Raw genomic sequence first — 136,807 nt, 5'->3', positions numbered from 1 at the left:
GAGGGAGGAGGCGGTGGTTGTAGTCGGAGTGTAACGAAGTGAGAGAGAGTTAATTGTAGTGAGAATACTCATGATGCTGGGAGGAATAGAGGAATATTCACCCTCTGACATGACGTTCAGTCGTCCGCTGAAACCATGGGCGAGACTGACGGTGTGTCTGTGAGCACTGACAGCGCGTCCATGCGCCATGATAGTCCACAAGCAGCACATACCGAGGCCGATGCTTTGCCTCACCGTGGCCGGGGAGGGAGGGGATGTGGTGGGGGTATCGGGGTGGTCAGAACACCCACCGCGAAAAGTGACGGGGGTAGGGAATGAAAAACACTGCGGAGGTAGGGGCAGCTGTGTTAGAAACCGCGGGAGAAAATGCACAGCCAATGGCAGTAGAGGCCGCCTGGTGATGTCAGAATATGCAAATTAGATGAGCGAATTTACTCCCATCACAAACTTTGGGTCATACTGAAGATTTTTCTCATTTCCCAATTTGTTCATTTAGACAGCACCAAGTTGAGCTTTTTTTTTTTTTTTAAATTTGACTCATTACTGGGCACCAAAGCGTAGGCTTTTTTAAAACTGGTCTCTTTACATGGTACCCAACAGAGCAACTTATCACAGTTCACTAACATAAAGGCATTTTTTCAAACATAGAACACCCTCTGCCCGCCTCAGCACCATGGGGACCAGAGCTTTCAGCTGCTCTGCTCCCCAACTCTGGAACTCACTCCCACCAGACATCCTGAACATTGACTCTCTCCCTCTCTTCAGATCTAGACTCCAAACCCACCTGTTCAGGATAGCATATTCATTGTAATTTCTTTGTCCCATTTTATACTGTTTGCTTTTATCTACTGTTTTTATTGTGCCTGGTTTCATCTAAAAAGTGACCTTGAGTGTTCAGAAAGGCGCTTATAAATAAAATGTATTATTATTATTAAAGGGAGGGATTGCTCCTCCTGTTTGGAGTCCAACAGTGAATATGACTTATTCAATGATTTCATTAAATGTCTTCGTAATTGCTGATCAACGACCCAAATAGAAACAGAAAACACGTTTTTGTAGCATTTGCTCTTTTGTTATTCACTTTTATTATCTGAAATAATATTTTAAAGGTCACATATTTTACCCTTTTAGGAAAAGTTTCTCAGAGGTCCCCAAAACATGCCTGTGAAGTTTGTTGCTGAAAAAACCCTCCAGTATTAGATTTTTGCATGTCTATAAACCCCTCTGTTTGAGCCCTGCTCAGAACCAGCTGTTTCTGTGGCTTTAAATGTTAATAAACTATCTGACTCCACCCCTGACCCCGCCCCTCTCAGGAAATGGATTTGGCTTAATGGATGTGGCTCTCCTGATCCTGCTCTCATCAGGAGAGGGAGGTGGAACTTTCTTCCAAGCAGGGAAGGTAAACCAAACCTGGGGGCGGGGCTAACTCCCCAGGTGACATCATAAGGGGAAAATCTGAGAACAGTTTGTTTCAGGACACATTTTCTGAAAGGTTGTGGTGGGGGTGGATTGTGGACAGGGCAGGGGAACATATTTTTGTTGGAAAAACCTTAAAAAGTGATTTTTCCACAATATGTCCCCTTTAACACTTTTCACACCACTGTGGCATCAGATTGAGTTTGCATTAAAATCTGATTTCACAGTTTCCCTCATATTTTGGGGGTAAAATAATAAAAAAGGCACCAGAAGATGCCATATGGTTATAGCAGGGTTGTATAATTATCACATTTTTATTGCGATTAATCTCTGATTTTTTGCAGTTAACACGAATAACTGCATCCCTTTTTATGACATTTTTAAACATCTCTATTTTACATTTGAAACTGTTTTAGTTTGACTGAGGCGATACGGGAAACTGTTCTGTGGTGGTATGAATAAAAAGCTGTTATTGTGAAAGGGTAACTGACTTCCTGTTTGGATACAGACGGCTTTTATGGACGATCAAAGTAGTGACATGAACTTCACCACAGGAAAAGGAGCTTGTTATGGACTGAAAAGGAAATAAATGAACGACAAGAAGGTAAAAGAGCTGTCTGAGTTTTTAAAGGTAAATGAGACACAGAGGAGAGGTGGAGGACTGATTTTACATCTCTGCAGCTGCAGGGAGACGCTGACGGGGATTTATCAAAGAAAGGGAGGCCATTATTCTGGATTTGTTTTAAATTTGAGCACTAACTATGGACTGTATTTAATCTGATTAGTTTTGACAGTTTATAGTGAAACAGTTAGAAATGCTGCTTACATTAACATTTTCATTCCTTTATTATACCGACACCTCTGAAATGAACCAGGAGGAATTTCCAGCTGTTTGTCCGTTTCAGTGAGGATGTCAGTGAAGCTTAGTCAGAGGAGCAGGATTCCTCCCATGTGTTCGAGGGTATAAATGTCCTTATTTGGGTCACCTTGGATGTCCTGTGAGTGGATAGCAGTAAAGCATCAGAGACCGTCTCCCCCACATTCTTCCCTGTGCGGGGTCAAAGGGGCGTGGTCAGGGAAAGGACAGGCGCTTAGACGGGGAACCTAGAGGGTACCTGAATGTGTTTTATCCCAGTCAGTGTACTTTCTGGCAGATCCATGTCCTGGTTGAAACCAGACTGAAAAACGGGAGAAACTCTTGGTAGTCAGATTTTTGGTTTTTAACCAAAAGTGGAAAAAATGAAAAAACAAAAAAACAAACAAACAAACAAAACGAGCTGCTATTCTGTTTCTTTGATCAAAAATGGGAAATATGAAAAAATAAGCCTTTATTCTGTTTTTCCATTTTTTACTGAAAATAGCCACTAGATGGCTCTTGATTTGACATGAGGGCTTTTATTTTGAAATACTTACCTTTCCCAATTGTCACATGACTTCCTGTTCCTCAAGAATATAATTACGCAAGTGAAGAAAACAAAATAATGGAATTTTGAACAACAACAACAACAACCCTGTTTTTTAAAATTTTATTAATTTTTTTGTTTTTGTGACCAAACAAACAAACAAACGTAAAAACAGCTAGTTTTCCATTTTTTCATTTTCAGTCAAGAACGGAACAACGGAATAACAGCTCATTTTATTGTTTTTCCATTTTTGGTCAAAAACCAAAAAACAGGATAACGAGAGTTTCTTTTCAGTCTGGTTTCAACCAGGAAATGGATCTGCCAGTAAGTACACTGACCTGTCCCCCCTCTTAGTCCACCAGTACCTGGAATGGGAGCACACTGGTTGTACTGGACAGCCCCCATGATGCATTGCAGCTCTCAGTGGAGCTTAATGACCAGCCAATGAGTGGCATAGCCTACAAGTAGCCAAACAAGTTAAATTTGAATATCTAACTTTATGCCACTGTGCAGTTTTATTACGCCCGGAGCAGAGAGGAGAGAAAGCATCTCTACTTAGATAAATAAAAGATATGAAAATAACAGTCCTCAAATGGGATCAGGATCCTGAGCCAATCCCGAATACTGAGACCGGGTTATTGATCATCAGAAATGAATGACTTTAGTTGTGATTTTCCTGACTCAGCAGGAACTTCTCTGAGCTCTGAGATCAAACTAGGGATTTAGTTTTCTTCAGTTAGAAATGTGTAGGACTAGTTTATCTGAAAACCCTTAAATGTTTGATGAAAACAGGAGCAGCTGAGTGGCGTCCACACTCAGGTTTCTAAAAGCAGAAGGTCAGGACCCTGAGCGTGTCGGACAGCTGCAGCCGGAGGACTGAGCCAGGATTCCTCAGAGACAAACACCGAGCCGACACGCCCGGCTGTGTTTATCCAACTGTTAGCGAGCTCGGCGAGGTGTCAGAGCGGCGGACTGAGGTTTAAACAGAGTATGATCAGACTGAAAGTATGGCCGCACGCTGCAGTCATCAATCTGAAGAGGGAAGTTGATGCAACAGAAGAATTTGGTGACAAATATCTTCCCTTTTACAGACATGATCACCTCCTCTGCAGGGCTCATTGTTGTGATTTTGGGTTGTCATCGTCTGTCCCAGCTATTCTGGTGATCCTGATAATCTGTGAGGGAGTTTCTACAAACTTTAGATTTATTTTCTTCATGACTGGAGGAAGACCTCAGTCCATTTAGGAGGTCTTAGTTTGAAGCTTAAGGTCATGGGTCTCGTGTTTATCCTCATACATGTTCTCCAAACTCTGCACTAATGTTTACTCTGACTCAAGGAAGGGCTGATTCGATTTTGGAGGTCAAAGGTCAAGGTCAGCCCTTACTGAGAACATCTAACACAGAAATCCCCCCAGCACTTCTTCTTAAACCTTAACTCTCTCTAGGGAGGCGTACACACCAGACCGAAGTTCTACTTTTGGATAGAAGAAACCTTTAAGTATTTTGGTCAAGTAAAAGACCTTTTATTGGTGGGGGGTCTGTTTTATCTTTCCTTCCACTTATCTGGGGACAGGTCTCTGTGAGAATGCGTACTCTCTCTTTGGTTTTACAGGGACCTGAGGGCTCACTGCATTGGCCCTGGGGCAGCCCCAGGTCTCAGTCCACTTCCAACTGCACACTGGTGTGGTTCGTTTGAGGTGGGAAACAAAGCAGACCAACTTGTGAACCAAAGGCAGGAAGAGGCATAGAGTGTAATGATATAAGGATTTATATGTGATTTAATACGCTCAAATACATGTCGGTACGTCGCTTGGCGTCTGTGTAGCCATGGCAACACGTAGTCGGTGCTGATTTATTCATCTCATGTAAAGAACGACATGTTGGACAGCTCACCACCTCGCTGGCTGCTCATAATGCCCCAATGCAAAACTAGAAACCCTAAGACAGTGTTAATTTGGTGTTTTTTCATTGTTTATGTGGAAAAATAGACCAGCGGAAAGAGATGGATTTACGGCTTCGTCTTCTTCTACGCCTTCTTTTCTTCTTTGTTGCTGTTTGCTTGTGACGACCGCGCCCCTAACGGGCAGAGGTTGTAGCTGTTCAGACGGTTTGGTCCGTTTGACCAAGAGAGCAGTGTGAATGCAAATCAAATCAAAGGGGAGTACAACAACACTGCCATTTCTGTTCCAAAACAGACCAAGTCCCCTGGACTATCAGGTGGGAAAATGACCTAAAACTAGACTAAAATATAATGTAATCTTTGTCGGACATTCAAAATCCATGACATTTCTCCACTGTTAGTGGAGAATCTGTCAAAAAACAATACATCTGTATCTATTCTCAGCTGTAGAAAGCAGGGACCCCAGGTTAGACAGAGAACACACTACCATGATTTGGTACCAGATTTAGGCAAGAAAATAAATGCTTGGACTAAAAGTAAAGACTAAAATGTGAGGACTTTTATGGACTAAAACTAGACTAAAACTAAAAAGGATAGAAATGACTATAATGTGACTAAAACTGAAATGCATTTCATTTAAAGACTAAAACTAAAATTAAAAATAGCTGCCAAAATTAACACTGGTTGCCAGAGAACCGTGGGCAATCCAGACCTGAGAAGCCTCCTTTTTCAGCGTGACGGCTTCCTTCAGCGCTGGCGTCCACCAGCAGGTTCTTAGGCTGCAGCCATGACCGACACTGACGGTCTCCAGGCCACAACTTCTACATTTTCCCTAAACTTTACACAAATGTCCACTCTGACTCAAGGATGAAGATTTTGGAGGTCAAAGGTCAAAGACCTCATTCTACACTGTAGCTTCTTAACTTCTTTAAAACATTTTTTTTGAGTCGTCATCCAAAAAGGGGGCCTGGACTTGGATAAGGTTCTTGAAAACGAGACAGAGGAGAGAAATATAAGGCGAGGCCTTTCAGAGGAGAGATGAAACATCTTTAAGAACCTTCCCCAAGTCCAGCTCCCCCTATTAGATCAAACTTTGGACAACCATGACCTGGATGAATGAGGACCTACACAGACATCTTACTTCCTATCAGGAAAAGTCGCTATATATTTGCCTTTATGCCTCAATTCAGCTCTCAAACTCTTCACTAGCTCTGTAATCCAGCATTTATAACAAACACGCTCCTGTGCCATCAAAAACATAAGATTTCTACCAGCCCTGCTTTCTGACCCACAGCTGAACCTCCTGGAGTGTGTAAAGTTCAGTTGTGGTTTTAGTTTCCATATATCTGATGAATCTGAGCTCACTCTTTGGCTCTGTGGGCCGGACTAAACCCAACGCCAGTGAAGAAGCCTGTTGAGGCGGGTTTTTGCTGCACGGTTGACTTGTGTGGGTCGATAACAACGGGCTAGGTCTAGAACTCTCTTCACCGAGTGCTTATTCCTTTATGGTGGCACAGCAGTCTTGTGTTTCTCTCATATTTTGCAGTAAAAAGCAGCAGAGAAGAGTAAGACAGAGCTGGTGTCCCTAATCTAACCTACTTACAGTATTTTTAGGTGAGCTGGATCTCTGTCAGAGCTGCACTCAGCGAGCCAAGCAGCTCAAATCTATTTATAACCAACATCTGTCCCTCGTCACCTCGACACCAGGAAGTCCTGACTAATGCCGCCTGCAGGCTCACCTGTCTGGATCTCTCTACAGCTCATTAGGGCCGGCATGACACCAAAATATTACACTTAGACACATGATACTAAAACTCAGTAATGGGTTCTGTGAGAGCTAAGTTTAATAAGAAAGGTTCATTTATCTAAGAGCCTTTAAACCAGCGATACTCAACACGTGGCTCTGAAGGCACATATGGCTCTTTATTTGAAATTTCATTCCCCCAGAAAACCTTAAGAAAAGGTCAACTTTAACCTCAGAAATTATCCATGGTAAGTAACATGAATCAGTTTGTTTCCACTCTTGTACAGTTGGCTTATATTGTCAACTTTGATTTTTTTGTTTGTATATTTTCATTACCCTTATTTGCAATTTTTTTCCCCTTTTTGGCCAATTTCAATCTTTTATTGCAGCTTTTAAAGCCCATGTTTGCCACTTCTTTTGCCCCTTTCCCCAGTTTTGTCTTTTTGTCCTGCTTTTTGCTATTTGCAATTTTTGCCATTTTTTCTACCCATTTCAGCCAGCTTTCACCCCTTTTTTTGCAAATTTCAGTCTTTTTTACAGCTTTTTAAGCACATTTGCCAGTTTTTTTTTTCCCCATTTAACCAGTTTTTTCTTTTTTGTTCTGCTTTTTGCATTTTTTTCCCACTTTTTGCCATGATTTGCCCATTCTCACCCATTTAAGCTGCCTTTGTCCATTGAGTGTCACTTTTTTCCTCATTTTTGTCCATTTTAGTGTCTTTTCACTCATTTTTACCATTTTGATCAATTTTACCACCTCTTAACTTGTTTTTTGTAATCAATTTTTGCCATTTTTCACCAGATTTTGCCTCGTTTAGCTTTTCATTTTTTTTCTTTTTGCAATTTTTTGCCCCTTCTTGCACATTAAAGCTGCGTTTTGCCATTGTATGCCACATTTGCCCATTTTAGTCATTTTTTTGCCACATTTTACTGTTTTTTGACCATTTTTTCCACCTTTAACTTGTTTCTTAATCAATTTTTGCCACTCCCCCCCCCCCATTTTTCCACTTCTTTGTCCCTTTTTGTCCATTTCACGACTTATACTATTTTATCGCCACTTTAACCCATTTTTGCCACTTTTCACCACTTACATTGTGGCTTTTGCAAAAGTTTTTTTTTATAACAATTTGGCTCTTTGGTTGAGTAACACTGCTTTAAACAAAATCAGAGATTCTGTGTTTAAGTGAAAGAAAAGATGCACCCTCATAACAGAAATACGAACACATTTATTTAGAAAAAAGAGTCAAACACATCTTGAAAATAAAAGAGGGAGAACTGAAGTGCAGGAGGCGTTACCGGGACTGAGAGGTCGTCACATCTGAGCCTGAAGGTAATGTTCATAATTCGCTCGAAGAACAAATTCAAACGACGGTTTAGACTTCAGGGAGCTCAGCTCGTCCAGATCCAGCAGCTCTTTGACGTCAGGCAGGTACGTCTGCAGAGGAACTCCTGAAAACACCCAGAGAACAACGTCAGGGCGGGAAGTCTGAAGTCATTTAGATCCCTTGAGCTGCTGCAGCTTAGAGCAGTGGTTCTCAAAGTCCTGGTCAGGCATCAGGACCTACAGGACCCACCTCCACCTGGTGAGGGCAAAACCTGACCCAAACTTTAGAAAACTGTCAACCACTCAAATTTGTTTAATGAAAAACGGAACATAACATAACTGAACAGAGAGACAGGACAAATCAAATTTATTTAAAAGCATGTCATTGCAGAAGAACATGCATGTGCCCCCCTTGCTCTTTGAAACAGACTAACAGGTGTAGTGGTGAAATCCACCCTTCACTATCCTGATTGGTAGTCATGAACGTGAAAATGTCAGGGTTGGGCTAAGTTAGAAGGATAAGGGTGTATTAGGGCTGAGCCTTGGTGTCTCACCTTCCTGAATGAGTTTGAGGAGGATTTTGACGAAGATGCTGTCCTTGGCAGCCTCCAGAGGGTCATCTGTCCCGTCAGCAGACGACCAGCTGAGAGGAAAAACAAGTTAGACGAGAAAACTAACCAATAAAACGATGACAGGACTGCTACCAGCTTTAATTCAGCCTTATTCTAAAAAAACAAAATCCTGACTGATGGTTCTTACTCGTCTCTCCTGAGCGCTTTTCCAAAGATCTCACATTTCAGCGACTCCAGGTCAACATCATCCTCCTGTTAAAACACAGAAGAAAAAGAAGAGCGTCCTAATTAGTCAACATTAAACATCCAAAACTGGCCAAACCCTCAGAAGGCGCAGCCATAATGAAACGGACCTCGTCGACGTACTCCAGGAGATCCAGCGCCTTTTTGAAGTCGTACTCGTTGGCTCGTCTGTTGTCGTCACAGATGTACAGCTGTGAAGAGGAGGAAACACGGCAGCGAGCCGAGGAGAGGGGCGTCAGGACAAAAAAAACGGAATCACATTATTATCACAACCTTCATAGCAAAAAAACCCTCAAGGGCGCAGCTGTGCAAACACTTTAGTTTACATGATTTGACATGAAACAAGAAGTTGATTTTATCTCGGCTGTAAAAATTGCCATCTGACCCAAATATTTCATGTTTAAGTGTTCTGGACTGAACACATTGCGATTCAAACATTCCTTTATGTCTTACACAAAAAAGTTCTATGACCATGCCCATGGTGGCTTGTCATAGTCTTGCGTTTTGCCATTAAACAGGAAGTAGATTTTGGCTGTAAAAATTACCAACTGACCCAAATAGTTCATGTTTAAGAGTTCTGGCCTGAAAACATTGTGGTTCAAACATTCTTTTATGTCTTACACAAAAAAGTTCAAAGACCACAAGTCTACCAGCATGCAATGATGGCCTGCAATCATCTGATGTGTCACCATGAAACAGGAAGTAGTTTTTATCTTGGCTGTAAAAATTGCCAAATGACTTGAATATTTCATGTGTAAGTGTTCTGGACTGAACACACCGTGGTTCAAACATTCTTTTATGTCTTACACAAAAAGTTCTATGGCCATGCCCATGGTAGCTTGTCATAGTCATGCGTTTCGCCATGAAACAGGAAGTAGAATTTATCTTGGCTGTTAAAACTGACAACTGACCCAAATTTTCCTGTGTAAGTGTTCTGGCCTGAACATATTGTGATTCAAACATTCCTTTATGTCTTACACAAAAAATTCAATGACCATGCCCATGGTGGCTTGTCATAGTCTTGCATTCTGCCATGAAACAGGAAGTATATTTTGGCTGTCAAAATTGCAACAAATATTTAATGTATGAGTCTTCTGGACTGAACATATTGTGATTCAAACATTCCTTTATGTAATACAAAAAAGTTCAAAGACCACAAGTCTACCAGCATGTCATGGTGGCTCGCCATCGTCTGATGTGTCGCCATGAAACAGGAAGTAGATTTTATCTTGGCTTTAAAAATTGCCAACTGACCCAAATATTTAATGTATAAGTCTTCTGGCCTGAACACATCGTGGTTCAAACATTCCTTTATGTCTTACAAAAAAAGAGTTCTATGGCCATGCCCATGGTGGCTCGTCATAGTCATGCATTTCACCATGAAACAGGAAGTGCATTTTATCTTGGCTGTTAAAACTGCCATCAGACCCAGGTTTTTCCTGTGTAAGCATTCTGGTCTGAACACATCGTAATTCAAACATTCAAAGGAATGTTCCTATTTTTTTCATGTTAGTTACACTTAAATGTTCCAGATCATCAAGCAAATTTTAATATTAGACTTCTAAACCTACTGCTGTATGTTTCAAGTTTTCTCCATTTGTGTAAAATGGCACTTACTGTTGACTATGACAACAAGGGGAGATACTTTTTCACAGCACTTTACATCCATGCTAGTAATGCCATCATACTGTGCCAAAGTCTGCTCTCCTGTCTGTGGCAGGGTCAGAGTGTACCGTGCCTGAGCAGGCACACTGGTCAAACAAACTACACTGTAGGGTCTGAGTGAAACTAAACCAATGGCATGGATGGACTTAAATAAGAGAGAAAGGGTCACCCCTAAACTAGCACTCTTTCCTCTTTTTGCTGCTTCACTAAAGTCTGTCTGTGTTTCTCTGTGAGCAGAGGACGGGCGTGTTTGTGTGTCGCCGTCACCTGTATGAGGTTGTGAGCGCTGAGCAGAGGCATGGTGTCGGGGTTCTGTTGTTTCTCCTCCAGCAGCTGACGGGGCAGAGTCTCCTGATGCAACAGGAAATGCTCCTGCTCCACGATCTCTGATTGGATGGATAAACGAAGACATAAATGTGAAATCAAGTCATAATTCTGGTTCAAAAAGAAGTCTGTATACGATGCTTTAGTTCACCTGCCTAGATTGAAAGCATATGCTCCCATGATGCAGCTGGGTTTGTATTTTTGTGTTAAATTCCCATGGTAAAGGATGATAAATGAGTTTCCTGTTTTAGTAGATGTTCTTTCTGAATGTTCTTACCGTCGACCTGTTTGTTGAGCTCGTCCTCAGGAAGGTTGGAGGCCAGGGCGGTCAGCTTACTGAGAGCCAGCAGCGTCTTCTTCTTCACAAAGTAGCGAGTCTCCATGTTGGCCTGACTGTACAGCGTCCTGTGAGCCTGCAGAGGCACGAGAATACATGTCAGCTGCTGCAGCACACAGAGAGCTGCGTGGGTTTTAATGAGCTGAAAATATAAAGGATGTGATTTCAGGGGTTTGTGCCGTACGCTGCCGTAGTCGTGGACGTGGATGTGGTGCAGCCAGCTCAGGTGTTGATGGGACTGCAGGAAGCTGGCCAGCTGCTCGTGCTGAGCGGCCGGCTGAGACAGCAGCTTCCCTCTCTTCCCCTTCTCCATGTACCAACGGAACAGGAAGTCTGCAAAGTTCTGCCAGAGAGACGAGGACGATGAGGACGACGTTAGAGAGGAGGGAGACAGAATGTTAGACCAGGTCAGATTTATACTTTTTATTGATTTCTGATTTCTCAACTCAAGACAATGGCTCATGGAAACTACAGACTATGGGAGCTTCTAAACAAGAAACCATGCAGAAGAATGCATTTAGAATATTACAAAAATAAAGTAAGAAATTAACCAAAAATGAGATCATAAATCTATGAGAATAAAGTCACATTTTTGTCATGGTGGGCTCCAGGAGTGTAGCTTACACAGGTCCCCCTTAAACAGCTAGCCAAGCAACAAATGCTGCATCATTTTCACAAATATCTCTGCATTTTAATGTATTTTTGAACCATACTTTCCCCATTTATGAGCAATATTTTTACTATGGTTAAATTATTTTTACTCGCGTTATTTTGCAATGCTGGACAAAACCATGTGGACATTTTAAAAGGAGGACCAGGGGCCCTCAGTGTTGTATTTTACTCTATTTGAAACATACTTCAGTCTGTTGACTGATTCATCTAGTTGGTTTTGATTCGATAATGACACTAATTACTAAGAAAAAAAACAGACTTTTCAATGCAGGCTTCTCAAAGACTCCTCCCTAATGTGGGCCTGGGTAATCAGTACCCTTTTTCCCCCTGTGCTACGCCCCTGATGGTCATGGTCTCTCTCTCGCTCTCTCAGCAGGCACTTAGATGTATCAATCATTTTTCTCAGATTTTACTGTAGACATGAGTTCAGTCTGCCATCACAACAGTGTTCATTTTGGCAGATTTGAAACCGGGTAAGATAAATCGATCATTCTTTTTACATATAAAACCTGGGGAATTACACTAACATTTCACACATTCACCATGTTTCAGAGCGCTTTTTTGTTGCAGTAGTGGGTTTGTACGTAGCACTTCCTACATTGAAATAAACATCATCATGTTGTGGGCATGACCTGTCACATGATTCTTACGTGTCCCTACCCGATAGCCCCCCCCCAACAACAGGAAGTGGTGTATTTTCCCAGGAGTTGTAGTTTTTTCCGTGGAATACACAGAATATATAAGAACTTAGCCAGCACACATACTCACCCTTGCTCTCGTTTCACCCCTACTTTGTTACAAAAACACATAAAAGACACACAACTCACACACACCAGACATCCATTACACACGCCTTTGACATACTTCCACACAAATGTAGTTACGGATTTGCAAAAACCTGGTCATGCCAAATAGTTTTGCAGCTGGCATGAAGCTTTCAAACTAATTACAGTGTCAGATGAAGAGTCCAACTACTCATCTGGCTTGGGTTTTTTAACAGGTTACAAAATGGACGATATCTCAAAAAGCAAGTTATGGACAGACTCCAAATAAATTTCCTGTGGTTCCAAAGAATATTGTGTAACTTTTTTACATTTACAAATTTGAGGGATACAGCTGTGCAATTTCTCTATTATGAAATATATGTGAAAAAAACAAAACCGATTTTCTTTTTTTTTTTTTAGGTTTACTGCACTTTTAAGCCATTTATGTTGGAGTTAAGACATAAGTCAATACATATTATTAAAACTTTTGATATAAGGGTTATATTGAAACAATCCTAAAAACGGCACTACAGTATGTAAAAATGTAAGTATATGTCCTGGCGGACTTGCAAAATGGTAGGTTTTAAAGGGTTAAATGAAATGCATTTTAATTTTAGTCACATTTTAGTCATTTCTACCCTTTCCAGTTTTAGTCCAGTTTTAGTCAACAAAAACTCAAAACATTTTAGTCTAGTTTTAGTCCATTAAAGTCCTCACATTTTGGTCTTTACTTTTAGTCCAAGCATTTATTCTCTTGTCTAAATCTGGTACCAAATCATGGTAGTGTGTTCTCTGCCAAACCTGGGGTCCCAGCTTTCTACAGCTGAGAGGCAGAATAGATACAGATGCATTGTTTTTGACAGATTTACCCACAGTGGAGAAATGTCATGGATTTTGAATGTCCGATGAAAACTACATTACATTTTAGTTTAGTTTTAGTCATTTTGACTAAAACTAAACTTAGTTTTTGTCAGTTTTAGTCATCACAGATCTATTTTTGTTAGTCTTAGTCTAGTTTTTGTCATGAAAAAAAAAAGGCTGTCGATGAACATCTTTAGTCATAGTTTTAGTCGACAAAATTACCACCACATCACAGGTTTGTGTTAGGGGAAGGAGGGCTGTTATCCCTGAATTTATTCTGGATGCATCACATTTTTCAGATATCTAATACTGTGATATAATTCTGTTACAGCGAAGGCCAAGAAATACCGTGCTATGACATTAAGGCCATACTGCTCAGGCATACTGCAGTCTTTGTGTAGTCTTTAGTGGAGTACCTGGTCTGCGAACTTGGTCATGTAGTGCTGCAGGCGGCTCTGGTTGTCGGTCTGCTCACACATCTGAACCAGGATGTCGAAGTCGCAGTACTTCTCAGCGAGCGCTGCCACCCACTGGTACTGACCGAGCTCCACTGCAACACAAAAAACAAGCTTTTCAGAGAAGTAGTCGGGGAAAGTTTGCTCTTCTTGGTCCACTAGGGCTGTCTGGAAAAGACTGAACAGTTATGGCGTGGAGCAAAGATCCCTTGGTGGAATCAGAGAGGAAATTTCTTTATTAACCAGATTTCAGGAGCGAGTTAATAGCATCTTTAATAGAAGCTTTCTTCTGTTTTTGTTTGAAGAGTCACATGGTTCGTTGTGTCTAATCGTGGACTTACAGAGGGGGGCGAGCAGCTCGGAGCGGCGCTGGCTGTACTCCATCTCCAGGCTGTTGTAGCGCTCCTGTTGGGCTCCTGCGGGCCTCTGCTGCTGCAGAGACGTCAGCTGGGCCACGTAGCCACTCAAATAGATGTCCAACAGCGCCACCAGCTGCTCACAGAGGGCGCTGCGCAGCTCTGAGTCAGCGTGCGGGTACACAGAGCGCAGGATGATCTCATGCTGGCGGGAGATGACGGTGCGAACACCACCGACACCTCCTGATGCTGGAGGAGGAAAGATCAGGAGATGATGGGGGGTTATGGAAATAAGCCTGCTGAAACACAGGAACAACAGTGTGGCGTCACAGGAACATGGCGGTCAGTGAGTGTTTTACCTGTCCAGGGGATGTACTCGGGCTCTGTAGCGGCGTTTTCAGACGCTCTGTACATAGATGACTTTGTCTCTCTGTACTGACCAGCCGCCTGCAGAACGTCCTGCACAAGCAAACACAGGATGTTTATTTTTCTTATTATCCTGCGCTAAAGGACTGAAATTTAACCCTTAATAACATGAGGATTGTTTCGTGCCTTGATGATGTTGTTGACGGTGAGGACAACTTCTGCCCACTGCACCGAGTCGACCGGGTTCTCCTTCAGACTCCGCTCCTCCTCCTCCAGCAGACAATCGAACACTGAGGAGATCTGGGACACCTGAGAGAGAACCCAAACAATCGTTCAATCAAACTTAACTCCACACGGATCACCACAGCAGCCGCGGCTGCTCACAGTCAGACACTCGCCTCTCTGAAGAAGACGTCGGCGGTGGTGAGGCTGGGCGGGACAGTGGTGCCGTTCCTCTGCAGGGCGATGCCGATGGCTCTGTTCACCAGCTCGGCGTGTTTAGTGTGGTGGTTCTTCAGCACCATGGCCGCCTGGAGCTTCTCAGCGTGCTCGCACAGAAGGAGGCGTGTTGCCATGGGAGACGAGCGCACCGTCACCTGGCCGAGTCGGTCCAGCAGACCCACCTGAGAGGGGCAGAAACATTATTCATCGATTTCTCCTTCTCTTGAAAGACAATCTGCTGCTGTTTTTGTGTACCTGGAGCAGGAAGTCCATGAAGCAGCCGTGAGCCTTCATCTTGTCCTCCAGCTGGTGGAGGATGATGAGGGAGGTGAGAGGAAAGCCGGCGCTCTCTGCAACCACAGAAACCACACTTTAAAAAATGCCTGCATCATTTTTAAAGATAACTCACAGTTTTGTCTACTTCTTTGTCTTTCATTTTACTATCAGGAGCTGATTCTAGGATAGACCCTCCCTCTCCTCACCATCGGGGACAGACTCAGCCCAACGTGGGTCTGAAGCCGGGTAATCGTCCACCAGGTCCAGATCGATCTGAGTCACCACCCCGTCCAGCTCGGCTCCTTCCTCCCCGTCACTGTCGGCGGGGAAGAGCTCGTCTGTGACCGTCTGAGCGCCCACCAGGTCGTTCCTGACAGAGGAAGGATCGTTATTTAGTTTATCATTTTATTGGACATTCATGAACCTACACAGAAGTATGCAGAGCTCAAAAAAGTAAAAATATGTGGACACCAACGTATAAACCATGCAATAATCATGCACAAATCTGAACGATGCAGGCCCCCCTCTGGCACGGTCAGCTCTTTCCTTTACAGTAAAATAATCTGATTTCTCACCGACAGAACTGCAGGAAAGCCGCCTTCAGAAGTTTGGTTTTGTCTTCCTGAGCGACGGGTTCAGCTCGGCTTGGCGTCTCCATCACTGAAACCTTCAACACATGAACTCAGTTCAGATCAGGTCATAATAAAATGTTTTATCACATTTAAGTCTCATCTTTTGACTTTTATTTCCTCCTTAAACTTTTAGAAAGGCTGGGTTTACAAACGTCTACATTTCAACAGACCAAGACCGCCCATACGGGGGTAAAGGGGAGGGATTTCTGGGGTCCGGCCAAACTGGGGGCCTGTGGGGTCAGGAACATCACAGTCCAAGCTAATCTAGGAGAACTTTATTTTATTTTCAACCTAAAGAACCAGAATCTTATTAATGCCACAATAAAATGCAGCCTTTTTCAATCCGTAAAGCTCTTTTCTTGAAACAGAATTAAATTTTTAGGAAATGTTAACAATGTGGACGGGACACGCTGAACTAAAACAGGTTGAAAACAGCAAAAGTGGCAGAAAAAGAGTGATAAAGTGACCTTGTATAGCGTCCGACTACTCAAAGCATCTTTACAGTGCAGGCCACACCCTAGCACTCACGCATATTCACTCACTGATGGCAGACGTGTCTATGAAGACTTAGCCATCAGTATTAGCTAATCCCATTTATTCCATACCCATTTACACACCACTGATGTAGCAGTGGGAGCAAACCGGGATTCAGTGTCTTACCCAAGGACACATTGACATGTGACTACAGGAACTGGGGATCAAACCCACAACCTTCATATTGCAAGAAAACCGCCCCAGAAACAAATAGGGATAAAAGCAGCAAAAATGGGTGAAGAGAGACAAAAAAGAGAGTTCAAAAAGGGCAAAAATAGGGTGAAAAGCGGTTAAAACACAGTAAAATGGGCAAAAACAGTAAATATTGCTTAAAAAAAGTTGTAAAAGGGGTTAATAAGTGGCAAAAGTGAGTAAAAGCAGCAAAGATGGATTAAAAAAAGGTCAAAATAGGGTGAAAAATTAGCAACAAGATGGTTAAAAGCAGTTAAAAAGTAGAAAATACCAGTTAAAAAAGGCAAAGCATGGTAAAAACTGGGTGAAAATATGGAAAAAAGTCATTAAACAGTTGTAAAATTCAACAGAAAGCAGCAAATAGTGGCAGAAAAAGTGGTGAAAGTGTTTACAAAGTAGCAAAGCTGAGAGAAATAGGTTAAAAAAGGCAAAAAGTCCAAAATGGTTAAAAATATGGTGAAAAGTGGTTAAAAGGCAGGAAAAATGGGTAAAAAGGCAAAGTATGGTCAAAAATAAGTGGAAATGTGGTAAAAAGCAGTGGCAAAAATGGGTTACAGGTTTATAAAAATTGACAGAAAGTGGTGAAAAGGGGTTACCAAGGGGCAAAAGTGGGTAAAAACTGCCAAAAATGGTTTAAGAGAGGCAAAAAGTCCAAAATGGGTAAAAATATGGTGAAAAGTGGTTAAAAGGCAGGAAAAATGGTGAAAAAGGAAAGGAATGGTCAAGAATGAGTGAAAATATGGTGAAAAACATCGAAATAATGGCAAAAATGGGTTAAAAATTAAAAAATTGGCAAAGAGTAGCAAATATTGGCAGAAAAAGTGGTGAAAAGCGGTAAATAAATGGCAACAATGAATAAAAGCAGCAAAGATGGGTTAAAAAAGACAAAGTATGTTTAAAAAAAGGGTGAAAATATGGAAGTAAGTGGTTAAACAGTGGAAAAAGTGGCAGAAAAAGAGGCGAAAAGTGTTTACAGAGTAGCAAAGGTGAGATAAAGTGGTAAAAATGGGTTCAGAGAAGCAAACATGATCAAAATGGGGTGCAATATTGTGAAAAGCGGTTAAAAAGTGGCAAGATGGGCAAAGAACCCCAAAACACCCCCCCCCCCAAAATGGCAAAAAAAAGTTATCGAAAAAAAAAAAAAGTAATTTGAACATCAGAACCCAGTAATATCTTGAAACACTTTTCAGCTCTAACATCAGGGAACTGTTAGCCAGGATGCTAGCACCAATGCTACTAATCTAACACATGAATGGCATTATTATAAATCACTACCGGGGAGGGCCCATTCTCTGATTTGTGGGCAGCTCTATAACAGACTCATCTTGTTTATGCTTTATTTCACTTATTAGACTATTCTGCATACTTTCCAGTGACATCCACCTGCTCTGGTGTGGTTCTGACTTTTGAGCCTTACCTCTGGAGCTGCAGCCAGCGAGGAGCACAGCGAGTCCTCCATCGTCTCCGGCAGAATGGAGGCGCTCTCCCGGGCGACCACCGCCACCAGGCCGCTGTTCAGGGAGAAAAACACGGGCAGGTTGGCGCAGCAGCCTCCTCCACGGACGCCATCGCCTAAATGAGACACGTTAGGGTGACGTCATTTATCCAAAGGCTTTTACCTTTACTAACAACTGTTCACAGACAATTACACAGAAAACAGGGGAGAATTTAAGACCCTGAAACTCTGGAATAAATGATCAAGAGATGGTTTAAAAACTATAAAGAAACTTTAATTCATAAAGCTTCAAACATTAAAATACCTACACTCTTGATATTCCTATTTCTATGAGCTGAAGCTGTATAAAGCTCGGATTGTTCCGCTGAAGTCTAACTATTTTATACGAGGATGATGTTTGTCAAAGCCGGTGAATCTAAGAGGCAGAGACTTTAACAGCCGCTAGGAGAGCTTTATCCGTTTAATTCCTCACCTGCTGAGTTGAAGCTGATTTTCTCATCAGGTAGTCCTCCTCTGCTGGTCCCCGTCCAGCAGGCGAACACCAGCTCCTCGTTGTAAAGAAAGGCCGTGGTGCCAGGAGAGCGAGGCAGCACCAGCCGGGTCGCCTGCAGAGCCTCTTCACTCTGAGAAAACAAGACAAGGACCGCTGAAGATATAAAGAGCGCATCTTCAACATTTTATCTGATTATTTTACTACGAGGGAGGGCAGACCTAAAAACATCCACTAAGGAAGAGTCAGCTGTTCTTAGTGATTCACTGAAAATACAACTATTTCTCTGTTTTAATGTTTTTAGGAGAGAGAGAGGGTTATCCGTCACTGGAGCACTGCCGTGGAGCCTGCTCAGCTCAGAAAGTTCCAGCTTTCTTCTGCTGGGTAAAAACTCGACTTTTAAACCAGAACGAGCTCTGACAGTCGTTCTTCTGCACATCAGAATCCCACTGACATCCCTGTATGCACCATGAACTGGGCCACCTCTCTGCTCCTCGACCAAACAAGCAGACCTCTACGCCATTAGACATCTATGTCGTCTGTGCCCGGATAGAGATGAAACGTTCAGTTAAAAATACATTTATGCCATGATGAGCAATTCTAAGGGTTTGATGAAAGCTGGAGGTAAATAAAGGATGGGTACCAAAAAAATGGGATGCTGCAGGCTGGTTTTTCAGACCCTTTCCAGCTTTTGATAAATGAAAACGCAAAAAATGCACGCCGCGGACTGGACCGCTCAGTGGAAACGTCTTATTAGAGGTCCATACTTTTAAACATTTAAGCAGAAATGAGCCTGACAACTTTGGTGTGTTGTGGAGCATGTTAAGGTACTGGAGATTGAGGGAGAGGATGTAAAAAGGACGAATCCTTCAACAGAGTCCAGTGCTCAGCCTCTATTAGGGCTGAATGATTTGAGAAATTAATCTAATAGCGATTTTTTTTTTGTCCCCCCAATTGTGATTGTACAGCGCCCCGGAAGGGACACGGGGGAAAAAATCAAAATCAAGATGGATTTTGTTTTGTTTTTTTTAATGTGATGATGGGGAAATTTTGGACCTGGACCTGGTTAAATTCATCAGCAGAGGACTGCAACTGGTTGCTGATTTAAATCTATTTTTGTGAGATCTCGCCAACTGTTTCCAAAAAAATTCCTCATCATCATTTTTATTTTTCCCCCCATGTCCCTTCCGGGGCTCCGTATGATTGCAATATCGTATGAGATTTTTTAACTTGTTTGTCTGATGTATTTTTAACAAACACAAGCAATAAAACATTCCATATAATAACCAACACTGTAGATTAAACTAGGGCTGAACATGTTTGGAAAAATATCTACCTGTGGTTGTTTTGACTATTATTGCAAACTCAGTAGGAATTGTTGGATGGAAGGGAAAGATCATTTTTATGTCTGTCTCGTTTTGATTCAGAAAAACCTGCAAAAATGAGGAAAGTAGGTATTTTGTATTTTTTTGATATGAAACTTTAACCCCTTAAAGCCTTCAAACACAAATAACAGCCAGAAGATTCTCATTTTTGGAACTGAAATGTTTATTTCATTTTCTCCTGAAATAAAAAAAAAACATCAAAATTTCCATAAAAATGTAACAAAAATATTTTTTGGTGTCTCATTTCATTCATTAGGTGTTTTTGGTGAGTGATAATCCACTTGAGGGCGTTTTTATCATTTATCAGATTGTATTCAGTAGTTTTTTTGAGTAATTTATGATCATATTGATAAGATAGAGGTATCATAAAAGTATGTATCAAATATGATACAACAGGCTTTAAGGGGTTAATGATCTGTATCTCTGCTACAACCAAAACATTTTAACTGATATTTCAACAAATTTCAGGTCAAATAAATATCTGAAATCCTGCTATTTGAAAATTGCAGTGTGCCATATTGCAATCTAATCTAACTTGTAATAAATCGCCCAGCCCTACCACTAAGGAAAATCAAAATGCTAATAATGGATCTGGGTTCTCACACCCCGCTGAGTTCTGAGGATCAGGACTGACCTGGAAAGGAGCGCTGTGCTTGGTGACCTCCACGGTGAACTGGTCAGAGATGGCGGCTCCGCTGTCCTGCAGGGTGATCAGGCAGAAATAAGCCAGACAGGGAGTGTCTGAAGGATGCCAGGCTGCAGCCAAAACCACCAGACCGGCTCTGGAAACGCACAAAACACACAAGACTTAAGAGTTTGGCTTTGACATACTCTGATATTTCATTTAGGGATGCACAATGTTGGATTTTTGCCGATATCCGATATTTATAGATTCATTTTAGCCGATACAGTTATCGATACCAATATCTAAAAATGCTCTTCTGACAAGAAATTTCAGTCCTTTTGGACACATTTTAAGTTTTGAAGATGACTGATGATTTAGAGAATGAGGATAAATAAAGAAATATACCTATACTGACATAGGCCTGTTAATTCAGCCTAAAATTCCACTAATTTATTAATATTTATGGACAGAATTTACAGCCGATACACTGTATGCTTAAATACGCAGACAAAATATCAGGTAAATATCAGCAGAAATTTTGATATCTGCCGATACCGATAAAGAACCGATAATATCGTACATCCCTAATTTCATTACTCTTAAAAACAAGGAGAGAGGTCTACAGAGGAAAAAGAATGTTAGGATGATGAGTCTCCCTCCTAAAAACTGTCCTTATATGTGAATCAATAAAAAACTCACAATATCATGCAGAGATTTTTTTTCACAAAGTGAAACTATCATGTAATCTAGATTTGTTACACATTCAGTAAAATATTTTAGCCCTGTTTTTATCGTGATGGTTACGACCTACAGCTCATGAAAATGAAAAATCTCCAAATATTAATAAGAACAAATAAAAACAGAGTCATGGAGAGGCAGGGCAGTCAGGTTATACTCCATGTATGTAGGAGGCAATGTTTAGAAAATTAACAGAGCAAGAGACCCAGAGATGATGATGATGATGAAGAGGTGATGTGTCATTCATGAACAGCTGCTTCTTTAACATGAATGACTGAAGCTCTTTAACTGAGCTAAGCCAAATGATCCAGATCTCTTTAAGGAGCCGTGACTCTGCCCCTGCAGACTTCAGATGGAGGCTTTTAGTCCGCCACTGTTTCTCTGGGAATCCGTCTCTACTTTCATGACTCAAAAGGAGTTTGGGATTGTTGAGTTTTTTGTGTTTTTTCCCAGTTTGACCAGCTAGCACAGCTGTAAACATCACTAAACTGTGTTTCCGATAGAGCTTCTCTATGCAGAAATCACTTCTGCCCCCCGTGCAACTTCTCCGCTGTCATGTGACATCATCTGCAGACTTTATTCTAATATTGGGTAAGTAAATCCTCAAGACACCAGACTCACTGGCTCAGCTTCATATCCAGGTACGTCACGTTGACCCCCTCCTTCATCTCCTCGTAGTTGCTCTCTGAGCCCTGGAGAGGAAACAGAGACGTTGAATGTCACCGTCACACTGATACTCAGTAAACAGAACGCTTCATATCCGTATACCGACCCAGATGGCGTCCGCGATGCTCTCTGTCAGAGCTTTCTGTGCGTCCCAGCTGAGGATCTGGTGTTCATAGCTGTCGTCCAGCTCCCATTTACTCAGACTGGAGCTGGTCAGCGTGTACAGACTGCTGGCTCCGCCCACCCACAGCACGCTGTGGAGCTGCAGAGAACAGACAGGAAACAAAGTCAGAAGTGCAAAAGAATCTCATATTATTAGCTATATATTATAAAATGTACACTCATCGATCACTTTATTAGGTACGCCTGTTTAGCTGCTCATTAACACAGATATCTAATCAGCCAATCACATGTGAGCAACCTACACATGAAGGCACGCAGACATGGTGAAGACGATGTGCTGAAGTTTAAGCTGAGCATGAGAACAAAGAGGAAAGGGGATTTCAGTGAGTCTGAACATGCCACAGCGCTGTTAGAGATACTTTATCGCAGGGGTGTCAAACTTAATCACAGCAGGGGCCGAAATCTGAATTTAGGTCTAACCTGAGGGCCGAACAAGGTTTAACCAAACAGTCAACCTCATTTTCAGCAGTAATGAATTATGGGGGAAAAATTTAGCACTGAGGGTGAATGATTTTGAGATTTAAAAAGTCAGAATGATTAGTTAAAAGGCTCAACATCTGAGATAAAAAGTCAAACTTACTAGCTCAAAAGGTCAAAACACAAAATTAGATGGTAAAATAATGCTTTTAAAGGGCAAACATTTCCATGACTTAAGGATATCTGATATCAAGAGTAAGTTTACATTTTTAAACGGGAGGAAATCTGCAGACTTCATGTTTTAGGGCCAGTTATAATAAGAGTATGATATGATCTTGCAGGCTGGATTTGGCCCCCGGGCCTTGAGTTTGACACCCCTGCTATATCGTCTCTACACCTACAGACTCTCTGATTCTACAACAGCGTGATAGCTGGCCTCTCCATCGACCATCACTGAACAGCAGTGGGAGCTGCACATGAACACACCGCTGCCTCAGCTGATCCTGATGCTACTGTCCGCCTGTGCTGTTTTCAGCAGTTTGCTCTAAAAGACGGCATATGCCATCACCTGCTGGAAGCATTTCTGCAGCTTTTAAAAGCAGCTGGAGCTGAGAGATCAGAAGATCAAGAAGGACTATGAGTTCACACAGGAACAGTACGGGAACATCAGATTATTTTGTCTTTCTGGGGCTGATTTGTGTTTCATTTCAGTTCGGTTTTATTCGGTTCTTCCAGGGGTGAGTGCGTTAGGGAGTTTAAAGGATGTTTTCTACAGAGGATGCGTGGTTTCATGGAAAGTTCTGTTTTCTATCGCTTTTTTTATTATGTTTTTGCACAAACAAGACTCAGTACAGGACAAACATTAAGAGACGAACTTGGCAGAGAAATATGCAGCAAACCTTCAACCTTTCAGTAAACCTATGCTTGTGGCTATGGAGCCTTTCCAAATGTATACCTGACTCTAATTCTTTAACCCATCTAGCCAAACAAGGAGCCTTGATTCTCTAAGCTACTAACATACCAAACATAAAAGCCTGTTGCACAGTGAATGGGAGTTTTAGAAAAGCTTAGTCAGACAATGCAATCAGTGCATCTGGTTTAATTGTTAAATGATACATTTTGCAATACCATCTAAAGATGTCCTGCCAAAAGGGGGCAGTCTTAGGGCATGACCAGAAAGTATGGCCCAGTGAACCCTTCCCAACATTACATCTATCACAGGTGTCAGAAGTATTAGGATACATTTTGCTCAGCTTTTCTTTTGAATAGTGTTTTCTGTGTTTAACTTTAAAAACTGAATCAGTTGCAGCCTTGCACTGATTGAGCCTTGATGGATTCTTTCCACCCCCCCCCCCCCAAACATCCTCGGAAAATTCAGCAACGAGATCAGCCTCCCAGGTGGCCTTGCTTTAGAAAACAATAAAACAAATTTTGACATGTGTCTGTGGTTTTCTATCTCTAACTTTTGGTGCCATTAAAGCTCTGTGACCCTCTGACCAGCAAGTGACCTGTAGTCTGTTCCACAGGATGAGCTGTGATGTTGACGCAGTGAGGAGAGTTACCATCATGCATTGTGTTGGATAGTTTGCACATTTTTCCTTCAGTTTGGATCGATCTGCTCTGTGTGGATCAGCATGTGTCAGCTTGGATGGTGACAGGACAGACCGGGGCAATGGAACTGCAAAGACTGACTAGAGAAGGAGGGATTTGCTCTGCAGTGTGCTCCCCAAGCAGATTGCTGTGCAGGCGGAGTATGAGAGATTTGGGAGTAACACAGCATGGACGTGCATCCTCCTATAACGTCTCAGCTAAATTCAAAGTGAAGGTCAACCATCACAGGGGAGTAATTATCACTGAACAGCACTGTAAATAAACTTTAGTCTAATTACTACTGCAATATTGATGCCAGGCTGTTCAACCAAATAAAAGGTAGTAATTATTGTCGTATTCAGTGGTGCTCAGAATTAGATGTGCTCAGCTCAGCTGCTGCAGGTCTGTAATTATCCTGATCAACACTAAACGAGGAAATCTAGAGCCTCACTCACCGTGTCGTTGGTTGGCGGGGAGAGGATCCCAAACAGGCTGGAGACGCGGCGTCCGATACCCGAGAGCATCCCCTGACCCTGCTGTAGGGCTCGGTACTGCAGCTTTCCAGAAGAATCTACACTTGCTCTCATCAGCCGATTCTTCACCGAGGACAGGACGAAGCTCCCCCCCTGAGAGGAGACAACGAAGGAAATGAAGACGGAGAAAATATTAAAGCAGGATCAAATGTCCGTTTACAAGTAACAATGTAATAGTGAAATGTTCACTATTAACAGTAGACTTTTAACTGTAAAATAAATCCCTGGTACGTACTCTAACAGCAACAACAAAGTTGCACAGATCCCCCAGGTCCACGTCCGTCTCTGTGTAGTTTCCTTCCTGAGACATACTCGGCCACAAACGTGCTGTTCCCTCCGCAGCCACCGCAAGGACCGAGATGGACTGGACGGCCGCCGTCTCCAGAGGAGCTGCCGACGCCACGGCTACCTGTTCGGCCGTGTAGTTGTACTCACTGCTGGGCAGCTGCAGCTCCTTACACACCGACAGCTGAAGGAAAAACACACAACACAGAGAGACTTAAATTTAAACTTCAGTCAAATCTGACAGATCCTTCAAACAGCTAGTGGAGAGACGTTTGATCGGAAACTCAGTTTTAAAGAGCAGCTTTTCCCTAAACTCCTTATATTTATTTATTTGGACTACATTTATGGTGTTACCAGAGGTGTAGTGCAATGTATACTCTCTTCTAAACACTGTCCTAGGACGGCTAAGGCAGCTAAAAGTAATCTGAGTACACGTGTTGTGTGCACTGCTTTGTAAATCATTAACCCTAACATTGCAGAGGAATATGAAATAGCTCATCCAAAATGCATCATGATACAGGCGTCTCATCCTATATTCTTTGTGTCAGAGGATAGAGTAAAATCTGCTCTTCTTCTGCAGTAAATTTCATAATGATCATCACCTCCTGAAGAAGCAGAAGTTCAAAACAAGGTCCATTTTTAAGTTAACTCAATAAACATGTCCTACATATCTTTATTAACCCTTAGAGCTCACGTGGCACTGGGGGCGCGGCTGTAGGCGCCCCCCTTTTTAAATTGCTTGGTAACTTTTGAACAGTAAGTGGTAAGCACTAACTTGTTTTTTCCTGTGAAAGCTCTGTGTTGTGCCTTTATTAATATGTTCTCCGTGCATTCGTAGCTCTTACAGAACATTTTCTAGTGAGCGCAGGACTTGGCTGACTTCTGGGGGTCCCTGAGGACAGCGTTGTCATACAACAAGTGACACAATTTAGAAAAACGTTAATAACTTTTGAACCCTAAGTCATAGACACTCATTTTTCTCTCTGAAAGCTGACAATTTTGCTGTTTGTTTGCTACCCTCGATGTCTCCGTAGCCCTTAAGGACGCCGTTCTAGCGAGCCTGGAACTTCACCGACTTTTCAGGGTCTTTCAAGATTCGATCCGATAACAAGCGTCTTCTTGTCCATTTTTAATCCATTTTCAATCATTTACTTTGGCTTTCTTGGGTGGGTAGCGCCATATTGAAGGCAATGTTTACATGCAGTGCATTGTGGGAGGGGCTGTCCTCCAATAGCAAGATGTATAGCAAGATCTCTACTGCACAAATGAATCTAACTGCTAAAAAGTGCATGGACTTTTCTTTGTATATACGTAGATATTTTGAAAACCATCAGTCACAGAATATTTATTTTTTCTGTTCTGTCCCCAAGAGATGGGAGAAAAAGTCCGTGCAAAGAAAATGCTTAGTCACAATTGTTTACTGTGTTATCAATAAAAATCTTTGAGTTTCAAACTCCAATTAGTTTTTTTTGTCTTTAGAGTCCTATTACTTTTTTAAAATTAAAGTGACATAACTGTAGTCGATATATTCTTAAAGCCCAGGTTATCCTGAAAAAAAAAAAATGGTTAGAGCTTGACTGTGCACCACAGGGTTGATGTTTTATAAGCTTTTAAAGAAAAAAAGACGTGATGGTGAAAAAATAGCTGTGAACTCTAAGGGTTAATATTACTTATTTGCAGGATGGAGCTTTTAAAAATGTGGAGGATAAATCAAGAGTAACCCCAAGTCTGCAGGCACCACTAGACTACTGCTGAGTAACAACAATAGTACTCCATTCAAGTTTCTACTTGGTCTGCTTCTTTGTGTAACTTGAGCGCCCCCTGCTGGGGCCCCTACAGACTTTCACATTGAGCCCAGGTCTTGTCTGCAGCACACCCATCACTGTGGTAGCCTGATTTACAGTAATCTCCACCGTAATACCTTTAACATGTTTTTTTTTCTCAGTCATTTTTTTCATCTGATTTTTCTGTGAGAATCTCCAAAATCAGAGAGCGTGAAAATCCTCTGGACCGGAGGCCTTGTTCCCTCCATCTCTAGTGAATTCATCTTGAGCCGTACCTTGGCCACAGCAGTCTGGCAGATCTTCCAGATGATCAGTCTCTCTCCACAGACCATCCAGGCCCAGCCACTCTCATCCACCTTCACAGAGATCTGGTCATCAGCTGGAGACACCGAAACACAGAAAAACATTAAACAAGTAGAACAGGATGTTGGATTTTCATCAAGCCTCGACTGAACTAGAAATCCAGGAATATAACCCCTCACCGTCAGCCATGGTCAGCGCCTCCATCACTTTAACAGGCAGCGATGAGCCGAAAGTTTGAACGTCGTAGTTGATGGATTCTGTCGCTGCATGGCTCTGGGCTCTGGTGGGTGTTGACCTGATGCATGAAAATTTCACAATAAGACACGGGGTCAGCCGCGTGTGGCCCCTCACTTAGAGCGGCCCTCAAGTTAATTTTTAGATTTTAAACAAAAAGTAATTGTGAGGAAAATCTGACAAAACCAAGGAAATCAGAAGTATTCCAATATAATACATCCGATTATTAGTTTTTAATCCTTTGTTTTAATGTAAAACTAAATGTATGAAAATAAAAATACAAGTAAAATAAAAACTTTTCTGCTCATTACATGAAGAAGCAGCTTAGATCAGCTGTTTAGTTGACTGAATTAAGCGTTTGAGTTTAAGGATGTAAATAGTAAATAATGCTAAAAGTAGTGCTGATTCAATAATAACTTGTAATTAAGGATTTTATTCATTTGTTAATGAGATTTTATCATAAATCCCTGAGTTCATGCCTTTGCTTTGTCGGGTAAAGCAGTAGTTCTCAACCTTGGGGTCGGGACACCCTTGGGGGTCGCAAGATACTAAGAGGGGGGTCTCCATATTCCCTAAAAAAAACTACGAAGATTTTTTTATTCCACTGTTGCCACTTTACACTAATTTTGCCTAATTTTAACCAGTTTTCATCAACTTTCCCCACAAATTTTAACACATTTTTGCCATTTTAAACCCTTTACACCACTTCTGAACCAATTCTTGCCACATAAGCCAAATGTTGCCTGTGTTGACCCATAATTGACATTATCAACCCCCTTTAACCACTTTTTCAGCCCAATTTAACCACATTCCACCATCTGATATGCCCATTTTGCCAATTTGACCGATTTCTGCCATTATCTGCCTATTTTTTTTTTCTCGGATAGGACTATTTTGCCAGTTTATATCAATTTCCACCCATTTTTGCCAATTTAAAGCCTTTTCAGCCACATTTTAATTCCCTTTTACCACTATTTATGCCCATTTTTGCCACTGTAACCCATTTTTGCCATTCTTAGATAATCTTTGCCATATTTTACCCATTTCTGCTACTTTTAAGATCCAATCTCACCACATTTTCTACCATTTTTTGCCATTATTAACCCATTTTTTCCCCAATGTTCAACCCATTTCAATTATTTTCTTTAACAAAATAGATTTACATTTTTAAGAAGGCTATATACTACACTTTTTTAAAACAAAAGAGATTTGTTTCATTGATACGAATGGTTATTTTTCCAGGTTAAATATTAAATATGGATTTCACAGCTTAACTTTACAACAGACCATGGTTTTGCTGACCTCCATGGGCCCCGGTTTGGCTGGGTCCCAGGAAGCTCCCCCTTTATCCCCCATAGGGACGGCCTTGTCTGAACATGACTATTCTGGAAGGTTCCTGGCTGTGTTCAGCCACCTTCAGGTCCAGTGGGGGTCCTCGGTCTCTGGGACCTTTATTTTGGGGGTCACGGCTGAAAAGGTTTAGAAGCCCTGTGTTACAGCACTATGATCACATTTGTTTTTAAAGGTGCTATGTAAATTAAGTGATTAGTCTTGTAAAACTGCTACACAATACAAACATAATTGCACAGCCTAAAATTATAGTATGGTTAGAGTAAATGTGTCGCACCACTGCACTTTGTTTTCTTAGAAAAGTCAGCAACAAAATCAGAATTCAACTCACTGGTATAACAGAATGAACTCATATCAGTGGGCTCAGGCTATAAATGTTCGGATATCTGTTTAAAATCAATGATTTCCTGACAGTTAGACTAAATTCTGTTCATCTGGAGACTCTTCTCTCACCTCGCCGACAGAGGCGTCCTCCGCGGGGAGAACAGCAGGCTGCTGGCCGCTCCAGACACGCTCTTCCTCCCGGTAGTCCTGACCGGCTGCCTGCGGCCGGAGCTCGGGGCGGCTCGGGGGCTGAACATGCCTGCTGTGAAACTCCGCACTGCCTTACAGTCGAGAGATTTCACTACAAACCCGTTAAATCTACCGACGACACCGACAACTCACAGCCGACAGTCTTCTCCAAACAGCGCGCGGTGCCGTCGCTCATCATCTACGTCACCACTGTGCGTCAACAGTTGGATAGTCCCGCACATATCAGTTTACTGAAGGATGTCTTTATAATCCATTTAGATAAGTAAAAGATAACGATAAATATTTTCTTAAAGTTAATTCAGAATACATTCCGGTTAAAGTTAGACTTAAAATAAATTGGCTTTTTGATTCTTAATTAATTCGAAATGATTCAGACACAAATTAGTGATAAAACTAGCGTTAACTAAAATAAAGGGCCACTGAAACACTTACTCTGATTTTAAAAACAGAACTCTGAGATCAAAATCAATAGTCTGAGATCGATGTCAGATTTCTGGGATTAAAGAAATCAGCATCCTGATTTTTCTTCTCAAATTAAAAAATAAATCTCAAAATTTGATTTTCTTCAGTTACAAAAAAAAAGCACACATTTTGAACTTGAAATACTGTCCTCACCCTTTATCCATGTCTACAGGAGCAGTCACTGATGTGATTTTTGTATTCTGTGTTACTGGTATATGTTGAAAATAGTAAGGGATTAATCAATCAATAAAACTTTATTTAAATAACACTTTTCATACAAGACAATGTAGAAAAAGGAGCTTTACAAACAGACAGATAAATCAAAAGAAGATAACAGGATGTATGACCCAAACCCACTCCGCCCAACCCTCTAACCCACCCCCCCAACCCATACACAGTCCTGGCACAATGCATCATAAAAGAAAGACACTATAAGCACAGGAAAATGTCTGTACCCAGTACCAACGAGGAAACGCCATCTTAAAGGTTTAAAATAAGTAAACAATGGGGGTTAGGTTAAGTGTAAAAAATAATAATAAGAAGAAAAATATCATCAAATAGAATAAAAAGTAAACTAAAATGAAGTAAAAAAATAAATAAACAAATAATAAAAGGGTGCTGTAATGAGAATAAAAACACTAAAAGTTAACACAGGGCAATATGCTCAAACAGAGAAATAAAACATTTAAGAAGAACCTGGTTAAACATGATAAAACAAGAGGATAAACTACTAAAAGATATTTCTTAAGTTAAAACAGAATAAAATAAAACCTAGATTACTAAAACAGATTAAGATGAGGATATTACATTCAGGTAAAAGCCAGACTAAAAATTTAGGTCTTGAGTTTGCTTTTAAAAACATTAACAGTTAACATAGTTTTAGTCTTTAAATGAAATGCATTTTAGTTTTAGTCCATAAAAGTCCTCACATTTTAGTCTTTGCTTTTAGTCCAAGCATTTATTTTCTTGTCTAAATCTGGTACCAAATCATGGTAGTGTGTTCTCTGCCAAACCTGGGGTCCCTGCTTTCTACAGCTGAGAGGAAGAACAGATAACAATGTGTTGTTTCTGACAGATTTACCCACAGTGGAGAAATATCACAGATTTTGAATGTCTGACGAAAACTATATTACATTTTAGTCTAGTTTTAGTCATCACAGATCTATTTTTGTTAGTTTTAGTCTAGTTTTAGTCATCACAGATCTATTTTTGTTAGTTTTAGTCTAGTTTTAGTCATCACAGATCTATTTTTGTTAGTTTTAGTCTAGTTTTAGTCATCACAGATCTATTTTTGTTAGTCTTAGTCTAGTTTGTCATCACAGATCTATTTTTGTTAGTTTCAGTCTAGTTTTAGTCATCATAGATCTATTTTTGTTAGTTTTAGTCTAGTTTTAGTCATCACAGATCTATTTTTGTTAGTCTCAGTCTAGTTTTAGTCATCACAGATCTATTTTTGATTGTCTCAGTCTAGTTTTAGTCATCACAGATCTATTATTGTTAGTCTCAGTCTAGTTTTAGTCATCACAGATCTATTTTTGTTAGTCTCAGTCTAGTTTTAGTCATCACAGATCTATTTTTGTTAGTCTCAGTCTAGTTTTAGTCATCACAGATCTATTATTGTTAGTCTCAGTCTAGTTTTAGTCATCACAGATCTATTATTGTTAGTCTTAGTCTAGTTTTAGTCATCACAGATCTATTTTTGTTAGTCTCAGTCTAGTTTTAGTCATCACAGATCTATTTTTGTTAGTGTTAGTCTAGTTTTAGTCATCACAGATCTATTTTTGTTGGTGTTAGTCTAGTTTTAGTCATCACAGATCTATTTTTGTTAGTTTTAGTCTAGTTTTAGTCATCACAGATCTATTTTTGTTAGTCTTAGTCTAGTTTTAGTCATCACAGATCTATTTTTGTTAGTCTTAGTCTAGTTTTAGTCATCACAGATCTATTTTTGTTAGTCTTAGTCTAGTTTTAGTCATCACAGATCTATTTTTGTTAGTCTCAGTCTAGTTTTAGTCATCACAGATCTATTTTTGTTAGTTTTAGTCTAGTTTTAGTCATCACAGATCTATTTTTGTTAGTTTTAGTCTAGTTTTAGTCATCACAGATCTATTTTTGTTAGTCTTAGTCTAGTTTTAGTCATCACAGATCTATTTTTGTTAGTCTCAGTCTAGTTTTAGTCATCACAGATCTATTTTTGTTAGTTTTAGTCTAGTTTTAGTCATCACAGATCTATTTTTGTTAGTCTTAGTCTAGTTTTAGTCATCACAGATCTATTTTTGTTAGTCTCAGTCTAGTTTTAGTCATCACAGATCTATTTTTGTTAGTCTTAGTCTAGTTTTAGTCATCACAGATCTATTTTTGTTAGTTTTAGTCTAGTTTTAGTCATCACAGATCTATTTTTGTTAGTCTCAGTCTAGTTTTAGTCATCACAGATCTTTTTTTGTTAGTTTTAGTCTAGTTTTAGTCATCACAGATCTATTTTTGTTAGTCTCAGTCTAGTTTTAGTCATCACAGATCTATTTTTGTTAGTCTCAGTCTAGTTTTAGTCATCACAGATCTATTTTTGTTAGTTTTAGTCTAGTTTTAGTCATCACAGATCTATTTTTGTTAGTCTCAGTCTAGTTTTAGTCATCACATATCTATTTTTGTTAGTCTCAGTCTAGTTTTAGTCATCACAGATCTATTTTTGTTAGTCTCAGTCTAGTTTTAGTCATCACAGATCTATTTTTGTTAGTCTCAGTCTAGTTTTAGTCATCACAGATCTATTTTTGTTAGTGTTAGTATAGTTTTAGTCATCACAGATCTATTTTTGTTAGTCTCAGTCTAGTTTTAGTCATCACAGATCTTTTTTTGTTAGTTTTAGTCTAGTTTTAGTCATCACAGATCTATTTTTGTTTGTCTCAGTCTAGTTTTAGTCATCACAGATCTATTATTGTTAGTCTCAGTCTAGTTTTAGTCATCACAGATCTATTTTTGTTAGTGTTAGTCTAGTTTTAGTCATCACAGATCTATTTTTGTTAGTCTTAGTCTAGTTTTAGTCATCACAGATCTATTTTTGTTAGTCTCAGTCTAGTTTTAGTCATCACAGATCTATTTTTGTTAGTGTTAGTCTAGTTTTAGTCATCACAGATCTATTTTTGTTAGTCTTAGTCTAGTTTTAGTCATCACAGATCTATTTTTGTTGGTGTTAGTCTAGTTTTAGTCATCACAGATCTATTTTTGTTAGTCTCAGTCTAGTTTTAGTCATCACAGATCTATTTTTGTTAGTTTTAGTCTAGTTTTAGTCATCACAGATCTATTTTTGTTAGTTTTAGTCTAGTTTTAGTCATCACAGATCTATTTTTGTTAGTCTTAGTCTAGTTTTAGTCATCACAGATCTATTTTTGTTAGTTTTAGTCTAGTTTTAGTCATCACAGATCTATTTTTGTTAGTCTTAGTCTAGTTTTAGTCATCACAGATCTATTTTTGTTAGTCTCAGTCTAGTTTTAGTCATCACAGATCTTTTTTGTTAGTTTTAGTCTAGTTTTAGTCATCACAGATCTATTTTTGTTAGTCTCAGTCTAGTTTTAGTCATCACAGATCTATTTTTGTTAGTCTCAGTCTAGTTTTAGTCATCACAGATCTATTTTTGTTAGTGTTAGTATAGTTTTAGTCATCACAGATCTATTTTTGTTAGTTTTAGTCTAGTTTTAGTCATCACAGATCTATTTTTGTTTGTCTCAGTCTAGTTTTAGTCATCACAGATCTATTATTGTTAGTCTCAGTCTAGTTTTAGTCATCACAGATCTATTTTTGTTAGTGTTAGTCTAGTTTTAGTCATCACAGATCTATTTTTGTTAGTCTTAGTCTAGTTTTAGTCATCACAGATCTATTTTTGTTAGTCTCAGTCTAGTTTTAGTCATCACAGATCTATTTTTGTTAGTCTAGTCTAGTTTTAGTCATCACAGATCTATTTTTGTTAGTCTCAGTCTAGTTTTAGTCATCACAGATCTATTTTTGTTAGTCTCAGTCTAGTTTTAGTCATCACAGATCTATTTTTGTTAGTGTTAGTATAGTTTTAGTCATCACAGATCTATTTTTGTTAGTTTTAGTCTAGTTTTAGTCATCACAGATCTATTTTTGTTAGTCTTAGTCTAGTTTTAGTCATCACAGATCTATTTTTGTTAGTCTTAGTCTAGTTTTAGTCATCACAGATCTATTTTTGTTAGTTTTAGTCTAGTTTTAGTCATCACAGATCTATTTTTGTTAGTCTTAGTCTAGTTTTAGTCATCACAGATCTATTTTTGTTAGTCTCAGTCTAGTTTTAGTCATCACAGATCTATTTTTGTTAGTCTTAGTCTAGTTTTAGTCATCACAGATCTATTTTTGTTAGTTTTAGTCTAGTTTTAGTCATCACAGATCTATTTTTGTTAGTCTCAGTCTAGTTTTAGTCATCACAGATCTTTTTTTGTTAGTTTTAGTCTAGTTTTAGTCATCACAGATCTATTTTTGTTAGTCTCAGTCTAGTTTTAGTCATCACAGATCTATTTTTGTTAGTCTCAGTCTAGTTTTAGTCATCACAGATCTATTTTTGTTAGTGTTAGTATAGTTTTAGTCATCACAGATCTATTTTTGTTAGTTTTAGTCTAGTTTTAGTCATCACAGATCTATTTTTGTTAGTCTTAGTCTAGTTTTAGTCATCACAGATCTATTTTTGTTTGTCTCAGTCTAGTTTTAGTCATCACAGATCTATTTTTGTTAGTCTCAGTCTAGTTTTAGTCATCACAGATCTATTTTTGTTAGTGTTAGTCTAGTTTTAGTCATCACAGATCTATTTTTGTTAGTCTTAGTCTAGTTTTAGTCATCACAGATCTATTTTTGTTAGTCTTAGTCTAGTTTTAGTCATCACAGATCTATTTTTGTTAGTCTAGTCTAGTTTTAGTCATCACAGATCTATTTTTGTTAGTCTTAGTCTAGTTTTAGTCATCACAGATCTATTTTTGTTGGTGTTAGTCTAGTTTTAGTCATCACAGATCTATTTTTGTTAGTCTTAGTCTAGTTTTAGTCATCACAGATCTATTTTTGTTAGTCTTAGTCTAGTTTTAGTCATCACAGATCTATTTTTGTTAGTCTTAGTCTAGTTTTAGTCATCACAGATCTATTTTTGTTAGTCTTAGTCTAGTTTTAGTCATCACAGATCTATTTTTGTTAGTTTTAGTCTAGTTTTAGTCATCACAGATCTATTTTTGTTAGTCTTAGTCTAGTTTTAGTCATCACAGATCTATTTTTGTTAGTCTCAGTCTAGTTTTAGTCATCACAGATCTATTTTTGTTAGTCTCAGTCTAGTTTTAGTCATCACAGATCTATTTTTGTTAGTTTTAGTCTAGTTTTAGTCATCACAGATCTATTTTTGTTAGTCTCAGTCTAGTTTTAGTCATCACAGATCTTTTTTTGTTAGTCTTAGTCTAGTTTTAGTCATCACAGATCTATTTTTGTTAGTCTCAGTCTAGTTTTAGTCATCACAGATCTATTTTTGTTAGTCTTAGTCTAGTTTTAGTCATCACAGATCTATTTTTGTTAGTTTTAGTCTAGTTTTAGTCATCACAGATCTATTTTTGTTAGTCTCAGTCTAGTTTTAGTCATCACAGATCTATTTTTGTTGGTGTTAGTCTAGTTTTAGTCATCACAGATCTATTTTTGTTGGTTTTAGTATAGTTTTAGTCATCATAGATCTATTTTTGTTAGTCTCAGTCTAGTTTTAGTCATCACAGATCTATTTTTGTTAGTCTCAGTCTAGTTTTAGTCATCACAGATCTATTTTTGTTAGTTTTAGTCTAGTTTTAGTCATCATAGATCTATTTTTGTTAGTCTCAGTCTAGTTTTAGTCATCACAGATCTATTTTTGTTAGTCTCAGTCTAGTTTTATTCATCACAGATCTATTTTTGGTGGTGTTAGTCTAGTTTTAGTCATCACAGATCTATTTTTGTTAGTTTTAGTCATATTTTGGTCGATGAAGTTAACACTGTTCAGGTAAGCTGTTCCACAGACGGGGGTCGTAGTTGTAAAAAGATGCCTCTCTATGATTTCGTTCACTCAGAAAGGTGTAATTGCTCAGGTAAAATGTGGTTTTATTAAAAAAAAAAATTACAGATTCATACATTTTTATTCCAAGTTAAATATTTCAATAAGTGCTTGGGATGGATAAATGCTTGTTGCTATAGGATAGCCCCGAAATAAATTGAAAAATAAAGCTGAAGAGAATGAAAAATAATGCTACTGATTAAGACAAGAATGGTAGATCGTCGATGTATCCACAGCCAGGACGACGAGTCGATAACCGATCGCTGCTTCCCCTCAAAGATGAAAGCGGTAAACCAGAGAAGCTAACCTAGCATGATTTGATGGAGGCTGACACGATGGACAGGCACAGAAAGGCAGCATTGTAGTCCCATTCTGAGACTGAGCTTTGATAAATCTTGAAAGTAAGGACGGTGGGGACTGATATGCAGTAAGTAACGATTTTTACCGGAAGTTCATCAATCCCGCTAAAAGTTTGTAGCCAGGAGGCCCACTGTTACCGATGCTAGGTTAGCCTGTTAGCTCAGAGCAGGCTTCTCACCCCGGCGGGGTTTAAGGCTTTTTAAAGGCCTTTTTGGTGTTTTTAAAGGTGTTAACATCAGTTTCAGATTAACAGAAAAGGAGTATATAATGTTTAAAGTCTTTGTATTAGTATCTCTCCTCTGTATCAGCGGATAAGCTCCTTAAAGATGCTGTCTGAGGTTCATACTGTCAGGAGACGGTGACAGGTTAGCAGGCATGCAGCATCTTTTCTACTCCCTCTGTATATTCAGATAAAAACTTTAACAGTGTTTTTATGATCCTCTGTTTGACAGAATGAGGGAGTGTGCAGGTGTAGTCTCTCAGGTTGTTTATATTTTTACTTATGATATGTTTGTTTCATCTAATACTGATGTAATTCTGATACTTCCAAACTCACCTGATGCATGTTTACACCTGTGCTGCACAGTTAATCTCATCTAATTGTGCTGTCAGGCTGTGAAATAAGGTCATTGCTGCTATAACTTTGGTGTTCAGTCATACTATAAAGGTTTACAAAAATACCTGCAGAAAGGCCTTTAAGAGTGACTTTATTTTCAAAAAGGATATTTAAAAATGTTGAATTATTTTGAAAGCAGTACTGTAAAAACTAGAAAAGCCCTTTTCAAGCTCAGCTCTTTTCCTGAAGTCATCTCAGGCATGTGACTCTTCCTCTCAATGCCATTTCCAGGTCATGAAGCGGGTTCGAACTGAGCAGATCCAGTATGCTGTGGCTCAGTACCTGAAGAGGAGGCAGTACGTGGACACCGATGGTTCCCTGAAGGGAGCCAAGCTCTTTCAGTCAGCAGAGGAGATGGCTGCCAGCCTCACCGGTGAGCACACTGTAGATAAGCAAAGTGGAGCATAACACATTTAATATCCATAAGAATAGAAACAATTACGTCTCCTGTCTGCATCCCTCTCTCCCTCTTTCTGGTTCTGTGAGCAGTGCAGACCGAGTCTGGATGTGCCAACATCGTCTCTGCTGCACCGTGCCAGTCTGACCCCCAGCAGTATGAGACCCAGTACTCCAGGCTGCGTAACTTCCTCTCAGGTAGGTCTGTCATTGGGAGAAGAGGGGTTGTAAATAGGGGTGCACCGATAGCAATTTTCTGGCCGATCACTGATCTTTAAAAGCCTGACCTGCCTTATGATCATGACCTTTTATTTCATAATTATGACTTAGAATCTTTTTCAAGAATTGCTGTACTTTCACATTTTCTTCTTTTTTATTTGACCCAAATGGGCTTCCATACAGGCATCTCAAGGGCCCCTCCCTGGGAATCAGTACTGTCGGTACCTGATCTGTCCCGGAAACCCGATTTGTACTGGGCATGCGCACACACGCGTCTACATCCGCTCAAAGCATTTACTGATCAGGCAGTGTTGTTGCTGCCCAATCAGTACTATGCATGTGCAAATATACGTCACCTTTTTTTTGTTTCTTTGTTTGTTTGTTTTTTTGTTTGTTTGTTTGTTTTTTTGCCAGCGGCGGAACAAAGTAAAAGAAGAAGAAGAGCGTAGTGCAGATCGGGCAGCAACAACCCTGCCTGATCAGTAACTGCCGTTAAATGCTTAGATAGGCTGCCGAGCGGATGTAGACGCACGTGTGCACATGCACTGTACAAATCGGGTTTCCGGGACGGATCAGGTACTGACAAGTACCCTTTTTCCTCCCTGTGCTACGCCATGGACTTTTCCCTATTAATTTAGTAATACTATGAAATAATACCATCACTACAAAAGGCAAAAAAAATACAGTTAAGGTTGTATTGCTCAGCCCCACTGGAACTGAATTTTTCTGTTGGCTGATCTGGTGGCATGTGGTGCAGACTCCACCTATCAGAGCTGTGGCACTCAAAGACAGCCACGATCAATTAACACATTTAACTCTGTGGTGAATGACAGAATCTCTCTACTGACTGCATAAACAGTTGAATGAGCACTATGGCGGAATACATCCGAAAGCTGGCCACGTAAATGTCCCAAAATAATTTGAAAAAATTACAACCCAGTGATATTTTTTTTATTTTAAAATATTTTTGTTCCTTTTTCATGCTGATTGATTTTATGTAATATCAGAGGTTCCATTTTATGTTTTTCATCTCCAATCAGAAACAGACATATCATGGGCAAAGGAGGTGAGCAGCATCCTCTACCCGCTTTTTGTCTACCTCCACCTGGACATGGTGCAGTGCGGCCTGAAGGGGGCAGTAGATGGCTTTTACAGTCGTTTCCATGGTGCATTTCTTCAGGACAGTGAGCAGCGCGTCATCGTAGAGCAGCTCCGCCATGTTCTCACCTCTCAGGACGTCGCTGCAAACCCCAAACTGAGCGCTTTCCTTGAGCACAAGTACGTGGTTCACCTGACGGAGCCGGCCTACAGCTACCTGCTGCGCTACCTGCAGAGTGAGGACAACAGCGCCCTCTGCAGGGCGATAAGCACACATCTGCAGCTGGAGGTCACCACCTTAAGACGTACAGACTACCAGCTTTACGGAGCTGCAGGCGGGACAGCTGCCGCCCCAAACTCCACCTCATCCTGGGCTGGAGTGGATGGGGCGGAGGGTGGGGAGGGGGTGGAGGTCCCAGCAGGGATCCCGCAGAGCGAGGCGGCCCTGGAGGCTCTGCAGGACTGCATTAAGAAAGTACGTGAAGGCCCGCCGACGCTCACCACTGTGTGTTTCTATGCCTTCCACCACACGGAGCAGATGCTGAACACGGCGGAGGTGTCGGCGGACAGCCGGCTGCTGAGCGCCGGCTTCGACAGCTCCACTGTGAAACTGTGGAGCCTCCGAGCCCGAAAACTGAAGGCCAAACCGCATCAGGCTGACGTGTCGCATGTCCACCTGGCCTGTGACGTGCTGGAGGAGGAGGTGAGTTAGTTTGAGAGGAAACTATCATCTGAATGTTTATCACAGCACTTTAAGGGTTAACTGCAGACAGGCAGGACTCTGGCTTAAGTTACAGTAAGCTAATAGAACTTTTTTATTAGGAAAGCATCTTTTCCTCTTATTTCCACTTTTTGATATGATATTACTTGTTGAGTGTAAGTGAAAATAAAGAACACATTTATCAGAGTTCACAGCAGGTATGACACTCTTCTATGATGTAGAACCATTTCATACAGCATCCATGGTTCAGTTTACATGTTAATTGTGTGTTTTTTTCCTTAGTTTATGTTTTTTTTGTGGTTCTGCATTTAACTTCCTTCCATGTTATACACATTTTTTGAAAGCATCTTCATCTGAGGACATTAAATTTTGGGTTCCTGTCACAATTACTCTTCTGATTTAAAACCTGTTAGTCTCATTTGTAGCCACGTTGTCTGCCTTATGGCTGCAGAATTGACGTTTTATCAACAGTAACAAGCTACAGCACTGCCAAAGGTAAATATTCAGTCTGATGATTTCTTAAACTCCAGCTCGCTCACCATCGTTTTTCTCCTCAGGATGAAGAGGACAGCTCCGGCAGCGAGATAAAGACTCTGCGGGGCCACAGCGGCCCCGTGTTTCGGACCGCCTTCCTGACAGACAGCTCCGGCCTGCTCTCCTGCTCCGAGGACACGACCGTCCGCTACTGGGACCTGGGCAGCTTCACAAACACGGCGCTCTACCAGGGCCACGCCTACCCGGTGTGGGACGTTGATGTCAGCCCCTGCAGTCTTTACTTTGCCAGCGGCTCCCACGACCGCACCGCTCGTCTCTGGACGTTCTCACGCACCTACCCCCTACGGCTGTACGCGGGGCATCTCGCTGATGTCGACTGCATCAAGTTCCATCCGAACTCCAACTATCTCGCCACCGGCTCCACGGACAAGACTGTCCGTCTGTGGAGCACCCAACAGGGGGCGTCGGTTCGCCTCTTTACTGGCCACCGCGGCCCCGTACTGTCCCTCGCTTTCTCTCCCAATGGGAAATATCTGGCGTCGGCCGGTGAGGACCAGAGGGTGAAGCTGTGGGACTTATCGTCAGGGGTGTTGTTTAAAGACCTGCGTGGTCACACGGACAGCGTCACCAGCCTGTCCTTCAGCCCCGACAGCAGCCTGGTGGCGTCTTCATCTATGGACAACTCTGTCCGGGTTTGGGACATCCGGAACTCCCACGGTGGGACGCCGGCTGACGGCTCGTCCAGTGAGCTGGTGGGACAGTACACTGGAAACACCAGCAACGTCCTGAATGTCCAGTTCATGGCGTGTAACTTACTGCTGGTGACGGGGACGGCACAGGAGAAAACAGAGCAGTAGCCTCCGTCTGATTTTTCTGTTTATGTTTGAGAGGAAAGTCTGAAGATGTCATAGATGTACGCACATAGACCAGTGGTTTGCAAACTTTTTTCGCCCAGGGCACACCATATTCATATCAATACAAATTAAGTAGACTTTATAAATAATATAACATTCAAGGTGGCCCAAAAGGGAAGATAAAGAGGAGAGGTTTCTGGGGCCCACCCATCTGGGGGTGGAAAAAATTAGTTAAAAGTGATGAAAAAAACCATGGCAAAATTGGGTAACAAGTGGCAAGACAAAGTAAAAAATGGGTGACAATTGGCATAAGGGGCCAAAAAATGGGTTACAAGTGGCCAAAAATGGTTAAATGTTGTAAAAAGGTGGTAAAAATGGTTTAAAAGTGATTAAAATAGGCAAAATTGGGCAAAAAAAAAAGTGGCCAAACAAAGGCGAAGTCAGCTAAAATTGGCAAGAAGGTTGAAAAATGGGTTGAAAGTGTCAAAAAGGTGACAAAATGGATTAAAAGTGGCAAACAGGGTTACATTTACAAAAAGGGGTTAAAAGTGATGAAAAACTGGCAAAACTGTCCAAATAATAGCAAAAGTAGGCAAAAAAGGTAGCAAAAATGGGTTAAATGTGGCAAAAAGTTCCAAAACAGTTGCAAAAATGGGTCAGAAGTATTAAAAAGAGTTGCAAAATAGCAAAAAAAAAGCAAAAATGGTTTTAGTTGTCATAAAGTGTCAATTAAAAGTGTTTGAATTAATCATTTTAACACCAGTTTCAACTCAATAATAGCTTGCCAAGTGAGGTAACTGTTAGCCAGGAGGCTAGCACCAATGCTACTGATCCGACACACATACACTAATACCATCAGTAACTCACTACTAGGGAGGGCCCATTCTCTGGGGTTTTTCGGGGGCCCAGCCAGATCCCCAAGGCACACCTTGAGTTGCCTCACCTTGCCACACCATTTGAGAGCCAATGACCTAGATGACACTTTCAGGCTTCTGACATTTCCACGTGGGAGCCATTGGGAACGGGGGAAGTCTCAGCCCCGAATGAGGAAGTGGGGGGTCTTTAAGTGTTAGAATATTTAAAGAATGTGAATTAGTTGAGTTTTTAAGCTGCTCTGCCAACAGCAATCATGGATTTGTGATTCAAGATACTTGATTCTATTCAGGATGGATGTTTTTTATTTTTGTTAATCCTGGCAGAACAAATAGTCCTATTCACATCTTTATAAAAATTAATATGTACATGTTAAAATGAAAACTGCAAAGGCTATTATAAATGTATGGTAAAGCATTCAGTAGCCATGCAGAGGTCTGGGTGGCTCAAAGACAGTAGCAGCTTTCATTGACCACCAGGTGGAGCTGCAGCACCAGGCATACTATTCTCCATCTCCTCAAACCGACATGTTTACCTCACATAAAAACAGCGGAGAACCAGAGCTGTTGATTTAAACTGTGAGTCTTTGCCCTGTTAGTAGTCTATGCCCCAGTGAAATCAGAGACGTCCCAACCAGAACTTAGCCTCAGTGATGTTTACATACCAATTTGTCTCTGTCCTTTGCTGCCAACACAAAAATACGGACAGTTTTATGTGTTTACCATGTGTTTGGATAACTATTTCTGCTGTTTGGGAAGTAAAGGACCAGAAACATGAATGCCAGTAATGATAAGGAGGCTCACTGTCAGCTGTCAGTCAGTGTTCTGGTGCTGTAACGTTAAATACAGTCTTATTTGGATTCATTTACATTAGGAGGAAATCTTTTTGTAGCTACTGTTAACCTACAGAGACAGCAGGGCATCTGACTGCTACTTAACCCCCCTCCCAGATGGCGCCCGTGTAGACATTTCCCTACTGCTGACAGCGTCTATGTGTGTGCATCTATGAAATATTTCATCTCCAGTCTGAATGTTTCGCCACCTGCACAGGATTCCTTCATTTTCCTTGGTTGTCGCCGTAGAAAAGAAGCAGAGTTTGAGATGTTTTTTTACTGCATAAGTTTCATTCTGTAAACCTGGCTCTCACGTTAATTTACAGGTAAAATCTCAGAAAGTCTGATGTGTTTTTTAGATGTCAGTATTAAAATGTTCCTGTTGGCCTCGGTGGCCTAAATGTGCTTTCTTTGCTGCCATGCGCTGCTGTTCTACTCCATGAGAGCTGTGTGTTTCTGTTGGATAATAAATGATAATTCATTGTTCTGTTTCACCCTCTAATGATCTGAGCCTAAAGAAGTGGAGCAGAGTTTGTGGTTATGCCTTCTGAAGATTTAAGAGTATAAAAAACTATTAGAGAGGTTCTGAGATCCCCTCTGAAACAGAGGTGGACCAAATGTAGAAATGAGGGTCAGCACTGATGTTTGGGAAAAATCAGCTGGTGCTCATTCTTTCAATGTTTCTTAGGTGTAAGAGTCCTGACACACCGATATTTTCTCTTCTGTTTGCAATGAAAATAGATCAAGAGCGTTCAGAAAGGTATGGAAAGCCAATCATAAGGGAAATTATTGAAACAAAAATGAGTCCAAAATTCAGAGAAAGTAAGTTAAGGCTTTGAGATGCAGAAGTCTGAAATAGTATAAATTAATGATGACTTATTTCAATATTATTACTATTTTATAATTTTGATTTTTTTATCCTATACTTTAGATAGATAATAATTACAATTTAAAATTCGATTTAGACTTTAAATCCAAAAATTTAGACTTAAAATAAATCCTTTGTGATTAAATATCTCATAATTTTGACTTTTTAAAAATCCTAATCATGATTTACTGTAATAATTTCTACTTAAAATCCCACTATCTAGATTCTTAAATCATAATTATGAGCAAATATCTCATAATTTATATTTTTAATCCCACAAACTCATAATATTGAATTATTTTCTCATAAACGTGACATAATCACGATTTAGATTTTGAAAATCATAATCATGAATTACTTTCTCATAATTTAGACTTTTAATTCCACAATTCAGACTTTAAAAAAATTCATAATGAATTACTATCAGATAACTTTTACTTTAAATCCCATTATTTAAGTTTTTTTTAAAAATCCTAATTATGACATAATATTGTGAAACACTAAAATCCCAAATTTTACTGTAGATTAGAAAAAGATAATAACATCTCATAATTAGTATGTTTTGATAGTGTAATTTAGACTGTTATCATAATTATCTCATAACTTTGATTCCCTCTCTGGATCTTCGTCTCTGTCTGGAGGTTATTTCTTCTAGAAGATTGTTCAGCAGTGTACTTCGTTCAGGAAGTAAAAATCTGATTTATTTTCTCCGTAATAGATTTTATTATCAGGAACATCAAAGTCGGACTGACCATGGAGTGAAACGATGATTTATACTCCTGTAAAAGGCAAAATGTGCAAGATATAAAGTCAGAATCATGAGTTTAAAGGTCAAAATTTGACTTAAAATCTTAGGTTGTGAATCTAAAGGTAATAATATGAAATAAAAAGTCTACATTAAAAGTTAACGGTCACATATTTTACCCTTTTAAGACAAGTGTACAGGTGCATCTCAAAAAGTTAGAATATCATGAAAAAGTTCAATATTTTCTGTCACTCTTTTCTGAAAGGTAAACCCATATATTATATAGACTCATTACACACAGAGTGAAACATTTCAAGCCTTTATTTCTTGAAATGTTGATGATTATGGCTTAAAGATAAGAAAACCCAAAATTCAGTGTCTCAGAAATTTAGAATATTACATGAGATCAATTTAAAAAGGATATTTTAAACAGAAATGTCAGGCTTCTGAAAAGTATGTTCATTTCTATGCATCAATACTTGGTTGGACCTCCTTTTGCATGAATTACTGCATCAGTGCGGCGTGGCATGGAGGCGATCAGCCTGTGGCACTGCTCAGGTGTAATGGAAGCCCAGGTTGCTTTCATAGCAGCCTTCAGGTCATCTGCATTGTTGGGTCTGGTGTCTCTCATCTTCCATAGATCCTCTATGGGGGTCAGGTCAGAATCAAGCACAGTAACACCATGGTCATTGAAGCAGCTTTTGGTACCTTTGTCAGTGTGGGCAGGTGCCAAGTCCTGCTGGAAAATGAAATCAGCATCTCCATGGTGCTTGTCAGCAGAAGGAAGCATGAAGGTCTCTAAAATGTCCTGGTAGATGGCTGCGTTGACTGTGGACTTCAGAAAACAGAGTGGACCAACACCAGCAGATGCCATGGCAGCCCAAATCATCACTGACTGTGGAAACTTCACACTGGACTTCAAGCAACGTGGATTCTGGTCCTCTCCACTCCTCCGCCACTTCTAAACAATTCTTGCGACTTATGCCTAAAGTTGTCTCTGTTTACCCATTATTGCCACTATTAACCACAGTTTACCACTTTTTACACCCAATTTTTCCCATTTTAACCACATTTCACTATCTAATATGCCCATTTTTGCCAGTTTGACCCATTTCTGCTAATATCTACCTTTTTTTTTCTCAGTTAACACTTTTTTCACAGTTTGAGTTTTTCATCCCATTTCACCAAATGTCCACCCATTTGTGCCAATTTGAAGCCTTTTTTTTTTCGATTTTAATGTCATTTTTGCCACTTCCAATCAATTTCTTCTACTTTTGAAATACTTTTTTTTTTAAATTCTACTAATTTCACCTCCTTTTCCCACCATTTTTTGGCCATATTTACTTACTTTTGCTATTTTTACCCATTTTTTTTTTGTTGTTGTTTTTTTTTTTACCAAAAAGGATTTACTTTTTCAAGAAGGCTATTTACTACACAAATGATTAAAATGATATTTGCTTCTTTGATAAGAGTGGTTATTTTTCAGGTTAAATATGAAATATGGATATCACAGCTTAACCATGGTTTTGCTGACCTCCATGGGCCCCCAGTTTGGTCTGAGCCCCAGAAAGCTCTCCCCTTTATCCCCACTTATGGGTGGCCTTGTCTCTGCATGACTGTTCCTGAATGTTCATGGCTGTTTAACCACCTTCAGGTAGAGTGGGGGTCCCTGATGTTCGGCACCTTTATTTTTGGGGCTCGCGGGCTGAAAAGGTTGAGCCCCTGGTTTAGAGGACTGAGGCGACATTTAAGCATCAGTATCAGCAAAATGATAAATCTCAGCAGAGTGGATATCTGTAAAAATCCAGTATGTGTAGAAATCTCAGCTGAATTTCTTTGCAGCCTCTCATTTATGTTTCTGAACTCTGTGCATGACCTGGCATTTCTGTGTTTAAAGGCATAGACTGTACTAGTGTTAATCAAACAGAGGAACACATAGCTGTGTAAACACACTCATGATCAGCTATGAGAGGAATCTGGAGCGTGTGCTGGAATGTGGATGTCGTAGTCCTCAGAGACGAGTCCTGAGTTTCCTACAGATGTGGGTGCAGCAGGAGCGGTGATGGCACGCCCGAATGTCTGCATCAAAGACAAGAGAGAGAGAGAGAGAGAGAGAGAGAGAGCATGACTCTGTATCCATAACCATGGCTGCAATGAAGACTCATCATGGGCGTCAGAGAGGCCCCCAGGAACATACCACACCCTGCAGTACTGGATCAGTCTGCATACATCAGTCTTTTTTCATAAAGCAGCAATTTAAAAACAGAGTCCCCTGCAGACACTTCACAACGAGGACAGGTCTAGACTATCAGGAGTATTTAAGAGTCTCTGAGAGATGGATCTGGATCAGCTGGCTAGTGAAGGCCAGTGAAGACCCTGTTACAGCCAACACCACTGAGGACAAGTTTTTCAAGGTCCTGCTGGGATATTAGTCCTTTAATCCCAGAAATACTAATTCAGGTCTGAGTCTGTGACAACACCCTGGTCTGTGGTTTTTATCCATAGTGACTGGAGCTGCACTTTAAACATTCCTCCTTGGTGCCAAAAAAACCCCTCAGTTTCTTCTCTTATGGCACATCCTCTCTGTGATTCAGTGCTTTTTTGGGGCCATGGCCACCTGGGGACAGTGAGATGTAGAGCGGTGTGTCATCTGCGTAGTTAATGTGGTTTATTTTGTTGTTTTTCTATGATCTGAGTGAGAGGGAGCAGGTAGATGTTAAACAGAAGAGGCCCCAGGATGGAGCCTTGGGGGACTCCACATGTGGTTTTGGTGTGCTCAGGTTTAAAGTTACCTATGAGCACAGAACAGTCCCTGTCCTTTAAGTCAGTGGTTCTCAACCTTGGGGTTGCGACCCCCTCAGAGTGCGAGACACTCTGAGGCGGGTCTCCAGATGGCTTAAAAAACCTAAGAATATTTTTAAAATTACGCTGTTGCCACTTTACACCAATTCTACCAAATGTCAACCCTTTTTCATCACTTTTATACACAAATTTTGCCAATTTTAGAACATTTTTGCCACTTAAAACCCATTTCTTTCCATTTTAAAGCCTTTTCTGCCTGTTTTTGACACTTCTAAACCAATTCTTGCCACTTTCTACCTATTGTTGCCTCTGTTGATCCATTATTGCCTCTATCAATCACTTTTAACAAGCTTTTTTGCCCATTTTAACCAAAGTTAACAGATTTTTGCTAGTTTATATGAAATTTTCATCCCATTCCTACTAATTTCCACCTATTTTTTGCACTTAAAAGCCAATTCAGCCACTTTTTAATCCCCTCTAACCATTTTTTGTGCCCATTTTTGCCACTTTAACCCAAATATATACTTTAGAAATCTAATTTCACCACCTTTCCATCATTTTTTGCCCTCATTAACAAATTTAAGCCATTTTAACCCATTTTAATTATGTTTTTAACAAAAGTTATTTTCATTTAAAGAAGGCTATTTTCTACACAAATGAATAAAGATATGTGTTTCTTTGATAAGAGAGGTTATTATTCAAGTCAAATATATATATATATATATATATATATATATATATATATATATATTTTAAGATTTATTTTTGGGCCTTTTCATGCCTTTAATTGATAGAGGAAGGACAGTGGATAGACTTGGAAATGGGGAGAGACATGTGGCAAAGGGCCACAGGCCGGACTCGAACACGGGCCGCCCGCGCACATGGGTAGCATCCTAAACCACTCAACCATCTGCGCTCCCCATTCAAGTCAAATATAAGATATGGATATCACAGCTAACTCTACAATGGACCATGGTTTTGCTGACCTCCATGGGCCCCCAGTTTGGCTGGGTCTCAGACACCTCCCCCCTTTTCCCCTCTTATGAACAGCCTTGTCTAAACTGTGTTCAACCATCTTCAGGTAGAGTGGGGGTCCCCGGTCTCTGGCACCTTTATTTTGGGGGTCATGGTCTGAAAAGTTTGAGAACCCCTGCTTTAATTGGGCTTCAAACCCAATAGAACTGTGACAGACAGTCCAGGCAGGTCTCTAGTCGGTAGAGTAACACATGGTGGTCGGCTGAAGATCAGATTAGACTCAGACTGAAGTTCTGCCATGATCTGAGTTTAAGCGGATGTCATGCTCTCTAGGATAACTTCTATAAAATGAATGCTGGATAAATATTCAGCTTAACTGTGAGTGTTAAGTGTGCCACACCTCCCAAACTCTTTCTGTCTCTAAACTTTACTATAAAGAAGCATAAACCCTGAAGTTCCTGCTGGTGTGACTGATTTGACTGAAAGCAACACTTCTCATTCCCTTATCTTCTGTGAAACCATCAGGTTTGAGTTCTTGCTGTTTCCTGCAGGCCAAACCCAAACAGAGCGAGATAAGAGAGAGAGAGAGAGAGAGAGAGTCAGCAGGGGCGAGGTTCACCTGCCGCAGGAGGACAAACCAGTTTGTGTCTGGAGGGTGTGGACCAGCGCTGCCCGACCTGACAGGCTCGTCCCTGCTGCAGACACTCAGCAGGTGACTCGCTCCATCACACTACGCAGCGTCTGGGAACGCCATGCCTCTCCAGTCCACGCTCTCCGGCCGGGGCTCCGGCTCTCAGAAGGCCATAGACACCCAGTCGGACGGCAAGTCCTTCGAACAGCTGAGGCGTGAGTGTCTGCAGAAGGGAGTCCTGTTTGAGGATCCGGACTTCCCTGCCACTGACTCCTCTCTCTTCTTCAGCCAGAGCTGTCCCGTCAGCATCGAGTGGAAGAGGCCTAAGGTAGGTCCAGGGTTTTCCTATTCTGGGGTCCAGGAGGCTGGGGGGAGGATCTGGGACATGCAGCATCCAAAGCAAGCAGCAGGCTGTCTGAGAAAGAGCCAGAATGTCTAAAACTATGTTTGAATGATGATTAAAACCATCTGAATGGATGTGAAGTTGAAGTTTTCATCATGCACTTTTGGTCTGGTCAAAGGTCGCATTAACCTGCAGATACTGTCGACAGATTCAGTTGTTTTTATGGTAAAACTTCTGCTTCCTACTCTCTATGGAACAGAGAAACCTACATTTGTACAGCCCAATCAATAAAAACAAACACGCTTCTTTACATACTTATTTGCATATGCATATATACGTTCATATTTTGTACATTTGCTTGCCCCGAGGGTCAGGATGAAATATAACAGAATATATCTTTACCTTAATTTCTGTGATTCAGCTATCAATAGGACCAACCCCCAAAAAATGACTCTTTTGACTGATTTCCCAGTCAGTTTGACCCTGCATGACTACTTCCTGTTTCCTGGCAAAGGCCGATCTTAAGGGTGGAAAGCTTCCTGGGGTCCAGTCTCAGTGTGGATCCCATAGAGCTTAAGAAAAATGGTCCATCCCAAGTTTAAGATAATCAGAGGTGGAAGAAGTACATGCCTACAGGGCAGAACTATCTTGTGTTTGACTGTCTTTAAGTAGAAGTCAAAGTACTGGTCTATAAATCTACTCTAGTAAAGTAAAAAGTTGGCCTCTCAAAGTAGCGAGGAGCTACGTTTGATAGGAAAATATGAGCGTTCCTGAATGAGCAGTAATCTGAATCTCCAGCCAGCTTCCTGACTATAAGGTGTGCCCTAGCCTGAAGAGAACTGAGCAGCAGTTTTAGGATGTAATGTGGAATTGTTCTCTACGTGCTACTGACAGTCAAAGCCAAACTTCTGCTCTGTTTCATGTTGTTGGCAGGAGGATTCATCTCGCTGTCTTCTTCTACTCTAATCATGCTGGTCACTTCCTCTTTGGCCAATTTACTTCCAATTACCACTCATTTATGTCTCACCAGGAAACAAGAAGTATTCTTGCAGGGACAAATTTACTCGGAAATCACTTCAAGACGCCATTTTCTTTGTTGAACATGACATATTCTGGACAAGCTTGTCAGTAATTGGCTAACAGAACGTATAAGGACAATATGACAGACCTACTAATGACTTTAACCTGCGGTCTTCTTCTACTGTGGTCACGCCGTTCACCTCCCTTTAGCTAATTCACTTCCTCTTCACTCTCATTCATGTCACAGATGTTGCCAAGTGGAATCGTGAAATATTCATGTGGGAGTAAATTGACCAGGAAATCAATGGACGAGTTGTTTTCCCGGTTTTTCATTTTGGTCACAAAAATAAAAAACAAATAACATCTTTTAAAAAAAACAAAAACATTTTTGTAGGCAAAAATGCTCTATATACAATGTATGATAAATACTGTAAATTATTGTGTAAATTATTAATGTACTGTAATGTTATTACCTTTTATTCTTACATCATAGATAGATAGATAGATAGATAGAGAGAGAGAGAGAGAGAGAGAGAGAGAGAGGGATAGATAGATACTTCTATCTACTAGTTCTTATCATAAAGCATTTTGGCCTTGTATAATACGGTAAAAAACAATGAATGGCTCTTGTTTTGACATGGAGGCTTTTATTTTGAAAAGCTTACCTTTCCCAATGGGTCACATGATTTCCTTTTCCTCAAGTATTTCATTAAATGAAGAAAACAAAAAATAGGATTAAAACAAACAAAAATTGAGCCTTTTTTTAATGTTATTAGTTTTTCCATTTTTGTGACCAAAATGAAAAAATGGAAAAATGACTTGTTTTTCTGTTTTATCCATTTCTGGTCAAAAGCGAGAAAAACAACAACAACAACAACAAAAAGCAGAATATCAAGAGTTCCTCACATTTTTCTGAGTCTGGTTTTAACCAGGAAGTGGATCTGCCAGAAAGTACACTGACTTTCCAACATTAATGACGTAGATGAGGTTTAATTGGAAGTTAATTGGCTGAAGACAGTGAACAGGAGGTCTTAAATATAACTGCCCTTAAATGTGTGGTCTAATTATTGTAAGCCTGTCAAAATACGTAAAGTTTAACAAAGAATATAGCACTCATGATTTTCTTGTCAGTTTGACCCTGCATGAATACTTCCTGTTTCCTGGCGGCATTAATGACCTAAAGGAGAGTCGTTTTTATCTAAAGGAACCCTGAAGAAAACAGAAGACCTCTGCTGTAAAAGAAACTTAAACTAATGTCACTGAGTGCCACCATTGCCATGTACTGATTATGTTGTGACAGTATCCTAGGTCATCATACTCTCAGCTTTTATATTTCTCACCTTTACTACATTTTTAAAACAAACAGCCAAAACTTGACTTTCCTTCTTGATCAATGAAGTATTTATTGGTATGTCTATCTATGTAGAGCTCTGTGTGTAAAGAGCATCAACTCTCACCAATCAAATATCCATAAATCTACATGTATTGATACTGTGTTATTTGAATGTTTAATACAAAATAAGCAGTGAGGAGTTGATCTAGCCGTGGCTGCAGAACCAGTTCTGCCAGGAGACTGTGTAAATAGAGCCAAGTACGGGGCCAGTTTCTTCAGTCGGAGCTCCTTATGCAGACTTTATCCCCACACGCCTCGCTGTTATCAGCTGTTCAAGCGTTCTGCAGCTGATTGGTTTGGACTGATCAGCCTCATGTTTGTGAAAAATGTCTCTTTAGTGTCTTGTGACACTTTAAACTTAGCAGGACGGTGCTTCCAGCTCATTTCTGGCCTCTTGAACGTTTAAAATTCCCTCAGCTCTGACCCACAATGACTGAACTATGGAAATTAACCACTCATCATCGTTACAATGACATTTCTCTCCGGGGCGTTCCTTCAGAGTAAATTTTTCAGCTGCCTGAGGTTGGTGTGTGGAGTTTTTGTGTTACGTGTGTTCCAGTGACTGGGATCTCAGGCTGATTAATATGCGGGGAATGTGAACACACCTATTGAAGGCACCTGCTGGCTCACCTTTAACTGTCATCACTTTGTTTGACTGAATGACCGTACCAGTTTTTCTTCCTGTTCTCCAGGAGATCTGTGACAACCCCAGGTTCATCGTTGGCTCAGCAGACCGCACGGACATCTGCCAGGGACAGCTGGGTTGGTACCCAAGGTTTCTGCATAGTTTTTATTTTGCTCATGTCACATTTCACTCAATTACCCATGATGCTTTGTGTGCCACCACAGGAGACTGCTGGCTCCTGGCAGCCATCGCTAACTTGACCCTCAAAAAGGATGCTCTGGCCCGCGTCGTCCCCCATGACCAGGACTTTGACCGTAACTATGCCGGTATTTTCCACTTCCAGGTACGCTGCAGACTGATGATCCTAAATGACCCTTTGTCAAGCCCCGCCCTCCTTTAAAAGTAGCTCAAAAATCTCCTGTTGCTAGGGAACTCTTCAATGGAAGCCTGTCTCAGTTTAAAAAGACAAAATTAACTGGTTAGGTAATTATAATGATAAAGTACAACCTTAAGTCATAAATAAAAATAACTCTAAGATAAAAATAATATATTTTTAAATTATGACATTTTACCTCGTGACTTTGACTCTGTTTACCAGGACTTTTAATCTCTAAATTATTTAGGAAAACTATTTCGACTTTTTATTTCAGATTTTTCATCTGCTAATTTTAACTGTTTATCTCAAAGAAGTATTTTTTTATATTATAGCCATGACTGTAAATAACATTATTATGACTTTTTATCTCATAACTATGACTTACCACCTAATGATTATGGCTTTTTATCACACAATTTTGACTTTTTATGTCATTATGACTTTTTATCTCATAACTTGACTTACTATCTAATAATTATGACATATCATCTAAAACAAAAGGACATCTTTATCTCATACTTTGAATTTTATCTCATAATAATCACTGTTTATCTCATAGACATGCCTTTTAATCACATACTATGACTTTTGATCTCCTTATTTTGACTTTTCAGCTCATAATGAAGTTTTTTATTCTCAAAATTTAAACTTACTTTCTCAAAAAATGTTTAGAATTTTTTTCTAAAATCCACCATATGGATTTTTCTATTTCTAATGACAAAAATAGGCTTCTGTATCTTCACATTTGGAACAACTGAAAATATTCTACGATTTGACTCACTCTATTGTTCTGGGTTTTTATCCTTGGTCCTCACTTTTATTATAGAATCTTACAAATGAGTTTTTATGATGGCTTTCTAATTCGACATCATTTTCGTGTTTAGAATGTTCTGCTAGTTTTTTATGATGTTGGAGTTTTATTGCTGACTGAGTTTTTCAGGGGTTCTTCTGTTGTTGGGGTTTTGTCTTTCTTGTGATGTTTTGCTGTTTGTGTTTGCTTTGTAATTGTGATTCTGCTTATTGTCAAACCACTTTGTAAAGCTCTGGTTTTTATTATTATTGATGTATAATTGATTTCCATCCATCATAAACTGGTCCTGTGTGGAGGAATCTAGACGATGTTATAATGACAGTAGGCCAGCTGTTCATATTGTAGGCTACCCAGCTAAGTGTAGATAAATGTAGGCCAGTGGGTCTAAATTCATGTGGGAAAGGGAAGGTGGCAAGGAGGAAGTTAAGACAAGTTAAGGTGTGTCGTATAAATTATTTTTAAAACTACACAACAACTCAAGTTACTTTAAGAAATTTTAAAGAGATGGGTTTTTTTTATATCGAGGTTTTGGCTCGATTTTAGATGCACCTTTGTCAAAAAATGGTGGGTGACTACATTTATTCATTAAGACTACTGATGGTAATGGTTATATTAACTGTGGGTGCAAAACACAAAATATAAAATGGGGGCATTTTTACACCTTTGAGCCAGTTTACGAGTTCATTCACTGAAGGCTAACTGTACACAAGTGTAAGCTAAGTAGTTACTATAGGCTAACTGTTCATTTACTAAAGGCTCACTGTACATTAGTGTAGGCTAACTGTTCATTTACTAAAGGCTAACTGTACATTAGTGTAGGCTAACTGTTCATTTACTAAAGGCTCACTGTACACAAGTGTAAGCTAACTGTTCATTTACTAAAGGCTAACTGTACATTAGTGTAGGCTAACTGTTCATTTACTAAAGGCTCACTGTACATTAGTGTAGGCTAACTGTTCATTTACTAAAGGCTAACTGTGCATTAGTGTAGGCTAACTGTTCATTTACTAAAGGCTAACTGTACATTAGTGTAGGCTAACTGTTCATTTACTAAAGGCTCACTGTACATTAGTGTAGGCTAACTGTTCATTTACTAAAGGCTAACTGTACATTAGTGTAGGCTAACTGTTCATTTACTAAAGGCTCACTGTACATTAGTGTAGGCTAACTGTTCATTTACTAAAGGCTAACTGTACATTAGTGTAGGCTAACTGTTCATTTACTAAAGGCTCACTGTACATTAGTGTAGGCTAACTGTTCATTTACGAAAGGCTAACTGTACATTAGTGTAGGCTAACTGTTCATTTACTAAAGGCTCACTGTACATTAGTGTAGGCTAACTGTTCATTTACTAAAGGCTAACTGTACATTAGTGTAGGCTAGTGGGTCATTTACTAAAGGCTCACTGTACACAAGTGTAAGCTAAGTAGTTACTATAGGCTAACTGTTCATTTACTAAAGGCTAACTGTACATTAGTGTAGGCTAACTGTTCATTTACTAAAGGCTCACTGTACATTAGTGTAGGCTAACTGTTCATTTACTAAAGGCTAACTGTACATTAGTGTAGGCTAACTGTTCATTTACTAAAGGCTCACTGTACATTAGTGTAGGCTAACTGTTCATTTACTAAAGGCTAACTGTACATTAGTGTAGGCTAACTGTTCATTTACTAAAGGCTCACTGTACATTAGTGTAGGCTAACTGTTCATTTACTAAAGGCTAACTGTACATTAGTGTAGGCTAGTGGGTCATTTACTAAAGGCTCACTGTACACAAGTGTAAGCTAAGTAGTTACTATAGGCTAACTGTTCATTTACTAAAGGCTCACTGTACACAAGTGTAAGCTAAGTAGTTACTATAGGCTAACTGTTCATTTACTAAAGGCTAACTGTACATTAGTGTAGGCTAACTGTTCATTTACTAAAGGCTCACTGTACATTAGTGTAGGCTAACTGTTCATTTACTAAAGGCTAACTGTACATTAGTGTAGGCTAACTGTTCATTTACTAAAGGCTCACTGTACACAAGTGTAAGCTAAGTAGTTACTATAGGCTAACTGTTCATTTACTAAAGGCTCACTGTACATTAGTGTAGGCTAACTGTTCATTTACTAAAGGCTAACTGTACATTAGTGTAGGCTAGTGGGTCATTTACTAAAGGCTCACTGTACACAAGTGTAAGCTAAGTAGTTACTATAGGCTAACTGTTCATTTACTAAAGGATCACTGTACACAAGTGTAAGCTAAGTAGTTACTATAGGCTAACTGTTCATTTACTAAAGGCTAACTGTACATAAGTGTAAGCTAAGTAGTTACTATAGGCTAACTGTTCATTTACTAAAGGCTAACTGTACATTAGTGTAGGCTAACTGTTCATTTACTAAAGGCTCACTGTACATTAGTGTAGGCTAACTGTTCATTTACTAAAGGCTAACTGTACATTAGTGTAGGCTAACTGTTCATTTACTAAAGGCTCACTGTACATTAGTGTAGGCTAACTGTTCATTTACGAAAGGCTAACTGTACATTAGTGTAGGCTAACTGTTCATTTACTAAAGGCTCACTGTACATTAGTGTAGGCTAACTGTTCATTTACTAAAGGCTAACTGTACATTAGTGTAGGCTAGTGGGTCATTTACTAAAGGCTCACTGTACACAAGTGTAAGCTAAGTAGTTACTATAGGCTAACTGTTCATTTACTAAAGGCTCACTGTACACAAGTGTAAGCTAAGTAGTTACTATAGGCTAACTGTTCATTTACTAAAGGCTAACTGTACATTAGTGTAGGCTAACTGTTCATTTACTAAAGGCTCACTGTACATTAGTGTAGGCTAACTGTTCATTTACTAAAGGCTAACTGTACATTAGTGTAGGCTAACTGTTCATTTACTAAAGGCTCACTGTACACAAGTGTAAGCTAAGTAGTTACTATAGGCTAACTGTTCATTTACTAAAGGCTCACTGTACATTAGTGTAGGCTAACTGTTCATTTACTAAAGGCTAACTGTACATTAGTGTAGGCTAACTGTTCATTTACTAAAGGCTCACTGTACACAAGTGTAAGCTAAGTAGTTACTATAGGCTAACTGTTCATTTACTAAAGGCTCACTGTACATTAGTGTAGGCTAACTGTTCATTTACTAAAGGCTAACTGTACATTAGTGTAGGCTAACTGTTCATTTACTAAAGGCTCACTGTACACAAGTGTAAGCTAAGTAGTTACTATAGGCTAACTGTTCATTTACTAAAGGATCACTGTACACAAGTGTAAGCTAAGTAGTTACTATAGGCTAACTGTTCATTTACTATAGGCTCACTGTACATTAGTGTAGGCTAACTGTTCATTTACTAAAGGCTCACTGTACATTAGTGTAAGCTAACTGTTCATTTACTAAAGGCTTACTGTACATTAGTGTAGGCTAACTGTTCATTTACTAAAGGCTAACTTTACATTAGTGTAGGCTAACTTGTTACTGTAGGCTAACTGTTCATTTACTGACAGCTAGCTGTACAGTAACTGTAGGCTTACTTGTTACTGTAGGCTCAATATTCATTTGCTGTAGGCTAACTATACATTTTAGCTAACCATAGCCCATGTTTCCATTTCCATTGTCTTCTCATTTGTACAGTTGTTTGCTGGTTTTAAGAATAGGGCTGCTGGAAATGTCAGGGCCTTTAAATTACCTCAACCTGATACTGGTTATTAAATGTTGTTTCTGTATTTTTTACCCTTTGAATTCCTTTTATGTAGCAATGGTGCATTATTAAATAACTTTTGCAGAAATGAATATATTCTCTGAATCTGTTCTAGTTCTGGCAGCACAACAAATGGCTGGACGTCGTGGTGGACGACCTTTTGCCATCGGTCAGAAATAACCTCATCATGGTTCACTCGGCCTCCAACAACGAGTTCTGGAGCGCTCTGCTGGAGAAAGCCTACGCCAAGTAATCGCACTTCTTTATTCTGAACATAAAAGTATCACTATCACAAAGTGACTGATCCTTGTGAAGGTCAAATAAAGGACCATTTCAAATGAACTGGGTTCCTCCTCTGAGGAGCACGAATGCTGTCTTTTTTCATCTTTCCTCTTCTTGGTGGATTTGCTTACCTACTACATGCATTAGAGCCTTTATTCATGTTTATTTCAGACTGCATGGCAGCTACGAGTCCCTGAAAGGCGGCAGCACTATGGAGGCCATGGAGGACTTCACAGGCGGTGTGGGTGAAATGTACGATACCAAGGACGCTCCAGACAACTTTTATTCTGTCATGAAGAAGGGCAAGGACAGAGGATCTATGATGAGCTGCTCTATCAATGTAAAGACCCCAAAGGAACTGTTCATACCAGACATGAGTTTACAGAAATATTGCCTCTGTTCTAAAACTCTGAATGTTTTCTACAGACCTCCAGCTCTGCAGAGTCAGAGGCCAAATTACCCAACGGTCTGGTGAAAGGACACGCGTACTCCATCACAGGTCTGGAGGAGGTAAGACTCACTAAGGCCGAGGCTACTTGTAGGATTTTATTTTTGGAAACGGATGTTTCCCTCCTCTGAAAAAATAAGTAATCTTGTCGGAAAAGAACCACCTTCACAGAAATTTTTAAAGAAAAATGCTTGATTTAATTCAAAACCCCAACACGTTGTTTTTTTTTTTTTTTATCATAACGCAGGTGAGTCATTTTTGACCCTCCGATAATAGAACTAAATAAAAAAACTGAATGTTTTATTAATTCAGACATTCCAGTGTGTATTTGTGTAAATTTCAACATTTCGTACCTTTAAGCAAAACAGCCAAGGGTCTCAAATCAGTAAATCCCAGTCTTGGACCTCTAAAAGTTAAAACTACCCCAGCCAAAGTCTGTGTGTGTGACCTTTCTGTCTGGTTTTCAGGTGAACTATAGAGGGCGGAAGGTCAAGTTAATCCGCATCAGGAACCCCTGGGGTCAGGTCGAGTGGAACGGCCCCTGGAGCGACAAGTAGGTGTCAAGAGTACCTAAAAAATACCTAAAACAATGTTTTTACAGTGAAACCAGTGGTTTAATGAGATAAAATGACACTGTGGTTTAGCCAATCAGCAGCGACCTAAGGTTGGAAAAAAAGCCAACCCAGAGGCTGTTCACATCCACACCCAACAATAAAATATGGGATGTAGAAAATACTGGATCCTCTTCCTCCTGGATCCACTAAAGCTCAAAAACATTCCATCCTTGATTTAAGAATGATTTTATCCTTCTAGTTTGTCAGCATTCCAGCCCTTTCTCTTAAGATTACATTATTCTCAAGAGCTTGTAAAACATTATTTCCACTGCCTTAAAGGATGATGTCATCCATTAAAGCTTATAAAGCATTCCATCCTTGCCTTCAAAGATGCTGTCATCCTTAAAACTAATAAAACATTCTACCCTTGCCTTCAAAGATAATGTCATCCTTAAAACTTATAAAACATTCTATCCTTGCCTTCAAAGAAAATATCATCCTTAAAACTTATAAAACATTCCACCCTTGCCTTCAAAGATATCATCCTTTAAATTTATAAAACATTCCATCCTTGCCTTCAAAGATTTTATCACCCTTTAAAGCTCATGAAACATTCCATCCTTGCCTTCAAAGATAATATCATCCTTTAAAGCTCAGAAAACATTCCATCCTTGCCTTCAAAGATAATATCATCCTTTAAAGCTCATAAAACATGCCATCCTTGCCTTCAAAGATAATATCATCCTTTAAAGCTCATAAAACATTCCATCCTTGCCTTCAAAGATAATGTCATCCATTAAAGCTTATGAAACATTCTCTCCTTGCCTTCAACGATTATATCATCCTCTCAAGCTCATAAAACATTCCATCCTTGCCTTCAGTGATGTCATCCTTTAAAACTTATAACCCTTACCCAGGAACCGTAGCTTTATCACACTTCCACATTGGATCCTTCTTCTAACACTGATGCCACTGCCTGGTTAGATGTTTACTGTTTTCTCCTGTTTCAGGTCTGGAGAATGGGATTATGTGGACAAAGCAGATAAAAATCGTATTCTGCAGAATTCAGATGACGGAGAGTTCTGGTGAGTTGAAATCATGACTGTGATCCTAGTTAGCCTTCCCCTTTACTTTGGCGTGAGCTTCCTTTTCCAACCATGGAGGTGGATGCTCTCAACAGACTGTTTTTTTACTGTAGGATGGACTTTGAGGACTTCAAGAGGAACTACGACAAAGTGGAGATCTGCAATATGACCCCGGATGCTCTGACTGACTCGAAGCGTCACTGGGAGGTCAACATGTTTGAGGGAAACTGGATCCGTGGATCCACAGCTGGCGGCTGCAGGAACTACATTGGTGAGAGAGAGACACCAAAATAAAACTTTTTTTCAACGATTCACTGAGTTCAGTGTTTCAAAATTGGTCCGAAAGTAGCGAAAATGGGTGAGAAGTGCCAAAAAATGCGTTACAGGTGGCAAAAAAATAGCCCAAAAGTGGCAAAAACGTGGCAAAAAAAGAGTGAAAAGTGACTAAAATGGGCAAAAAGCAGTCAGAAGTGGCAAAAAAAATAGGAAACAGGTGGTATGTAATGGTAAAAGGTAGCTCAATTGGGCATAAAGTGGCAAAAAATGGTGAAAAAGGGCAAAAATTGTTAAAAAAAAGTGGTAAAAAGAAAAGGCAAAAATTTTGGAAAAAAGGAAACAAATGATATTTAATGGCAAAAGGTAGCTTCTTTGGATGAAAAGTGGCAAAAAAAAATGTAAAAAATGGGGAAAAAATGGGATAAAAGTGGCAAAAATTGGGAAGAAATGTTAAAAAGAAGTTGCAAAAATGGGCAAAAAGTAGCAAAAATGGGTGTAAAGTAGCAAAAATGGGTGAAAAGTGGCAAAAATGAGGAGAAAAATTGTAAGAATGGTCAGAAAATAGCAAAAATGGGTGAGAAGTGACAAAAAATGAGTTACAGATGGCAAAAAATGGTCCAAAAGTGGCAAAAAAAAAGAGTGAAAAGTTACTAAAATGGTCAAAGAGCAGTCAAGTTTTAGCTTATGGTGATACAGGATACAGGTCTGGATACCTTTATGTAGAGGAATAAAAATTGTCGTCATTATAGGCTCTATGAAGATGACATCACGCTGTAGTGGAAAACTCCACTTTGGGGGAAAAGTAGAGATTTCTGCATAGAGAAACTCTACCAAAAGGCTATGCTTGAGCTGTTTATGACTATGCTAAGAGTTCAAATTGAAGGAAAAAAATAAAAGTGGCTGCCACAATGCAGTGGCAGCAGGCAGGAATTAGAAAAGAAAGCCTGGATGAGTGGTGTGAAAAATGGCAAAAGGAGGTTAAATGCAAAAAAAAAAAAAAAAAAAAGCTGCAAAAATTGGTTAACTGTGGCAAAACTTTGGTAAAAAGTGGCAAAAAATGGTTTTCAAGTGGCTAAAAAAGTGGCAAAATTGGGTTAGAATTTGCATTTAATGAAAAAGTCCAAAAGTTACAAAAAGTTGTGAAAAAATGGTAAAAAAAAAAAAAAAAAAGGCAAAATGGATTTAGGGGCACATTGAGTGGCAAAAATAGGAAAAGGTTACAAAAAAATCCTATAAACACTGAGCATTAGGCCTTACATTTGTTTTTTCTCTACATCAGCATTAACTACACTGGTTTAAATAAATCTGTCCCTCTATCCTCTGTGAAAATATAACATATATGTTAAAAACTTGTCACTGAGTCCCTGCTTTGGGTAAATACTCTGTCGATATGAGTTGCTGTCAGTCCCTGACCTCCTTAAGAAGCTCTACGTCTTTAACCTGCAGACACATTTTGGACGAACCCACAGTTCAAGCTGAAGCTGGAGGACGCCGATGATGAGGACGACATGTGCAGCGTGGTGATCGCTCTGATGCAAAAAAACAGGAGAAAGCTGAGGAAGGAGGGCCTGGACCTGGAGACCATCGGCTTTGCAGTGTACGAGGTCAGACAACACCCAAATATCTAGAGCCACTTATTTTCCTTCTTACTGTGTCTCATGATAAAAGAAAGAAACGTCTAAGAGTTTCCTCTGCAAACTACAAAACAGCGCTTCAGGAAAACTTTTTAGATTTGAAAGGAAATCACAGAACACTGCTTTCACTGTGCTTCAGGTTTATTGTAAAAAAAATCAAGCATACAGTGTATCAAAAAGTTATAAAACTGGTGCTTGAGTGTCTAAAAGTTATAGTTTTATGTCAAACATGTAAAAAGTGTGTCATTCTGAGAATTACAGGATTAAGTCCAAAGGGCCGGTTCATGAAAAAGCCAAAGTGGAACCAGATGAAGAGCCAGTTCTTTTTGCTGAACTGAGCTGAATGTCCAGGATCTCTGAAAAGAGCCAAAATTTCCATCACTATTAAGAAGACACAGCAACAATCATAAGGAAGACTGCTGACTGTCCAGAGGACAATCACTGGCATCCTCCATGAGGAGGGTAAGCCACAGAAGGACAGGAAGTTCTCAGAGGCTTCAAAGCATTGTCAAGGAAAGTTGACTGAAGGGAGAAGTGTAGTAAGGAAAGGGGACCAACAAACAGGGACGAGCTCAGCCTTTAGATCAGTGTTACTCAACCCTGCTCAACCAAAGAGCCAAATAGTTGAAAATACCTTTGCAAGAGGCACAATCTAAGAGGTGAAAAGTGGCAAAAACGGCTTGAAGTAGCAATGAAAATAAGTTAAAGGTGGCAAAAGTCGTCAAAAAGTAGCAAAATGGGTAAAAAGGGGCGAAAATGGGGAGAAAAAGTCGAAAAATGGTCAGAAAGTAGCAAAAATCAGTGAGAAGTGACAGGTGGCAAAAATTGTCCAAAAGTGGCAAAGATATGACAAAAAAAGAGTGAAAAGTGACTAAAATGGACGAAAAGCAGTCAAGAGAGGCAAAAATGGGCAAAAAATAGGAAACAAGTGGTATGTAATGGCTAAAGGTAACTTAGGGGGGCTTCACAAGGACTGGACTAAGACTGGAGTCAGAGGATCCAGAGCCACCACACAGGAGGGTCCAGGAAGTGGACTACAAGTATGGTGTTCTTATTGTGGAGCCAGTCCTGAACCACAAACATCATCACAGTCTCACCTGGGTTAAGGAGAAAAGGATCTGGACCGTTGTGGTCTCAGTAGACCAGGTTTAATTGTGTCTTCATGATGTTTTTGCACTGAGATAACAGAAAATGTGATGATGTAGATAAAGTAGATTCTGTAGGGTTTTGTGCCTCTTTGGTATCTTTTCTCCAGAACAAACTGCAAAAATAAACCAGTCTCTTCTACACGTAGGCCCCAGAAGGTGATGACTACCTGGACAAAGACTTCTTCCGTTACCACGCATCCAAGGCCCGCAGCAAGACCTACATCAACATGCGTGAGGTGGCGGAGCGCTTCACGCTGTCTCCTGGCTCCTATGTCCTGGTGCCCACCACCTTCCAGCCCCACCATGAGGCCGACTTCCTGGTCAGGATCTTCTCAGAGAAGAAAGCCGGAGCTGTGTGAGTGTTCAGACACCGAAACCCCTGTAGAGGATTTGAACAAAGCATTAACGAGTCAGGAATACTGAGGAAGACTTGAACCACTTTGGACTGGGGGGCTGGATCACTTTTCATTTCTCATAAATGAATGAATTCTCCTGTTTTTGGTCTGTCCTACAGGGAGATGGGGAGCAATGTTGATGCTGACCTGCCAGATGTAAGTAGATCACCGAGGAACTGATAACTAGTCATCCATCTGGAGAATCCATCAGTGTGCTGATTGCATTTTTTGTTTTTTCCAATCAGCCACCACTGCCAAGTGCTCCAGAGGAGGAAACAGACGAGGAGAAAGGCCTGAGGAGACTGTTTGACCAGCTGGCAGGAGACGTAAGGAACAGAAATATTATTTTATCAACGCAAAACCTTTGTCAATGTGACAATAGATCCACAAATGGGTAAAAAGACCAGCTTTAGCTCTGTTGGTAGCCCTAACCCTGTCAAAATAAAGGTAAAACCCCGTTATGCATGCTCATATGATTATGAAGCCTCACCTGATGAAGAGCCTTTTCACACTGCTAGTTATTGGATGAGATTTTTTGCGATGCATGCATGTAAATTTAAAGTTTTTGTCCTCTGTCGTCTCTAAAGGACCAGGCTATCTCTGTCAGAGAGCTGCAGCAGATGCTGAACGGCGTTCTCAGCAGACGTAAGTAAACGCACAGTTTACAGCATTCCTACATCTACTCTTCAAACATGTAGGTCGGTTTTTATGTCAGCCCTCTGATTGGATGGGGTTTATTCAGCCGTCATGGCTCAGATTCAAAGATGGTTAAAATGAAGCGGCTTAAATGAAACCAAAAGGCTGAGAGGAGAAAAAAAATCCTAATTCTCGCTCACTCTATCGCAGTGTTACTCAACCCCGCTCAACCAAAGAGCCAAACTGTTGAAAAATACATTTGTAAGAGCCACAATCTAAGTGGTGAAAAGTGACAATTAAAATAAGTTAAAGGCGGCAAGGGAGACAAGTGGCAAAAAAGGCAGATAATGGCAAAAATGTGTGGGAAGTGACCAAAAAATAAGTTAAAGGTGGAAAAAAATGGTCCAAAAGTGGCAATATCAGAACGAAGTTGGGAAAAATGGGCAAAAATCAGAAAAAAGGTGGGAAAATGGGCAAAAAGTGGCATTAAATGCAAAAGGCAGCTTAAATCTGCAAGAAGTGGCAAAAATAGGCAAAAAGGGGCAAACACTAGGGGAAAAGTGGCTAAAATGGGGAGAAAAGAGGCAAAAAAGGCAGAGAAGTTGCAAAAAACTGAGCTGCATTTGGCAAAAATGGTCCAAAAGTGCCAAAAACAAGGCAAAATAGAGTGGAAAGTGACTCAAATGGGCAAAAATCAGAAAGACAAAGGTTGAAAAATCGGAATAAAGTGGAATTTAACTGCAAAATGCAGCTTAAATGGGTGAGAATTGGCAAAAAGGGAAAAAGTGGCAAAAATCGCAAAAAGTAGGATAAAAGTGTCAAAAATGGGTGAAAATGACAAAAAGAAGTGGCAAAAATGGGCTAAAAGTGGCAAACACAAGGAGAAAAGTGGCAAAAAGGGCAGGCAGTGGCAAAATGGGTGAGAAGTGGTAAAAATATTAGTTACAGGTGGCAAAAATGGTCCAAAAGTGGCAAAAAGTGAATGAAAAGTGACTAAAATGGGCAAAAATTAGTAGAAAGGTGGGAAAATGGGCAAAACGCATCAAAGAGTGGCAAAATGGGAAATAGGTGGCATTTAATTGCAAAAGGCAGCTTAAATGGGAGAAAAGTGGCAAAAAAGTGGCAAAAAAATTCAAAAAGCTGGATAAAAACATCAAAACAAAGTGGCAAAAGTGGGAATAGTGTTCCAAATTAAGACAAAAGAGCCACATGTGGCTCCAGAGCCACATGTTGAGTATCGTATTTGCATGTAAACACACTGACTGTGAATCCTTCAGCTGAATGATCTTCCACTGTTGATCCGTCTGTGTTTGCAGGAAAAGAGATCAAATTTGAAGGCCTGAGTCTGAGCACCTGCCACAGCATCATGAACCTGATGGACGTATCCTAACACACCGCTGGAAAATATGAGCCTCAACTGCTCAGATTTTTCTGCTAAAACACACGTTACATACATGATCCCTTCACTTTAGTACATCCTGTGAAAGAAGGCTTTTAAAACAGCAAAGTTTCTACCAGAGACTAGAGGAAAGGAGAGTATTTGTCCTTGACAGAGAGCCAGGTGGACGGCACGGGAAAGCTGGAGTTCCAAGAGTTCAAGGTCTTCTGGGAAAAGATGAAGAAGTGGATCGTGAGTACCGAGTCATGAATCTAAAACCCTGCTTTGCCAAGAAGATTATGTGCTATTATTCCCTGGGGTGGCACAAACCTGGTACATAATATTACCCCAATTCCAAAAAGTTGGGTCGCTGTGTGAAATGTAATTGAAAACAGAAAACAGAAAACAATGATGGACAAATCTCATAAACCCATATTTGATTCTCAATAGAACAGAAACTACATATCTGATGTTAAACTGAGACATTTTAACATTTCAGGAAAAATATCAGCTCATTGTGAATTTGAAGGCAGCAATGCATCTCAAAAAAGTAGGGATGGGGCAACAAGGTAAAGTAAGAAGGATGGAAATGTAAGAGGAACTACACAGCTGGAGTAATTTACTACTAATTATTGAGGTGTAAGCTGCCCACGCCATAGGCACCAATGCAACCCCATACCATCAGAGATGCAGGCTTTAGACCTGAGCCAGGAGAACAAGCTGGATGCTCCCTCTCCTCTTTAGTCCACAGGACACGGCGTCTGTGGTTTCCTCTGACCACTAGTGTTAACTAGTATTTTTAATTTTAGTTTTAGTTTTAGTCCCATTGTATCATTCTGTCCTTTTTAGTTTTAGTCTAGTTTTAGTTGACGAAAACTCAAAACATTTAAGTCTAGTTTTAGTCTATAAAAAGTCCTCACAGTTTAGTCTTTACTTTTAGTCCAAGCATTTATTTTCTTGTCTAAATCTGGTACCAAATCATGGTACCATGATCATGGTACCCATCTTTACTTCTGAGAGACTCTGCCTCTCTAAATGCCATGGGAGCAAAAGCAATAAAATGGTGTTTTCTGGACGTTTGACTGTAAGGGTCGGCTCTTTTCAACCTTCTGATCGCTCCCTGGCTGCAGGCTTGTGAAGGAGCAGCATAAAGCAGAAGTAGCCCAGTGTTGAACTCCAGGACTTGAGTAACTGTTCCTGGTGAATTATCCCATGGCTGTAAATCAACAACAGTCTTGTCAGTCATGTGGTGAGTTGTTTCTGTGCAGTTCAGGGTGATAAAGGTGAACTCTTCTTGTTGCAGATGCTCTTCCTCTCCTTTGACACGGATCGTTCTGGAAAAATGTCGTCCTATGAGCTTCGTATTGCTCTCAAAGCTGCAGGTAAGAAGGACAGGAATATAAGCACGTCTTTGTGCTTCAATGCAAGGGACAGGATTTATTAATGAAAGGAGAAAGGACAGGGAGAAAATACAGTACCTATAAAAAGTTTAACCCTTTTGGATGTTTTACTTTTTCACTTATTTTATAAATCAATCATGGTCAATGTTTTTTTTTTTTTACCCCCAAAACCCTTTTTAATGTCAAAGTAAAAACAGATTTCTACAAAGTAATGCCAATGAAATAAAAATCTGTAATGTAAATAAGTGACTACATAAATATTCACCCCCTTTAAATTGACTGAGCTAATCCAGCAGAGGTCCATACAGTTGGTGCTAGTAGTCTCACAGTTAGAGAAATGGGGATCAGCTGAGTGATTGTAGCATAAAGACACCTGTGTCTGGAAGGTCCAGTCACTTGTTCATCAGTATTCCTGGCTACCATTACACCATGAAGACAAAAGAACACTCAGAGAAAAGGTTAGTGAAAAGTCTAAGTCAGGGGATGGAGACAGAAACATCTCCAAGTCTCTGAACATCCCCCAGAGTTCAGTTAAATCCATCATGAAGAAATGAAGGAATATGTCACATGTGTAAATCTGCCTAGATCAGACCGTCCTCACTAACTGAGTGGGCGTGCAAGAAGGAGACTAGTGAGAGAGGCCACCAAGACACCTATGACTACTCTGAAGGAGTTCCAAGCTTCAGCAGCTGAGATGGAGAGACTCTGCAGACAACAACTGTTGGCCGGGTTCTTCACCAGTCAGAGCTTTATGGGAGAGTGGCAAAGAGAAAGACACTGTTGAAGAAAACTCAGATTCAATCTGGACTAGAGTTCACCAGAAGGACTGTGGGAGACTCCATGGTCAAGAGGAAGAAAGTTCTTTGGTCTGATGAGACCAGAATGGAGCTTTGAGACCATCAGACAAGACGCCAAACACTGACATCAGCACAAACACACCATTCCCACTGTGGAGCATGGTGGTGGCAGCATCATGCTGTGGGGATGCTTCCCAGCAGCATCATGCTGTGGGGAAGCTTTTCAGCAGCCAGCCCTGGAAGGCTTGTAAAGGTAGAGGGTAAAATGAATCCTGGAGGACAATCTTCTTCAGTCTGACAGAGAACTACGGCTTAGAGAAGATTTATTTTCTAGTCAGACAATGAGCCGAAGCATCCAGAGAAAACTACACAGAAATGGTTTAAAGACAACAAGCAGAATGTTCTGGAGTGGCCGAGTCAAAGCCCAGATCTCAATCCAGTAGAGACTCTGTGGCTGGACTTGTAAATGGCTGTTCACTCCTGATCCCTGATCATCCTGACAGAGCTTGAGCAGTTTATCAAAGAAGAATGGAGTAAAATTCCAGAGTCCAGATGTTTGATCCTGACTGAGACCTATCCACACAGACTCAGAGCTGAGACTGCAGACAGAGGAGACTCTACTAAAGACTGAGTAGAAGGAGGAATATTTATGCACTCACTTATTTTACATTACAGATTTTTATTTAATTGACATTACTTTGTAAAAATCTGTTTTCACTTTTACATTAAAGAGGATTTTTTAATAACTTTTTTTGTAAAAAGAAAAAAAAGGCAAATTATATTGACAATGATTGATTTTTAAAATGAATAATGGTGCCTTTAATAACTTTCTACAGTGAAAACACACAGTTGTATCATCACAAACAGAAGTAAACCAGACTGCTAGGTGGAAATTCTTCCTCTATTCATCATCAGGCTGAAAGAAAATGGTTGCATTTGTTTGTGTAGAAGTTCCCTCACACTTCTGACCATCACAACAGAATAAATCAGGGAGGAAAAACACTGCAATATCCCTTTAAATCTTTCAGCCCTAGTCAGGAATGACTGATGTTGGATTTGTAATTGTAGTGTTTTCTAAATCTCGGTTTTCCTGCAGGCATGCACCTGAACAACGATCTCCTGCAGCTGGTCGGCCTGAGGTTTGCAGACAATAAATACGACATCGACTTCGACGACTACCTCACCTGCATCGTCCGACTGGAGAACATGTTCCGTACGTCACAGACCATGTTAAACCTTCGTCCACATTACAACCATGACGTTAACATCTAAAATAGATAACTAGTTATCATTGTAGAGACGTAGGAAGTTTTCTGCCTCTTTGTGCTGATGTACCGTCTTTTTATGATCCAGGAGTTTTCCAGGCCATGGATGTAAACAAGCGGGGCCGTGTGAAAATGAACATCATGCAGGTAAAAGCACATCTTTAATCTCTGCAAACACCTGTCAGGGTTTGTTTAGGTACGCCTGTTCTACCAGGAAGACGGATTCATTCAGGATGTTTTTCTAGCCCTGAACATGGAGCCAATTCTGAACTTCTGTTTCTCTCCGTCTCTCAGTTCCTGATGTTGTCGATGAACGTCTGAGGAGAAGCAAACTGACGCCGCCAGAAGAACAAAACCAGGCAATAATGGTGCAATTTGGATTTTCTTTTTGGAGCAGCCGATTCTTAACATCTGTATTTTTTTAGCTGATAATGTGAGATGTTTTCTGAGGGATCGCATGTTTAAGTTTACAAACTTAGCTTTGGACTAAAGAGTTTTATTTTCTCTGCTTTCTGCATCAATTAAATACATTTGGAATAAAATGTCTGCCTTTGTTTTTGTGTAAAGTCTCAGTACTTTACAGTTTTCTACTAAAAAAATGTAATTTTTGCACTCACAACAAATACAATTTTTTGACTCTTAAGGCTTTTCTCCACAGAGGTATTTTTTATCCATGAATTCTGCACATAAAAAACAATCTGATTTTAGTAATGTTTGAACACTGACGGCAAAACTTTCATCTGTCTTTTCCCCCCAGAACAGTATGGAAGAAGATCAGTGCCACCGAAAGAAACTGAGATGCAACATTTCTTTTTACTTGTGAGAAAAGTCAGAATTCTGAGATTAAAGTCAAAATTCTGAGACCAAAGTAAGAATTCTAAGAAAAAAGTCAGACTTCTGAGAAAAAAGTCAGAATTCTAAAATCAAAGTTAGAATTCTGAGATCAAAGTTGGAATTTTTAGATCAATGTCAGACTTCTGAGATCAAAGTCAGAATTCTAAGAAAAAAGTCAGAATTCTGAGAAAAAAGTCAGAATTCTAAAATCAAAGTTAGAATTCTGAGATCAAAGTTGGAATTTTTAGATCAATGTCAGACTTCTGAGATCAAAGTCAGAATTCTAAGAAAAAATTCAAAATTCTGAGATCAGAGAATTCTAAGAAAAAAGTCTGAATTCTGACTTTATTTTTTAAATTCTGACTTCAATCTTAGAATTCTGAATTTGATCTCAGAATTTTGACTTTTTTCTTAGAATTCCGACTTTTTTTCCCACAAGTATAAAAAAAAAAAAAAAAAAAAAAAAAAAGGTGTGTCTCAATTTTTATTCGCAGTGGCCCTTATTCTGTTCCTTAGAACTGGACCAGTCCAGGTTGCAGGTATTCATCCATCCATCAGTACAGCCCCGCTGAACCTGGAGGTCTAACAGTGAGGTGCTCTGTCTTTGTGAGAAGTGGCGTACGCCAACCTCAGACCTGATCTATGCGATGTTTTACTAAGAGACCACTGGTCTGCTCTTATGTAGAAGAACTAGGACTGTCAAAGGACTACATTTTCCATTTTACACTTGTGATTTACCCCAGAATTTCTGTAGTTAATCGCAATTAATTTCATCCTTTTTTTAAAATCATATTTTTAAAATTGGACCTATTTTGCATTCAAAACAGTTTTTATCATTTTTATTTTCTTTAGGCCTACTGACTGAAACTAAGGCTAACTGACTTCCTGTTAGCACACAGAATTTTCTCATAGGCAGGCTGACGATTATGGCATGAAAAGGAACTTGTATGATACCATACGGTTCAGATGACCTCTGATTTTTCCACTGAGCTGTCTGAGAGTTTTAAAGGTAAATGAGACGTAAAGGAGCAGAGGTGGACTGATTTTAAATGACTGTAGCTGCAGGGAGACGCTGGTGTAAATGGACTAAAGAGTGTCAGCTAGTTTTAGTGTTGTGGAGTAAAAAAGATTATTGGTTAAGTGTAAGAGGAAAACTGCTTCGTGTTAAGATAAAAACACTTAAATACACTTGTCTATGTTGTGTGACATTGACCTGCTTGTGTGTTGTTTTTGGGAGGTTATAAAGAAGCAGACGATCACTCATAGCAGTGAAACAGCCTTCTTCAGAGAGAAGCAGTGCAGACTTCTGATTGTAGGTTCTGGTTTAGAGGGATTGTTTTTAGAAGAAAAAATGTTGATGGAACTGGAAAAACTGGATGTGAAACCTTTGATAGTCACTGGAGTCTGAAGTGAGAAATGGAAAACAGCAGTGTGTGTGGGTGGAAGCTGTTCTCACTGCAGATCTCTCCTTACCAAAGCAGCTCTATTATTATGCAGAGCTCATTAGAATATTACCACACCTCTCAGTCCTGACAGGTTTGATTTCCTGCTAGAAAGGCCCGGAGACAGTCGACGCGTCTGCAACCTTCATTTTACACAGATGTTGAGTCTCCAAATACGACAGACCAGCTGAAGCAAAAATCTCTGATTTTGTGTTCGAATGAGGCTCCAGGAAGCGTTGGTGGTTTAGTAATCAACATCATTTGACCATGGTCACTAACATCCACGGGATGATAGGGAAGCCACTGTACTTAAATATGTTTTTTGTTTTTTTAGTTGAATTTAAACAGACATTTTAAGTGTAGGAAAGTATCTAGTACTAGGATTTAATTATGATATAAAGTCAGAATTTTGAGTTAAAAAATCATAATTATGATATAAAAAAAAGTCAGAACTCTGAGATAACAAAAATCAGAATTAAGAGATAAAAAGTCAGAAATTAGATAAAAAGTCATAATGATGTTATAAAAAGTCAGAATTGTGAAATAAAAAAATCAGAACTATGAGATAAAAAGTCAGAAATGAGATAAAAATCATTATTATGATAAAAAAAAAGTCAGAATTATGAGATTAAAAAAATCAGATTTATGGGTTAAAAAGACAGAAATGAGTTAAAAGTTATAATTATGAGATAAAAAATCAATTATTAGTTAAAAAGGCATGATTATGAGTTAAAAAGTCAGAATTGAGTTAAAAAAGTCAGAAATGAGTTAAAAAGTCATGATTATGAGATTTTAAAAAATCACATTGTATAAAAAATTCCTAATTACATGAAAACAGTCATAATAATGAGATACAAAGTCAAGATTATGAATCGGAAAGTCAAAATTATCACATAAAAACTTATAATTGACTAAATCACTTTTTATCTGATAATTTTGACTTTGTATCTTTTAATTATGATTTTTTTTATCTTATAATTTTAAATTTTAGTCTTTTAATTATGACTTTGATTTTTTTTTTAATTTTCTTACTTCCACATTTTGCTTTTTTAAGTGGCAGAAATGGGCTTCCATCTGCCTACAATGAAAATTGTGTTTTTATTTAATTTTTCTTTATAATTAGTGTCATTATTGTATCAAAAGTGACTAAATGAATCAGTCAACAGACTGATATTTGTACCAAATAGAGTAAAATACAATTCTGGGGCTTTCTTAAATATGTCCAAACAGTGTGGTCCAGCACTACAAAATAATGCAAGTAGATTTAATTTAGCCATAGTAAAAAATAAATTGGGGAAATTGTAGTTAAAAAATACATCAAAAAGCATGTATTTGTAAAAATGATGCAACATTTGTGGCTTCGCTAGCCGGCTAAGGGGAGTACTGTGTAATATTCTTTCTAGGGGCCTTAAATCACTAGCTACGCCCCTGCCCCACATGAACAATACTCACAATGCATTATGGGTGTTTTATTAACTTTCATATTGTTTGCTGTCTTTGCTTTTTTGGCCCCTAACTGCTCTTCATCTGGTTCCAGTCTGGCTTTTTAAATGTGGATTAAATAAGGACAGAGGATGGAGGAAAGGAAACTGGCACTCAAACAGGAGCTAGCCACAGTGGCTCACATTAAAGAGTCGTTTAGTAGAACTGACTCGTCCATGAACTGCTCATCAATACTCGTTCTCTCACCCTACAGGGTTTATTCTGCTGTTTCTCAGTGATGTTTCGAAGTCTTCATCTACAGGAGGAAGGTTATTATACAGAGGAGGAAACTCCAGTGTGCTATCAACAGAATAAACCCTGAGAGGGTGATGAGCCGTTCATGAATGAGCATCTAGTATGAGATAAATAAGTTCCTGTATGACAGTTATCGTTGCTCAGTGCAAAGACAGACTGTGGCGCCCCCTGCTGTTGTACAGTCTGATGGCAGTCGGCATAAAAGAGTGTCTGAAGCGTTCAGGTTTGCACCAGGGTGGGATGAGATGACGGCTGGTCGAGGGGGACCTCCAGTCAGCCTACAGTCTACAGACGGCCCAGTTCTACCCACCACAGAGCAGGCCTTCCTCACCAGTTAGTTGATCCTGTTGACCTCACCTTGACGCCAACCTACCAGCACAGCAAAGAGGACCGGTAAAGATCCTCAGGAGTCATTATAAACACGGACCCCCCTGAGTCTCCTCAGGAAGAACATCCTGCTCTGTCCTGTCCTGGAGGGGTGTCGGTGTTAAGGGTCCAGTCCAGCTCATCGTTTATGTAGACCTCTGGGTACTTTAATGACTCCAGTCTGGATGATACAGCTTCTTTTCTGCTGATTGGCTCATTTTCATCCAGCAGGTGGCGGTAATTCACACTTTAACTAGTAAGACAACCTCTATAGCAGGAAGAGAGGGAGAGAGCGATTTGGACTATACCAAGAACTCCTGAAGCCTAGGGAGGACAAACCGATCTAAAATAGCATACATGTCTCTGTTGCTTAAAACATCCTGGCTGTAAAACTTTATTATATGATAGTATAGTTATGATAACTAAATTAAAATGAACCTGATTCTTTCTTTAGTCTAAAACATTAACTGACGTGTTTAAACCCCCGCTGTGTCCCGGAATGGTCCTTTCCAGTGACAGTAGCAGCATGGTGGAGGAAAACTCAGCGTGGAAAAACATCAACAACGACTTATTTCTGGATTTATACGGTTATTCTTTTCAACAGCCACCTGCAGTTTAAGGTCTGAGGATATTAAACCGAGAAAGTCGAAGAAAATCAACAGAGTTTCTGTTTCAGAATGGTAAGCTGGCATTTTAACCATAGCTAACTTTGTTAGCTAGCAGAGCTAACGTTAGTACTGCATCTGTCAGTTAAAATAGAATAAACAGATAAAAACACGGATTAACCTTTATGTCATGTAGTGTTACAGTTACAGGCTTACACTGGGGTTGTTTTAGGCTTAACCAACACTGTTATTCATTTATGGCTCTGTTTTGTTGTTTGTTCCTCTGTTTACTCAATACTTTACTGTTAAAATCAATAATAATCGCTTTAAATAGTAAAATATTGAGTCAGGACTATTTTAGTCCATAACATATAAGCCACAACTAGATAGTTCAGGTAAAACATTTTGCTTCATGATCTAAGTAAAAATTATTGTCTGAAGCTGGTTTTAGGTTTTAGGTTGTCTATATTATTGATAGTGGGTTTCCTCCTCAATGCATCGTGTGTCAAACACAGTCTCTGCAAAAATGATCATCTCTGTTATTGTTAACTAAATGGTGACATATCTGTGTTATTTTCTGACCATGTAGAATAAAATGTCTTTGATTGTAAAAGCATCAGAACAAACAGCATCGCACTAAGGGCTGGACAGTTATTACTAATGAGATTAAATCCTACTGTCACTCATCCCTCTGTGACTAAATACCAGTTTAAAAGTTTTTATTTCCAGCAAAGACATTATGCATCACACAACATGAAATCATTTTAGTGGCATATTTTTACAATAGTGTTGTAAAAATCATTTGTATGCTTCTCTTGTTAAATATGAGAATTATATTACAATTATTACTCCCTTTAATACAGCAGGTCATATTCAGTTTGCAAAGTGAGTCAAAATCATCACAGTTAGATATATTTTTTTAAATTGTCCAGCCCGAGTTTAATCTAATATTGTGTTGGTTAAAATATAGAATGAATTTTTGCTTGTTTTTGTTGAAAAGTGCATTAGATCAGTGTTAAAATCGTCGACTAAAACTATGACTAAAACTATTCATTGACAGCCTTTTTTTCCCATGACAAAAACTAGACTAAGACTAACAAAAATAGATCTGTGATGAATAAAACTAGACTAAGACTAACAGAAATAGATCTGTGATGAATAAAACTAGACTTAGACTAACAGAAATAGATCTGTGATGAATAAAACTAGACTTAGACTAACAGAAATAGATCTGTGATGAATAAAACTGACAAAAACTAAGTTTAGTTTTCATCAAGATGACTAAAACTAGACTACAATGTAATATAGTTTTCGTCAGACATTCTAAATCTGTGATATTTCTCCACTGTGGGTAAATCTGTCAAAAACAACACATCTGTATCTATTCTTCCTCTCAGCTGTAGAAAGCAGGGACCCCAGGTTTGGCAGAGAACACACTACCATGATTTGGTACCAGATTTAGACAAGAGAATAAATGCTTGGACTAAATGTAAAGACTAAAATGTGAGGACTTTTATGGACTAAAACTAAAAAGGACAGAAATGACTAAAATGTGACTAAAACTAAAATGCATTTCATTTAAAGACTAAAACTAAGACTAAAATTAAAAATAGCTGCTAAAATTAACACTGCATGTGAGGAACTTAAGAAACTATCACATATTCAATCGCAACATTGGGTAAAAAAAATCACATTTAGATTATTTTCCCAAATCGTTCAGCCCTAATCGTACTGCAGTCATTCAGATTATTTGTCCCAAAAAGGCCACCATACTGCTTGTGAAAGCAGTGGTGAAAAGGTTTCAAAAGAGACAACAATGGGGTTAAAGTGGCAAAAATAAAATCTTATAGAAATGCAACAAGAGTAAAAATGTGAGGAAAATTGTAAAATGTGGTTAAAAGCCACAAAAATGGGTTGAGGAGGCAAAAACAGGCAAATATAAAAAAGCCAGAAAAACTTGTAAAAACAGGTCAAAAACTGGCAAAAATGAGTTCAAAGTCGGAACAAACGGCTAAAAGTCAAATACAGTTGCAGATTTTTTTAAATAGACAAAAATGGGGAACAGTGGCGAAAATGGGTTACAAAAATGCTGAAAGGGTACCAAAATGGGTGGAAAATGATGAAAAGCTGTTAAAAAGTGGCAAAACAGGTATAAAGTGTAAAAAGTAGCCAAAATTGGCTAGATGAAGTAGGAAAATGGGGTTCAAAAGTGAATTAAAAGTGGAAAAAATGAGCAAAGAGTGTGAAAAAGAGGCATAAATGAACAGAAACAGTGGTGAAAAGGGGTTAAAAAGCCCCTATTTCAAGATCCAGCACACATGCATTGATGTGATCAATAAATCATGACTGGAGGGACCATTCACAAGGTTTTAGTGTTGGAAAACTGCCCCTGAAAATGATTTTTGTGTTTAAATCTAATTGATTTTGATTTATGCTGTATAAATACAAATGAAAAGATAAAATGGTGCCACTTGGCAATCAAGACTGGAAAGTAAATGTATTTTCCAATAATAGATGAGAATAAATTAACCACCAACACCAAATGTGACATATAAGTAACATTTCCTATCCTTGACATCAGAGATGGATGTATTTTTTAAGTTATAAGTGTGTTGTACGTGGTCTACTGAGTCTGTGTAATGCCCCACCATAATTTTCCTATGAGGAGAAATGGGTGTGGGCTCTTATGGGTTGAAGCAATGCAGGCCTTTTGACAGTATTATCATGACATTAGGAGTTAATCTAGATTTCTCAGATGATGATAGAATTCGACAGAAACTGTCCCTTCATCTATGCCCTCCCATGTTTATGAAAGATTTTAAAAAACGTCTGGTGATTAGCCAGTCTGAAACAGCTGAGAGTTTTGCCACACACTTTCCCCAAACATGAATTTTGCTCCATGGCCTCCCTAACAATACTCAGAGATTTCATGTGTTTGTCTCTTTCAGCCTCATCGAAAGAAGAAATCGTTCATAGAGAAGAAGAAGGCCGTGACCTTTCACCTCGTCCACAGAAGTCAGAGAGACCCACTCGCTGCAGACGAGAAAGCCCCTCAGCATGTCCTCCTGCCTGCAGCCAAGGTACGGACTTACTGGATCTTTAGGTAGAGTCTAAAAAGTCTGCTCAGGGTCCAGTAACTGTGAAAAAACACCAGGAGTCTCCAGAGACAAACATCGTCTGTAAATAAAGGCAGAAATCCTCCTATCTGCTGATACCATGCAGATGATATTGTCTTTTTTATTATTATCTATATCAGTGATACTCAATGTGTGGCTCTTTTGTTTTTATATGTGACTCTTCTATGTCTTAATTCTAAATGTTATTCCCCCAGAAAACCTTAAAAATGGGAAGCTATTTTTTGCCCTTCTAACAATTTTTGCTATGGTTCTCCCATTCAAGCTACAGTTTGCCATTAAAAACCTATTTTTTTCGTATTTTTTTGGCCTTTTTGCAACTTCTTTTTGCTACTTTTCCCCATTTTTTTCACTTTTATCCCATTTTTGCTCTTTTCACCATTTTTTTGCCACTTTTTTTTGTCCATTTAAGCTACCTTTTGCAATTAAATATCCCTTTTTTTCCTATTTCTTTGCCCATTTTTGCAATGTCTTTTTAACACTTTTTCCCAATATTTGTCACTTTATTTCATTTTTTCCCTTTTTTTAAACCATTTTTTTGCCACTTTTTGTCCATTTAAGCTACCCTTTGCCTTAAATACCACTTGATTACCCTTTTCCCAATTTTTGCCTCTTCATTTTGCCACTTTTCTCCTATTTTTTCCCTTTTTCACATTTTTTTGCCACCTTTTTCCCCATTTAAGCAACCTTTTGCCATTACATACCACTTGTTTCCTATTTTTTTTGCCTTTTGCTGCCGCTCTTGAATGCTTTTTGTCCATTTGAGTAACTTTTCACACATTTTTTGTCACTTCTCACCCATTTTTGCTACTTTCTGATGATTTTAACACCCTTTCTCCCCATTTTTCGCACCTTTCACCCATTTTGTGCTGCTTTTTGACCATTTTTGCCACCTTTAACCTATTTTTATTGCTACTTTAAGCCGCTTTTGCCACTTTTCACTTCTTGGGTATTTTTCAACAGTTTGGCTCTTTGGTTGAGCAGGGTTGAGAAACACTGATCTAGATAGTATTTCAGCCTACCCTTTTAAAGCACATTTAGGAGAACATGAGGGAGAAAAGCTGTTAAAGAAGCACTCTAGCCACTCCCATTCATTCTTATCAGCGTGTAGAAATACCAGGAGAGCCACAGAGATGTTTGGCTATTAGAATAACAGGAGAGACAGAGTTCAGGTCAGTGAAGACGGATCATTTGTGCAGCGTCTGGACGCACGGACTAAAGTGATGTCACTCGTCTGAACGACCCCACTGAGCTCCTCCCACCAAAGATGAGACGATAAACCTTGCCAGCCTTGTCTCATAGATTTTTAACAGTTTTTATTCACTCATCTTGTCAGGCGGATGCCGAGAAGAGGCGAGCAGAGCAGAGAGAGTTTGGCGTTTTCTTCGACGATGACTACGACTACCTGCAGCACCTGAAGGAGGCGTCGGGCCCGTCCGAGTGGGTGGCTGCTGCGCCCTCGCAGGTTTCTCTACGTGATGAAGAAGACGAGGATGAAGAGGAGGAGGAAAGGGACAGTGAGAAGGCCACACCTGTAAGTTAACACCAGGATTTTTCTTTAATCGTTGAAATCTTTCAGAATATTTCCTGAGAACTTCAGTGTTTAAAAACATAAAAATATTTCTGATCTTAGAAAAGTTCCTTCATTTGAAAATTCAGTATCAGACGTATCAGGAGGCTTCTTGTGTTTTCATTAGTGATGTTTAGAAGATATTTCCTTGTATTTGATGGAAAATCTGCTGAAGAACTAAAGACTGAAGAAAGGTCCATTTGGACATTAATGCATACGGTTCCTGTCTTTATTTTTGTTTACTTCTATCCACACTGTGTTTACAGCTATGAAGGTTTCCCAGTAAGCCCCCAAACTCTTTATTTATGACAGGAGCTAAACAGATACAGGAAATCTCTGACATTTCTACACGGAGGGGTTTACAGTGAAGTAGAACAGAAAGGAGGACAGCTTTGGTTCTGATGTTTTTTCTGTATCGCCCCCCCTTTGACCTCAGATAACTTTACTGCAGGTAGAGATGTTTGTCATTGGTCTACGTCTTTATGAAGCTGGTCGCCGCTAACACAGGTCTGTTGAATAAAGAGAGCTGTGAAATGATTCCTGTTGTGATTTTTATAAACAGGCGTCCTCCATCAAGCTGCCATCCTCCGTGTTCGCCTCCGAGTTTGAAGAGGAAGTTGGACTTCTGAACAAAGCTGCTCCGATCTCGGGTAAGAAACCAGCGGTTAAAACGACCCCGTCCGTTAGAGCAGTGGTTCTCAACCAGAAGGGGTCTCCAGATTCCCTAAAAAAAACTAGGAATATTTGTAGAATTCCACTGTTGCCACTCTACACCAATTTTGCCAAATTTTAACCAGTTTTCATTAATTTTTCCCATAAATTTTAACACATTTTTATCATTTAACACCTATTTTTGTCCATTTTAAATCCTTTCCACCACTTTTTTCTGCCTGTTTCTGCCACTTCTAAACCAATTCTTGCCACATAAGCCAAATGTTGCCTCTGTTGACCCATTATTGCCACTTTTAACCCCATTTTACCACTTCTTATGCCCATTTTTTCCATTTTAACCCCATTTCACTATCTGATATGCCATTTTTTTCCAGTTTGACCAATTTCTGCCATTATCTACCTATTTTTTCTTTCTCAGTTAGCACTATTTTACCAGTTTATATTGATTTTTCTTCCTATTTCACCAGATTTCCACCCATTATTGCCAATTTTAAAGCTTTTTCAACCACATTTTAATTCCTACCACTATTTATACCCATTTTTGCCTTTTTTTTTTTATTTTTTGCTATTCTTATATAAATCTTGCCACTTCTAACCCATTTCTGCTACTTTTAAGATCCAACTTACCACCTTTTGGAACCACTGCTCTATAGAATGAATGGACACACATTCCCACAGAAACACTATTAAAGTAGATTAAGTAGATAAAGTAGGTTGATTTGAATATTACAGTCCCTGTTGGTGGAATGGTCAGGTGGCCAAATACTTTTGTCCATATAATGTATCATGAAGGAGTTAAGGCTCTTTTTCGACCTCTGGTGGTGACCAGGAGGAACTACAGCTCTTCAGAGATTTTTATCATGTGAATCCTAGTTTAATATAGTCTATTTAGCTTATTTCTACTGTTCTGTGGTTATTCAGGCTAGTGACAGTTCAGTGATGGTACTCTAAGGTTTAAACACAGATGTTTTAGGCTAAATCTCCTCTGATTTAGGCAGTAATGTCATCTATGGATCTGGTTATGGCATCAGCAGCACCACCAGAAGGCTGTAATGTGATTTTAAAAAGGGTTGGCTTTACAGCTGCTTTAACATTAATATGAATTAGATAACAGTTAAATAATGAAGCTGCACCATACCAGCAGTAATGTGTGTACAGAAGAGTGATAAAAACAGGCAGTAATCACAGTAAAGATTGGTCTCAGCTTTTGTCATCTTTAATGTAGCGTTCCATACAGCTTAAATGTTCCTACTGTTGTAAAAACTCGAGCGTTTCTCTCAAATTTAAACATCAGAGCTTGGGTTTTCTCCATTATTTATTTTTGTTTTTTCTCCAGGACCTCGGCTTGACATGGACCCGGACATTGTGGCGGCTCTAGATGAAGACTTTGACTATGATGACCCTGACAACATCCTGGAGGATGATTTTATCCTTAAAGCCAACAGTTCCAGTAGAGCCGTGGACTTGGAGTGAGTTATTTATCTTTATTGTCTAGAACTGAGAATCCTCACAGTTCCTGGGTTTTATGATTTACAGAATATTGTAGATTTACTGATCTAAACTCCTGGCTGCTTTTCTAGTGAGGAGACTTCTGAATAGAGCTGCACAATAAATCGCTGTGTCAGTCATGATGTTAGGCTGTGCAGTCACATGATTATGTAAAAGGCTGCAGTTATTTTATATTCAGTCATACTGTAACGGTTCACTAAAATGTCTGCAGAAAGGCTTTAACGTTAACAGTAGAGCCATGGACCTTTAGTTTTAAAAAAGGACAAACTTATCAGAATTGAGAAATACACACTTCTAAACCATCAGTCAGTCTTTATTTGGATTTCTCTTTTCATACAAAATAATGCAGTAGCCAGCCTTTACGCACTGATATGATAAATAAAACAAGTCCTCACCCTGGAATACACATAACGTTGGCAGATCTGTCAGGAATGGAGGATTGTGTAAGCAGAGGAACTAATGTTCTGAGGACATGTTATCTGGGGACTCATAATGAGGAAACACTGGAGTTAGGTATTAATGTAAAGACAAAAGTCTTTATAGTGTAGTGACTAAAATGAGCAAAATACAGCATAAAGGTGGGGGAAATGAGTGAAAAATAACTAAAATTGGCAGAAAGCAGCAAAAAGGTGGGGGAAATGAGTGAAAAATAACTAAAATTGGCAGAAAGCAGCAAAAAGGTGGAGGGAAATGAGTGAAAAATAACTAAAATTGACAGAAAGCAGCAAAAAGGTGGAGGGAAATGAGTGAAAAATAACTAAAATTGGCAGAAAGCAGCAAAAAGGTGGAGGAAATGAGTGAAAAATAACTAAAATTGACAGAAAGCAGCAAAAAGGTGGAGGAAATGAGTGAAAAATAACTAAAATTGGCAAAAAGCAGCAAAGAGATGGGGAAATGAGTGAAAATAACTAAAATTTGCAGAAAGCAGCAAAAGGGTGGAGGGAAATGAGTGAAAAATAACTAAAATTTGCAAAAAAAAAAAAAATAGCAAGGAGGGTTGAGTGAAAAGTGACTAAAATTGGCAAAAAGCAGCGGGGGGGGGGTGACATGTAATGGCAAGAGTCAATTTAAATGGGCAAAAATTGGCAAAAAAGAGAAAAAATGCAATTTTTCAAAAAGCAGGGAATAAGGGCAATAGAAATATACAGACAAACAATAAAGGTTGACAATTAAAGCCTACTGTATAAGTGTGGGAAACAAATTGCAATGGATAATTTATGCTTTTTCCAGGGAATCATATATCAAATTGAGACAAAAGAGCCACAAATCCTCAGTGAGCCCTGACTGCAGACCGCAGATCGGGGCGGAGCTCAACGCTGCTTAATGTCGGCATTTCATTGGCTGAGTTGAGTTCGGGGGGGGGGGGGGCTCAACGCCATTCCATTGGCTGAGTTGAGTTTGGGGGGCGGAGCTCAATGCCATTCCATTGGCTGAGTTGGAGCTCAACGTTGTTAGCGGTTTTTAGAAAGATATTTACTGATTTGCAGTATTTAGAAAAGTATTTACTGATTTGGAGTTTATGTAGATGAGTGGGATAGAAATTTAGGCATTTATTTAGCTGATCAGGAGGGTTTTTTTTTATTTTTTTGTAAGAGTGGGGGAGATACAGACACGAGGTTTCAGCTGTTTGTGGATGAGGGGAGGGACGAGGAAGACAGCTGGATCTATGAGCTGGATATGGTCCAGAGTAGATGGTTGTAGACAAGATGCTTTTTATGAAAGTCAGTCATGATAGTAACAGTCAGCCTCCTTACTTTTAAGATTCTCGCAGCTCTAACCTCTCCTTATGAATATTAGAGGATGCTACATTACAGCACGTCAGAACTTATGTTAGATAGCGACAACAGGGCTAAACCACAGGGTGAATAAACTCTTTAACCAACCAGTATAACTCATCACATATCATGTTAACATGTTTTTAAAAAAGAGCTGATACTCTAATAAACTCTTTAGCAAGAGTGACACACAGCTACCTATGTGTCTGTGTAACCTGCAGAGAGGATCTCATGCAGTGTCTTTGGATCAAACCAACTATGGGGAGAGGGTGGATGTTTTTGAGATTTGGATATAAAGCACAAGTAGAGGACTTACTTTGACTTGAAAAATATTAGAGATGACGGGACCATACTTAAAAACAGGGAGACAAGCGGCAGAAATTATTAGTCGGGAGTCGAGCGGGAGACGGTAAAAAAAGCAGTTGCAAAATGAAGTGAAGTTGTATGTAACGAGACTGAACACGATTGGTTTATGGAACGTTGAGATGGGTGGAGTCAAACGCCGAACGTTGAGCGCCGCCCGATCTGCGGTCTGCAGTCAGGGGCTTCTCCAAATCCTCACAAAAAAGCCACGTGTTGAGTATCACTGTGTTAGATGAATGCAGATGGTATGCTGGCTTTACAGAGCATCATGTTAGGACCTGTTGTACAGTTTGGTGCTTACTAGTACTTTTAGAAAATACACAAGTTTCATTAATGATAGAAAGTAATTCTTGTAGGTCATTAGGCTACAAGGTTATGGCAAACACACATTTAAATTAATAGCCTAGGCTATAGCCTTATACAGCAATGCATAACTAGGCCTACATATTCCTTACTTGCGCATTTATCTTGTCCACAATCCTTTGCCAAGCTGCATGTCTCACCTTCGCTGCAGCAGAGGTGTTGGATTTCAGAGTTACAGTGTTTTTGTAATTTTCAAACTCCTCTGTGACTGTTTGCTGCTCTGTTTGTGTGAAAAATGTCGCGCTTTCCTTATTATTCGCCATGAATTATGACAGACAGTCATGATTTCTGTTATCTACACTGCTCCCTTTCTATGTAGAACGGGCACGCGCAAGTGTCCTGATCACTCATGTCTGGTTCCAGTTAACGACACTGATTTAGCGCGATTCAGCCGTGGAGGAACGGACTTAGCCAGCCTTCAATCATCATGTTAACTGAATCAGGCTAAAAGGACATTAGCTCTGATTATTTGAACCACGTACGAGGAACAGGGCCCAGTTTGTTAAAATAAGTTAAAACAAAGAGAAGTTGGTGAATTCTAAAATAAGAGGATAAACTACTAAACATAACTCTGGAATTTAAAGAGTGAGATACAACCTAAAATGATCAAACTGATTAAGATGAGGATATAAAATGTAGTTAAAGGCAGGGGAGTCAGGTTCTGTGAAGAACTTGCGATCATTGTAAACAGAACGTGTCACTCATCCATGATTAAATCTTACATTAGAGAAATATTACAGTGAGCATTTTAAATCAACCTAATAATAGAGTTGAATGTCAAGTATTGATACATTTTTAAATACAGGTGAACTTTTTAGTGCTTGTGTGAAAAGCTGGCCTTTCCCACTCAGAGTGAAGCCCAGATTAGTGAGAAACACGGGTATTTATACTGATTATGCTTCGTTTTTTACATAATTTTAAAGGCAGAGACAATTATTCATAAACTATCAGATGACACTGACTGCCCCTTTTCTTCGTGATCTCTAACAGAGATGAAGATAATGATGATGATGATGATGATGAGTGGGAGGACACAGATGATGAAGGCGACTTTGACTCTGAGGGGGGTTTATCAGGCGACGAGGAGGGCGGCCGCGATCGAGAGTTTCTGTTCATGGACGAGGAGACGAAGAGCCGGTTCACGGAGTACTCGCTGACGTCGTCTGTGATGAGGAGGAACGAGCAGCTCACCCTCCTGGACGACCGCTTCGAGAAGGTGAAATATTCCAACTTCTTTTCTAGCTGTGAACCACATTTGTATTTCAGTATTGGAATGAATGAATTAGTCAATTTCAGCATATTTTACATCAGCAAGGATTGTTGGGTTGTGCACCCCTGTGGAGTGTGATGTTATGTATTAAACTGTCGTTTTAAAGAAGAATGCATTTGTTAAAGATTGAGACTCTTCTTTGTTTGTCTTTGGTTTCAGTTTTATGAACAGTTTGATGATGATGAGATCGGTGCTCTCGATAACGCTGAGCTGGAAGGATTCATTGAACCGGACAGCGCCCGCCTGGAGGAGATTATCAAAGACTACTTCATACAGAAAGAGAAGGAGTGAGTATCACCGCAGGGACCCAGGCCTTGAACTGAGTACATTGAACCCAAAGTCTAGTTCCATGTGATCAGTGTAGTCTTTGGCCTGATTCATGAGTTCTCAGGCATGTGAATGCAACTGTGCCTGGTTACCAGGTACTCATCAATGAGTAGAGCTGTAGAGTCAACTCTAAACATCTCCTGTCTCTAAAACAGTCATAGCTGTGCAACACAGGCCACTTTCATCCTCTGAGCTGATCGGTAGATGTTAAAGTAGGAATAGCGTCAATAATAATTAAAAACAACACATCATGGAGCATAAGCTTAGACTGATCTTAGAGTCTCTTCTTTTTTTTCTTGGTAAATTTACAAACAAACTACAACACTTAATCTCTCTATCTCACACATACCAGCAAACTTTCCTTAATGCTGACTGTCCTTGGCTGGCTACTTTGGGGAAAGTGGATGGCAAGCTTCACTTTCTTTGGTTGCAAAAATGGAGGGAAAGGCCCAAACATCCCATGATTCACAAACATTTTGTCCCTTGCCTTTAGAGATGATGTCATCCGTTTATGTTTATCAAACATTCCATTGTTGCCTTTGAAGATGATGTCATCTTTTGAAAGTTATAAAAAGTTCCATCCTTGCCTTTACAGGTTATTTCATCCATAAAAGTTTATCAAACATTCCATTTTGCCTTTGAAGATGATGTCATCTTTTTAAGCAATTTAAACATTCTGTCAAGTTTGCCAAATATTCCGACCTTGCCTTCAAAGATGAAATAATGCTATAAAGCTTATAAAACATTTTATCCTCTCCTTTGAAGATGATGGCGTCCTTTAAAGCAATTTAAACATTCCGTCGTTGCCTTGAAATTTGACTTCATCCTTTGAAGCTATTAAAACATTCCGTCCTTGTCTCTGAAGTTGATGCCATCTTTTAAAGTTTGCCAAATATTCTGTCCTTGCCTTCAAAGATGATGTCATCCTTGTAGGTTTTAAAACATTCCATCCTTGCCTTTAAAGATAATGTCATCCTTTAAAGCAATTTAAACATTCCGTCCTTGCCTTCAAAGATGGCATCATGCGTTAAAGCCATTAAATCATTCCGTCCTTGCCTTTGAAGATGATACAATCCATTAAAGTTTATCAAATATTCCATCATTTCCTTCATAGATTATGTCATCCTTTGAAAGTTACAAAAAGTTCCATCCTTGCTTTTGAAGGTTATTTTATCCATTCGATTTTATTTAACAGTCCATTGTTGCCTTTGAAGATGATGTCATCCTATAAAGCAATTGGAACATTCTGTCCTTGCCTTCAAAGACAACGTCATCCTTTGAAGCTATTAAAACATTCCGTCCTTGCCTTTAAAGATGATGCAATCCTTTAAAGTTTGCCAAACGTCCTATCGTTGCCTTTGAAGATGATGTCATTCTTTAAAACGTATGAAAAGTTCCATCCTAGCCTTTGAAGGTTATTTCATCCATTGAAGTTCATCAAACATTCCATTGTTGTCCTTGAAGATTGTGTCTGAAGTTTTTCAAACATTCTGTCTTTCTAACCAGCTGCATGTGTATCACCACCTACAGTACCCAGGCTGGGACCTAACAGCCAGACCTGATGTGAAGATAGCCTGTAGTTGATCTCTAATGATGTTTTCAGTGCTGAGATGTTTGATATAAACTTCAGCTGCTGTGATGATGCTTCATCAGATGATGATCTTTATTAATATCACTGTTATTGCTGTTATAGTTAAACGCAATTAAAGAAAAGACAAAGCTGACTATTTTCTTCTTGGTGGTCTAGATCTCTGCGGCCTGATGATCTGGGTCCAAAAGAACTTCCTGTCCTGAAGGAGGACGAGGAAGATGACGAAGAGGAAGAGGAGATGGAGATGGTGGTGATGGGGGCTCCAGAGGAGAAGTGGGACTGTGAAACCATTATCAGTGAGTTTAATTCAGACTTCCCTTACAGCACAGTATTAGTCAGCTGTAGGATGTGCTCTCTAGGTTTTATGGAGGTGGACTTCCCCTCAGAGACTCCAAAGTAGAAGTGGAAGTCTAAAAATACCGCTCTGCAGTTTTGGTTTGAGTGAAAACCATGACTCAGAGTAACAACATGGCCTGAGGAGGGTAAAGAGAAACTGTATGACTGTATGACTGTGTCTTCTGGTTTTTTTAAACTAATGTTTAAATGACAAAATAAAAGAAGTCTGATAGCCGAGCTCTGACTAGAAACAAAACTGGCTGAGTCTGTTTTGTTATGAGAGCATCCAAAGGTTGAAACTTTATGATGGAGGCAAATCTTATCAGGTCTGTGTTTGACTCGGACAGCCAATAATAAAATAGAACTCAGAATTTAAAAGTGAAGTATGAATCCCACGGCTTTAAAGGCCAGAGCACAGAGTCTGAGGTTGGTTCAGTTTAGAAGTCTGATGTTTTAATCATGTGTGACTGAAAATTTGAACCTTGATTTTCAGAGCAGGTTGGATTTTTACGTGTTTTTCTCTTCAGTTGATTCAAATCTACTCATATTAGAAACCGTTTTAGTGAAGCTCAGGAATGATGTAACTTCCTGTTGATGAAGCATTTCATAATAAAAGCTCCCAGGGCAGATATGGCTGTTTTTCTAGCTCTTCAGGTGAATTGATGGTCTCGTGGTCTCGCGGGGGAGGCCTTCGACTGGGTCCAGAGGCCTCCTAAACAATATGCAATACTAACACTATCATACTTTATGACCTTTGAACTCTCATTTTACTAGCAGCTTACAGCCCTGCTCAGTGTATTCTGTCTCTTCCTGCTTTACTGTAACTCAGATACAGTAAGAAGGCTCTCTGTAGGGTAAAGCCTCATTTCTTCTGCACATTTGCACTAATCAACTATCTTAAATCACCTCTCTCATGTAAATCTTCCCACATCCTCAGGTTTTATATTTATGGTCATCTTTGCACATCTTGCAACTGTACTCTTAATGCATGTGGACTCGAATATACTGGAAATTATACCCAACAAGAGCTTGTACGTCGTCTTAATTTCTTGTACTTATTTCAGTTTTTTGTTCAGTTGTGAGAGCAGAGCTAACCAGAGTCTGATTCCTTGTTGTGTAAACATACTTGGCCATTGAAGCTGACTCTGATTCCATGCAGTAGATAAAGTAGAGTCCAGGACTAACAGACTCCATCTGTTGAGTTGTTCTTATTTCTTCTCTCTGTCTTCTTCAGGCACGTACTCCAACATCTACAACCGACCAAAAGTCATTGAGGAGCCTTCAAAGGTAAGAGAGACTCCCCTGTTTTTACCCTCCTGTCAGATTTGAAGTTTGTAGAAGCGGTTTGAGACCAGGAGGAGGAGCAGGTTGGGGCAACACTCACAGTATGAAACAAAAGACTGGGAAAGAATGAGACAAAGAAAGAACAGTTTAAGCCAGACAAAGCTCCGGATAAAGTCAAGAACAAACACGCATCCATGCAGAACAGGATGTTAAAAGGGACATATTATGCAAAATACACTTTTCAGGCTTTTCTAACACATATGTGCCCCTGGCCTGTCCACAATCCCCTCAAGAATCAGAAAAATGCATTTCCCTCTCCCCCTCTCTTTCTCCAGCTTTCAGAAAATGTGTGCTGAAACAAGCCGTTCTCAGATTTTTCCCCTCATGATGTCATGTGGGGAGTTAGCCCTGCCCCCAGGTTCGGTTCGGTTGGGGGGGGGGGCGCAATGCTGGTTAGCTAAGTGGGTTACCCTGCTAACTTTGGTCTGGGAGATTGATGGTTCAAATCCATCAGGTCCGAAACTTTGGATAAAAGTGTCTGTAACATTGTACCATCAGGAGAGCCACATCTATTTCCTGAGAGGGGCGGGATCAGGGGCGGAGTCAGACAGATCAGTAACATTCAAAGCCACAGACACAGAAACAGCTCGTTCTGAGCAGGGCTGAAACAGAGGGGTTTTTAGACGTTCAGAAATACTATACTGAAGTGTTTTTTTCAGGCATGTTTAGGGGACCTCTGAGATCTATATAAACTTGTTTTAAAAAGAAAAATATGTGCCCTTTAAATCAAGTTAAGTGAAGGAGGTATAAAATAAATGTCATAGAATTGTTGAAGTTAAAATTATGTTTTTTGAACAGTATTACTGTAAGGTTTCATCCCTAAAAAGGAGCAGTACAGTTGTTTTACAGTACATTTATATGACACCATGTGTCAGAGCTGACTCATGACTCGTCATCGCCGTAAAGAAGCTGTAAATAAAGGAGTTTAAAAAAAGCCAACAGAGCTTAGTACAATGTTGGGAAAGTTAAAGGGCATACTTCCCTGGAAAACATTTCCTCATCAGGCAGTTAGATGCATCTCTGAGCAAATTCAGATTTAAAATACCAAAACATTTAAACATCAGTGAGCCAGATGATGCAGTTCCACTGTTTTTAAGAATCCAGTTGCTCTCCAAGTGTCCTTGTCATTTTAAAATCATAATACAACATGATGGACATTTTTCAATTTCTACTTCTACCTCCTATAAAGGATAGAAACAGCCTGGTGTTAGGAAGGGTGGAAATTTAGAGTCGAAGTTTAGAAATTTTTATTTCAAGTAAAACAGTAGAAAAAGTGTCATCTGTGTTAAAGATGTAGCCATAAAAATGCAGAAAATATAAATACAGGAACGAGGCAGAGTCTGAGAACATTTAACTCTAAATCAACCCTCTGGTTTCTTTCAGCCAAAGCCGATCCGTGTGTCACAGAAGACGGGAATCCCTCTGGACGTCCTTCCTGCTAAAGGTCTGACCAACAAACAGGTGGAGAGGATGACCAGGATCAACGACTCAGACCTGCCCCGAGTCTCCACACAGCCCCGGGACAAGACGGAGAGCAAAGAGGAGAGGAAGGCGAGGAAGCAAGCCGTCAAGGAAGAGCGCAAGGTGAGTAAGAGAGATTCTACACAAACAGTCCTCTAAAAACCAGACCCAAGTCCTGATAGTTGGTTCCATCAACTCTGAAGTTTTTGTTTATTTTATAAAACAAACAAAATCATCCTGACGTGTCATAGAAGAATGAAAAGTCACTAATCCGCTTCATCGGTGCGTGTTCACGTGTGGTTTGAGCAAACGTGATTGATGGTGACCTGATAACATCAACAAACAATCTCACTGTGGGCATCACGCTTTGATTGGAATCTTTCTAAATCCTCTTTGGTAATAATCAGCTTTTTCTCACCCAGCCTATCGAGTCAAGCCCAGGAAAGGAGGGGAGGAACGAACACAAAAACAGGAACATCTCCTGTGAAGGGGGGGTGGGGGGGGGATGAGGAGGAGTATGGGAAAAAGGAGAGATGGGATGAGTGGGAAAGCTAAACCAACCATTAAAGTAAAGACATAACAAGCAGAGCTCAACAGAAGTAAAGATCCTGTTCTCTTTCTCCATACTGGATTTGATTATTGACTAAAACGCCAGAACAAACCGTGGTAAATTTACCGCCAGGTACCCAAGGGAGAAACGGCAGTAGAAGCTCCTTTAGAAGACACAAGTTTGTATGATATCAACCTTATTTGTAGAAACACGGGTTATTCATGATCTCAAGGAAAGAATTGCACTACCCACAATGAAACAGCCTAGTCATGGCAGTTCTTTGTTCGCCATGAAACAGGAAGTCGTTTTTTTCAGTCTCAAAACACTGGTGTAGATATGATGTTTACTTAACAGTTTTACTGTTTTATAACATCAAATCCTCTTCCACCCATAATCTGTCTTTAGTCTCAGGAAGTTTTTACCCTTTATGTTTAAAAAAGTAACTTCCTTGATAGGGAGAGCCACTTAGTTTTGTTCATGGGTTTGTTTTTGTCAGCTCTCTGTTAACAGTAAAATCAGTTCTATCTGAATCAGATGAACTTCCCCTGAGGGCTTAATTCAAGAAGAAATCATTAGAATTTTTTTACTTTTTTCTAAAATTGATCAATCCGCCTTTTTTAATAATGTGCTTCGATTCTTCACTCTTTTTTTCTGCCTTTTTAAAATACTTTAAAGTTTTGGTGGAAATTGCTATGTACATAAACTTTTCTAGGAGACTTGTGCTAATATTCCCCTTTTTTTGTTTATATTTGTTTATCCTGTTTGGCTGTTTATAAGTAGGTTCAGATAGATGATATATTCTGAGTGGTTTAATGTTTCCCAGGAAGCTGTTTGTCTTATTGTGAAGGTTTTAGTAACAAGCTTCCTGTGGTCCAGCGCTGAAGACTGCTTGTCGTTGTCTTACCTGATTGAAAGAACTTGAAAGGACATTTTTGAGTGTTGACTTCAGTTTTCTTGTAAGATTCAAGGCTCTAACAGTGCTTAAAGACTAAAAAACTACTTCCTGTTTCATGACAAACAAAAAAAATCACCATGATGACATTTTTTTTATATGACATGAGCTTAGGCTGACTTGACTCATTGGGAGTTGTATAAAGGCTTCAAAAAACTTTAACTACAACTTTAATTTACATTTGTGGTTAGATTTTAAAATCTTAATTAATCTTAATTTTGAGAGACTGAGATTTTTACCATCAAACAGACGTAATAAATCCCTGCAAATGTCAAAGTTATTCTGTTTGCAGTTGCCAGCTGCAGTCCTTTTTGTGGGATTATTTCATTGAAACATGGGTGTCCAAACTCTTCCCACTGAGGGCCACACACAGAAATATAAAAGGATGTTGGGGCCACTTTAATATCCACAAGGTGAGGTACATGAAGGTTTGTAAAACCAAAATAATGTAAGTAAAGATATGCTTAGTGTCTGACTATGCCTAAATGACTAGTTCAGTCAGGAATCACACTTGATTTGTGGTCATAAATATTTTTTTATTATCAGTCATTGATTAGCACTTGTTGCTGTTATTTATATTTGGTGGTGTGGCTGTTCATGGATCCCCCTGCCCTTCCATGAGCTTACACGGGGAAGTGTCCAGCAGGAACAGCATGCTTTCAGGAAAGGCTGAGGCAGGGAGAGAAGCAGCAAAGACTCCAGAGCACAGAATGACACCGATCAAGTCAGAATGAAGGAGGAGCTGGGTCGGAGGAGGGTTGCAAGCGCAGCTTTCAGAGAGAGCAGGGGGGTGGGGGCTGGAGCCTATCCCTGCTGTCATTGGGCGAGAGTACTTGGGTGGGGTACACCCTGACCTGGTCGCCAGTCAGTCACAGGGCTGACATATATAGACAGACAACCAGGCACGCTCACATTCACACCTGCGGCCAGTTTAAAGTCACCAATTACCCATGTCTTTGGTGGTGGGAGGAAGCCGGAGTAACCGGAGAGAATCCATGCATGCACGGGGAGAACATGCAAACTCCGCACAGGAAGACCCTGACCAGGAAGTGAGCCAGGGACCTTCTTACTGTGAGGCAACAGCGCTAACCCCTGCACCGCTGTGCAGCCCAGTGTTAATTTCGCCGACTTAAACTATGACTAAAAATGTTTGTCAACAGCCTTTTTTTCCATGACTAAAACTAGACTAACAAAAATAGATCTGTGATGACTAAAACTGACAAAAACTAAGTTTAGTTTTAGTCAAGGTGACTAAAACTAGACTAAAATGTAATGTAGTTTTTGTCGGACATTCAAAGTCTGTGAATCTCTGGTGGTAAATCTGTCAAAAACAATACATCTGTATCTATTCTCTCAGCTGTAGAAAGCAGGGACCCCAGGGTTAGCAGAGTGCAGAGAACACACTACCATGATTTGGTACCAGATTTAGGCAAGAAAATTGAGGCTTGGACTAAAAGTAGAGATTAAAATGTGAGGACTTTTTATGGACTAAATCTAGACTAAAATGTTTTGAATTTTCGTCAACTAAAACTAGAGGATAGAAATGACTCAAATGGGACTAAAACTAAAATGCATTTCATTTAAAGACTAAAACTAAAATCAGAAATTGCTGCCAAAATGAACACTGGTGACGCCCCTCCAAAATCTACCATCAGATTAAATTATATAAAACTGCTGTTGCTGTTTGGCTTTAATGTAAAGGTGTGACCTTACCTGAACATCCTACCTGCAGTCTCATTGTGGAGTTTTTTTTTATTTTTTAACTTCTGGAACCAGAGTCTCTGACAGAGTTGGCGGTCACTGAGCTCTACCAACCACAGAGTTAAAGACTGACCTAAACCTTGTTCTCCAGTGTGTTAACTTACCTCTGTGTGTTTGAACAGGAGCGGAGGTCGGAGAAGAAGGCAAACAAGGTGGCGTTCAAAGAAGAAAAAGCCCGCCAGGAAAAGCAGCTGCTGAACCTACGAACGAACATTCAAGGACTAAAGCTTTAGCAGTGCTCGAACTGCACAGACTTTTGTACTATTTCCTGTTTAATCAGAGGACTTGCTGCTCGCCGCTGCAGAGGAGACGTTCAAAAACGATCCGGGGCGAGAGGACGGACCCGTGAGGGCGGGATTCTCTCTGGTTTCCCAGATGAAGCTCACATAGTTTAAAATAAGAAGTTTATCTAGAGCAGTGGTTCTCAACTGGTGGGTCGGGAAGCTCTTTTCAGTGGGTCACAGATGTCTGCCTGGGGAAAAAGCTTGCACCAAATTGTCTACAAGACTCTATAAAACATGCATGCTTTGTCCTGTTTCATTGTTTTGTTATACCTTTTTTACCGTCTTAGGCCCAAGCTCTACTATTTTTTTATCAAATATATCTGGTCAACCAAAAAAATCTCCCAAGATTTGGGTCGCAGTTCTCCTTGAGGAGTTGATGGTGAGTCCCGTGACACAACCAGTTGAGAACCACTGATCTAGGGTTAACCAGCCGAGCTCATCATGCTGCAGCAATCTAAAATAAACCTGCTCATAGTAAAAAAGAGGTCTGATTTATTCTTGTTTTCTGATCAAATCCTCATAAAGAACCTCAACTTTTGGCATTTTCTAGAGTCTTCTTGTGCACCTGCTCCATATAAAAAGATTTTTTTGTAGATATTTCCAACAGTATACAGGAGTAATGTGAGGATTCAAAAATATACACTGCCTGGCCAAAAAAAAAAGTCGCCACCAAAAAAAGGTCACACACTCTAATATTTCGTTGGACCGCCTTTAGCTTTGATTACAGCACGCATGCACTGTGGCATTGTTTCGATAAGCTTCTGCAATGTCACAAGATTTATTTCCATCCAGTGTTGCATTAATTTTAATATTGATGATGGGAGAGTCTGACCACTGCACAAAGCCTTCTCCAGCACATCCCAAAGATTCTCTATGGGGTTAAGGTCTGGACTCTGTGGGGGCCAATCCATGTGTGAAAATGATCATGCTCCCTGAAACACTTGTTCACAATTTGAGCCCGATGAATCCTGGCATTGTCATCTTGGAATATGCCCGTGCCATTAGGGAAGAAAAAATCCATTGTTTAAGAAATGAGAAGTTACTCATTGCATCAGCTTGGGTTAAATAACTTGTTGCCAGCTGAAAGATAATCTCCCATGCAGTAATTATCCATTAGGAGGCTCGTACCTATTTGCTAAGTTAAATCCAGGTGGTGACTTTTTTTTTTTGGGCCAAGCAGTGTATGTTGTACATAGTATTCTAATTTCAACTCAGATTGGGCCGTATCCGGTTTTACCTTCCTTCCTGGTTTTAATCCTGGTGGGTCAGGACCGCTCTGGGTGTACGGGTACTCAGATGTCCTCCATCAGAGATGTTTGTTAGGTTAATTGGTGGCTAAATTGCCCGCAGGTGTGAGTCCTGTCTGTTAGGCTATGTTCACACTGCAGTTCAGTGACCTGAATCTGTTTTTATTCTGACAGTGTGAACAGTGCAAGCCACATTGAATCTTTCAGTTCAGATTCAGGCCACTTTCGTATGTGGTTTTAAATCAGATTCATATCTGATCTTTTTGAAGCGCAGTGTGAACAGGCAAACAAAAAAACAGATCTGAGAAAAGACCAGAATTGAGCATTAAGGCTTGCAGTGTGAACGTAGCCTTAGACTAGTGACTAGTCCATGGTTTAACCCCACCTCTCGGCCAATGAGGGCTGAGCTTTTCCTAGAAAGTTTGGTCTCACTTTGTGTCCTAATGTAGAGATGAGATGTTTGTATTTATAGTAAATGAACTTTCGTGGCTTACCCTACTCTCAGGGAAGCTCTGATCCAGACTACAACTACCAAGAGTAAAAATGACTAAACTAGTTCTGTTCAACCCTGCTCAACCAAAGAGCCAAACCACTGACAAATATCTTTGCAAGAGCCACAATCTAAGTGGTAAAAAAATTGCAAAAATTGGTTACAGTAGCAACAAAAATATATTTAAAGTGACAAAAAATGAGGGGAGAGTGACTCAAATGGGCAAAAATCAGCAAAGAGGGACTTCCGGTGGCGCCCTACACAGTATGGCAGCTTAGAAACAGAGCTCCGGTACCAGCTGTGAGTTTTCCCCTAATATAGAACTCGAATCCATTTAAAAGTGATACATTCGGACCTAACAATGAACGGGGACAAAATCAAGAAAGGAGGATATGGGTTGAGAACCTACACCGAGCGAGAAATTGACAAAGAAGTCGTGGCTAGCGAGGGGTTAGCAAAACAAGATGGTGGTGCTACTGAAAACGAAACTGTGGACTCGATCCGTAAGGTGGCGAGTGAAGCAGTATCTACGGGGATGGCAGCACTCCAAGCGATCTTTCGGGAGGATATTAAAAAACAAATGGACGAATTCGCGTCAGAAATTAATAAAAAGATACAACAAACAAGACCGATGGTACAGTGAAACGCATCGGTGAGCTGGAGAGGAGAATGGCAGACACGGAGCGGTGGGATATCGGAGTGAAAGATGCCTTAACGCAGCTACTGAGTGATCAACGAGCAATGCAGGACAAAGTGGCAGACTTGGAAGGACGCTCTCGGCGCAATAATATTAGGATCTATGGTGTCCCGGAGGAAGCTGAGGGCACGTCTGTTGCAGTGTTTGTGGAAAACCTCATCAAGTCAGAACTTGGAGCTGATCTTGGCCCGGACTGTGACTTGGGGATTGAACGGGCTCACCGAGCCTTGGCGCCAAAACCACCCGCAAGTGCCACGCCACGGTCTATTGTGGTCCGGTCCCTTAAGTTCTCGGTTAAAGAGAAAATACTCTACAATGCATGGAAGAAGGAGCTTCGTGTTCAAAACAAACGAGTGTACTTCGATCATGATTACGCAGCAGACGTGCAGATCAGGAGGAAGGAATATAAACCAGTTAAAAGGGCACTGAAAGAAAACGGAATATGCTTTCAAACTCCTTTGAGGAAAATCCGCATCTTTTATGAGTCGGGCACGGTCCAGCACAAGCAGCAGAGGACCTGCGGAAGCGAGGATTCACGGTGGGTGAAGTAAAGCAAAGCACCAAGAAGAAAGCTGTAACGGAGGAGATGCTGGCTCGACTTCTGCCGTGGGAAACGACCGACAACCGACACGACGGAGAAAAGGACCGGTTCCAGCGGCAGGTTCGGGAAAAACTGAAAGGATACCGTAGAACGGAACCGGGAGCAGCAGCAGAGGATGAGTGAGGCATGGACTATTCTGTATAGAGTGAATATGATGGTGAGAAAACTTGGTTTACGTTTGTTTTGGATTCGAGGCTGCTCTACTATCACCAGAGATCGAGTCAGTGACATTTAAAATAACCCTATCCTACCCTTTCTATTTGTACAGGCTGTATATAGAAATATGTATAGCTCTTTTCTTTATTAACGGTGGAGGCTGGTACCTGTCGCCAACAAATAAATAGCCACACACTTTACCTAGTAGATGAGGGGCCCCACCCCGTGGCCATCCCCCCTCACTGTTCGAGGTGACACAATTCCTGTTTTGTTGGAAGCTCAGTTCTTTGTTTTGTATTATAGTTCGGCAGGTATCTTTTCTTATGTTTTCCTTTCTGTTTTTGAGGTCTGGAAGGTCACAGTGGTAAAATTACAAACAAAAACATTTAAATGCAGTTATAATGTCATTGAATGTTGATGGGCTAAATAATCCGATTAAAAGGAGTAAAATGATGTCTAAAACAAAAAAGGAGAGGATAAACATTGCATTCTGGCAGGAAACACATCTTTCTGATGTCGAACATGATAAATTGAAAAAAACAGGCTTTAGAAACACCTTCTTTTCATCTTATAGGAATGGAAAAAAAAGAGGAGTTGCCATTTTAATCTCAAACTCAACTCGCTTTGAATTTTTATCAGAAATAAGAGATAAAGAGGGTAGGTTTGTCCTAATAAAAGGGAAATTAGATGAAAAGGAAGTGACACTGCTTAATGTCTATTCTCCTCCTGGGACTGATATTTGTTTTTATAAAAAGCTCTTTAACCTGATTGCTTCGGAGACGGTTGGGACCCTGATATGTGCAGGAGACTTTAACATGCTTCTAAACCCTTCCCTAGACACTAATAGGAAAAGAAAGAGGAACTCAACTGAAAAATGTATAAATAGGATTTTAAAAGATTTGGGATTGGTTGATGTGTGGAGGTCCATGCGTGGATCATCCCCAGGGTATACCTTTTATTCTGCTCGGCGTACGGCTTATTCGAGATTGGACTACTTTTTTATGTTTAAAAAAGATATGCATCGTCTGAAAGATTGTAGAATAGGCCAGAGAGACCTCTCGGATCATTCTGGTGTTTACTTAACATTACATTTAGATGGCAGACGACGTAAAACACTATGGAGGTTAAAGACTGGAATGCTAAATGACACTCCTTTCAGAAATGCTATGGTGAAAGACCTAAATCTTTATATGCAGGATAATAACAATGGGGAGGTGAATCCTTGTATATTGTGGGATGCCGCCAAAGCTGTTCATAGCCAGAATAGCTTTATTGAAAAAAAATAAAACTATTAACATTGCAGGAAAAACTGAGAGATTTAGAAAAAATGAGCATTACTAATAAGGATCCATCTACAACACAATAAATCAGAAATGTGAAACAGGAAATAGATCAAATATTAAGCGAGGAAGTTGAGAAAAACATTAGGTTTATGAAGCAAAGATATTATGAAGCAGGCCCAAAAGCTTCTAAACTGTTAGCCTGGAGGCTTAGAAAACAACAAGCAAACAACTGCATTCATAAGATTAGAGACCCGGCAACAAATAAGATTACTAGCAACTTAGATGATATACAAAAAGTGTTTGAGACGTACTACAAGTCCCTTTATTCACAGTCAGAACAGCCAAATAGACAAACCATTAATGAGTTCTTGAACTCCCTAGACCTTCCTATGCTAGGTAAAGAAGCTAACGATAAACTTAGCCTACCAATAACAGCAGAGGAGATAGAGAGGGCTATCTCAAGTCTGAACACTAATAAATCTCCCGGTACAGACGAGTTTCCCCCAGAATGGTATAAATCAATGAGAAATCACCTACTCCCCTTATTAGAAGCATGCTTTAATTTTATATTGAGGGAGGGATCTCCCCCTCCCTCTTTGGGAGAGGCTTTTATATCGGTTATCCCCAAAGAGGGAAAGGATAGGATGGATTGTCGGGGATACAGACCTATAAGCGTCTTAAACACAGATTATAAATTATATGCAACTATCTTAACAAAGAGGATGGAGGCAGTAAAGCCTCTGTTAATCGATGAGGACCAAACGGGTTTTATAAAGAACAGACAAACTCAAGACAATAAAAGAAGAGCATTACATGTAATTGAGAAAATACATGAAGGAAAAATTAGCTCTATTATTCTGAGTTTGGACGCTGAAAAGGCTTTTGATTCCGTCAGGTGGGAGTTCCTCTTCCTTGTTATGAAAAGATTTGGTTTTAGCCTGAATTTCATTCGATGCATACAGGTACTTTACTCCTCTCCTACTGCAAGAATAAAGATAAATGGTAGTCTCTCTAACTCTGTAACCTTGCAAAGGGGCTGTAGGCGGGGCTGCCCTGCCAGCCCTAGCTTCTTCAACTTGTTTATTGAACCTTTGGCCCAAATGATTCGACAGGATAAAGAATTAAAAGGAATTATGATGGGAGGAGAAGAATATAAAGTGAGTCTGTACGCAGACGATGTTCTGGTCACGCTTGTGGACCCAGATACAGGTCTGCCTTTACTTCTGAAAAGACTTGAAACATACGGTCTATATTCAGTTATGTTTTTAATGTTCATAAAACTCAGGTCATGATATTTAATTATGCCCCATCACAAGGACTTTTGGTGAAATATAACTTTAAATGGCACTCCTCGCATATCAAATATCTTGGAGTCAACCTCCCCAAAGACCTGTCGCAGTTGTATAATATCAACTATCACCCCATTAACAAAGAAATATACAGGGACCTCAGTGGCTGGAGCTTGCTCCCTCTTGATTTCGGCAGCAGAATTAGATCAGTGAAAATGAACATTCTTCCCAGATTATTATACCTCAAAAACAGTTCAGAGAATGGAATAAACATATTTCACGATTCATTTGGGATAAGAAAAGACCAAGAATAAAATTTACCACCCTTCAGCTGCCGGGAGAGAGGGGGGGCATGGCTCTTCCATCTTTAAGGGATTATTACATGTCAGCACAATTAAGACCCCTTTTACACTGGTGTAATCCAACCTATACAGCCAAATGGAAGAATATGGAGGTGAGCCTGATTGATATACCTATTCAATCAGTGCTTGGATATGTAATGAGGGAAAAGGATTTGTCACAAACAACAAGTAAATGGGTAAATCATTCATTAAAAGTATGGGCAGAGGTAGTCAAAAATTTTCAACTCCAAAATGAGATTAAGCTACTTGAATGGCCAGCGTATGATCCAGACTTTACACCGGCATCACAAGATCTTAGATTTAGAGAATGGGTTTATAAAGGTATCTCTTCACTGTGTAAGATTGTTAAAAAGTGGGGAATTAACAGTTTTGATACCATATGTCGGTCATTTGGACTAGTTGGGGCTGACTTTTTTAGATATTTACAGCTCTGTGATTACTTCTGTAAAAAGGTGAAAGGCCCTGGTACAAGAGAACCACCAATACTTGTTCAGCTGTTTATTGATGCTTATAACTCCAGTAGCAACAAAGGCCTCATAGGTAAATTGTACAAATGATGATTGATTGTAAAAATGATAATACGGATTATGTTAAACAAAGATGGGAAAAAGAACTGGACATTACAATAACAGAGGAAATGTGGCTAAAAGCGTGGGAGACACGGTCATCTTCAACAAACTCCTGGACATGGAGGGACTTCTGTTGGAAGAACTTGATACGTTTTTTCCTCACTCCTAAACAGAGATCCAAGCAAACAGGCAACCAGCTTCCCTGCTGGAGGGATTGTGGAGAGACTGAGGTTGACCACGCCCATGTGTTTTGGACTTGTCCCCTCATTCAGTCTTTCTGGAAGGAGGTGGCAGCAATTATTTCAAAAATTTTGGGTTTTACTGTCAGTACAACATTTACATCCCTCTATCTTAGACATCTTCCTAATGGTCTCAATAGTAATGATACCTATCTTCTAAAAATCTTGCTTGTTGCAAGCAAAAAAGCCATTACAAAGTGCTGGTTACAGAAAAATTGTCCATCGGCTGGTCTCTTTGTTAGCATTGTAAAACAGCTGCATATTTTGGAACAGATGACTCATTCTACACAACTTTAAAAAGAGCTTGGAGAGAAACGATGGGAAAAATGGAACTTTTATTTGGCCAGCTAATGCTTTACTGGTGTTTTGATAACTGCCACATGTGCTTGTATGTTTGGACGGATATGTATATCAGTGTATGTGTTTACATATATAGATATGTGTATATCGTAACCACAAGGTTTTGCACTCCGCATTTGAATGAGGCAGTTTTGCTGCCCTCTAGTTTGGACCAACCCAAGACCTCATGATTATCTGTTTTTTTTTTTTTTACTGTTATGTTTTACCACACCTGCCTCTTGTTCTATTTAAAAAACTATAAATAAAAAGTAAAAAAAAAAAAAAAATCAGCAAAGCGTGGCAAAAATTGTAGAAAAGTGGCATTTAATAGCAAAAGGGGAAAAATGCAAATTGCAAAAAGCAGGCTAAAAGTGGCAAAACTGGTGAAAAAAGGGGGAAAATGGGATAAAAGTGTCAAAAAGGGCAAAGAGTTGGAAAAAGAAGTTGCAAAATATGGGTTTAAAGCAGTAAAAATGGATTGAAAGGGGCAAAAAAATTGCAAGTAAGGGCAAAGGTAAACATGGATTGAAGGTGGAATAAAGAAAAAAGGGGCAAAAAATTGCAAAAAACAGCAAAGAAAATATAATGACAATAAAGGTTGACAATTAAGTTTGACAGTTGGAGGCTCCTGTACAAGTGTGGGAAACAAACTGTGACTTGCAGTAGATGATTTAAGGTTTTCTGGGGGATTCATATTTTAAATTAACACATAAAAGAGCCACACGTTGATTATCACTGGACTAAACCAAAGGCATTCTGGTCTAAAGACTGAATAAATCAGTGTACTGGATAAAATCAGCAATCATTCCTCAGTTTATTCTTGTCTGTAAAAAAATAAACAAAACCAGCCTCATACAACAACAATTGCGTGTTAAAGAACATAAACATGAGACAAACACTCCCAGCCTGTTTTACTAGTCTGACAGCAGGAATTGTGCATGAGTGGTAAGACTGAGCTGTACCTGTGAAAGGTATTTATAACACCTACGTGTGTGCTGCCAGGAGGGGAAAGTCCAGGACAAACTCGGAACAACTAGGAACCAAAGCTCCTAGACCTGTTAACGACTAGGGCCACTTAAATATCAAATATCTCGGTGGGATTTCCCTCACAGGTCTGAGAGATTGTCCTCTGATTTATCACCAGAAACACTGAAGTAAAAGACTCAACCATTGTGCCATCTTTGCATAAATGTGCTTCCTTCTTTCATCTGGAATATCCACACCACGCTATGACCAGTCTCTCTAAAACTACTTTCTGTTGGCTGTCAGCGTGAGTCTGGTCCTCAGCGCTTAAGACTGCTGAGCTCAGAATCGGTAGGGTCTACTCAAAGTGGGTTTTAGATTGTTTGATTTAATTTAAAATATATTCACAATTTCTTTATGTTCTTCATGTTGAGTCTTAATAAAACCTTTAAAAATTAACATGTCTAAATCTGTTGTAAGAGAGAGGCAGAAAAATGTCAATGATTTCTCCAAACCTGGGAGAAAGGAACCAAAACTGATAAAATGAACAACACAAGATAAAAATACAGACAACAACCAGACGATCAGAGACTGAGGAGTGATTCTAACTGAGCGCTTGGTTTGCTTGTTTCTCTGATAATAAAACTAAATAATTCATACAGGCTGTAATAAAAGCACCGGCTTTAACACACAGGCTGGAAGTAAAACATATCACAAAGATAAAAAAACAAGGACGTCTCAGAAAACAGTTAATGCCCTGGTTCAACCTACAAAATAGCTGATAAAAATGCTGACAAACATTTCATGTGCTTATTTCTTTGGTTTAGTTGCTTTTCACACAGTTAATCTGCAGAGCTGCATCTGATAAAACACTTCAGTTTTGCAGCTGAGGCTGTGATCCACTGACAACAGAGTCGCTTTTCAAGTTTAGCCAGAAGTGATCCACAGACTCTAAATGCTGCTGTACGAATGCCAGACCACTAGTTGGCAGTGTGACTTCTAATGGAACATGCATACTCGCCTCCTCTTCCTCCTACTGAGCGGTGAGGTGTAAACATTAAATATGGCCGACACACCACCATCAGTGTGGACGATGAGGTGGGTCAGCAGCACAAACACAACTCAGAGGGCCGCCATTTTTGTAGTCCAACTACTCAGACATGGATACCGACGGGAGTGTGTGCAAAAAATCTCTGTTAATACCTTCAGTCCACATGGCAACAGAAATGGGGATTTTTTTTTTTTTTTTTTAAGTTTGCAGTCTGGAACATATTTCTGTTTCCAGGCACAGAAAACATCATCATGGTGTAAACAAACGGCCAAAACACAACTACAGGTTTCCTGTTTTTGGATGAGATCATCCTGTTAACATGCAGCGTCTCGAATCTCACACTTCTGTTAGTATACGTTGATACACTACACTTAAAAACAGTACAGAGCAGGTTAGTGCTGTCTCTAATCACACACTGACAGCGTTTTACTCAAACAGGAAGTGACAACAGTTTCAGGGCATGTGTAAAAGCTGATGATGTAACAACAAAGATGTTACCAAAACTCACCATGTAACAACTGGTAGATAATGTAACAAAATGTAAAGGCAACATTTGGTTACATCTTGGTATGTTGCTACATTTTGAGTTTTTCATTACATTTGTGTTACATGAGTTTTGTTACATTTTTCTTACACTATGAATTTTTGTTACATTTTTGTTACATGAGTTTTTGTTACATTACAAATTTTCGTTACATTTTTGTTACACTAGGAGTTTTTGTAACATTTTTGTTACATCAAGTTTTTGTTACATTTTGGTAAAATATGAGTTTTCGTTACATTATGACTTTTTGTTACCTTACAAATTTTTGTTACATTATGCGTCATCATTACATCATCAGCTCTAACAGCCTGTGTCCATAGTCGGCATATTTAGCGCTAATAGCGGTGGTAACCTCGTTGTCAGGGCATTCAGTGTTGCTACGTTACAATACTGAATCCTGCCTTCCTCGGTTGAATCTGTAACGTAGCTCTTGATGCTAACATAGAGACGGATCAAGCTGTGGTCGTCGGGCTACACTGGTGGCGTGCAGCAGATCTGGATTTGTCAACATAACAGCTGGGCTCGCCAAAGACTGCAGACCATCATTATCGATGAAGACGAGGAGCGCCAAGAGAAACCGTTAACATTCACTTTTACTGCTCCCTCGCTGCTCCACCCACGTCTCCAAAAATTGCCAACAAAGAACCGCGAACATAAGGGAAGACGTTCATATGCGTCTGAAACGAATACTGTGTCATTCATGAACAACAAGTCTACAACTACAAGTCAGCTCTTTAATGTGAATGACAGGCGCTGGCTCCTGATTGAGAGCCATTTTTCACTCTTCCATTTAATCCACATTTAAAAAGCCAAACTGCTGCTAAAAGAAGCTGTTTAAGAGCCTAAAGACCGGCTTTTATGACTGAGCTGAGTCAAACGATCTAGTTTCTAAAGAGATGGGTTTGAGTGAGACTGGACTGACATCAGTTGTGGAAACACAAGAAAGATCATGATTCACTGTGAAAACTGGACTGAACCAAACCAGACCGCTTGGTGGAAACAGACATTATCTGACTCCGCCCCTCCAGACTTTAAACAGAGCTTTTTAATCTGTGTCTTCCAGCGTTTCTGCCAGATTTGAAACCTTTTACCCAAATGTGTCACTACTTTCAGGACTCAAAGAAGCTTGTTTTTGTCCCGGTGTGGCCAGTTGGCACAAACGTAAACAGAACTTAACTTCAAGACACATCCGGAGACAGGATCGTCCCCATCCCCCAGACTCATAGAAACCATAAAGGCTTAAGTTTACAAAAATAATCAAAACTTTTAAAAACTTGCTGAATTTGAGTAAAAATCTCCTGAACTCCTCTAAAGAAACCCATGGGTGGTGTAACTGAGACTACGTCCATGTCTTATAGTCAATGGTTTCTATAGAATCACTCAGACTTCCTGTCCAGAGATTTTTGAGTGAGGCACGGCCTCCCTGAGTGTCCTCATTGTAGGTCCTGGATTACCTGAGCTTAACTCCGCCTTTACCAAACGTTTAACCCATACATGGTCTCTAAAACATCGTCTCATCTTTTCTGGTATATTGGCAGATTGTGAGGGGAGTCATAGGGTGATCTCTCCGTCTCCTCCTCCTCCTCCTCCTCCTCCTCCCTGCCCTCACCCTCCCATAACCAGTCCACGTTCTCCTTCTCTTCCTTCTCCTCCCTCTTGTCTTCTTCTCCCCCCTCCTCCACATCGATCAGAATAATCTCCGTTTTCACCGAGTCATCTCCTGAGTTGTCCTCCCTGCTGTCTCCTGGCTCCAGCTGCTGGTCGCTGTTTTCTAAACAATTTCCGTCTGCGTAAGGTCCGACTGATCCTAGAAGACCCTCGGCTTCAGATTCGTCTCCACTGGCCGGCAGCCCGCCATCCTCGGAGCTCATCGACGAGCTCTTCATCGGTGTGTTTTCAATCAGCACGACAGCGCTGTAGTCCTCTTCCTTCTGGGTGAAGAACTGCTTTTTCAAGTCTGCGGGAGGATTCTGAGAGAAGAGACAGAGAGCTTCAAACCAGCTGATGGGGAATATTCTAGTTAGAATCTGATGGTTTAAGATTCGCTTACCAGCGACGTTGGCAGACCTGGTTCTTCCTTCTTAAATGTCCAGGACTTTGTGAGACAGATGCACGCTGTTATTACGCTGACTACGATGAAAACCCCCAACAGCAGAAAGATGAGCAGGATCCCATGGAAATCTGCAATTAAAACACAAATAAATATGGACTAATGCCTGCAACATTTCCTGGAGATATCAGCATGTTTTCACAGAGCAGCTCTGCCATCTTTAAAGCCTGACGGCTGCGTGACGGCTGCGTGACGGCTGCGTGACGGCTGCGTGACGGCTGCGTGACGGCTGCGTGATAGCTGTGTGATGGCTGCGTGACACCTGTGTGATGGTTGAGGCTCATGTCAGCTCTGGCTCACGGCTTTCATACCAGACGTGTTAGTGGCGTGCTAGCTGTGCCTCCCTGCTGTCACAGCTCTGCTTTTCCTCTGTTTTACTTTAATAAACCTCCCTGCAGGCGGCTTGACTTCACTGTAGAACTGAGCAGGGAAAATTTCAGAATAAAAGGGTTCTACATACACATGAGGAGTGTCTCCACAAGAACTGGGCTTTTGTTTTGAAAAGCACAAAGTGGGATGTAGTTTTGCAGCATGCTCTATGGCCTTCCTGATGGCCTATGGCAGTGATACTTAACGTGTGGCTCTTGAGCCACATGTGGCTCTTTTGTGATGATTTTTGGCTCTTTTATGTCTTAATTTGAAAAATTATCCCCCAGCAAAAAAGAAAAACTTCGACCTCAGAAATTGTCCATTGCAGGTTGCATTAATCAGTTTGTTTCTCACACTTTTAGCCCTTTTTTTGCCACTTCTTTTGGCCACTATTATCCAGTTTTTGCCACTTTTATCCTGCTTTTTGCTATTTGCAGTTTTTCCCTTTAACAACAATTAAATGCCATTTTATTCCCATTGCACTTCCTTTGCCTTTTATTCCAATTTTTTTGCTACATTTTTACCACTTCTTTTTGCTACTTTTATCCTGCTTTTTGCTATTTACAATTTTTTCCCCTTAATTGTCATTAAGTGCCACTTTTTCCCATTTTTTACCTTCCTTTTGCTGCTTTTTCCATTTTTTTGCTACATTTTTGCCACTTTTTGACTATTTTTGCCATGTTTTGCCACCTCTAACTTATTTCTGTTGCCACTTTATCCATTTTTGCCACTTTTGCCCATCTTTGGCCATTTTTTTTGCCACCTTTAACTTATTTTCATTGCCATTTTAACCCATTTTTTGCCATTTTCACCACTTAAATTGCAGCTCTTGCAAAGATATTTTTCAACAGTTTGGCTCTTTGGTTGGGCAGGCTTGAGTGACACTGGCCTGTGGCCTGGAGGTCAACAGCATAAATGCTAAGCATGCAGAGGATGTGTTGTCATCAGCCTTTACAAACTAGAGCGATAACGTGGATCATATTTTTAAGGTTATATACAGTTGAAACCAGAAGTTTACATACACTATATAAAAAGGCACATAAACTTTTCTTTCTCACCGTCTAACATTAAATCAGATTAAACTTTTCCTTCTTTTGGTCAATTAGGATTACCAAAATTATTTCTATTTGCTAAATGCCAGAATAATGAGAGAGATCATTTTTTAGACAATTTTTTATTATATTCTTGAGAGTCAGAAGTTTACATACATGTCATTAGTATTTGGTAGCATTGTCTTTAAACTGTATGACTTGGGTCAAATGTTTTGGATATGCTTCCACAAGCTTCTCACAATAGTTTGCAGGAATTTTGGCCCATTCCTCCTGGCAGAACTGGTGTAACTAGCCAAGTTTGTAGGCCACCTTGCTCACACATGCCTTTTCAGCTCTGCCCATAAATTTTCAGTGGGATTGAGATCAGGGCTTTGTGATGGCCACTCCAAAACATTGACTTTGTTATCCTTAAGCCACTTTGTAACCAGTTTGGCAGTATGCCTAGGGTCATTGTCCATTTGGAAAACCCATTTGCGCCCAAGCTTTAACTTCTTGGCTGATGTCTTGAGATGTTGCTTCAGTATTTCCACATAATGTTCTTTCCTCATGATGCCATCTATTTTGTGAAGTGCACCAGTCCCTCCTGCAGCAAAACAACCCCACAACATGATGCTGCCACCCCCATGTTTCACAGTTGGGATGGTGTTCTCAGGCTTGCAAGCTTCCCCCTTTTTTCTCCAAATGTAACGATGGTCATTATGGCCAAAAAGTTCAATTTTAGTTTCATCAGACCACAGAACATGTCTCCAAAAATTAAGGTCTTTGTCCCTGTGTGCATTTGCAAACTGTAACCTGGCTTTTTTATGTTTCTTTTGGAGTAATGGCTTCTTCCTGGGAGAGTGGCCTTTCAGCCCATGTGGGTACAGGACTCGTTTGACTGTTGACAATGACACACTCTCACCAGCTCCAGCCAGCATCTTCACAAGGTCTTTTGCTTTTGTTCTTGGGTTGAGATGCACTTTTCGGACCAAAGCACGTTCATCTCTGGGACACAGAACCCGTCTCCTTCCTGAGCGGTATGATGGCTGGACATTCCCATGGTGTTTATACTTGCGTATAATTGTTTGAACAGATGAACGTGGCACCTTCAGGCATCTGGAAATTGCACCCAAGGATGAACCAGACTTGTGCAAGTCCACAGTTCTCTTCCTGATATCTTGGCTGATTTCTTTTGATTTTCCCATGATGTTACACAAAGAAGCAGTGTGTTTCAGGTGTGCCTTAAAATACATCCACAGGTGCGCCTCTAATTCACTCAAATGTTGTCAATAAACCTATCAGAGGCTTCCAAAGACATGACATCATCATCTGGGCTTTCCCAAATCATTTAAAGGCATAGTAATCTTAGTGTATGTAAACTTCTGACTTTGAAGAAAATAATAAAAAATTGTCTAAAAAATGATCTCTCTCATTATTCTGGCATTTAGAAAGTAGAAATAATTTTGGTAATCCTAATTGACCAAAAACAGGAAAAGTTTAATCTGATTTGATGTTAGATGGTGAGAAAAAAAAGTTTATGTGCCTTTTTATACAGTGTATGTAAACTTCTGGTTTCAACTGTATATATGTACATAAAGAACAGTTGTTTTTATCTTCACTAGGAATGTATAATATAATCTGTGTGAAAATAATATCAGCAAGAAATAGCTAAAAAGCAGCGTACTGCCACACAGCTTATCAATAAATCTATTTTTTCTGGATGTTTGCATTATGAGAGAAGGATGTAGTCCAGCTAAATATCCAAATCAATCAGTAACAATAGTTCAGTCTAAAGAAAGCAGTTATGTTGGAGCCAACACCATAAAACAATGGCACAGACAGGCTGATATAACGAGGCGAGGACAAACATCAGCGCCCTGTGATCTGAGATGAAGCCAAGCAGCTTTAAGAGAATAATCATGAATGGTTTCTGGTTAGGTCCACGTCTGATGACTGGAGAAATACTAAATAAAATAAAGATTCTTAGACACATTTTTATGTTATAAATAAAGCCTTAAACAGACCGTCCTGTTCAGACTTACCAGCTGGCGTATCAAGACAGATGGAGCCTGTCTCATTGAACACCAAGAAGTGAACTATCCCATTGTACAACCGCCCCTTCAGAGTAACGCACTGATCCTCATCCTCAGGAAGCAAGAAGCCGAGTAGGCAGGTTTTCTGACGCTCCAAGCATTCTCCTCGCTTTTCCTAAAAGTCACAGAACATTGAAAAAACATCAAAATCACCTCTTAGGGCTTATTTCCTTTAATACAACATCAACAGCAAATTCATCATCGCTGTGGCTCTCTCAGTACCCCTACATGGTAATAAGAATGAATGAGGACAAAAGCTTACAGGCTAGCAGTGCCTCTTTAACCGCTTTTCTCCCTCATGATGACATTATGAGGCTTTAAAGGACACACTGATGCTCTAGTGAGCTAAAAACCTTTTAGGGCCCTGGTTAGACTGGAATCATGACTGGGAGCCTAAACTGGCATGCATGTAAAGGGAAAGGATGGAATGTTTTATAGGCCTCAAAGGATGATATACTTCTAAAGTCTATCAAAGACTTAAAAGGATGAAATCCTCCTCCAAGGCAAGGATGGAATGTTTTATAGGCTTAAAAAGGATGACATCATAGTTCTGAAATATATCAAAGAATTCAAAGATATCATTTCCAAGGCAAGGATGGAATTTTTTATAGACCTTAAAGGATGATATATTTCTAAAGTCTACTGAAAACTTAAAAAGATGGCATCATTCTCCAAGGCAAGGATGGAATGTTTCATAGGCTTTAAAGGATGATATCATATTTCAACAATACATCAAAAGATTCAAAGAAATCTTCAAAGGCAAGGATGGAATGTTTGATAGGCCTTAAAGGATGATATATTTTTAAAGTCTATTGAAAACTTAAAAAGATGGCATCATTCTTCAAGGCAAGGATGGAGTGTTTTATGGGCTTTAAAGGATGACATCATATTTCAACAATACATCAAAGGATTCAAAGATGATTTTCAAAGAATGGAATGCTTTTATACTGTATGTTTTAAAGATTGCATCTTATCTTAAAATCTTTCAAAGGATTAAAGATAACAAGGATTGAATATTTTATGTTTCATCTTTCCAAAGCCTACCAAAGGATTAGGAGATCTTATCATCTTCAAAGACAAGGATGGAATGTTTTATAAGCATTTAAGGAAGGCATCATCTTTTTAAAGCCAATCAAAGGATCTAAAGGATGACATCATCTTGAAAGGCAGAGGATGGAATGTTGGTGGAACTCTGTTTTTGTTTTAAATCTATTTTTTTCCTTGTAGTGGGTCCATCCACTTTTCCAAAAGTTGCCGACAAAGACCAGTCAACATCAGGGAAAGACTGTGTTTAAATTATGAAACTGAAATTACGACCCAGCTTAAAGGGAGCGAGTCATAATGTGTCTTTCATGGACGAATCATTCTAAAATCTGGCTCCCACCTGAGATTCTGTATATATATATTTTTTTTTTGTAATTGTCTTAATTTTATTAAAAGCCAAACTGGTACCAAATGCAGAGCTGTTTTGGAGCTGAAAGAGCGGCTCTTACTGATATGAGACAAAGAATCCAGATCCCTGAAAAGACCCACAGTCCCCATCACTCTGATCGAGGCTATATGGACATAAATAAAGCCATGCTCTTTGTTAATCATGCATGTACTAGCAATGCATGTCAGTCCTTGTTTCTACACAACCAATCCAGTCAGATGAGGACATACCAGACCAGATCAGCTGTCAGATATCATCACTTTGATCCATGTATTCAGGATTACCATGCTGGATCTGTATTCCCCTAACTGACATAAATCTGTGTTAATGCGTTGTCTAAATGGGGTGTTTGTTGTACTTACACCATTCACAGTGGTGACCCAAAATTCAAAATAGGGCTTCTTGACCAGCTTCAGCTCTGGGTAGAAGTGGAAAGGATTTGTAAAAGTCACAGTGGCTTCTAGGTCGTCCACTTTCAGGTCCACAGGAGGGAACGCCAACTGACCTGAGAGGACAGAGGAACAGGTAACTTCACAGGAATCTTAGGGAGATAAGGCCACTTTATTGATTACAGATTTGGTTTATAGGAGTGAGTCAGACTCTTTTTACAGCTGCATCTAAAAAATTACAACATCATGTAAAAGTTAAGTTTTCAAAAGTGAAACTTTCAGAGATTCTAGATTCATCTCATACAAAGGCTTTGTTTTAATTGTCATGATTACAGCTCACAAAAATAAACACCTATAGAGAGATCTCAAAACTGCTGCTGAAAGAAGGCCCCCTTCAAATCTGAGAGACCTGGAGCAAAAGAAGAGTGGTCCAAAATTCCAGTAGAGAGGTGTAAGAAGCTTGTTGATGGTTAGAGGAAGCCATGTTGCCATGCAACCAAATATTAAGTTGAGGGTGCCAACAATTTTGTCCGGTCCAATTTTATGAGTTTTGAGTAAGAGTCTGTTAATTTTGGCTTTTTTTCTTCTGTTTTTTTTGTGTTGTTCAAATGCACATAAAGGAAATGAACATGTCTATACCAAAAACATTTGTAATTGAAACAATTTCTGGGAGAAATTGTGTATTTTCTGGAAAAATTACAGAGGTGCCAATACTTTGGTCCATGACTATATATACAGTGCTTAACAAATGTATTAGACCACCCTAACCCTGACCAAAGTCAGGTTTATGCCACAGCTGCCCTAAATTAACAGCATTGGTAATTACCGAAATCATTTTTGATGTTTCTGCAATGGTTAATCCACCAATATGTAGAACCTCTTTAACCCAAATGATATTTTTAATGCTAAAACAGAATTATTATTGTTATCCATGAATTTTTAAATTTACTGATTTACAAAAAAAACCTGAAAAAAAAGGTAAAGCACATTAATATTTCTTGATTAATATGTCAAATTATAGTTATTTACTGTCATTCCTGAACAGAAAAATGAGTTTTAGTGGTTGAATGTTATGGTTGATTTATTTCTGACATCTCAGAGAAGCCCAGTGAGCCGGCTCAAATTTGGGTGAATTCAGTTTGAAATTCCTCATTCCTGTTCAAAATGGTAAAAAATGGAGAGCTTAGTAAAAATGAAAGAGTCCGCATTAAAGCACTTCATGATGCTGGATGGTCTCTGAGACAGATATGACAGCTGGTCTAATACATTTGTTAAGCACTGTAAATATAGTAAAAGCACAAGCAGGTAAATAAATATTTCATCAGAAAAAACAGGATAAATTGTGCACAGATTGATAAACAGTCAGGAGACTGAGTCACTTTTACCAATAAATCAGTCGTCCTCCTCTAACTGGAAGCAGATCTGATGTATTTTAGTGAAATTATATTTCCTTACATTTGATATTAGCCGTCCGGAGATCGTTAAAGGTGAAGGTGCCAGACGCTACTGGTCGGGACTGGTTTTCTCCCAGTATGGCTGTCACATTCACTGAATGGACTCCCATGTAATGCTCTTCAGACTTCCAGACGAAGGGAGTCAGGTCATAGTGGTGATCGCTGGTTTCGTTCGTATAATCCCTGGATTATGAAGCAAAACAACAAATTCTGACCCCATGCTTTCTTTGGAAATTATCTGTTGATTCTTTGAAATTAGAGGATAGCATAAATAGGTTTCTGCTGTGGGATATGAGTGAAGGATGAAGATGAGACCCAGTGACCTTGACCTCATGTTCTCCTTCATGACCTGAGAATCAACAGTTCAACATTCAGCAGAAATAAAGTCAGGAACAACACTACCCATCATTTCCTGCCACTCTTGATGTCATTTCCTGTTATTTTTCTGGTGGCAGAGTTAACTTCCTGTGGGTTTACCAGAGGAAAAGTACGACTGTCTTTCTTTATTTTAGAGTACAGTAGCTGAGTCGTACCAAGCATCCCCGCTGATGTGCAGCCTGAACCGGGTGTTGGGGTCCTGTCTGAGGTATCTCCATCGCGCCGTCACGTTCAAGTTTTCACAGCTCACAGTCAAGCCTGTCGGAGGAGGAACTGCAAAGAAAAGAACACAGAGATTTAACAAACCTGTGGTTCAGTAAACCACACACACTTTTCACACTTTCCAGTTATAAATAAAACAACTGGTACACAATGTTTTATTTCAAATGAAATAAAGGTCAGCGACCAATCAAAAATCAGCTAAATCCTGTTACTAGTGGGATTTATTTTTGGGAGTGCTGGGTTTTTAACTAAAGAAATATGAAGGAAGATAATGTTGGAAACTGGAGAGAGTGGGGAATGACATGCTGGAAAGGAACCTTATAAGAAGACCTTGAATGCTGTGAAAGCAGAATTATTAAAGTGAAATGAATCATCTTGAGTTTCAATGACTGTAACATATGCTAAACTGATTAGAATGTATAGGTAATTTTCAATGTGTTAGCATCAAGCTAACACATAAATTTTCACGTCACAGCAAGGAACTCCAGATGAGGTCAAAAGGTCATTTCAACAGAGAAGCTCTATCACAACGCCAACATTTTTATGCTTTTTATGAAAAAGAAACGTTAATGATCTGATTTATCGTCCCAAAAGTTATGACACATTTAGACAAATGTGATGGATGTGATGTTAGACATTCCAACCTTTCCTTTGGAGATGATGTCATCCTTTGAAGTTAATTAAACATTTCATCCTTGCTCATGAAGATGACATCATCTTTTAAAGTTTGTAAAACATTCTATCCTTGCCTATGAAGATGATGTTGTCCTTTAAAGTTTAAAAATTATCCAATCCTAGCCTATGAAGATGATTTCATCCTTTAAAGTTAATGAAACATTCCATCCTCTGCCTCTGAAGATGATGTTACCCTTTCAGGTTTATAAAACATTCAATCCTCTGCCTTTGAAGATGATGTCATCCTTCACACTTAATAAAACATTCCATCCTCTGCCAATGAAGATGATGTCATTTTTAAAAAAATAAATCATTTTATCGCTGCTTTTCCTGCAGGCCAGCAGACGCTGCCAGTTGTCATTCCAGTCTTACCTCTACGCCACAAGGTTTCTCCCCTTTACAGTACATGAGTTTTTCCATTAAAAGTATGTTTATGACAAAATGAGGGAGAAAAGCTGTTAAAGAGTCTCAGCTAGCCTCTTAGCTCAGTCCTAGACTCCTCTAGACCCTGGTCTCAGTCCTAGACTCCTCTAGACCCTGGTCTCAGTTCTAGACTCTTCTAGACTCTGGTCTCAGTTCTAGACTCTTCTAGACTCTGGTCTCAGTCCTAGACTCCTCTAGACCCTGGTCTCAGTTCTAGACTCTTCTAGACTCTGGTCTCAGTCCTAGACTCCTCTAGACTCTGGTCTCCCCTTCATTGGTCATTGGTCTAGACCTATGGTAGGAGGTCTGCAGGACTAAGTCATTAGTGATCTGGATCCCCTCCTCTGCAGGTAAACCAGTCCACCTGTGCTAAATAAAATCCTGTTTTTGTAGAGTGTGTGGATCTTAGCTGATGGACGTAGAAATGTGATGATAACTGCAGTGTGCAGCGCCACCTAGAGCTTTATTCAGAACCGCTGTTCTTCACTTCCTGCTCCACATCTGATGTTTGTAAGTCAGGATCATGTGATTGAAAACAACCTCTAACTGTCAGTGACATCACTAGTCTGAGTTTAGTGATGATTAGAACTGAAGACCTCAGCCTAGATCAGATCATTTCTAGATTTAAAGACTAAAATCTGAAACCAAACTCCTGCAGTCTCTCTAAATGACTCAACAATGCTGGCTCTGTTTTGGACCAGAACATTTAGACAGGGTCACTCACAGCAGCTTTGGTTCAAATACTGTCAAGGATCTGGATCACTTTAGCGTATTTTTCAAGCATTAAACATTTGGACACTTTTGGCACCCGTTCTAACAAACATTTCAACGCTGGCAGAGCAAACATGACGCACATTTATCAGCTACCATTCTCCCAAAGGGAGTGGTGAACATACTTTGACCTGGACGATCCCGTCTTCAGTGCTTCAGCCTTTGTTCAGAGAAATATCAGCTGATATTTGTGACAGCAATAAGGAAGTAGTGCATGTAGTACTGCTGTGGTGGCTCTGCAGCATTCCAGCTCTCCTCTCTTTGGTTTCCCTCCCGTATCACCAGGTTTTAATCTTCAGATATCAGCACGAGTCAAATCCTCTTTAAAATGGGGATTAAAGTTTGACAGCACGTCCAGGAAACCCCAAATACTACTTACTGTAAGTTAAAAAAAACACCACACATGACCTGACTGTAGTCCAGCATGAGGACTGGTATTCAGCAGAAACTCATCGAACAGACAGGAAGCTTGAACAGGACCACAGTCAAACTCCTGTCTTCATCATCATCATCATCGGCTGGATTTAGAAACTGCAAAACTCCAGTTTACCTCAGCACAATGCACTGTGTTGTTTTGAGTTGGGCTAGTGACAGCAGGGCCGTGGCTAGGGATTTAGGGCCCCTAGAAAGAATACTACACAGGGCTCCCCTTAGCCAGTTAGCCAAGCAACAAATGTTGCGTCATTTTCACAAATATATGCATTTGGATGTTTTTTTTAAAACCATGATATCCCAATGTATGAGAAACGTTTTTACTATGGCTAAATTAAATGTACTTGCGTTATTTTGTAGTGCTGGACCACACTGTTCAGACATTTTTAAGAGAGGCCCGCCCCCCCCCAGAATTGTATTTTTCTCTATTTGATACAAACTTCAGTCTGTTGACTGATTCATTTAGTCACTTCTGATACAATAATGACACTAATTATTAAGAAAAATTAAATAAAAACACACTTTTCATTGCAGGCATATGGGAGCCCATTTCTGCCACTTAAAAAAGAAAAATGTGGAAGTAAGGAAATTTAAAAAAAAGAAATCCAAAGTCATAATTATAAGATTACAATTTAAAATTATGAGATAAAAAAAATTATTAAAAGATACATAGTCGAAATTGTGACATACATTCATTTCGTCAATTATAACTTTTTATGTCATAATTTTGACTTTTTAATCCGTAATCTTGACTTTATTAATTATTACCTTTTTCCTATAATTATGACTTTTTATCTCATCATCATGACTTATTTTTTTCTTATAATTATGAACTTTTATTTCATAATTATGACTTAGAAGTTTTTTTCAAGAATTGCTGTACTTTCACATTTTTTTCTTTTTATTTGACCCAATTGGGCTTCCATACAGGCATCTATAGGACCCCTTCCTACTGTGGGCCCAGGGAATCTGTACCCCCCCCCCCCCGCTACGCCCCTGGCTAGTGATGCAGACAGAAGTAGCCCCTAGATACCGAGCTACAGTCCTTTTCAACTGTAGCTACAGCTGTGCAGATTTAGTCTTTATGCACAGATATACCAGGGTAAGATGTGGCCAAAATTATTATTTACAGAACTTCATTTAATTTTTTCATTCTGTTTATTTTTATTCAAGTGAAAAAACATGTCTACTACCTCAGGATACGTTCAAATGCAGCTCTGTTGTTAGGTTTTATGCACTTTTCATGTGCATTTGTTGTGTTGCCAAATTTAAAAGGGAGACTATGAATAAAAAGTGCATATTGTTCATCAGATTGGTCTGAAATTTGACATTACCAGCTACTGAGCGCCACACATGTCTGGCCCAGCTACATTTCTTGATTTTAAAATTTGGCCCAGGTGAGTTTGTAATCTAATAGCCCAGCCTCAGACAGTTCCTAAAGCGTCTGAAGGAAAGAAAAAACACTTTTCTTTGAGTGCAAAAATGTAAACTTCAACCCCAGGAGCTCACCTGGCCTCAGTTTGTGTTTTAAACTCTATTATCATCATGACGCTAGTATCAGCAGATATTATCAGTACAAACTGGAACTTCAGCTCAAAGTTACAGCTGAACAGATCAGCAGTAACTCATTTATCAGCCTGGAATATTGGCAACATAAACAACTGCACAGTTGTGGTGGTTTCTGAGGGCCCCATGGGCCAACTGTGAGCCCTGAACCTTTAAAATGAAGCCCTGAACAGAAGACCACAGCCAGACCGTCACCCCTCTGTCTCTGACTGAACTTACTGTTCTTCAGGATGAAGCAGAGGTGTATGCTGTATTTCTGTCAGCTGTTTTAAAACCACTTAATGCTCACATTTGCTGGTGAGCGTGTGTCTCTGCAGGAGTTTCATTCAATCCTTTCTCAGACTGTTTCCAGTCTTACAGAAGGCAGTGAGGATGGTTTATGCCTGGGGAGCTGAAGCATTGTTTCAGACTGAGGTACATCAGGACCCAGGCTCAGATTAACTTTCTCTGATTTTATTCTCCCTCCATGAAGCGTACACGCCCACCTGTCAGACAACACGGCACGTCCTCACGAGCTTTTTAAACAGGAGAGTTTCACGTCCAGAGTTCAACTTTTTTCATTCAAAAGTCAAATCTTCAGAATTTTGACCCAAACTACGGTCCATCCCTGACGGCAGAGCTGGAGTCTAACCAGAGCTGCAGGTTTGATCGTGTGATCAGGTGTTACTCAGCGGTCATTGGAGGAATGAAGCTCATCTGATCTGCAGCAGCCTTATCTGCCTTACTTTTATTTCCTAAAGGAGGCTGTAAACACAGAGATCTTTGCTTTCTGACCCTCAGGTGTGGAAGGGCAGAGGTTTCTAGAGACTTCTTCACTGAGAGCTGGCGAGCTGAGGAGCAGTCACTGTCTGAAAATGATCAGTGAAAGGAAATGAGACCAAGAACCCTCAATGAGGAGCGGGAACTGAAAGAATTCCTCTATTTTAAGACCTTTAATAGTTCCTAATGTCTACACAGGAATTACACCACACTGGTGTTCCCAGCAGAGGCAGAGACGGCGGCCATGATGGAATTCTGAAAAATTATGAGTCAGCTCTGAGATTTAGAGAGGAACAAGTCAGGATGAAGCAGCGGGACCCAGAGAGGAGATACAGAGTCTGTGACTACTTCTTAAACCCCGAAAAGGTTTAACTAAACAAATAAACGCCTAAAAAGCTCTGTTTTTGCATGGACATTGAAATTTTTGGTCCTGCAGAAGATCCACTACCCCACAGTGGTCGCTCTGATTTTGAGTTTGTTTGTTAACTGACACGAAAAACTCACCACTACAGAATCATTTCCCCAAATTCCATGAAATGAGAGAAAACTCCTGAAATTTCCATAAAAATTCTTTAACATTTCAAAGCACCTCAAATTAAACCCCCCAAAAACGACAATTCATTTACCCAAATTTCAATGAAAATACCCCAAAAATTCCAAACCAAATTCCCCCCAGATTTTCCACAGAACCCCCAAAAAATAAGGAAACATATCCCCCAAACCTCCGTGAATATACTGGAAAAATCCCAAAGAAATTCCCTAAAGTTTCAGAGAAATGACCTTAAATTCCTGTGAAAATGTGTAAATCAACATTTAAGCTTATCTCATGAACAGGATCAATCCTGGTTTCCTCTGGAACAGAAACATCTGATGTGTTCCAGCTCGGTTTGATTATTCTTTAAATTCACGGACAGAAACGGAATAGATTCAAAGTTTCCCAGTAATCCTGAACTACTAAATAAATCTAAACCTTTGTATTTGATTTTAATCTTTCTTACATTATGGAGAATAGTTAATATATCCTGTAGAAGCTCATATATTTACTGAGGCCGTAACAGGGCCCCACTAGCCCGGTTTAAAGTCTAATAGTGAAGACTAGCCACTCACCGATGCCAGCAGAAACTCCGCCGATCAGGACGAGGAGGGCCGTGAACGCACCGTCCAGAGGCATGACTGAGGCCTCAGGGTCCACAGATCCTCAGAAATCCTCCTTCCCTGTGAGCACGGAGGAGCCACACGACAAAGAGCTGAACCCAGAGGAACTCATCAGAACCCCTGTCAGACCGAGAATCCTCCACACAGACTCAGAGCGAGGGGAAGTTCACAAGTTCCTCATTCAGGTCCCAGGAAAACCCTGATTCACATCCTTCTTTCATGACCCTGGGTGATTTGGGAAATGCTTGAGTGAGTCAACACCTGAGTTAAACACCTTCGTGACGTCAGCGGATACGCTGACGATAGCGCCCATTTTAGTTTTCAAAATAAAGGATGAGACAAAGCCGAACATGAAACAACATACAGAAATGTGGAGGTGTATCATGAAAACATAGACGAGAATTCAGGGAATGGGATTCTGAAGGAATTCTGAGGTCAAATTCAGAATTCTTAGATCAAAGACCGAATTCTGAGATCAAAGAAAGAATTCCGAGATTAAAGTCAGGATTCTGAAATCAAAGAAAGAATTCTAGGATTAAAGTCAGTATTCTTAGATCAAAGAAAGAATTCTAGGATTAAAGTCAGTATTCTTAGATCAAAGAAAGAATTCTAGGATTAAAGTCAGTATTCTTAGATCAAAGAAAGAATTCTAGGATTAAAGTCAGTATTCTTAGATCAAAGAAAGAATTCTAGGATTAAAGTCAGTATTCTTAGATCAAAGAAAGAATTCTAGGATTAAAGTCAGGTTTCTTAGATCAAAGAAAGAATTCTAGGATTAAAGTCAGGATTCTGAGATCAAAGAAAGAATTCTAGGATTAAAGTCAGGATTCTGAGATCAAAGAAAGAATTCTAGGATTAAAGTCAGTATTCTTAGATCAAAGAAAGAATTCTAGGATTAAAGTCAGTATTCTTAGATCAAAGAAAGAATTCTAGGATTAAAGTCAGGTTTCTTAGATCAAAGAAAGAATTCTAGGATTAAAGTCAGGATTCTTAGATCAAAGAAAGAATTCCAGGATTAAAGTCAGGATTCTGAGATCAAAGAAAGAATTCTAGGATTAAAGTCAGGATTCTTAGATCAAAGAAAGAATTCTAGGATTAAAGTCAGGTTTCTTAGATCAAAGAAAGAATTCTAGGATTAAAGTCAGGATTCTTAGATCAAAGAAAGAATTCTAGGATTAAAGTCAGTATTCTCAGATCAAAGAAAGAATTCTAGGATTAAAGTCAGGATTCTTAGATCAAAGAAAGAATTCTAGGATTAAAGTCAGGATTCTTAGATCAAAGAAAGAATTCTAGGATTAAAGTCAGGATTCTTAGATCAAAGAAAGAATTCTAGGATTAAAGTCAAGATTCTTAGATCAAAGAAAGAATTCTAGGATTAAAGTCAAGATTCTTAGATCAAAGAAAGAATTCTGAGATTAAGGATAGAATTTGAAATTTAATGACAGATTTCTGAGATTATAAAAATGAGCCAGCTGTTTCAGAAAAAAGCCAGAATTCCTCTATCATCTCAGTATCAAACAGGTTTTCATGTCTGATTTTTACCAGAATCATCTAAATGTTCAAAGTTCTGATATTGTGGAGACTGTTTGGTTTCTACAGAAGAAATTTAAAAACATTTATTCTGTTTATTTCCATCTAGCTAAAACTTCTAAACTAACATTTTTGGTTCATATTTCTCAGTCTTTATTGGTATTAAAATAATCCTATGTGTAAATATAAAAGGATAACACTAAATATAATGACAGATACCTTTATAATTGCCTTAAGAGTGTTGAGTCTTTTATTTTGAAACAATGTATAAAATCCCTGAATATCCGGTCGTCAGGTGTTTTGAGTTCCTCACAGGTGAGTCATGTAAAAAGCATGTGTTTAGCGCTACCTTCAGGTCAAACCCTGAAGTACACTTCATTTGGTTTGACAGGTGACCTTAAACTGTTATATCTTTTTTTATTACCATTTAACTTCCATGTTTTATGTTTTTATTTCAGGAGTCAGCGCTCACAGCAGGAAGCGGTTCACTATTCAGTCATTCTGTGTGGAGTTTTACTCGTTCTCCTTTTTATAATCTAAACAACTTTTAGAAAGAGGCCTGGCAGAGATTCTCAGTACCAACAGCCTCAGATACAGTCAGCAGAAATGATTCATTCATGCTGATCTTTAACCCGGTCCACCACTTCTCCAGTCCATCATTAAAACTTCTTTATGCCACTTTTATCCAGGTTCTGCCTCCTTCCTTTAAAAGCACTCTGCCCTTTGTTGCCACTTTTTGCCCATATTTGTAGTTTCTAGCCTCCTTCTAAACATATTTTTGCAATTTATTTCTCCATTAAAGTCTGTTTCTGCCATTTTTGCCCATTTTTTTGCCCTTTTTCCACCAAATTTGCCACTTTTTCAGCCTTTTTTGCACATTTTTGCCACTGTTAAACAACTCTGTGGGCCATTTCTGCACAGTTTTTGCCAATTTTTGCTCACTTATGCCACTTTCTTTACTGCCTTTGTCTTTGGTTGACAATTTCTGCAAAAACTTTTTACCACTTTTTATCACCTTTTGCCCATTTTTGCCAGTTTTTTCTTTTTTTTTTTTTGTTTTGTTTTCTTTCTTTTTTATCTTGATGCCTTTGTCTTTGGTTGCCAACTTCTGCAACAAACTGTAGCCACATTTTTAATGTTTTTGCTAATTTTCGCAACTTTTCTGCCATTTTTGATATCTTTTTTGTCACCTTTTAACCACTTTTCACCCCTTTTTGCCTCTTTTGACACATTTCTGCAGCTTCTTTTTGCCACCTTTGCCCATTATTGCCAACGTGCTCCTTTATGCCACTTTTCTCTTTTCTTTTCTTTCTTTTTATCTTAATGCCTTTGCTTTTTGTAGCCCAGTCCTGCAACATATTTTTTGCCACTTTTTTGCTGTTTTTACTCATTTTTGGTACTTTTTTTTTTTATATCATCACAGATTAACTTTACTATGGGCCACCCACCCCCCACCAACCCAGTTTGGCTGGGCCCCTGAGAGCCCCCACCCCCCCATGGCCAGCCTTGTCTGCAGTCGCCTATAAAGCGATAGAGGGAAGCTTCAAACCAGTCCTTCATTAAACACTGAAAATTGGAAGAAAAACACAGATTTTCAGACCTGGACAGAGAAGGCAGGAAGCTCACACCCTTAGTGTGATTTTCCTCACACTAAAGGGCTACTTCCTGTTTCTGTTAGCCATCACTGCTGGACTCCAAATTTTCCTCTTTCTTCCATACGACCAAGTTTACTTCATATTTCATGCTTTAATGAGTGTGTTAGCCCTTTAACTTCCACACAGACAGGACACTGACTGATGCAGGAGGAGGGGTTAGTATGTCTTCATGGGACCCTGGTAGTCCGGGGCCCCTGGTGGTTCCTTACCTTTGCCTGATGGTGACGTCCACCTCTGTCTGTAGGACACTGTCATGACCATGTCTACACGCCTAAATGCACTGGCTGCTGCCGTGTGATAGGTTGGTTGGATTAGGTTTAATGAGCAGCAGGTGTACCTAATAAAGTGATCAGTGAGGGTATTTACCAAATCCAGGGTCATTGTTAGAAATCTTAGTGCTCTCTGTGAAGGTAAATCAGAGTTCTTAGTGGTTTTATGAAATACTCAGAGATATGTGTCTCTTTTTAATCGATCACACCAGTGATCAAAGCAGAAAAAATCTCCTGTATGAGCAAAAAAAAGCATAGAAACAGTGAAACGATGGTCTTAAACTGTCCCCTGGTTGGTGTTTTTAGTGTCATTAGAGGAACAGGGCTGTTTTCTGTGACATGCCTTTTGTCCAGTTGTTTTCACTGGTGGCCTTAAGCTGCTGTGACAAAGCGTGTTTATCGCACCATGCGAACGGCGTCCAGCTCCAGCAGAGTGAAAAGCAAAGCCTCTTATAGGATTACAGCTGCAGTCTTTTACCGAATCAGACCCAAAGAAGAGAGGAGAGGAGTGATGGCCACTCAGAGAGAATCACGGCTCTGCAGAATAAGGAACAAGGCAGGAATACTGATGAATAATCAGGAATACTGATGAATAATCAGGAATACTGATGAATAATCGGGAATATCGATGAATACTCAGGAATACTGATGAATAAGGCAGGAATACTGATGAATAATCAGGAATACTGATGAATAATCAGGAATACTGATGAATAATCAGGAATACTGATGAATAATAAGGAATACGGATGAATAATCGGGAATATTGATGAACACTCAGGAATACTGATGAATAATCAGGAATACTGATGAATAATCGGGAATATCGATGAATACTCAGGAATACTGATGAATAAGGCAGGAATACTGATGAATAATCAGGAATACTGATGAATAATCAGGAATACTGATGAATAATCAGGAATACTGATGAATAATAAGGAATACGGATGAATAATCGGGAATATCAATGAATACTCAGGAATACTGATGAATAATCAGGAATACTGATGAATAATCGGGAATATCGATGAATACTCAGGAATACTGATGAATAAGGCAGGAATACTGATGAATAATCAGGAATACTGATGAATAATAAGGAATATGGATGAATAATCGGGAATATTGATGAACACTCAGGAATACTGATGAATAAGGCAGGAATACTGATGAATAATAAGGAATACTGATGAATAATCGGGAATATCGATGAATACTCAGGAATACTGATGAACAATCAGGAATACTGATGAATAATAAGGAATACTGATGAATAATAAGGAATACTGATGAATAATAAGGAATACTGATGAATAATCAGGAATACTGATGAATAATAAGGAATACTGATGAATAATCAGCTTTAAATGTGGGAATCTCTGCATGCGGGAAGAGCTGCATACAGGCTCTGATTTAAAACTCTGTTTCTAACCTTTTTTTTATTTCCTATCATCTCAGAAGCCTCACATCAGTCTGATGTCTCTGACTGTAGAAACACTGGACTAGACTCCAGTTTACATCAGTGCTCACAAACATGGCTGCAGAATACACTAGGGCTGGGAAACACCCATCAATAATCAGATCTACAGATTTCTAGCTGCCGTGTTTTGTATTTAAATGTTAGGAAATAACAAACAGTATCAGAATTTATTATTAAAAACGCTTCAGAATGACTATAAACAAACAAAAGGCTGGAGCACGCTCATGTCAGAGCCAGGTACCCTGGATCCTGCCCAAGCAGTGGTTCTCAACATGGGGGGTCGGGACGTGGGGGGTGGGAGACACTGAAAGGGGGTCACCAGATTACTTTGAAACCATATGCATAAAATTAGTTTAAAGTTGGACATTTAAAAAATGGACATTTGGCGAGATTTACGCTGAAATTAAAGAAATGTTGGAAAAAAAATCCTTTAAATGTAAGTCTGGACATGACTATTAGACCTGGACTTCAGATTTGGGTTTCATATTTTGTATTTATTTAACGTCTATACTCTTGTTTACTCTGTTGGAATTTCCCCTTGTGGGACTAATAAAGGAATATCATAACTATTTTTAAAAGTGCATGACTGTGTTCAACTAAACTGCCACCACGGTTAGGTACAGCGAGGGTCCCTGGTTTCTGAGGCCCCGCCCACACAGAGATGAATTCAGGCGTATGCGCAATAGTTTTTTGTCATACCGGTGTTTCATTGACACGGAAACAGGGTTTTTGGTGACTGTAAACGATACTTTTCGAAAACGGGTCCCAGAGTGCACAAATCAGTAAACGACTACCATTTCGTCTCCTTGTGGGCGGCTACCCACAGCTTTCTTGAAACGATCATGTCACACATAGCGTAGCTCTCTTTAGACGCCTGCACGGGTCAAACCAAAACAACTATGGTGGACTACAGGGTTGCATTCATGCTGCAGAAGCTACTGAGTTTATTGTGGCTGTTACAGCAGAATCTGATGCTCCTTTACCACCACTGAGAACAGCAGGCACCAGAGGATCTTAAATCCACCACAGAGAACAACTAGAAGGACAACTAGGAGAAAGTCTGTGTCAGTTTTCTGTGATCTTCTTCTCTCTTTTGGTGCATTTTGCCACGGCTTCAGAGGTTCCGTGCTTATGCGGATATTTCCTGAAATGATCCTGTCTTTACTGTCTTTAGACTGTCTTTGCAGTCTAAATAGGTATCAAAATACCTCAGTATCAAAATACCTCAGTATAAAAATACCTCAGTATCAACATACCTCAGTATAAAAATACCTCAGTATCAACATACCTCAGTATCAACATACCTCAGTATCAACATACCTCAGTATCAAAATACCTCAGTATCAACATACCTCAGTATCAACATACCTCAGTATCAACATACCTCAGTATCAACATACCTCAGTATCAAAATACCTCAGTATCAACATACCTCAGTATCAAAATACCTCAGTATCAACATACCTCAGTATCAACATACCTCAGTATCAAAATACCTCAGTATCAACATACCTCAGTATAAAAATACCTCAGTATCAAAATACTTCAGTATCAAAATACCTCAGTATCAACATACCTCAGTATCAACATACCTCAGTATCAAAATACTTCAGTATCAACATACCTCAGTATAAAAATACCTCAGTATCAACATACCTCAGTATCAACATACCTCAGTATAAAAATACCTCAGTATCAACATACCTCAGTATCAACATACCTCAGTATCAACATACCTAAGTATCAAAATACTTCAGTATCAAAATACCTCAGTATCAACATACCTCAGTATCAACATACCTCAGTATAAAAATACCTCAGTATCAACATACCTCAGTATCAACATACCTCAGTATCAACATACCTAAGTATCAAAATACTTCAGTATCAAAATACCTCAGTATCAACATACCTCAGTATCAACATACCTCAGTATCAAAATACCTCAGTATCAACATACCTCAGTATCAACATACCTCAGTATCAACATACCTCAGTATAAAAATACCTCAGTATCAACATACCTCAGTATAAAAATACCTCAGTATCAACATACCTCAGTATCAACATACCTCAGTATCAAAATACTTCAGTATCAACATACCTCAGTATCAACATACCTCAGTATCAACATACCTCAGTATAAAAATACCTCAGTATCAACATACCTCAGTATCAACATACCTCAGTATCAACATACCTCAGTATCAAAATACTTCAGTATCAACATACCTCAGTATCAACATACCTCAGTATAAAAATACTTCAGTATCAACATACCTCAGTATCAAAATACTTCAGTATCAACATACCTCAGTATCAACATACCTCAGTATAAAAATACTTCAGTATCAACATACCTCAGTATCAACATACCTCAGTATCAACATACCTCAGTATCAAAATACTTCAGTATCAACATACCTCAGTATCAAAATACTTCAGTATCAACATACCTCAGTATCAACATACCTCAGTATCAACATACCTCAGTATAAAAATACCTCAGTATAAAAATACCTCAGTATAAAAATACCTCAGTATCAACATACCTCAGTATCAAAATACCTCAGTATCAACATACCTCAGTATCAAAAAACGAACAAAACAACAAATGAAGACTTGAAAAAAACTGACGTCAGCATTTCTTAAAGAACAATTACACTTCAAAGAGCCGTAGGTGTGCATCAGGCTTAGAAATGACCTGATTGTTTGGCTCCAGTGTTTACAATCCTTCTTGAACCTTCAGCATCACCACTAAACAGCTGCAGGTCTCTGCTGGTATTTTCACAGACACACACTGGGATCTTCGGAGCCCTCGCAGTGACGTGGGATTATGAAACTTCTTTAAAGGGCTATTTCAGTGTTTTAGAAGTTGAGTTGAATGAGGTACCTAGCAGTAGAACTGCCATTAGCCTCCAGTGATTTTAGAGAGCATTGCTCCTTTAAAAAGACTCTCTGGTTAAACTGGACAGGAAGCTAGGCTACACATGGTAACAGAGAGGTACAGTTTCAAAGGCTCAAACATTCTCATAATCTCAGAATTGTTACAGCAAATGATTATTTTAATCTCAATATTTTTACAGTCCATTTTAAAGTCTTTTTAATCTGAGTAATTATACAAGAAATAAGTATTTTGATCTCATTATTTTTAAAGTAAATGTTTATTTTTAATTTCAGTATTTTTTTTACAGTAAATAATTATTCCAATCTCTGTTTTTTATAGCCATAAAACTATTTCAATCTCAGTATTTGAACAGCAAAAAATTATCTATTTTACAATTAATCTTTATTTAATCTCAGTATTTTTACTGTTAATAAATATTTTAATCTCAGTATGTTTATGGTATATTTTCAAATCTCAGTATTTTTACAGTGGATATTTATTTCATCTCAGTACCTTTACAGTAAATTTATTTTTTTAAATCTCAATATTTTTACAGTAAATATTTTTTAATCTCAGTATTTTTATAGTAAATATTTATTTCATCTCAGTACTTTCACAGTAAATCAAATTTTATAAATCTCAATATTTTTAAGGTAAATATTTATTTAATCTCAGTATTTTTACAGTGAATATTTATTTAGTCTCAGTCTTTTAACAGTAACTATTTATTTTTCAATTCAAGTTTTTTTTCGATAAATGTATTTTTTAAAAATCTCAGCATTTAAACAGCAGATATGTATTTAATCTCAGAATGTTTACAGTGAATATTTATTTAATCTCAGTAAATTTACAGTAAATATATATTTTTCAATCCCAGTATTTTTACAATAAATATTTATCTAGTCTCAGGATTTTAACAATACACATATATTTTCAAATTTCATCATTTTCACAGTATAAATATTTATTTTATATTTATTTAATCTCAGTATTTTTACATTAAATATATTTCTTTAATCTCGGTATTTTTACATTAAATATATTTCTTTAATTTCAGTTTCTTTACAGTAAATATTTATTTTTCACCCCCAGTATTTTTACAATAAATATTTTATCTCAGTATTTTTACAGTAAATATATTTTTAATCACAGTATTTTTACAGTAAATATATTTGTTTAATCTCAGTATTTTTACAGTAAATATATTTTTAATCACAGTATTTTTACAGTAAATATATTTGTTTAATCACAGTATTTTTACAGTAAATATATTTTTAATCACAGTATTTTTACAGTAAATATATTTGTTTAATCTCAGTATTTTTAAAGTAAATATATTTGTTTAATCTCAGTATTTTTACAGTAAATATATTTGTTTAATCTCAGTATTTTTACAGTAAATATCCATTTTTAATCTCAGTATTTTTACATAAATATAAATATATTTAATCTCAGTATTTTTATGGTAGATATATTTATTTAATCTCAGTATGTTTACAGTAAATATATTTTATTAATCTCAGTATTTTTACAGTAGATATATTTTTTATCTCAGTATTTTTACAGTAGATATATTTTTTATCTCAGTATTTTTACAGTAAATATTTATTTAGTCTCAGTCTTTTAACAGTAACTATTTATTTTTCAATTCCAGGATTTTTACAATAAGTGTATATTTTTAAATCTCAGCATTTTAACAGTAAATATTTATTTATTTTAAGTCCTACCTCACAGGGAGATCTTTTAGAGTATCATGGAAGGGAGGAGTGTCTAAACTGCATGGCTTATCAACAGGGGTGCCTCAAGGGTCTGTGCTTGGTCCCCTACTTTTCTCAATATACACCACCTCACTTGGTGCAATCATCCGCTCCCATGGCTTTTCTTATCACTGCTATGCAGACGACACACAGCTATTCCTGTCCTTTCCACCAGATGACACAACTGTCTCAGCTCAGATCTCAACCTGCCTTGCTGATATTTCTAAATGGATGAGGGAACGTCACCTTCAGCTCAACCTGCCCAAAACGGAGCTCATTATCATCCCAGCCAGTCCCACTATGGAACCGCAGATCAGTATCCAGCTTGGATCAAACCATCTCTTGCCCACTAAGTCAGCCCGGAATCTGGGTGTCATGATTGATGACCAGCTAACCTTCAAGTTCCATGTGGCCTCGATTGCTCGGTCCTGCCGTTTCGCCCTCTACAACATCAAGAGGATCAGACCCTACTTGACAGAGCATGCTACACAACTCCTGGTACAGGCTCTTATAATATCACGTATTGACTACTGTAACTCATTACTGGCAGGCCTACCTGCATGCACAGTTATACCTCTGCAGTTGATCCAGAACGCAGCAGCACGTCTGGTCTTCAACCAACCCAAGAGAGCTCATGTCACGCCTCTTTTAATCTCTCTACACTGGCTTCCAGTTGCAGCTCGCATTAAATTCAAAACTCTAATCATTGCTTACAAAGCAGTAACTAAAACTGCTCCTGTTTACCTGGAGTCCCTCATCCAGGTCTACACTCCTTCTCGCCCACTACGCTCAGCCAGCGAAAGGCGCCTGGTACTTCCAGCACATCATGCTCCTAAGTCACTAGCTCGACTCTTCTCCTCTGTTGTCCCTAAATGGTGGAATGAATTACCCAACTACATTCGATCTACAGACTCCCTCTCTACTTTCAAGAGAAGGCTAAAGACCCAGCTCTTCAGAGAACACTTTGCACTTAGCTAGGCAATTCTCTACTGTTGTCCCCAGTAGTAGATTGAGTCTCAGCCAGACTATTCTCCACTGCTGCCCCCAGTGGTTGAATGAGTTTCCCAACTATAGTTAGCTCGCACTGTCCTGCTCTACTTCTGGGATTTCTTTGCCCAGCTCTTTGGGAATGATCCAGCACTTGGTACTTGGTAAATAGTTGCTGTGAAGTCTGATGGACGGTGATTAGTGATCCCACATTTTCCTTGATTCATTGTTGCTGTCTAATAACAAAAACAAACAAAAAAACAAACAAACAAACAACAAAAAAAAAAAAAAAAAAAAAAAAACTCCACAAAAACAACAACATATATTTTAGGTACTCTGCCTTAAACTCTACATGGCAGCACTTGCGTCCAATTGGACCTGAAGCACTTGATGGCACTTACTGATGTTGTTTCTTCTTGTCTAGATCGTTGCTTGTGTTGTTCTTGCTCTCAAATGTACGTCGCTTTGGAGAAAAGCGTCTGCTAAATGACATTGTAACATTGTAAATATTTATTTACTCTCAGTATTTTTACAGTGAATATTTATTTAATCTCAGTATATTTACAATGAATATTTATTTAATGTCAGTATATTTACAGTGAATTTTTTTTTAATCTCAGTATTTTTAAAGTAAATATATATTTTAAATCTCGGTATTTTACAGTAAATATATATTTTAAATTTCAGTATTTTTACAGTAAATATATATTTTACATTTCGGTATTTTTACAGTGATTTTTTAAAATTAATATTTATTTAATTTCAGTATTTTTACAGTGATTTTTTTTATCTCAGTATTTTACAGTAAATATATATTTTAAATTTCAGTATTTTTACAATAAATATATATTTTACATTTTGGTATTTTACAGTAAATATATATTTTAAATTTCAGTATTTTTACAGTAAATATATATTTTACATTTCGGTATTTTTACAGTGATTTTTTAAAATTAATATTTATTTAATTTCAGTATTTTTACAGTGATTTTTTTTATCTCAGTATTTTTAAAGTAAATATATATTTTAAATCTCGGTATTTTACAGTAAATATATATTTTAAATTTCAGTATTTTTACAATAAATATATATTTTACATTTCGGTATTTTTACAGTGATTTTTTAAAAATTAATATTTATTTAATTTCAGTATTTTTACAGTGATTTTTTTTATCTCAGTATTTTACAGTCGTTTTTTCTCCTCCACTCTCCTTTTCTTCAGTAAATAATCCGAAGCTCGTTGCATCACCGCTGAGGTCGTACCAGTTGGTAAACGTACAGACTTAAAGCGATGTGGTGTCAGGAGGGGCAGTGGGATTACTCAGTGGTGTCATGACAGGCCTCATTTTACCCATGATCCTCCTCTGCACCTCTGTATGCTCGTATCTCTGCGCACTCCGCTGTCCACGTGAGGAGTAATTACAGCTGCCGTCTGCACGCCGAGGACGGTAATCCTGCAGGGACAAATCCCACCCCGAGCACCCGGCATCCCGCTGGGTCGATTCCAGACAGATGTTGGAGCTCACAGCTGGACGCAGACATCTTTGAATCGGCGTGGCCATGGACAACATCTGGACGGCACCATGACGAGGCCTTTAAACAGACAGGTGACATTAGTGAGAGTTTGTTCAGGTAGAGATGGAGATCTGGTTCTACAGGGAGCTCACTCTGTCAGGATTTCACTGAAGATCCCAGAAAATCAACCTGATAAACCAACAATAATCTTCAACCAATCAGAGCCAGGCCTGTGGAACCCCCATGTTTGAGTCTGTAACCCTACACTGAAACCAGAAACCACGGCACATTCTCAGTGTGATGGAGGGAGATGCTGAGTCAGCACTCTTCATCATCATCATCGTCGGTCAGAGCTCTTTAAATCGCCTGAAAGAAGGTGTGTGGAGGGTTTTAACCAGAACGAGTCCAGATCCAGCTGATCTGAGAATCAAGTTTTCTGATTATCGAAGGATTTAAAAGCAGATTTTCTCCTCTGATACTCGAGTCTCTGACAGAACAACGGCTCCACCATTCCAGGGAGAATCAGTCATACAGGTAGCTGGACAAAAATGTCAAAGCCTTCAGAGAAGGAACTTTTAGTTTCCCACATCGTCCTGATTTAAACGGATACTCCGGTATTTTTGGTTGTATGAGGTACCCTGCAGTGGTGGTTTATCCTCCAGAGATTTCAGTGAGCGTTCCTCTCTTCACGCACAGACAGAATATGGAGGGCCAGACTGATCGATCCCTCTGCAATCTTTAATCATTTAGTCTCTCCTGGACTTGTTGTCTTGAAAAGCGTGTCAAACATCAGCCCTGTGGTCCACAGTGACGCTCTAAACTTCCCTTTCTTCAGGACAACCTCGGCTTTAAGAATATGCATGCTGCAGAAATGTCACTTTAATTTTTAAACAGTTATGGGATTATAAAGACAAAAGTAAATTTAAGTGGAAATCAAAACTCAGAGATTTTCATGTATTAAACACAGTTGACATTAGTGCTATTTTTGCACAGACTTGTTCTCCCATCTCTTGTGAACCAAAAAGAGAAAAAGTAATTGTTCTGTGACAAAACGTCTTTAAAATACTCACATTTTTACAAAAAAGTCCTTGTGCTTTTTTATATTGGCAGATTATGAAACGTTATTCAAAGCACTTCCTGTCTGCAGAGACGTATAGGGAGACATCATGGCCTCTCTGTGCCTCTCTCTCTCTCTCTCTCCATTATGAGCCTCTCAGGCCGTCTCCCTCAGGTTCTACATGTTTACATGTGCACTATTTAGCAGACCACTATGTGACGACGGAACATGGCAAAACTGAGGGAAAAGTGACAAAAATGTGACTAAAATGGTCCAAAAGCAGCAAAAAGGTGGCAAAAATGAGGGAAAAGTGACTAAAATGTGACTAAAATGGTCCAAAAGCAGCAAAAAGGTGGCAAAAATGAGGGAAAAGTGACTAAAATGTGACTAAATTGGTCCAAAAGCAGCAAAAAGGTGGCAAAAATGAAGGAAAAGTGACTAAAATGTGACTAAAATGGTCCAAAAGCAGCAAAAAGGTGGCAAAAATGAAGGAAAAGTGACTAAAATGTGACTAAATTGGTCCAAAAGGAGCAAAAAGGTAACATAACTCAAAAAGTTGATGGATTTTCATGAAATTTTCAGGAAATGTCACAAATGGCATAAGGAAGAACTGATTAGATTTTGAGACTGATCCAGATCACCGTCTGGATTCAGGAATTTTTTTAAGGATTCTGTACTATTGGGAGATAGGGCTAATGGCGGAGGTCTGTGCTGTTACCACTTTACACCAGGAGATGGCAGACATGAGTAACTTCAATCCCAGCAGTATTTTTGGGTGTGTTTCTATTCAAAGTTTTGGAGTTTATAGAGTTTGAAAGACGCACGCCCGGTCAAGGAGACGAGTTGGAGCGTAACAGAGAGAAAGACAGCGAATTATAGCGAGAATACTCACAATGCTGGGAGGAATAGAGGAATATTCACCCTCTGCCATGACTTCCAGTCGTCCAGTGAGACCATGGGTGAGACTGTCAGTGTATCTGTTGGAACCAGCAGGCAATGCCTCCACCGTGACGGTCCACCCATAGCGAAGCCAATGCATTGCCTCACTGTATTTCCATCCCACTGGGGAGGGAATAATTGGCGAATTCTGTGGTAGGGGGCACATGGGAATGGATCCAGGAATTTTTATAAAGGATTCTTCACTATTGGGAGACAGGGCTAATGGTGGAGGTCTGCACTCTCTGAATGCTTTTCTAGTTATAAATATTATTATTATTACTACTACTACTATTATTACTGTTATTATAGTTGTAGTTATTTTTACTCTATTTTTACTGTTTTTGTTGTTGTTATTATTAAAAATATTATTATTGTTGTGGTTGTTATTATTATGAATATGGATTTTAAAAATCATCAGAGCAGATAAAAATGTTTGTCTTCCTGGTTTAATAGATTGATTCTGTGATCAGCAGCAGGTCAGGTCGTCTCTAGTCACCTGAGTCTCTGTACATTAAAACGTGAGGATTAATCTCATCACTAATCCATCCTATAGATATTTAATCAGTAAATCATATTCAGGTATTTTCGCCCTCTCATGCAATATTTCAGTGGGGATTAATGTAAGGAGGCTGCACGCCAACCACACGCCGACTTATGTTAGTCCGCCTGTCTCAGAGCTGCTGCAGGGTTCATTAAAACACACGGACATAGATCAGCTCAGCAGATGTCCCACACGATCAGCCTCTGGTCTCTAAACTCTATTTATTTTAACAACAGCTCTTTATTCAGTAACCATCAGGGAAATGTGATAAATGTGATCTGGGCCACTGCATTAAAAACAGGCATGAGTCTGTAGTGAAATCACTGCATGGGCTCAGGAACATTCCAGAAATCATCGTCTGTCAACACCATTGGCCGTGCCATCCAGCAATGACAGTTAAAGCTGGATCATGGAGAGAAGAAGCCATATGTGAACAGGATCCAGAAACACCGCCGTCTTCTCTGGACCAAAGCTCATTTAACATGGACTGAGGAAACATGGAAAACTGTTCTGTGGTCAGAGGAAACCACAGACGCCGTGTCCTGTGGACTAAAGAGGAGAGGGAGCATCCAGCTTGTTCTCCTGGCTCGAATTTCTACATACAGCACGCAAATGGGGCCAGGAATGGGACAACATTCTTCTCCCATCAGCTGGTCTTTTCACTCCCCAGACGTTTACAGACTGTTGTTAAAGAAGAGAGGATGAGACGCGATAGTTCACATGGCCCTGTCCCTTCTTTGTTATTCAAAATGAGCTCATATTTTTCCAGAAATGTTAAAATGTCTCAGTTTAACCTCTGATATGTTCTTCTGTTCTATTGGGAATCAAATCTGGGTTTGTGAGATTTGACAATCATTGACTTCTGTTTTTATTTACATTCTGCACAGCGTCCCAGCTTTTTTGGACTCAGGGTTGTAAAATGATGTCCTTTTAAAATAGAATATCCACGGCCGCATGGCTCAGCCCCTCCCTCCCCGTGCAGCTGTAGCAGCTGTGTAGTTTCTCTGTCGCTGTTTTCTTCCTCAAGTTTGTTCCACGTGCCGCAGATTTGGCGTTTAGAGAAGCCCCGCCTCTTTCTGTCACCGAGCTTTACTGGAACAGGGCCGGACTGCACTCACAGAACGATGTAGGGCAGCTGAGGGCTCTTAATCCCATCATTGGCCTGAATCCTGCTGCTCTGCCGCTGCATGTGCCCGCATGTGAGCTGCTGCTTAAATCCAGGCTCCTCCTATCAGGCGCCGCCCCATCCCACCTTTACCCATGGCTCCTATCCCCCCCCCCCCCCGGTGCAGCATCCATCCCTTCCCTGTTTTCTGCTCTGTTTACTCCACTGGACCACAGCTGGATGCTTCAGTCCATCATTATTTTGTCTTCAGATTCCTCCATCGATAACGCCGACCACCGCCGCTGCCACCACCTCAGAATGATGCGGGAGCTTCTGGAGAGCAGCTGGATGAAGTTTGGACCTGCAGGACGGGGCTCGTATGACTGGGTGACGGGGTCACCTTCGACGCAGGACAAACAGGTGTGTGGCTCGAGTCCAGCAGAGGAAATACGACCCTAAAGTTTAGTCTCTTTAAGATCAACCCTCTCCCTTTACTCTCATCACTTTCACCCATTTTCACGCCAAGATGAAGACCAATCAGTGAGACCGGCATGCTTTAACTAACTGAGAATATTTCAGATAATAGTCTACAAATTCTGTTCAAATCCAGCCCAAAATGTGTAGCATCTACAGGAGCATTTCCACAAATCAGAATAACTGAGAAGTTTATTTATTTCAGTAGTTTGATTCAAAAATACATCAAACTTAGCATGAAAAGTAAGGAAACTAGTGTTTGGTAGATTATTTCTTTGCTGTAACAATGCTTCTTGTCACCAAACCTTATAGCATTGTGAAGCCTGTTGATTTCCCTTTTAAATGGAGCCGCATTCAGGAGGATCATGCGTTTGAGGGATGAGCAGCAGAGCTGAGGATGTGGGTTGGTCCATGAACAATGCTCCAAATCTTCTCTGCCAATGCCAAACAGCTGATTCTGCTGTTGACTCTTGTTTTGAGCTTCTGGTACCCACAGGTGCTGACGATCAGGAGCCAACCAGGTGCCTGATTGTCAGCTCTTGTGAGCATGAGCCCTGCTACAGAGGTCAGCAGATGTCTGCTCCAAGAATCTGCATGTTTGACTAATTTGGATAAGGCAACTTCAAGCTGGTGCTCCAAGCTGCGTCATTATTTAGAGTGAGCCCTAGCACCATCTCCAAACTGAAGGTCTAGTGCAGACTCTAGGATGTCTTCTACAGGTCTGCAGGACGACATGGCGGATGGCTCTCTCCAGGATGGCGTAGCTGGCCCCCACAGAGCGGGGTTTATCAGAGACTATCTCCAGAATCTAGGAGTGGAGAGGATGGAATGTCCTGCCAGCAGTCCTGACCTCAACCCCACTGAACACTTGTGGGATCAGCTTGGGAATGCTGTTGGTGACCAGCATGAGGGGGAGGAGCCAGACTGGTGACCAGCATGAGGGGGAGGAGCCAGGCTGTTGTAGCTGTGTATGGTTCTTCTGAAGCTCTTGCTTGATGAAATTGTTCCTTCAGACTTCAATCATCCGATCCACCAATCAAGAGTCAATTGTAGAATCAGCTGTTTGGACCAACCCACATCCTCAGCTCTGCTGTTCATCCCACAGATGTATGATCCTTACACATGTGGCTCCATTTAAAGAGAAGTAAACAGGTAACAGCTTTGTGACCGGCATCACCAGCTGACTTCCTCCCTCTGGGTTCTGGAGTTCTAACTGGTTATTTGTTTTGAATAAATGCATTAAAATTAAAGATTTATGATGGAAAATATTCCCATCACATGCATTCAGCCACACAAACTAACATCCATATAATAAGAACAAAAACACATCCATAATAATAAGAACAAAAACACATCTATAATAATAAGAACAAAAACACATCTATAATAATAAGAACAAAAACACATCTATAATAATAAGAACAAAAACACATCTATAATAATAAGAACAAAAACACATCTATAATAATAAGAACAAAAACACATCTATAATAATAAGAACAAAAACACATCTAGGAGGAAACAGGTGCAGTCTGAAGGGTAAAAATTCTTTCAGCACAAAAATATGATTGCTAAATTGATATTATCATTTGCATGTTGCACTTCACTCTAGCTCCAACATTTGATGCAGCCAAATATTTCCCGTTGTTTTAACACGAGAATGGGAATCTCTATGAGGTCTGTATGACTTTCTAAAAGCTCCGCCCACACGCTTACTCCAAACACCTGAGAGAGGAAAATAGGACTGAGAGACGAGAACGCTGAGTAGACTCAGAATGGGAGAGGTCGTGTCACGATTTAAACTGGCATGCATTTCTAAAAAGTGCTGTAAACTGGTGATCTGCTGTATTCTGCTGTTAAACTTCACCATGGTTTTGTTTGTGTCTGTCCAGCCTCACTCAGAGGGATGGAACTGGAGGATTATTGGTCTCAGCCCAGTAAGAAGAGACCCAAACTGCTCTTCATTTGGTATCACAAAAACTTTTAAAAGTCTTTAAATAAACAACAACAACAAAAAAAATAAAACTAAAAATAAAAAAAAACACTCTCAAACTGACCCCCGTTCATTCTTATCAGCATGTAGGAATACCAAGCCGGGGTAAGAGAGCCACAGAAGTGATGTGTGGGCTGTTAGAATCAAAGGAGGGACAGAGCTCTGATATCAGGTTGTCACTGAAGTAAAGAGTATGAACACATGGACTGAAGAGATGTCACCTAGTTTTTGAGTTATTAAAAGGCAGCGTTATGTTCAGTCACATGGAGGCCCTCTGCAAAGATTAGCATAAGGCCAGAAGAACAGGACAGACCCACACGGTAGATCTAAATCCCCAAATAGCCAACAGTCCTTCATCAGCTCTTAAAGCAACATCACTCAAACACCTTACTTTTCCAGAAGTCACCAGCTGTGGCCTTCGATCTGGCAAAGGTGTAGGGAAAAAATGTTACAACATCCTCAGCTTTACCGACATTCCATCCTCTGCCTTTAAAGGTGATGTCATCCTTTAAAGTTTATAAAACATTCCATCCTCTGCCTTTAAAGGTGATGTCATCCTTTAAAGTTTATAAAACATTCCATCCTCTGCCTTTAAAGGTGATGTCATCCTTAAGGGTTTATAAAACATTCCATCCTCTGCCTTTAAAGGTGATGTCATCTTTTAGAATTTATAAAACATTCCATCCTCCGCCTTTAAAGGCGATGTCATCCTTTACTGTTTTTGTAAACATTAATGTTGTCACCATTTTTCATCCTTTTGCCATTAAATACCCCTTTATTCCTATTTAGCCCATTTTTGCAACTTCTTTTTTTTCCTCATTTTTGCCACTTTTTGCCCACTTAAGCTACCATTTGCCATTACATACCACTTGTATCCTATTTTTTTCCCATTTTTGCCACTCTTGACTGCTTTTTGCCCATTTTAGTCACTGTTCATTTATTTTTTGCCACTATTGGACCATTTTTGCCACCTGTAACTCATTTTTTGTCACTTCTCACCTATTTTTGCCATATTCTGACCATTTTCCCATTTTATCTCCCCATTTTCACCCACTTGTGCTGTTTTTTGAATATTTTTGCCACCTTTAACTTATTCTCATTGCTACTTAAGCTGTTTTTGCCACTTTTCACCACTTAGATTGTGACTCTTGCAAAGGTATTTTTTCAACTATTTTGCTCTTTGGTTGAGCAGGGTTGAGTAACAGTGCTTTAGAGTTTATAAAATATTCCATCCTCTGCCTTTGAAGATGACATCATACGTTAGAATTATATAAATATTCCATCCTCTGCCTTTTATATGTGATGTCATCCTTTTATGTTTTTAAGACATTCTGGCCTTTGCCTTTGATGATGATGTCATCCTTTAGAGTTTCTAAAACATTACAACCCCTGCCTTTAAGGGTTATGTCATCCTTTAATGTTTTTGAGACATTCTGGCCTTTGCCTTTGATGATGATGCCATCCTTTTGAGATTCTAAAACATTCCGTCCTCTGCCTTTAAAGATGATGTCATCCTTTAATGTTTTTGTAACATTCTGGCCTTTGCCTTTGATGATGATGTCATCCTTTAGAGTTTCTAAAACATTACAACCCCTGCCTTTAAGGGTTATGTCATCCTTTAATGTTTTTGAGACATTCTGGCCTTTGCCTTTGATGATGATGCCAT

At 39.5% G+C, this 136,807-nt stretch overlaps 5 protein-coding genes across 6 annotated transcripts; 3 read left to right on the top strand and 2 right to left on the bottom strand.

The window, feature by feature from the left end:
* Window positions 1-7,666: 7,666 nt before the first annotated feature.
* On the bottom strand, window positions 7,667-29,244 carry nup133 (nucleoporin 133). The gene is made up of 25 exons (XM_041786352.1): window positions 28,967-29,244; window positions 27,109-27,224; window positions 26,902-27,005; window positions 24,793-25,026; window positions 24,480-24,650; window positions 21,941-22,096; window positions 21,790-21,860; window positions 20,440-20,587; window positions 18,403-18,553; window positions 17,892-18,046; window positions 15,692-15,783; window positions 15,323-15,486; window positions 15,096-15,190; window positions 14,798-15,022; window positions 14,586-14,708; window positions 14,393-14,492; window positions 14,019-14,282; window positions 13,639-13,772; window positions 11,110-11,268; window positions 10,866-11,001; window positions 10,532-10,650; window positions 8,710-8,790; window positions 8,544-8,608; window positions 8,339-8,427; window positions 7,667-7,909 (listed from the first exon to the last, which is right to left on the bottom strand). The coding sequence occupies exons 1-25, from the start codon at window positions 29,092-29,094 to the stop codon at window positions 7,773-7,775; spliced, it is 3,417 nt and encodes a 1,138-aa protein (XP_041642286.1). The 5' UTR covers window positions 29,095-29,244; the 3' UTR covers window positions 7,667-7,772.
* Window positions 29,245-35,837: 6,593 nt separating this feature from the next.
* taf5l (TAF5-like RNA polymerase II, p300/CBP-associated factor (PCAF)-associated factor) lies at window positions 35,838-40,628 on the top strand. The gene is made up of 5 exons (XM_041784449.1): window positions 35,838-35,994; window positions 36,775-36,916; window positions 37,033-37,137; window positions 38,199-38,959; window positions 39,535-40,628. The coding sequence occupies exons 2-5, from the start codon at window positions 36,778-36,780 to the stop codon at window positions 40,327-40,329; spliced, it is 1,800 nt and encodes a 599-aa protein (XP_041640383.1). The 5' UTR covers window positions 35,838-35,994; window positions 36,775-36,777; the 3' UTR covers window positions 40,330-40,628.
* Window positions 40,629-48,084: 7,456 nt separating this feature from the next.
* On the top strand, window positions 48,085-68,123 carry capn9 (calpain 9). The gene is made up of 20 exons (XM_041785915.1): window positions 48,085-48,380; window positions 51,501-51,570; window positions 51,658-51,776; window positions 56,432-56,565; window positions 56,770-56,938; window positions 57,025-57,108; window positions 57,514-57,599; window positions 58,611-58,685; window positions 58,799-58,956; window positions 60,408-60,565; window positions 61,890-62,098; window positions 62,258-62,294; window positions 62,384-62,464; window positions 62,726-62,783; window positions 64,091-64,155; window positions 64,336-64,404; window positions 65,456-65,534; window positions 67,446-67,562; window positions 67,703-67,761; window positions 67,909-68,123. The coding sequence occupies exons 1-20, from the start codon at window positions 48,174-48,176 to the stop codon at window positions 67,933-67,935; spliced, it is 2,061 nt and encodes a 686-aa protein (XP_041641849.1). The 5' UTR covers window positions 48,085-48,173; the 3' UTR covers window positions 67,936-68,123.
* Window positions 68,124-72,484: 4,361 nt separating this feature from the next.
* On the top strand, window positions 72,485-92,342 carry ltv1 (LTV1 ribosome biogenesis factor). The gene is made up of 11 exons (XM_041784259.1): window positions 72,485-72,673; window positions 75,547-75,678; window positions 77,069-77,266; window positions 77,865-77,952; window positions 79,311-79,443; window positions 82,975-83,200; window positions 83,414-83,541; window positions 85,329-85,468; window positions 86,743-86,795; window positions 88,236-88,436; window positions 91,699-92,342. The coding sequence occupies exons 1-11, from the start codon at window positions 72,671-72,673 to the stop codon at window positions 91,807-91,809; spliced, it is 1,413 nt and encodes a 470-aa protein (XP_041640193.1). The 5' UTR covers window positions 72,485-72,670; the 3' UTR covers window positions 91,810-92,342.
* A 7,221-nt stretch (window positions 92,343-99,563) lies between these two features.
* ifngr1 (interferon gamma receptor 1) lies at window positions 99,564-120,363 on the bottom strand. 2 transcript variants are annotated; one of them, XM_041786324.1, is made up of 8 exons: window positions 120,344-120,363; window positions 116,902-117,174; window positions 111,102-111,219; window positions 110,570-110,751; window positions 109,088-109,230; window positions 107,243-107,408; window positions 103,741-103,871; window positions 99,564-103,660 (listed from the first exon to the last, which is right to left on the bottom strand). In XM_041786324.1, the coding sequence occupies exons 2-8, from the start codon at window positions 116,963-116,965 to the stop codon at window positions 103,205-103,207; spliced, it is 1,260 nt and encodes a 419-aa protein (XP_041642258.1). In that variant the 5' UTR covers window positions 116,966-117,174; window positions 120,344-120,363; the 3' UTR covers window positions 99,564-103,204. The 2 variants fall into 2 exon arrangements, with proteins under 2 accessions (XP_041642258.1, XP_041642259.1); XM_041786325.1 differs by lacking the exon at window positions 120,344-120,363 and having other exon boundaries at window positions 116,902-117,197.
* Between the last annotated feature and the right edge of the window lie 16,444 nt (window positions 120,364-136,807).

The sequence above is a fragment of the Cheilinus undulatus genome, linkage group 4 (genome assembly GCF_018320785.1).
Source record: "Cheilinus undulatus linkage group 4, ASM1832078v1, whole genome shotgun sequence".
Taxonomy (NCBI): domain Eukaryota; kingdom Metazoa; phylum Chordata; class Actinopteri; order Labriformes; family Labridae; genus Cheilinus; species Cheilinus undulatus.
This window is presented reverse-complemented; position numbering and strand designations above follow the sequence as displayed.

Coding starts and splice junctions, on each gene's coding strand:
- nup133 (XM_041786352.1), bottom strand. CDS start 29,094: ATGTTCAGCCCCCGAGCCGCCCCGAGCTCCGGCCGCAGGCAGCCGGTC. Junction 15,023..15,095: donor TCATGGACTTCCTGCTCCAG/GTACACAAAAAC, acceptor TGCCCCTCTCAG/GTGGGTCTGCTGGACCGACT. Junction 14,709..14,797: donor CCGACGTCTTCTTCAGAGAG/GCGAGTGTCTGA, acceptor GTTCTCTCTCAG/GTGTCCCAGATCTCCTCAGT.
- taf5l (XM_041784449.1), top strand. CDS start 36,778: ATGAAGCGGGTTCGAACTGAGCAGATCCAGTATGCTGTGGCTCAGTAC. Junction 37,138..38,198: donor GCTGCGTAACTTCCTCTCAG/GTAGGTCTGTCA, acceptor ATCTCCAATCAG/AAACAGACATATCATGGGCA. Junction 38,960..39,534: donor GTGACGTGCTGGAGGAGGAG/GTGAGTTAGTTT, acceptor TTTTCTCCTCAG/GATGAAGAGGACAGCTCCGG.
- capn9 (XM_041785915.1), top strand. CDS start 48,174: ATGCCTCTCCAGTCCACGCTCTCCGGCCGGGGCTCCGGCTCTCAGAAG. Junction 60,566..61,889: donor TCGGCTTTGCAGTGTACGAG/GTCAGACAACAC, acceptor TTCTACACGTAG/GCCCCAGAAGGTGATGACTA. Junction 64,405..65,455: donor AAAAGATGAAGAAGTGGATC/GTGAGTACCGAG, acceptor TTCTTGTTGCAG/ATGCTCTTCCTCTCCTTTGA.
- ltv1 (XM_041784259.1), top strand. Junction 83,542..85,328: donor TTCATACAGAAAGAGAAGGA/GTGAGTATCACC, acceptor TTGGTGGTCTAG/ATCTCTGCGGCCTGATGATC. Junction 86,796..88,235: donor TCATTGAGGAGCCTTCAAAG/GTAAGAGAGACT, acceptor GGTTTCTTTCAG/CCAAAGCCGATCCGTGTGTC.
- ifngr1 (XM_041786324.1), bottom strand. CDS start 116,965: ATGCCTCTGGACGGTGCGTTCACGGCCCTCCTCGTCCTGATCGGCGGA. Junction 111,220..116,901: donor CGGAGTTTCTGCTGGCATCG/GTGAGTGGCTAG, acceptor TTTTCTTTGCAG/TTCCTCCTCCGACAGGCTTG. Junction 107,409..109,087: donor GGGTCACCACTGTGAATGGT/GTAAGTACAACA, acceptor TGTGACTTTTAG/GAAAAGCGAGGAGAATGCTT.